This window comes from Ambystoma mexicanum, chromosome 2q (assembly GCF_040938575.1).
Source record: "Ambystoma mexicanum isolate Mex_15411 chromosome 2q, UKY_AmexF1_1, whole genome shotgun sequence".
In the NCBI taxonomy this organism is placed as follows: Eukaryota; Metazoa; Chordata; class Amphibia; order Caudata; family Ambystomatidae; genus Ambystoma; species Ambystoma mexicanum.
In genome coordinates this window covers 375,173,216-375,317,394 of record NC_090924.1, presented here as the reverse complement: position 1 = coordinate 375,317,394, position 144,179 = coordinate 375,173,216, and the positions used below count along the sequence as shown (strand labels likewise).

Below are 144,179 nucleotides of genomic sequence, written 5' to 3'. Positions count from 1 at the left end.
CTCTTTTTCTGATCGAACAGGCAAAAAGGGCTATGGGTCCCAAACAGAAATCACCGGAACCTCCAACCCCAGCATTAAAACCCAAATCACGACACCTTCTAGCAGCCATTGAGGCGGCAGAGCACTACGGATGGGCTTGGGTCAGGGAAAACATGTACGGCCTACCAAAGGAGGGAATTCCCATACTACCCAGCCAAGATGACGGCACAACATCAGCTAAAAGAAGGATGTTTCCTGAAGGTGCACGAAAAGGTAACAACAAACGGACTAAATTATGCGAAAACATGTCTGAATTACAAAAATTATTGCTCGAAATCAGGGGAAAACAACCGCCCCCCACAGGGGCCACAGGGGCCACAAATCCTACCATACCACTAGAACCTGCTATAACTGTGGTCACCCACCCAAGAGCAACAAACTCAACAACGCCAGTCCTCCCTGCAACCCTGCCATTCGTGCCAGCAACACCAGTAGCAGACACCACAATAGCGCCAATAGCTCCAACACCAGACCCAGCATGTGCTCTAAAAGCATGGGCAACCCCCATTGCAGACAACCTGGGACAGACAGGGGAAAGCAGCAGCAACCCGACAGACATAGTAATGATCTGCAATGCCCAATTAGATTTTAAAATGAAATTCTTCCAGACTGAAATATTAAATTGATACAAAAGATGCCTGGCATGGAACATTGACAACACAATCAAGGAAGCTATATGGGCAAAAAAGTTCATTGACATTTTTTCATTAATAGAAGCCCAACTCAATGGGAAAAATGCTTTCAGGGATCCGAAAGATATAGAGGAGAAAGCCATAGCCAGGAACGCACAGGTTGAACAGAACTTGGACAACTGGCTGCAGGCATTTGCCATCCTGGCAATATATGAAGAAAAATTCCCCAATGACGGCAGAAAACTTTGGGCATATATGGATAAAATAAGGGAATTTAAAATCACACAAAGAGGGAAGACCTGGCTAGTATATGATATTAGTTTTAGAAGAAGCATGTCAGAGAGGCCAGCCATAGAATGGGATGAGGTCCAGAATGACTTATATACACTGAACGCAGAACCTCCATCAGAGGAGGAGGCAACACAAACAACCTCCAAAAATAACAAGAATGCACAGGGCACCAGAGCTAATGACAATGAAAAACACAAAAAAGGGGAACAGCCCTTTTGGAAGAACCAGCCATGGGCGGCTAAGTCTAACACCCACAGGCAGAACAAAAACCACTCCCCCAAAGCCAGCATTCCATGCAGGAACTTTGGGAAAAACCAGTGCACATGGGGAAAAGAATGCTGGTGCAAACACACTTGCACAAACTGAAACGGTGACCAAGCAGCAAGCAACTGCACCAGACTTCCAGCCAAAAACTCAAAAGACTAACACTAACCCTCTCCCACCAAACCAATTTTTAGCACCGGGCAGAACTCCCATCAACCCAATCAAATTTAGAGAAGCACTCAGAAAGTACCAAGACAAAGAAACCAGATAGGCAATACGGCAAGGTTTCATCACAGGTTTCGTCATCCCTATCAAGGGTTCAGGGTCACAGAATGTCCCTTCAAACCTGAAATCAGCCAGGGAAAACCCCCTCATAGTAGAGAGCAAAATCAAGAAGGAACTACTATTTGGCAGGATTGCAGGACCCTGGGACCACATGCCCCTCAAAGAATACATAATATCCCCACTAGGGCTGGTCCCCAAAAAAGAACCTGGCAAAATGAGACTAATCCATCACCTATCTTACCCCAAAGGCCAATCCCTTAACGAGAGCATTGCACACGCGGAATCCGCCGTATCCTACACACACTTCCATGAGGCGGTAAGACTCATACAGGAATGTGGCAGACACGCTTTGATGGCCAAACTGGACATCAAATCTGCTTTCAGACTTCTACCAGTGCACCCAGATTCTCAGTGATGGCTAGGCTTTACTTTCAATAACAAATTTTATGTTGGCAGATGCCTCCCCATGGGGTGTGCTGTATCTTGTGCCCTATTCGAGCAATTCAGCTCTATCTTCCAATGGGCTTTCCAAAAACAGAGACCAGGGACCAGAATAGTGCATTACCTCGATGATTTCATGGTAATGGGACCTCCAAATTCTGAAGAATGCAGCAGGACCTTGGCAAGCCTAGAACAGATGGCCTCACAATGGGACATCCCCTTGGCAATTGAACAAACAACCAAACCAGACACCAACATCATTTTCCTGGGGATCGAAATAGACTCTGCAAGGGGCTTATGCAAAATCCCAAAAACAAAAATAACAGAACTCTTGGAGAAAATACAAATTCTGACAAATAAAGACAAAGGCACAGTAAAAGAAATTCAATCACTAGCAGGTAGCCTCAACTTCGCATCCAGAATAATCCCACAAGGGTGGGTATTTTCCAGAAGCCTGGAGCTAAAGTTCAAATCATTTACCAAACCTCACCTACACATCCGGTTAGGCACGGAGGTGAAACACGATCTGGAAACCTGGGGGAATTTCCTCAAAGACTTCAACGGGATCTCACTTTGGCGGACCACATTGAACACCTGGACAAGAAGGGTCCTGTTCACTGATGCAGCCGGGAGCAAAGGGATTGGAGCCATCCTAGAATCAGAATGGGGGGCAGGACACTGGCCCAACTCATGGCAACTGGCAGGGTGGACAATAAACATCACCCTCTTAGAAATATTTCCCATCTGGCTAACTTTACACATCTGGGGCAGGCAGCTAGCTAACACAGAACTCCTGGTCTTGTGTGACAACATGGCGGTAGTAGGCTCCATAAACAGAATGTCTACTAAATGCCCTTTGGTGCTGAAAGTCTTACGAGCCATCACAACGGTCTCACTACATGAAAACATTGTGGTTAAAGCTAAACATATTTCGGGGGCGGTTAATAACATTGCTGCCGCGTTATCTTGCTTTCAGTAGCCAAGATTCCGGGAGCTAGCGCCGCACGCCCAGGAACAGAGGACGCAAATACCGGCGGAATGCTGGACAATAATGCGAAATCAAGAATAACGGCATCAACGGCAGCGCCAAAGAGCCCAGGCCGGGATACCCAACAACAACCAGGCACCTAAAAAACGGGTGCCAATAACAAAACGGCATCAACGCCAGCACCAGAGAGCCCAGGCCAGGATGACCAACAAGAACCAGGCACTTCAAATACGGGTGCCAACAACCCTTCAGGTTTCCTAACAGAGATGGCAGAGAAAGCACTGGCAAGCACTACCACAGTACAGTAAGTGCCTACAAACTGTATTTAGAATCACAGGTTTCAACCATGTAGAGTTAATAACGATTAAAGACATAGAAATATTTTTTAAATGGGCACATGAGCAGGGCTTTAAGAGAGACTGGGCAAAAAAGACACCTAGTTGCAATCTCATATTTTTCAAAAATACGGGGTGATTCAGACCCCACCCAGAACGCCCTCATTTCCTATGCAATGAAAGGATGGGGCAGAATAGAGGGCCCTCAGGGGGACACCCGCCGACCTCTTGATTTTAACAAAAATAGCAAGCCAGCTGGAAGCCATGTGCTGGCATCCATATGAGATCATATTATTCAAAACAGCTTTCTTCCTGGCATACTTCGGGTTTTTCCGGGAAGGAAAACTCATTGCCTCCAGCACCAAGGCCACAAACAGTTTGCGTGTCTTGGAGGTCAGGGTTAGACAAGAGAGTGTCAGCATAGAAATCCAACAGTCAAAAACTGGAGCTAAAAGAACCATCAACATTTGTTGCATTGATGAGACATCAAACTGCCCAGTATGTATCACCAATCTTTATTACGGGCAAAGGCCCAAAGTGGGGGGGAGGTTTCTAATCCACAAGGACTCCTCGGCACTAAGGCGCTACCAATTTAAAGGGGTGCTGATGAAAGCAGTCAGCAAAGCAGGGTGGGACCCCAAGGGTTTTGGCACCCACACTTTCAGGATAGGTGCCTACAAAAGAAGGGAGAAGAACAAAGGAAAAGAGGTACAAGACACTGTATGGTGCCCACAACAAGTCGTTGGACATGAGAAGGCGGGCACGGGCCAGAGGGGGCCACCTCAGGACCCGGTGCCCAAAAGTATGATACTATTATGATATATGATTATTGTTATCTCCATAACCATATCTGTACAATAAAATCCTACGGCCTTTTATTGCCAACACTTGAAAATAGTTGGAGCCGATCATTATGGGTGGGGGTTAGGGGTCAGCCAATTCTAATGCATGCAAATGGGTTCAGCCGTTATGCTAAAAAATTGCAGTTACATAGTGAATTAAGTTATTACACCGGCCACATTGCCCTAAACGCTACAATAGCCTGTCCTGCGGGCCGTATGGCCTTGCCCTTGTGTCTCCTAGACCAGGCAGCACCAGGGTAGAAGTTACACTAATGGGTGAGGGGGCTGGGGGACGGAGTGACAGAGAAGCAGAGGAATAAATATTTAGCTTTAACATTAGGGTGGCCAGATGTCCAGGTTTTACCGGGACTGTCCCAGTTTTTGGTGCTTTGTCCCCCCTTTCTCAAGATTACGTTTCCATTGGAAACTTGCAGTGGTCCCGTTTTTTTGTAGTAGGCCTTCATAACTGGCAGGCAGGAATGCACACTCTCACACAGAAGATATGCTGCATTTTACAACTTACGATAGTGTTAGTTTGTGATACATTATAATGCGTGTTTATGTGAACAGTAACACTTAAACCCCCTTCTCCTCCAAACGCTACTGAAGTGTAGTGTCTTGACAGCCACTCAAGAGTTAGTCCTAGTTTTATGATAGCTGCCCTGTCCCTGTTTTTTTTTTTTTAACTTTTTAAATCTGGTCACCCTACTTAACATGGGTGTGCACTGATGCCTTAACTAATAGAGAGGGAACTTAATATCTGTCTGTGAGCACTGTGTGTGATGGTGAGCAAATCGGGTTTACTCCTTGTGCCACAAGCAGATCATTGTGAAAGCACAGCCAAGGGTTTGGGCAACGGATGGGCTACAAGGTTGAATCGGTGGATATTGTGCACTGTAAAAGTGCATCCTTTTGTTGCAGTTCCTCACATGGTGCTGCTTTTTTTTTTTTTTGCGCCGGTGCCAGCGCCTTGCCCCAGGCCATTGCAGCACTGTTTCAAAGCCGCCTGACTTATGTGTGCCAACGGGGAGCCTTTGCGCCCCAGTCACAGGCACACTTTCCCCTCACAGCTCCGCGGGGCCACGAGTTGCTGACTACACAAACTAAATTGGATCGGTACATCACGTTTTAGTGCCACACAGAGCTTTCCTGCCATTACTGAAGAATGGGGCCAGGCGCGGCAGCGCAGCAGCAAAACGCTCCCCGAGGATCAGCCGCCATATTACCCGTAGCCCTGGGATGGGCCTCGGAGGAAATGAAGGCAGCGCGAGCCCATCACGGCCGTCTCCACGCCAGCGGCTGGAAAACAAACGGAGGCATAAAGAGGAATTCATTATTCATAGATGGTGCTCTGCTCGCGCGCACGCGCTGCTGCGGCGGCTGAGGGCAGGCGTGTCCTGTTTCTACTCACTATACCTTTGCGCGCACGGGAGTACCTGCCAGGGCCGTTCATAACCTACGTCGATAGTTGATGCACTGTGGGCCAGTATCCATCTTTGCCATAAAACCACCGTCCGATGCCAGGTCATAGCTAAGCTGCCGCTATAGAGAAATACATTAGAACATCACGTTCTTCCCCGGTATAAATGTATACTAAATGTATACACCTCAGAAGGATGAATCGTGGTCACCCTACCATCCCGCGCCTGAGGTGATCCCTTAACTCGTGAGCTATCATCCCATTGTATCCCATCCCATTGTAATGTCATCAGGCAGGCCTCTGTTTACATAATTGTCACCTACACCCTGGCATTCAAGGAATACTTAGAAGGGCATCTAATTCTCGTGCACCAGGGCCTAACAACCTGAGCAATGCCATTTTCAGAAATGAATTGCTGTGGGCCAACATCCTTTTTTTCCTGTTCACTTCGGTTATTGAGTCATGGACCTTACCAGAATCTTGCAAGCAGTCAATTGTCATGCCGATTTTCAAGAAGGGGGATGGGACCAGTCCGTGAAATTCTCGCCCTACCTCCCTCTTGGATTGCAACGTCGTTGGTATTACAGGATCTGGAGCAGTGCGCCTCTACAGTGGGACACATACAGAAGTCCCAGATGGGATTCGGAGGGACACTCTCTACAGCATTGAAAGGTTTCGTTCTTAGTTGCTTGCAGGAAGGAGCACGGGGGTCAGTTACATACTTGGTGTATTTGCCTACAGTAGATTTTTCCCAAGCTTTTGACTGATCACTCACTACTGTGGTGAAAGCTCTAGGATTGGAAGATACCAAATTCTTTGTTACCAATTTCGATCGAACTGCATGAGGGCAGAATGTAACAGCTTAGACGGAACAGGTGTAGTGCGTTAACATTTAATTTTCACAAACTTAGAGGACTGAGGGAGAGCTGTGTCCTTGCACCATGCCTGTGCAATCTACATTTGTCTGATTTGAGGGACCATTTGCAGCAGGCTGTATTTGCACTGCTGCCACTTCGCACAATGCCCGTGACATGGATATCTTATGCGGACAGTGCAATACACTTAGACCAGACTCTTTTAGATGCTTTTCATCTGTTTGCAATAAAAAATGAATTGGTCATTAATGGGAAAAAGTCGAGTGTTATACATTTTTGCACAAATCCAAGGAAATTGATGTATTTTAAGTGGATAATGGCTGGTCAGGTAATTGATCCAATGCCTAGTATTATTTACTTGGGCTTCACAATGGGCACTTCCCCGAACAAAAGTCGAGTTCTCTCAAGAATTTTAGACAAGGCAGATCAGCTGTCGTAGCAGATGAAGAAAATATATGTTCCGTATTGTACATTTTCACTCAATCTAATAATTGCTTTTTATAAAATGAAGGTAAATCCAGCCTTTTTATATGTAATGGAGATTCATTCCATAACTAGAATAGTAGACTGGAAGATGGTTGAAGCACTAGGGTTTGAATTGTGGATTGATTCGTTGGATTGCGGCTCAAATGGAACATACTCATTCATTACAAATCTGTGTTATCTGTTTCAGATCCTTTGATATATCATTATTTATTGATCTTTTTAATGGTCAGATCTACATTTTATAGACCGCATGGTTAATTCCAGTGATTGTGCAAACGCTATTTTATCAGATAGAAGTCTTTTTACAGGGGATCCAACTGGGAATCCAGATCTAGTTAAAAATCTCTGTTTCAGTAAAACTGGTTTAAGACCATTAGTAAAGCTAGGTCCTATGTGCTATATAAGAGCTTATTATCTCTAGATAAACCATTGGGTACCATCCCACTATATATAAAGAAATTCCCGAATGACTATTGGCATGGTCGATTCTTATGCGATAGATTGAATCTTATGCCTGCAGGAGAGATATGTTAAATCAGGTCAGATTTGAAATGGGAACTGTAATATCTGTAACCAGTTCCCATGGGTCAACCAAGAGAGCACATATTAATGTATTGCCCCCCCATTACAGACCTTTAGGCTTATTTTATTCGGAAATGATGTTCACAATGGATTACTTTTACATACTCCTGATTTCTTTCAGAGACCATCGAATGGTGAAATTCTGTTAACTGTTGTGAAATGTTTAAGTCAAGTTGGGCTGGTTAAAAGTAAACAGTGAAACGCTTTGTACATGTACATTGTATGCATACGTTATGGACAAATCCTACTAGGGAGTGGCTAATTGCTTTTACAGGCCATGAATGAGCTTGTTGGTGTGTTTCGTTTTTACATTTTTTTTGTATTTTTACTGCACAATGGATTTTCAAATTGTTGGTGTTTTATGAGGTTTGTGTTGTCGTATGCATGGGTAAAATGGTATGTAATGTTTCTGTGTAAGGTTGCCTTTGTACAACCAACATAAAAATACAATTGTGTTGAAAAAAAGTTGTCACCTACTGTATGAACGACCTTAGGTCCTTCTGTGGGAAGGTTATTATTCTGGGGTCTTGTTAAGCGGGTACTTGCAAAAACAAACGAGTTGGTTTAGATGAGCGACAAGATAGACGTGTGTGTGTGTGTTTTATTTATATATTACTTTCTCCAAAGCACTTCATAGAGAGAGCATATTTACATACAATATCATCCAACCAAAGTTAATGGACAAGCTCTGGCAGAGGGACTTGAAAGGGAAGAGGAAGACGAGATGGGTGAAAGAAAAGAGAACAGACTTATTGTATATCACCTCCACTCCCCCATCCCGTGTCAGAGTATTCACTTTAGATGCACCTACAATCTCCACCAGGAACCCTCCACTGTTTTTTAAATAATTTTTGTCTTGCCTTGCACCTTTCTGAGAAAGATATAACACATCCCTTACCCACAATGCTGCAGATACAATATTCATACCGATTGTCCCTGAATGCTGGCTTATAAATTGAGAGGTGCAACAATTCTCTGCTACAACTTACCATTTTTATGTGTTCTGTATTCAAGAACCGAGATGACAATTTCAAACAGAAATGACTTATACTATCACAATTACAGATGGAGGAGGCATTCCCAAAAAGTGTGCCTGTACACTAGCACGAAGATGAGAACAAGTGGTGAGCTAGTTTATGAAAGTGTAAACAAGTGGGACATATACCAGGGATAAAACCAACAGAAATAAATATATATAAGAAAACAGGTGACTTACAAAAGTAACATTAACCTAATGGGGAAGTGTTTCTAACTAAAGATGAGTTATATTTAAATATAAAAAATTATATGAGTAAGGGTCACTGGAAGCGGTGGTGAGGTGAGGTAGGGAGGATGCAGAAGAGAGCAAGGGGAGCTCCTTCTTTGGCAAGTAAGTAAAGTTTAAGCCAAGGTTTGAATAGATCCATAATTGGGCTGACTTTGATTGTTATGGGCAGTCGGTTCCAGAGTTTTTGTGGAGTGGTTAGAAAGAATAGGATTAATTTTTGGAAAGTTGAGGAGGTTCTTACGATCAACAGAGGCAGTGAACATTACGAATTGTTGCATTGTAGGCCATGATGAAAGTGGACACCAAGATTGCAAGCCTTGGGTGAGGGAGCAAGAAGATCAGGGGTGTATGGATGGGATTGCAAACTGGTTGAAAGATGACTTTAGTTTTTCAAGAGTTTAGCATGAGTCAGCAGAGTGCCATTCAGTGACTTGTTGCAGTGAGACAGTTCGTAATTCATTCCGAGATGGCTGGGCAAAGGAGGTAAGTGAAGGAGAAAAATATTTGAGTCTCATCTACAAAAAGGTGATAGTGAAAGCCAAAGGACAACATATGTCTTTCAAGGACAGAGGTATAAAGTTTGAAGAGCAGAGATCTAAAGACTAACCCTTGGGGATAGCCGATGTTGAGAGGGGTGGGGTCATAGGTTTGCAAGATCCAAGATATATTAAAGGATCAACCTTTGAGGTAGGAGGTGATCCAGGCAAAAGCAGATTTGCAAAACCCAAGGTCCCGGAGAACGAGAGAGGAGTGGTTGACTCAAAAGCGTCCTAAAAGTTCAAAAGACTGAGTATAGAAGAGAGTTTGGAGTGGTGAGCAGTAGAGAAAAAAAAAACGAGACATGCATGAGTACAGTCTCGGTGGAGTGTTAACTACTGCAGCCAGATTATAGTAGATCACCAAGGCCATTATCATCAAGGTACTTAGTGATCCATTTGAAAAACCACACACTCAGAGACTTTTAAAACATGGGAAGGAGAGAAAGTTTGCTGGGAGGTTTGGTTCAGCAGAGGGTTTCTTCAATAGGGGTAAACAGTTGCATATTTTGTGCAGATGGGCCTTTAATTACCTTAACCCAAAGCAGACCCACGACTTAAGAAACAAGTATAAGTTTGTACATAAAGCAAGTTTATCGTACAATCGGGCAGGAGGTCTAGATGATTCAATAGAGTCAAACTAACATGAGTCTCCCGAACCACACAAGGTGACACATTATATACATTTTTGCAACAGTTTAAACACTCCCATATAGTTTATTACAATCCACAACCTACATGTGATTGGTCAAGAGCTATACAAAAGACATTCAACCTTTCTTCAATTTCACTGTTGTCATTGGTCATATTCATCTTAACTATCATCTTTGGCTCATCTGTAAAACACACCCTCTTTTAGGATTTGTCAGCGGTAGCTTGTGACATCACATATTTGCACATTCACATACAAATATAATTTATTACAAACCCCTGTTGGCCTGTGACCCCATAACCCAGATTTAATTGCACATGGTTTACAAGAGTACTTCAAACAATATGAAGAGTGTACGAATACTCAGGTTTCCTTTGAACTGGCAGTAACCATCTCACCCACCCTGACTTGCCAGCGTCTTCACAACACTCTAATCTAAACGACTCCCAATTTAACACGCAGGCCCTCTGAAACTCAAGAAATATCAGTCAACTTCGGCCTCGAGTATCACATCGTCCCAAGTGTATTTCTGATCAAAAAGCAAAAGGCCAAATCCCCCTGAACAATAAATAACAAGCTCTCATGCACTTAAAAGATTCCATCTGCCTTCCGTGATGCTGCCAAGCCATAAAAAGCCTGAGCTGCCTTGTTGGCTGACACTCTGCTTAATATCACGGCTAATCATTGCCTTTCCTTTGGCCTCCAACCCTTCTACACAAGTTTTTCCCAGTCACTCAGAACTCACCTTGCAAAACCCTGACTACAGAGTTTAACCAAGTTATAAAAAGAGTGCAGTTTGTATAGATGTGTAAATTCCCCATGTAACAGTGAGCATGCATATTTAAAAACAATTGTGTCCTCTTTACAGTGGCCTCTTCATTACAAATCCCCTTCCTCCCATGCACATTATGAAGCTCCTTATTACCCAGCTTCCAGGCGCTTTGTGACACATCAAACCTAGAATGTCAACATTAATCTTGCTGTGTGCATGCAAATCTTAAATGTATCAACTTAAACAAAAAGTAACACTTAAAGTAACACATATCCAATTCACTTTAACTACGCTGGATACGTATACAATTGCAACATCACCCCAATTTTACCGCTCCCCCAGTGACAAATTTGACGTGCACAATGTGAACCCCTCTTTCTCATTGGGACCTTCCTGTCCACCCCGACATTCCATCTTTAGTTAATACTTTAACCAATAGACCAAATTCTTGTTCTTTAAAACCATCTTCTCTCGGAAAGACCCTACAATCATCTTTCACATTGGTCCCAATATGGGCATACCCCTCCGCTGACCAAACCCAACTCATCCCCTCAGCATTTCCACAATCTACCCGCTGCTTGACACAATCATCCCAACTTGGTGGACAACACAAGACAGCTTCAGTCTAAGTACCTGTGTGATATGAAATGGTAGTGGTTCCAGCTTTGGATAGGGTCACAGTTATCAGGGCATCTGCTTTTGGTACCTGAGCAAACAACATCGTAAAAGCATTTGACAGGAACAAAAGATAATAAGGTAAAAGACAAACATTGGCATTAGGATTTTTACAGCTAGACTCATCCAAGATGGCACCCAAGAAAGAAGAGAGTCCAACCAAGGGTCATTTGCGATTCCTTCCTCGTTCTCCATGATCACCCTAAACCTGTGCAGAGCGACAATAGTCTGAGTCAGGGTCCAATTCTCTGAATCATTAGCAGGCCTAAACATGCAGCAAGTGCTCCCTATCTTCTTACAGACCCCCTCACTCCATAGCGCTAAGGAGGCCGAGGATATTCCTGTTCTGCAAGGCTTAGAGGTTCAGGGCCCACAGTTCTTCCTTTATGGCACTGAGAGCTGTTCCAGAGGAATTTGCAAAAAGCAGGAGTTAGTACCGGGTCACCTGGTGCCACCTTGCATTGGCTGTTTCTTGGATTCCAGGTGTCATGAGGGAAGAAAAGAATGTTTCTGTATGACTAAACAAAAAAATACTGTTCTGGGATGTCAACCAAATCTTTTGAATATACTGCAGAGAGTTCGTTTAACTGCTTGGTCCATTGCAACAGTCCATCATTTCCATGATCGGACAGACTCATTGAGGTGTCCATATTTGATGATACACGGAACGCAAGGGGTACAGTAGACAAAGGGGGCATTGATGTGGCTTTGAGCATCAGGCAGGTGAGGATTAAGTGTTTCTCAGGAATAACAAGGACAGTCACATGTAACGTGGTGAAACTGCACACACCTCAGCAGGATGGAAGTAACTACCTGTAGGCATACTATCCACAAGTGCAAAAAACATTGAGAAGAGCAGCTGTACCTCTAGCCAGGTAAGTGATGTGAAGCGTGCGGCTGTAATTACCATTTGTGCCAAAAGGCACCAGGCCATCGCCCTTAAAACACAAAGAAAAATGTGTACATGTCTATCTTAAAAGGTTTTTCTTGCTCCTTCACTCATGTCAGATATTTTAAACATTTCTGCCACAGATTTCCACATTCCTGTTTTGCATTTACCATCCCTTCTTTTGAGAGTCCCCTAATCCATCCAGCTCTGCAACTCTTCACCTACAAAACTACTTACCTGTTCCAGGCGGTTTGGTATAAACTATTCCTCCTGGAGTTCTGTTACAATTTGTCACTGAGAAGTGTGCGACAGGTAATGCAGTTCCTCTAGAGCCACAAGAAGCAGTACTACAGGCATTACTACCTTCCCCATCAGCTACTGTCTCCAAAGCAATTCAGTGGGCGAGATGGAACATCCTCTCTTTGCCCATAGCTCCTCTTCCTCTTAAGGTGCTTTTCCTTGCATTTCTATAATTTGAAGCAACGTGACTGCAGTGTATGGAGCAGGCAACTGTATCTGCTAGGACACGGTTTCCATTTACTGGGGATCTGGGCCAATATGCAGCTTCTTTCGCTGCCCTGTCTGCGGCATCATTTCCAAGTGCTGTTGAGTTAGTATGATTAGTATGCACAGCACACATTACGATCCCTACCTCTATGGACAATGTTAGTGCTTTTATTTGTCTGTATAGTAGTGAAGCATGCTGGACAGGGGTTCCATCAGATCTCCTGAACCCCATTTTGTGCGACCTCAACACCTGCATGCACAGTGGAGGCCACATCTGCAGAGTCAGAATAAACAGTGACCGTTTTCCCCTAACTCATTTCTATTACCTGTATAAGTGCCACTAGGTCCATCGCTTGCGGGGAGTAATGCAAAGGAAACAGTTTTTTCAGTCTGACCTGGTATTCCCCATCCACAAGGCCCAAATCGGTTGCACCCATATGCCTCTCACCAGTGTCCTGATTGATTGTCGAGGACCCATCAACAAAAAGTACCTCACCTCCTTCCAAAGCACTCATCCTAACTTCCTCTTCTCCCTCATATGTTTCACAATCATGGACAATATCATCAGGTTTCACTGGCAACACCTACCAATGTATCAGGATTGACTAGGTGACACCGTACGGGTTGTATAGAGACATTCAGAATAACCTTATAGCCCAACAGTCTTTGGGTCGTCAAAGTCAACTTGGATTTTTCCAAGATTGCAAAGACCGAATGTTCCACATACAATGTCACCGGACAACCCATAGTAATAGTTGAAGACTTGAATTGCAAAAGCCACTGTTGCTGAAGCTTGATCACAAGGGAACTGTCCCTGCATCACTGGGTTTAGGAGTCGGCTATATTATGCAAATGTTATATGGCCTAGCGATGTTTGCTTGGCCAGGATCACTTTCATCACCTGCCAATTTGAGTGAGAAAACAGATAATATGACTTCTTGTAGTTCAGGGTCATCAAGACTGGAGCTTTGCTGATTGCAGCCTCGAGTTCCTGAAAGCAAGTCACCATTTCTTCAGACCACTCTATCAGGCCCTTCACCTTCTGCACTTCCTTAAGTCCCTGCAGTAAGGGCCTCACGTAACTAGAGCAGGCAATAATTACAGTCCCAAAAACTGCTGCATTTGTCTCACTGTGAGCTTTGAGGCGTATTTTGAACGGTGGTGCCACTATCTGGCATTAATTTACTACCTGCGGCCGATATCACTTGGCCCAAATATACTACCTCTGCCTGGAAGGACTGCAATTTTTCTTTGTCCACTTTGTATCCCTTCTCCGCAAGCAGGGTGAGGGACGTCATTGAATCTCCTCGACACTGCTCTTCTGAAGTGCTACAGACTATCAAATTGTCCATTTACTGGACACATGTAAGTTCCCCAAAACCATTTGAACCACCCTCTTGAAAACACTCTGAAGTTCACAGTACCTCTGGGACAACCTTGTGCTCGAATCTCTGAGCATGATACGTAAACACTGTGAGGTACTGAGAATCAGAGTGTAATGGGGCAAGAAAAATGCATTCTTTATATCAATCACCGAAAAGTGGGTCGACCCAGTAGGGATAACAGAGTATGGTAGCAGGATTTGCTACCACCAGTATTACCGCCTCAACAATATTATTGAGGGAGCACTTATCCATGACCATCCTCCAACTGGACCCTTTTAACTTCTTCACAGGGTAGATGGCCTAGTTAAATGGCAACACAAAAGGTTGCTTTATGCCTTGCTTCAAAAAGAATATAAAGGTTTCATGATTCCCTTTGTCCGCCTCTCTAGAAATGGGGTACTACTTAACCTGTGGTAATATCGCACCAGGTTTCAATTGTATCCACACTCCTCCAACACTCATTAATGGCCCCACAACATAAGAACTGCTGGTCTATAAATGGTCCATCACCTTTCCCAAAAACACCTTTCAATGTGGTGATGTAATTCTAATGATGAGCATGGTCTGTGGTACTTACATTTGCTCCATCACTATCTGGCAAGGCACCCGAATATAAAAAAAACTCTCTCCTGTGTCTTCAGTGTCTTTGAACAATTGGTCATCAGACACGTCCCTTAGCGATAAGGTTGTATTAATATACAAAACTGTGCACCACTCTCCGTTTTCCTCATCAGTGCATTTAGAGAAACACCCTGTCTTTCTTGATGACTGCTGCTTGTAGGAAAAACCATGGTGCCTGGTGTTACCTCTTGTGGCACAGCAGGCCAAAACAAAAACTCATTTGGTACCCACCATGTATGATCTCTGGTTCCCAGGACCCAACTAAACAAAGCCATTAACCGATAAAGAAACAAAGTTGAAAGTACAGTACAGAAACCATCTTGATAATGCTGTCACTGCAATATGCATGCAAATACACTGCTTGTCTTACTGGAAACAAAACTGGGGTTAAACTTACTATGCCTTCCTCCATTAAAGCAATCAACCTGTGTAGTCAACTGAGAAGATCTCTACGTAAGAGATTCAATGGGGTATCTGTGTAATGGATCAATGGAGCAGATACATTTTGTGTACCTACCTTAATACGCAGATCTTCAGTGTAAGGGACCAACAGTATAACCCCATGGAATCGCTGTGTGTCCATTGTTTTGCCTGATAAAGGGAACTCACCTTCCTTGATTCAAGATTGTGTAGCCCCTGTGTTGACCATGAATAAAAAGATAAGATCTACTACCTGCACACCTATCCTGGGTTCCTCTTCCCGAGCATTGGTAATGGACAGAACTGGACACATTAGAGATCCCTGTGGACTGTCCTTATCTTGGAACATATTAGTACTGGGGAGCGAAAAAGAATTCCCTCCAAAAATACTTGCTCCAGTGTAATGACTGACCATTCCTTGGGGTAAAGGATTTGTCTCGCATGTCTGTACCGATGCCTGTGCTGGCATGGTCTGTGGAATCACATCGGTCTGTATAATTCCAGTCGCTGGGTTCTGTTCAACCCATGCCTGCTGTGATTACACAGAGCCTGGCACATATGGCATGGTCTTGGATTGCATCTGCTAAGCTCCAACTTTAAAATACTGTAGTATTCTCTGTCAATCTCGTGCCACATGTCCCATCCTTCCACATCACCATCACTGAACCCCATACAACTCTCCATAGTTATTTCCCATTGGCCTGTTAATTCAGGGCCCTTTTCCTCTGAAACCACCAAATGACCGGTTTTCTTGTGAAAAATCCTCCAAAACCCCCTCATTTGCCTTTGACTGGGAGCATAACCATCCATCCAACCTTGTGTCATACCAGATTCTCTATATCCCTATTGTTCTGATTGTCCCTGCTGTCCCTCCGTGGAGCTGGTAATCACGCTCCTTCCAAAAATATGTGTGCTAGCCTCTTCTGAACAAACTTGGCCTCTGCCTTTTGTGCCTGGTCTATGCTTTCCTCTTCCTTCTCTTGCCTCCTTCAACAAAAAAAGCAGTGTGTGCCTGCATTTCCAGCTTACCCTTTGCCTCATCCCTTCTACTTTATCTTGATCGTGCTGAACTTCTTTAGGAATTCCCTTCTTTAACATGTGGCAAAAAATCACCACATTTTGATCCCACACTTCCCTCATCTCTGCCATCCTCATCTCTTTAATTAACTCGATGTGTGTGGCACGGTCATCATCTAACTTCATTGATTTGGCTAAAAAAAGAATTTATATCAGGCGTATCGGGATATATAATCCGCAGGGCTCCCTGTACCAGCACTCTCTAATTATTAAATGCTGCTCCATCATGGGTATTTGTATCCAGCTGAACTCCTGCATACCCTGCTTACCTCTAAAGCTTGTCTGACTGTTGCCCCATTAGAGCCGTGAACAAGCTTTTCTTATCCCTTATGGCTAACATGACACTGGTAGTGTGTTTCTCTAATGCATAAATCCACTTCCCACGCCCCTACAGTGAGTGAAGGGAGTGTCTTCATCAAATTATTCCCATCCATGTGTGACCACATGGCATAATACACCTTCCCCTGACCCTTCTGGAGCAACGTAAATTGAATTACACGTGCTATTACTGGGGCTTCCCCAATTTCTCTCCTACTACATACTATGACAATGTGAGTACCAAATTGCGTCCTTAGACTCCATGGTGTACTCGCTGTCGCTGCTAGTGGAGTGGGAGGTGGGGCTGCTACACCCTGCTCAACATCCCACTCACATTTTCCTTTGTCTGCTACTCCTGTTATCACTTCCCCTGATACTTCTACAGGGACGGCAGCATACTCAGCACTATTGTAGGGTGCTTGCTCCCATTCTACCAGCTCGAATCTTGTACCCATAGCAATATTTCCATCCTCCAGGTCCACATTGACCCGTTTGATAACTGATTTATTCAACCTAACAAGAACTTGCCCATGCCTCCAACTTCCTTCCTCTACATCCTTTGCCTTTCTATTTACTTCTTCCCGTACGTTTCAGTTGTCATAACAGCAGTACCTCTTCTTCCACTAGCCTCAGAGCTTCTTCCAATTCTTTCCACTCCTGTGTCTCTAGTATCATTTGCAGCCTATTCTCTATTGAAACAGGAAAGGACATAATCTCCCCTTTCTCTCTCATTCTCAGCTCTTCTATTCTTCTGGCTGCCGGCCTCACTTTGTCTCTCATTCTTCCACCCTTAATCTCTTGGCTAACCCATCAGTCAGGGGAATTATTCCTTTTCCGCTCTCTGTTTTCAACCATTCTGTAGCCCTAACCATTGAAAGAGTTATCCTTCCACTTTCCTCAATATCCCATTTTCTAGAAATCGTAGCTAATCAAGGTGTAACCTGTATCCATTTGCAACCACTGGATTGACCACTGGAGAAAATGTAGGGTCAAACTCAGGTTATGTATACCCTTCTGTGGGCGATAAAGGATAACACCCATATGGGGGTAGTGCAGAAGGAATTCCTGCACCCTTGTTTTTCAGCCCTTCCTCTGAGACTTTAACATTATGAACCTCCACACCTTTCTCATACAAGCTCTATAGCTCTAAGATATTTAACTGCTTCTCTAAATTTGAAACTTTGTGCCTTGCAGTTAAAAACATATGCAAGTTTTCCAATATCCCCTTATCATAGGTCCACTCAGTAGGCCAAGAACTGAGCATTTACCCTTAGTTTCCAACAGCCATTACAGATGGTACTTTACAATCTTGACATTATAGCTAGGAAGTACCTGATACAGATGACTCTAATCTCCATACTCCACTCCAATTTAACTAAAAATTATTTCACAAAAAATAACACAAAAGCCGAACCTGCGGCACAAAATGTCCACCCAAAGAACCCATTTTTACCCCTTCCTGATTTCTTAGCCTTCCCACACAATCACCCATCTTGCTCGCTTTTACCACAATCACCTCACTTAGCTATTTACTTTAATTATACTTCTCTTACACAAAAAACAACATCTTCATCCAAAAAACACACACCGGCCAATATCTTTGAGATATCTCCTTCACTCGAGCATAGAAGGAGTGCAATGTTTTCCACTACAACACCACTGCACTCACTCTCTTCATTACTAGTATGGTTTCTTGACTACAATACTATTTTCTTGGAAGGAAATACCCTTCATTACTTCGACTAACCAAGAAAAGGGAGGTGATGGCTCTGTCCCCACAGTCAATACAAAATGAAAGGCACCAAGGGCATACTTCAGGAAGGTATCTACGAGCGGGCTTACCATAAGATGCCAACTCACCTCTAGGTGAGAGCTCCAGGCAACTGGACAAGATAACCGAAGGGTATCAGCACAAACCTCACAATGAATGTGCTGGTGAGGATACCACCTCACTCCTCTAAAATAACCAATTAGGCAAAAATACCTACAAAGGACTTACAACATAAAACAGCTCACTCACTCCTCCGAAGCATTCACCCTTTCAATCTCCATAACTATGTCTAAGTCATACACGCACTGCGATCCGATGCTTACCAAACCTCTTAAATCAAAGAAACAACCCTCTTTCCCCCCTATTTCCCCTCTTATTTTACACCCTAAAAGTGCACTTGTGTGAACCCGAAGCACTCCAAAGTGAGGCTCCTTCAATTCTCCCTGCACAGCCGGACCATGGTACCAGGCCTTCGGAGAACAGACAAGTCCTTAACAAATATGGCACCCATAAGCAACAAACATAATTTATCACAAGTCCAAGTTGGGCTGAGACCTAACTCTGGACGTAATTGCACATGGTTTATAAGAGTACTTCAAACAATATGAGGAGAAGAATAAACAGGTTCCTGTTGAACTGGCGATAACCACCATCTCACCAACCCCGACTTGCTGGTGTCTTAGGAACACCCTCATCTAAATGACTACCAATTCAACACGCATAGCCTCTGTTCACATCCTAAGAAAACAATCGAAATCCATGAAGTATCGGTCAACACTGGCCTCAAGCGTCACTTCACTCCAAGTTTATTGCTGATAGAAAAAGCAAATGGCCCGATTCCCCTGAACAATAAATAACAAGCTTCCATGAGCTTAAAATATTGCATCTTGCTTCAGCGATACTGCCAAGCCATAAAAACCCTGGCCCACCCTGTTGGCGGACCATCTACTTAATGTTGCGGCTAATCATTGCCTTTCCTTTGACCTCCAAAGCCGTCAAAACCATTTTTTTCCCAGTCACTCAGAATTCATCTTGCAAAACTCGGAATGCAGAGTTTAACAACATTATAAAAAGAGCACATTGCATATAGATTTTTAAATTCCCTATGTACGTATATATCAGTTAACATGTATGTTTAAAAACTCATGTGTCACCTTTACAATGGTTTCTTCATAACAAATCCCCTTCCTCGCTTGCGCATTAAGAAGCTCCTCATTTCCCAGCTTCCAGGCACTTCGTGACACATCATACACAGATTGCATTTATATTTTCATTGGCGATTTTGACATTTTTCTTGCTGCACATGTGCAAATCTTAGATGTATCAACTTAAAGACAAAGTAACACTTAAAGTAGCACATATCCCATTCACATTAACTACGCTGGATACATATAAAATTGCAACATCGCCCCAACTTCGTCGCTCCCCCAGTCACAAATATGGTGCGCGCAACCTGAACCCCTCTTTCTCATTGGGACTTTTTCTGGCCAGCTCAACATTTCTAAGCAGGCAGTGAAGAGTCCAGAGAACAGAGAGGGGTTAAAGTGCTCCCAGAGATAATGGTCTGTGAGTCATTCACCATTCGGGAAGCAAAAGAGTTGACAGGAGCACAAGATTGGTTGGCACTATGAAGGATAGGTACTAATACAATAAGAGACATAGCAGGAAGCAGTTGAGAGTAGAAACGGTAAGGACAAGTGGTGGTTGACAGAAGGCGTGTTGGGGGATATAGGTGGTCTGTGAAAGTGTCATGCATTTAAGAGATTTTAGAGAAAATGTAGCGATCAAAGTGATCAGCAGAAAGGGAGGAGGCATTGGATATTAGCTAAGAAGGTGTGAGAAAAGATTGGAGGCTAGATGAAAGTTTGCGGGGGTGATTGTCAAAGGAGGAGATTAGGTTTGTCAAGTAGGTAGATTTGGCAGATGCCAGTGCAGAGGATAGGAGTAGGGTAGGTGTCTGTAATGTTCACAAGCGTCATGCTGCATGTTTGTTTTGAGGCTCTGAATTTAAGAGGTTTTCCAAGGCTGAGGACAGGGGCGAGAAGGTAGAATATTGAAGCAGGAAAGCGTTGGCTAATAGGAGCCCTAAATGCATACTGAAAGTATGAGAAAGATCTTTCAATGGATGAGACATGAAAAGGGGCAAGGGGAAAGAGAGAGCAGAGAGGCCCTGACATCATCAAGGTAACGGGCAAGAAAGTCCTGCCTAAGTTTCATTTTAGACATTGAAGAGGAGTGATGAGGAGTAGAAGGGGAGGCACCACTATGCTAAAGTAAAAGTGATCAGAGGGAGAGGGTTCAATGGAAAGGTCAGAGGAGGAGAGTGAATTAGAGAGAAGCACAAACTCAAGTCAGTTCTCAGTAGAGTGGGCAGGAAGGTAGTGGTGAGATAAGAGGGAGTCAGGTTCAGGGCAAGTGACCGCCGAGAGCTTGGGGAGATTAAAGTGTCACAGCATGACAGTGGGGATATAGGTAGGAAACGAAGGGTCAGATCAGGGAAGGAGTTGGAAGGACTAGGTGGTTGATGGAGAGCTAGAAAAGTCAGAGGAGTAGGAGGTAGGTGTTGGATAGTGACATATTCAAAAGAAGGAAGAGTTGACATCAGATGGGGGTCACAGGGCAGTGTTGAGGACCTTATTCATGAGGAACCCCACACCACAGCCCTTCCCAACATGTTGGAGATAGTGTGAGAAGGTGGCAGAGTCAGTGAGGAGAGCTGCTAGTGTAGCAGAGACACGAGAGGAGATCCAGGTATGTATGATAGCAAGAAATGAAAGCTGAGGGTGATAAGAATCGAAGTGTTCAGTGATGTAAGGCGACTTGTTGCAGAGGGCTTGTGAATTGCAGGGGCCAAGTGAACAAGTGACATGAGGTGGGGGAGAGGAGCAGGTGTTGTGCAGTGTGAGAATGTCTGACCTTAAAATGATTAAAAGGATTAAGATTGACGAGTGGTGTTCCCAAAAAGTTAAAGGCTGTATATTGGTGGGAGGTTGGCAGAAGTAACTTGCTTTATCATCTGGACCTGTGTGTGGACCTTTACAAAGAATCATCAGACATGACATTGGTATTGAATGTGGTCCATTAGTAGGGCTGCTTTTTGAATTTCCAATTGAATAACTGGACTTGATCACTACTGCTTTGTCTCCACTGTCCTTCTATATGGACTAAATGGATGTATGTATTGCATGTTCTGTTGCACCGTATACTGGTATGTTTTCTATTTTGTCATGTCCTGATGCCTGTGGGCTCCGGCGCAACATACACACATAAATAAATACACAACTAAGAGGGATAGATGAGGTTGGAGATCCTGAGAGCATGACAGCATCTTATTTGAGGGGTGCAGGGAGAAGGAGGAAGATGGGGAGGCAGAAGAATAATGTAGAAGGTACACCAAGTTAAGGCTGAAAGCCATGAGCAAAGGGAAGGAGAAGCATAAGTAGAAGGAGAAATGGAGCAAAGTCAAGATGCATGATGGAGTGTATAATACATAGGAAACTGAGGATAATGAAGAAAGGGTGCATCCCAAGGGAGAGATGGTAGGTGGGTGAACAGAAAGACAAGAGGACGGTTGGCCGAGGTAAAGCAGATGTAAGTTCTGCGTTAATCTAGAATGGGGATACAGGTAAGCCAAAGACGGTTAACTGGCCCAAAACAACAATGTTCCATGATTCTATGAGCATGGAAGCAGAAGGCAGGTAAAGGGTGAGCTCATCAAAGTCTTCACTTGAACAGCAGTTCAAGCCTTATGCACTTTCTAGTCCTCACAGGCCCAAACAGGGAGCAGCCCTTTGCTGCTTTTGGACCTCAGCTGCAGATGCCCAGGCTGTATGCCCTGCGGAGACTGAAGGGAGGCAGTGTGCCACATGGAGCAAGTACTCCAGGTGGCTTCCACATTTGCAGGTGTATTTAGATTGCTGGGTGTTGTAGGCCCTTTCATTTTTCAGGAACGATCCTCCGATGGTGCTATGGTAAATCAGGAAGTGACCAATAGATCAAGGAAAAAAACGTATTGAAAAACCAACCTCCAGACAAGCACATGTCCCTCTGGGATACAATCACAGTGTTCCATATGAGCATCAGAGTTTGAGCATGCATAAGTCTCCTGGTATGAAAAAAGTGCCTGAAACACTGCCAGTTGTGCATTGACAGACGTCCCAGCAAGAGACTGATATCATGAGCGTATTCAACTATGCCTCCAAGCATAAAGACGTTATAGGAGATATTGTTTTCCCCAAAGAGATACTGATTTCCCCAGCTTTTCTTCCACCCATGAATCTGAGGGAAAGTGAGAGGAAAAGAGTGATGGAGAAAATGATCCCTTTGACAGCATCCGTGAAAAGGGGATCATATGGTTATTAAAGAAGGCTTAAGGTAAGTAAAAGCCATGAAAGTCAAGAAAAGAGACAAGAGAAGCTCTCCTCCTCTTTCTTCTTCTTCTTCTTCTTCTTCTTCTTCTTCTTCTTCTTCTTCTTCTTCTTCTTCTTCTTCTTCTTCTTCTTCTTCTTCTTCTTCTTCTTCTTCAGAGACTTCATCCCAGAGGGTCAAAAAGGGAAATATTTGGGTAAAAAAACCTTGACCATTGTTTTGAGTCAAGTTGTAGAATTTATGGGTTTCTTGCATTAGACAACTAAACAGGCTGCAGACTCCACTGCCACAGTTAAAACATATGATAAAGGTGGGTCTTGCTCTCTTGGAGGAGATTAAAGAGGAGGTTTAAAGGAAAGGGACAGATCCCTACAGAATCAACATCTTCACGCTCATGACACAAACATACACCTTAAAGAGAGAAACACATCCCTCCCCCAAACTATCCACATTGATTATATTCTTCCCCCAGGGTGGTAGGAAGATCCTCCATGACACCTAAGGAGGTGGTCGTGGATCAAATGGACAGGAAGGTAGATTCAGCCCCAAGAGGTCCGTAGAGAAGGAGCCAACTGCCTCTTCCAGAAATCCTGCCCCATTTTGCCTATATGTTGGAAGCCGGAAATTGCGACATGCACAACACTGATAATGATCCCGATACCACAAAGGTCTTCGAAACAAGGTATCCATTGAGAATGCCCTATAAGATGTACCCCCAGAGAGATGACAGCCTCTTAGGTGAGGTCCCTGAAGAAGTGTGAAGCAATGAACGCAAGAGGATGGTTACGTCACAACAAAGGAGAATGATGCACTGAGAAGAATGACCATAGAAGGGAATGCATAGACCTTATGAAAACTGATGATGAAATAAAGAATCGAGTAACCATTTCATGTGTGAAATGAAGATTGCACATGTGGAGAACACTGAGGAAAATATAAGTTGGTTCATAACTGTACAGATGCTGTAATGCAAGCAGACTAAGTAATCATGAAGGCTGGCTATACGTAGTGAATAAACTGCAGATGGTGCCGCCAATGTATATATGTATAGAGTCCGGGTGTTCAACATTGCAAATGGCTGAAAATGTGGCGCAGTAGAATAGCACCTGGAAATTAAGGAAGGATCAAGAAGGCTGTCTGGCCCAGTGTCAAGGGTTGGGACTGCCAAGAACTGGTTATCTGTTGAAGGGGATACAATGAACGGGAGAAGTAAAGTGAGCTCCAGTTAAGGTGCAATGGAAACATTGTGAATACCAAGTTTTATTCATTTAATATCATTAAATGGGAGAAAGGAGCTCAAATGCGGTCTTCTGTCACGTGGGATGGATGGAAATAGAAAATGTGCAAGCTGCATTGAGACGGAAGATAAGAATGTGCTCACACTCCCTTCTATTCTCAGGCACAGTGATACTCTGCAAGGCCAAATTCAAAGACAATTTGAATGGCAGACGGCATGAGTGATGTTGGACGGTGGGCTAATTGGGTGGGGAGGCATGGTCAAGTCCACCCACAGGCACCTGGGTTACCAGCTTGCATGCTGATAGCGAGTCAAATGTTGGAGAAGGGTACAAGAGTGCCAACGGATTATAGATGGCCATGTATTGAAGAGCTCTATAGTTTAAGAGCCAATGATGTGTTATGTATCTAACAAATATTGAGGACGACTTGCTCAAGTGGTGGGCATCAGTTGTCCTCCTGACATAGAGACCCAATCACAATCCTATTCCCTTATAGAAAGTATACTTAGATATTCCATGTTGACCTATCACACTCCCCAGTAAGTTCTCTTAGTTTGCCCCATAGTGTGATGTCATTCATGACAAGGTTTTGCTATAAAAAGATGATGCATCGAGATTATGCTGTGAGATGTCCGTTGATGTCTGTTGTACTCCCCGTTTTAGACAAATGAAAATAAAATAGTTATTGCTTGCCAACTTCCGGAGTTGGTTTTGTTATTGGTGTGAGAGCTATTCTGCACCCCCAGCCATGTAATGACAAGCTTCCTCCTTTAAAAAAGAACCTGATGGTTCAGGTCCTTCATTGGGTCCCATTTTAGCCTGCATTCTGGTGACTATAAATAGTAAATGGCAGAGACCACTGGGGCGGGGGGTCTGAGTCTTAGTAGGGATATTGTAGAAAGGGCTGATTGTGCCAGAATTCTAAGGGATATGAAGGCCCACGTGGAACGTTTCAATCATTTGGCCTATGATTGTCTGCATGCTGCCATAATGAAGAGATGAGTCATTTTGCGTTTGCGGAGTCATAATCTGCATTTGAGAGACTGGCATCCAGAAGGAAAACAATAGGCCACTGCAATGCAGATCGCTTTTGAGTGTATAAACTCAGGAAAAATACCAGTGCGAAATCCAAGCAAGGGCCTTATGGAACTAAAAGATTCTCGCTCCTTCATCCCTCCTACAAGACCAGGATGACACAAGTTTCCTCAGAAAACAGGGACGCCTTTCTCTCCCCAGAAGCAGCAGAATTACTGATGCTAACAGAGTAGGAACCAGGTTGCATTTGTTCAGAGACATATGGGAAAGGCTCTCAGAGTCAACAGGATTGTTCAATAGGTCTCAAGAATAGAGTTCATTGTTCCTACAGAGGACTCAGTACTGATCCAAATGCTGGTTCCCTGGCACAAGGCTTAAAAGGCAGTGATTATTGAGAGATTGGAGATCTAATCCAGAAAGGAGCAATCATTCCAGTTCCTCAGAATAGACAGCGTCAGGACTTCCATTCTATTGCCTTTCAGGTTCCCAAACAGTCACAGAAGTTCAGGTTGATTTTGGACGTTAAGAGACTCAATATCTCTTTTCTAGACCAGTCAATTAGGATGCAATGCCTCCAGCGGATTATCCCTTTTGCCAGGGAGGGGGATTTTCTCATGACCGTCAGCTTTAATGGCATAAATTTCCACATTCCTGTCCGTTGGAACTTTCAGAAGCATCTAAGTTTCTGGGTTTCATTTCCTGTTCAAGGCACTTCCAATATACCTCAAGACTGCTCCACGTCTTTTCACCAAAATTCTAGAGCCAGTGTTTGCGCTTCCATCTCTTCAGTGGTTCCATATGTTCTCATAGTTAAATCACTGGTTTACCAAGGCAGCTTCCCTAGGAAACTGGAGGAGCATGTGCAGATAACTTGTCAGACGTTGCAGGGGTGTGGGACTTCTCCTGGAAGACCAAGTGTAGTGGTGATGGTTGGCTACACACTTGGTCGCAGACAGCCATAGATCGGCACACGAAAACACTTTTTCAGACTTCAATCTTTGTCCTTAGCCCCATTCCTTACCTATCTACAGTGTCCCCACTCACCCTGGGTTCTGCGATCACCCTGGGTGTGACACACTCATGCCAAGGGTAGGCCAGTAAGGTGATAAGTACAGAAATATCCCAAACTCTATAAATGGAAACACTAGGTTTGAGTAACCACAACGGATCACAATGATGTGCGGACAATGGTGTGCTGATGTAGGTCTCTTTAGTGATCAGATGTTATCATAACAGCATGGGGGGCCCAAACAGACTACCTTGGTCGGGACACATATGCTAGGAGTGGCACGGCACACTGGAAAGAGCAAGGACCCCAGGCAATTTGTACCAGCTGGGCCACGTATGTCAGAAGCTGCCGGACGTTTGCATAAGCTGTAGGGGGGGGGGCAACAGTATTCTAGCCTGGGCGGTGTATTTGAAGCAGTCCAGGGTTTCAGCAGGGGTCCACCTAGGAAGGGAGCAGACCCAGCAGTAATCACACAGTGCTCTCCTTCATAACTGGGGAGTGGCATAGGGGGATAGATGTGGCTCAGGTGGTGGCTCCTGTGGGTGCAGTGCTACCCTTCCTTGTGGGAAGCACTGAAGAGGGAGCCGAGGTAGTAAAATGTGATGCGGTTCCCCTCTTCTTCATGGGGTGTTGCGTAGAGGAAAGCAGGGCTGACGCTGTGTCAATGTGTGCTGCGCTCTTCAAAGGCAATGGGTCACTAAATTGGCAAAATCCCAGGCTGCGATGGTGATCTTGGAGCATGGTTCCCTTCCTGGCCATGGTGCATGGCAAGCCAGAAAATGGCAAGATCAGCCAGGTACATTTTTAATGGGCACTGAGCGATGCACCAGTCTGGTCCTTGCAAGTAAGGGTTGGGTTGCTATAACTGAATTAATGGCACTCAGTCATGCCCTTTAACACCACACCTCATGAGTTTACTTTTGAAGGATCTCTCAGATGACACACATGCAGGTGGATCCTCAATTAAAGGTGCAGCACAGGTTTCCTATGGAAAACAGGACTGTACCAGTTCATTTTTTTAATATTCAATAACACTTGCCTCACAAGTTGTCCACCTGACATATGGACCCAATGGGGGGGCTACAGAAGGAATCAAGTTGCAGGTGTTTTTGAGGAAGCTTCTAGCAGTTCAGGAGCATTTGACCCAAGCGATTGTTCAGGACCTTGGCCATAAGGCAGCCTAATTATTACTGGTACCTTGGGCAATTTCCCATTTCCACAGTTACTGGGCTCCGGAATCACAGGAATACGAAGCCTGGGTTCCTGTGAGTTATGATGTATTGACTCAGTTACAATGGTAGCTGAACAGGACAATCCTGATAAGAGGTTTCCCCTTATGGGAGCCCCCCACTGATCACAATTAATACAGATGCCAGTGATGGTGGGTGGGGGTGAATTCAGGAACTTGGTGGCATCAGGAGAATTGGAGCCTGCTGGAAGTAGGCAGGTTCTCCAATTGGAGGGAGCTGGCATCCATTTTCAGGGCTCTCGAGGCATTCTTCTCCAACATTCAAAATAATGGGGCCATAGTCAGGACAGGCAATAATACAGAAATCAAATGAGTAAGCAAGAAGGCATATGCCTAGCTCCAGACTTGGGCCAGTTGTCCCTGAAAATGGGTCTCTGGGAAGAAAGAAATTTAGTATCCCTAAAATCTGTCCACATCAGTGGTGCCTACAATATGACAGTGAACAGCCTGAGCAGTATCATTCCATCTGCCTCGCGAGAATCGTGCCCAAAGACTTTCCATGTGATCTGCTCCCAGCTGGGTTTTCCATTCATCAATCTTTATCCCCCCTAGCACACCTAATCCAAGGTTCTGTTCCGGGTTTCCATTAGCAGGAACGTGTGGACTCGATGTCATGGCGATCAGGTGGCCTCCAGGTCTGCGCCTTGACTTCGGTTTCTTTATATTTGCTCCTCAAATTATTCATAAAGACAAAAGATTCCCAGTTAGCGTTCAATGGTATGCACATTTTTGGCCGAAGATGTCCTGGTTCTCCTGTTGTCGAAAGTGGCAGTTGCCCCTTTCATTGGCCATTCGGGAATGCTCAGATGCCACGTTCTTACATGGGATGGTGAGAGGGAAAGCTTACAGGGTAAAAATATGACTTCTCAACTGACTGGGAGTCCCGAACTCCAAGAGGCATGCCGCCCTAACGAGTTTTGCTCTGTGGTGTGGTAAGAACTTGGAACAAGCCAGCACTTTCCCAGCCAAGTCACGTTTATCATACAATTCCTCCAAGAGGGATTTAAGCTGGGGCAAGCAGTGCCCTAACTCAGAGCTCAATGCGCACAGATTCAGGCATTTAGAGATTTTCAAACCATTGGGGGAGGGGGGTCCCAAGGAGTTGTTTAACTTTTTAAACCAGTGATTCACTTGGGAATTCTGCCTTGGGACCTTCGTTAGTTCTTAAATCCTTACATTTTCCATATGTTGAACCCATTTCCTCTATTGACACCAAGATGCTTACAGTAATGGCAGTCCTTCTGGTGGCAATCACTTTGGCTCGTAGGTTAGGGGAGGCCTTCAGATCCAATCAGAAGCTAACTGCGGCATTGTGGGCAGAGGAATTTGTATACTCTACTCAGAAGGGATAGGGGCAAGGGGAACATATTTTTGAAGTGGAGAGTTCCTGGTATAGGAGGTAGGTACCTCCGATGTGAATACTGTTACAAGGATACTGTTAACTGCCATGTATGTAGCTGCACATCACAGAGGCCAGAAGTTGATGCATGCCTAAACAAGTATTGCAACAAGTGAGATTCACAAACTAACACCCCAGTGGTTGTCTAGGCCCTCCATCACGTGTTGATGTGGAAAAGTCTACATGGAAAAGATCATTAGAATAACGTGCATTTGAATTACCCAACACTGCAAATGCATACATAATGCAGTGCTTACAGCACCCCGATTCAGTCCAAGTTACCAAGAAAAGGACACAAAGAGCATTTTGCATAATTGGTTATAAACCACCAGGCAATTCGAACAGTGAAAATACATTTTGTCCAGTTGAAAAGGGTTGCTTTCTCTCAATGCATCCTATGATTCCTCTGCTCCCCAAGGCCGCCCTTTGGTCTCCACCCTGCACCCACTTCAACCACTGTTGCCTCTTCACTCACCCCTGTACAACCCTTTCTTGTTGACTGGCATCCTTTCAGTGAAATTTGACCTGGACATAGAAGACAGTCTCTACCTTCGACCAATTGCTGAACTCTGTTTGTCCGTGGTGGCCATCTGGTTCCATGTGTTAAAATCACAGCAAAAATGGCCGTGGACAAAAAATATTGCAGCAAAAAGGCTGTGATTTTGCCACTGCAATCCATGTAAAGGATACGGGGGACACACCCACAACCCCTGGACCCATTATACCAATTAAGCTGACCAGGGGGCACCACTACAACCCCCGCTCCCCTTAAATGGTGTAATGGAGTACACCTTTAACGGGTCAAACCACAGCATTTTTGCTGCAATTTTTTGTACAGGCGACTTTTTTGCCATGATTTTATCACTGCATAGCGTCCATCTTAGAGCAGGTATTTGGAATTAACACTCCTAATACACCTGTTTCTCACTTGTTGTGCAGGCATCCACTTTTGTGTGTCACAACACATACTCTCATGGAAGGGTCGAAGAGGAGAAGCTACAGTTAATCCTCCATGCACCCGATACGGAAGTCAGACAAATCCTTCCAACCGTGTCCAGTCCAAATTGTTTGTTCTGCTTTATATTTATGCAAAATGGCAGCACTCATGTACTGTTTTTGCCGTGCATTGGCTAGAAATCCAAACAGACTACATGCACTGCCACCAGCCTGTCAACGGCAAAGAACAAGAAAGATAAACCCTTTTAGGCCCCCAACATTACCCACAGTGGCGGCTGCGTTAGACTGGTATGGGGCTATCGTTTATTTGACCCAACAGAGTCAGAGGACATTCAGACACTGTACCTTGCCGTCTGAAAGTGAGTAAAGCTGCTTCCCCAGCCCTGGTGTGTTTGTGTCCCTCTCGCAGGTACTGTATTGACATTTGAATAGAATGCATCCGCATTGCACCATCCTAGTTCAATGTAAACAAGAACCAGTGGGCTGTACCAACCCCTATGGCTTCTTAGAAGCACCACCCTCCTCAGAACAACTCTCATTAAGCAATGAGAACAATATATAGCTAAGATCAAGCAAGACGTTGATCCTAACACGGGCAGTCTCTCTCCAACACCAGCTATCACAGACATCCAAACAAGAAACACAAGAACCATCAGATGAAACAGTGCCTTCATCAGAGCCAGCCTGCCATCCCATGCCTTTTTTAAATTTAGACGTAAGCCTCATTAAAATTGTCGAGCCTTTAATTATAACTCCAGCTGTTTCTGAAGTCAAGAACAGACTTTCACAAAAGGGGTATTGTTTAATTTTGGGATACGTGTGCCCAGTGGCAGCTGGTGAGTTTGAAAGCTGTTGGGGCGTAAATTTCCCAGGGCAAATTTAGTAGCGAGTGCACGCTGCGCGCGAGCCCACCCCCCCAAGGGGGGTGCGTGGGGGTTCTCCCCCCGCAAAATATTTGGAAAAATGGCCTACCAAATGTGCAATTTACTGTCCAAAAAAACCACCGAAATATGAAAAAAGCATTCAGAAACAGAGTTGGAGTGCCCTGAGCACCAAACCCTACAGACGACTCATGCTAGCTCACCTCGTTCTGGAGAATGGTCACTGCAATGAACTCCTTCGCAGGCTATGGGAAATCCAAATCCCGGAAGGTGCACTGTGGAGGTTGAAGTCTGATGTTTTTAGTTGCACGATTGCCCTGGACTGGTTGGATTTGTTCATGTAAAGTGTTGCTGATTGTCTGTAAAGAGAAAGTGAGAGACTGATCTGAGAAAGGGCAACATAGGCTCAGAGCAGTATTAAAATGGTTTTCACACATGAAGGAGGGAGAGTTAACTGCTTGTAACATTGAAGCTGCACCAGAATAATCATTAGTACAATGTGTAAAGAAAGTACCAGCAACTACCACCATGTGCCATTCATCAGTTGTATAACGCTGCAATATATACATTTTTGTAATGTTTTCGTTCTGGGGCTTTAAAAGTGCTCTTTGCGGAGCTCACATTACAAAATTCATTTGCTGCAGCTGTTCAGGCACCCGATTTATAAGCACTCTACGTATCCTTCGCTGAAGTCCTGTTAAAAACAGCATTGCCAGAGCGGGATTAACGCTACTGTCCCATTCAAGGGAAGACCGTGGAGACAAGCACCTCAGCAGGGTCACGTGCTGCTGGCCTACAATTACTTTGCATCCAGTCACTATTAGATTTGACTGCATTCCCATCACTGCATGTTGCAGTTGGTTGTTCAATGGTTACATGACTGCAATGAAACACACACACATGTGAAGTGTCCAGCGCTGTCTATGTCATTCCTGTGATGCCAGCTTATTTGTCATTGACTTGTTTGGGATTGCAGATGCTATCTCCTCATGCATAACGAGCTGCGTGCCTGCAGCAGCAGGGCACTCCCTTATAAAGCCCCCCTAATCTGGGCACAGAAGTCCTCTGCCATTTGCCACTTAAGTATCGTTTCAAATTGGGTATTATTTATTTCTGCTCACGTAGCTCATGTTTACTTTTCACATTGTGAAAAATTGTTTACATTTATGAAATGTAACTTTGAGATTAAGCCCAGTCTATTTTAAAAGCCTTTGGTGCATTCTGCCAGCATCGAACAATAGTAACAAGTGCGAACAAATAGCGCAGCCTTCATTATTTAAAGGTGCAATGCAAATTGGTGGGAGGTTCTGCGAGTTCATCTCGGTAACAGTGTTTGGCAAGCACACTTGGATGTATTGTGTCTATGATTCTAGTAGAACACAAAACCCCTTCAGCTACAACAGCACACTTTCTTCATTTTAATGAGTTATCATACACATAACCGGAGTAAACGGTTAAAAGACGCATTTTCTAAGCTAGTGGGCCTATTTGTAGAGAATGCAGTGCTCCAATAAATGTCATCTGTGCAGCTATAAGAGGAGAGTACTGCTGCGGGGTCCATAGTGGTCGGCTCCTGCACAATCATCAACGGAGGACCTGCCGGCATTGCATATTGCAGAGAAGCATGCTGCCCCAAAGGTGACTGAGCCCCGACATGATGCTGAGCAACGTAAGGGGCCAGCGGCAAGGAACGCATCAGGCCGAGACAGAGAACGGAGGACAACGTGAGCCGGACAGGCCACTAGATAAGGTGGCCTCGAGTGAGCATTAGGCTGGCATGGTCCTGGCTGCCTGCCCCCCCCCAGGGTGTGCCCGGGTTACTGTAATGGGGGATGCCCATAAGAACGAGACACTGCAGACTGTTGCCCAGGCCCCCCACCAGTCTGGGGTGAGAGCAGGCGGGACTGTGAGGCCATTGCAGACAGTGGGCGGAAGCGACCGGTCCAGAGGTGCTGCGTGCACATTGAAACTCACTGGCAAGGGACGGCTGAGTGAACCATTTGCGATGCCCCACATAGAGACAGCAGTCATGCCCTCTAACACAGAGGCGGCGGCACCTGCATCTCGTGAATAGCTAGGAGCGTGAGGGAAAATCTTGCCAGAGCCCCCCTGAAAAACAAACCATCAGAGGACTGGGCTCTCCGGGTGGCGTATGACTCAGCCAGGGAAAGAGGCAAAGAAGAACGCTGTGGCACAGTGCCCCACCCCGCATGCAAGTCAATAGCTGGGATACATATGTAATGAGAAAGAGCAATAAGCATCAGCAAAGGCTACCCAGCATGACGTCCAAGAAAACCAAAGCTCCGGTAGAAGCTGCCATGGGGCCTGAAAGAGATGGGGACTGCTACAGCCTGCAAAGGGGCGCATGCAGCTCGTGAAATGGAAATGTTAATGGAATTATTGCCGAGAGGAAAGAACGAAACGGGGCAGGGAGAGTAGGCATCAGGCGAGGCGGTAAGAAAACGAGGTAGTTAAACGGTCATTTCAAATATTCAAGCAGGGAAATCGAAAGAGACCAGAACGAAGGGCACAGGAGATAATTAGGAGGTCAAAAATGTAGGCAGTCAGAGGGAATGAGATGAGTGAAAGGTAGAGAGGTGCGCTGGAAGAAAAGGAGCACAGAATAAAAATAAGAAAGTGACCACCCCAGTCAAAAAGGAAGATCATCCTGGAATCATTCTGGAGTCATCCGATGACTCCATTCTAGAGTCATCCATGGATAGTTCAGGAAGATCATCCAAAGTATTCACACAGGCCAAAATATTTAATGAGATGATGACTCTAGAGTTATCACAGAAACTACTCCAGGATGAGTTTGGATTACTTCCAGTGATGATCTTGGATTACTCCAGGATGACTCCATGACAACTTCAGGATGAGTGGGGATTACTCTAGGATGACTCCATGACAACTTCAGGATGAGTTGGATTACTCCAGGATGGCTTCGGATTACTCTAGGATGACTCCATGACAACTTCAGGATGACTCCACGACAACTTCAGGATGAGTTTGGATTACTCTAGGATGACTCCACGACAACTCCAAGACAACTTCAGGATGAGTTTGGATTACTCTAGGATGACTCTACGACAACTCCAGGATGACTCTACGACAACTTCAGGATGAGTTTGGATTACTCTAGGATGACCCCATGAAAACTCCAGGATGACTTCATAACAACATTAGGATGGGTTTTAAATTGTAAATGATTATTGCAGACCACTCCAGGATGAGTTTAAATGATTTCAAGATGGTTCCAAAAGATTTAGGAAAAGGGGTTGGATTACCACAGGATGTATCCCTTTTGAGTAACATTGGTGGCATTACTTTACAATGACTCTAGTTAGACTTCTGGATAGTGTACTGGAAAAAGAAAATCTTGCAGCTGTCACTTTTCATCTTTGCTAGAGCACCCGTTAACCAAGTTCGCCGATTTAGTGCACACAACTACAACCCCCATATCACAAACCAACTCCCCCATTTCAATTCTCACCTCTAGACAACATGGCCTCACACCCCATAAAAGTCCCACAGTTCCAAAGCACTACACCAAAATACACACTTCCAGCTAAACAGCATCTGTTAAAGGTCTACCAGCATGACAGACTTCCGCCAGTCACTACACCCAATAACCCTAAGAGCAGCTAATTATTACCGAGTTCATATTGTGATAGTAAAATTCTGCAGCTATAAATTGTTGATATTTTAATGTTGTATTGCTCTGGCTATAAGATATCTTCAAGCAAACATAGTGACAACTTTTTTTATTCAACAAATTCAGTTTACCGGCATAGCTCCATAAGAATAAATAGGTTTACAAAAATACAAACAATCATTGATCCTGCATTTCAAAAGGTGGAGTCTTTTTTAGGCCTCTTCTGGCATTGCAAATTTTGGTAGCAAGCTTCCTCCTTATTACTCGGCAGTCCATAGTAGGCCAGCTGTTAGCCTTGCAGACAGATCTCAAAAATTCTACAAAAAATAAAAAAATAAAAAAGGATATATGAATAAAAATGGACACCCGAATAGGCACTGTTAAATTCCTTATTGCAGAATACATACCAGATTAACTAAATGTTAAAATGTCAACTTACAATTGCGTCACTACATTTAAATGCATTTGTACACAAAGGATGAAACAGGCTTAAAAGATAGATTTGAACTGAACATGAATAATGGTTTTCTGTGGCTGCAGAAGATTTATGGTCTTTAGTGGAGCAATATTGATTTATATCACACAGTTAGAAATAGAATGCATAAGTGGAAATGTACAGTTTTCAAAACCAATACAACTAATACGTCAAAGTGATGATTAAGCATTAGCTTCGGAAAAAGAATGAGACTTTTCAATGACCTACCGTGCAAAGCATCAACCTTTTCTACATCAAGGACATCACTCCCAGCTCTGGCTGTTGTTACTCCTTTAGCAGAAGCAAACTCATTCTGTGAAAAGAGAAGCTCGCTGACCCCATTCAAAAGGAAGCTTGCACCATCTCGAGCAGCTTTAGCCCCCTCCAAAAGTCTGTAGAGCTCTCGCTTTGGCACAATTATACCGCTAAATCTGGTGGGGTCTTTGGCATCCGTAACCAGCTGTTGCATATCAGCCTGGAAATATAGCACAATATATAATATTAACACAAATTATCATGACATGCAAGTACACATTGTATTATAAACATGGTGAGGTGAATTTCCTGCATAGGAAATGTGACCCCTAAACAGTTGGATTGATATCAATCCTAACATTTGTACTTAATCAAGGACACCTTCAGCTGCCTTCTAGGCTTGCACTTTGGCCGCCATGGCACAATATGAATTAATAACTGTAGGAGAACAAAGTTTCACTGCTAGGATACATTATATATTATATATGGCGTGGTTGCTGGTGAATAGCAGGAGAGCAGATGCACAAAATATAGTGTGTCTGCACACATTTCAAATACAGCCATGCCTACAACTATGGTGCAAATATCCATCATCTAGGTGATATTTTTTAAGCTATAAATGAAAAAATGGGCCTGGCCAGAATCTATGCAGAATATTGCTTCTTAATTTATATGCACACAAAGATTTGGTTATACACTAAGATTAAGGAATAGAAACAGGTTATAAAAGAGATGAAAAAGTGTCACCTTCTGTTGTGTGGATGATCTAGTGTCCATTTCAAACAACTTCTCTGCTGATTCTGGGAATGCTGCTGATTCCGGGAATGAATTGGTCCTGGTCTGAGCTGCCAGTGATGCCTGCAAATGATGCATTGCCAACTTACTGTGTCTTTGCGTGGCTTGTAACTGTTCTACAATAAAATAAAAAAAAACAGTTAAAAGGCATGTACTCTTTGTCATCACAAACTAAAACAGTGGATGAGGGGTGATTGGGCCAACATCAGCATTATTACTCAAAGTTACAAATATTGCGAACAGTGTTACGCAGATGAATGAAATCTCGGATGGAAAGTGGAAGGTAGAGCTGTACTTTAGCCCAGTCCACCTTCCCTCCAAGCTGTTTTCGCTGCTTCAACCTCTGATGTACTGTTAGGAGGCGCTAGCCTTATCGATTGGTTACTAGATATTGGGTTACTGGATATTGGTCAATGACTGGACTAGTTACCTTTTAAGCAATGGTTCTCTGCACGTAGAGATCTTATTTCTGCCAGTAATTGGGCTGGATCTTCAGTGTGAGCATTAGGACAATCCGATGAATAAGAATTATTTTCATTCACTAAAGACAACGAATTATACACCATTTCCTTGGGGATAAAAAAAAAACAAAATTAGGAATACAAAATTGTAGCATTGACAACTGGGCTATTAAAGAAAATATTGTAGGTGTATACCCTAGTGTCAAAAGGTTGCATTTCTCCATTTCCAAAGTCCATTGATTCATCAGGATGTTGCAGGTCAGACAAAAATGAAGCCTGAAAAGTAAAGCATTGCCAAATAAACAAGCTATGTATGATCTGCTTCGAACAAACATTGTCTTGACGTCATTTATTCATGCTACAAATCAATACCAGTAGTATTTTAAAGTGTTATTGTTTATCTTCAAAGTTGTTAGTCTATGTACTATATGGAGACAAAGAAACCAATAGCCTAAGATGTGGATCATTATTAGCACAGGAATGAGTTAAGCCCTATGTAAATTCAGTGGACTGACTAATAAGTCAAGGTCACGTTGCTAATGTGTGGGGAGTTTCATAGGAGTCAACTATTGCATGCATAATGTTTACTTACATGTGGGCTTTCATCCGCACAAAAAATAGGGCCTGCATCTTGGGGTGCATGCTGTACATCCACATCAATCCTGGATACATTGTAGTTCGGGTTTTTCAGAGGAGTTGAAACAGCTTGTTTCGGGCAGGTAAACAGTATTTTCTGCATTTTCCCTTCACATGGTGATACACTGCTTTTTCGGTCACTAGTGGGGACTGACACTGCAGCCAAACTCTGTTTTGAGGATGTTCCCAATTCCGCTGTTTTTAAAGACTGTAGTCTGAATGATTGAGCAGGTTTGTGTGCACGTGTGGGTGTCAACTCGCTGTCTAAACAGGCATGACTGTCATTCTGCAACAAGGACACACTATTTAGAAGACGTGGGGATAGAGTTAAGCATGTCAAACTAGATCTATCCGACAAAATATTTGCAGCCGACAATTCACTGTTATTTGATAGTCCATTTAGTGGTTGTTGCGCAGCGTCTTTATATTGTCCAGGTGAAGCAACAGAGGTGGGCTCTGAGGAAGGAATGAAAGAATGAAGAACACTAGCCATCCCTGCCAAAAGAGTTAGGTTCTCCAGTTTTTGTGACTGTAGTTGTGAACAGGCCTTACTAAGTTTGGGAGCAGTCACTTTCCTCCCATCAGCTTTTACTAAATAATTCTCTTTGTTTTCTTTTGTTTTTTTCACTGGATGTTCTTCTTGCAGTTCACGCAACACTCTTTTAAATTTTCCAGCACTTCCCCGATTGCCCGAATCCACCAGTAGCTCCTTTTCCTCTTCTGCCTTCCTTTTTAAGGCCTGAATCAGTCCCTCTGCATCACCGCAATAGTCTTTAATTATTTCTTCAAATGTTTTTTGTGTCTTGATACACTGTTTCTTGACTGCAGGTATGAAAAAGGCAAGTTAAAACCTCAAGCGAAAATTTCAAAATGTGACTATCTACACAACCAAAGTGTCAGAACCATGTTGTGCATCTATACTTTATACATTAGACTTACTCTAGAGGAAGTAGAGATGCTGTGAAAGAGTGGTGGGCATTGTGCAGCACTCATCTGTATGTTAGAAAAAAAGGGGATGCCTCACTGTAGGGACGTTAGATGTACCCTCCTCCCGAAACATCAAATGGAGGGAAACAGAGGGAAAAACATATATACTTTGCTTACCTGCCGATTGGAAAAGCACTACCGCTTTGAAATCCCTTTCTTCACATATTTCTTTTCCACTTTCATCAAGACCCTCTACCAGCCATTTACAAATCACTTCACCAGGAATTGCCAATGGCTCAAATTCCCCATCCTTTCGAATACAGAGAGAGTTGTCGCAATCAAAGAAAAGCACATTAAAGAGGGCCATGGTTTGAATTATTACCTAAAAGACGAAAAATAAATACATTTAGTGTGCTCAAAGTATTTTTGTGAAACTATTCTGTACAGGATCATTAATTTATGGTCCCCTTACTATGGACATGTTCCTGCCTGAAGTGTCCCCATTTGTGATTGAAGCTAGTATCCTAATATGCAGAACCTGAATGACCCGCTGTGTCCTCATTGCAACATGACTTGCATTGGAACCAACATCATTAACTTTACAAATACGTTCTTGCCATTTTTACACTATCCTGCATTTAGCCCATCTCTGTTAGTGAGCCAGATCCTGCATTTAGCCCATCTCTGTTAGTGAGCCAGATCCTGCATTTAGCCCATCTCTGTTAGTGCGCCAGATCCTGCATTTAGCCCATCTGTGCTAGTGAGCTATTTCTCACTAGAGGGAACACATCACCCCTGGAGGCACCATATGGGACTCATTTAGTCAGGACAGCGCAGGTATCAAAGGTGCTGCCGCTAAATAACCATGCTAAAAACTCACCCTTCTGCATACACCTTCTCAAACACTGAATATTCAGATTCAACTGTAAGAATTACTGGTGTCCACTTAATAAGATTCTGCACTTTACTTTGTCTACTGTAGCTGAAAATGGCCTATGAATGGTATATGAAGTAACACCTGCAATCTAAAGACCACATATCCCCACATAATTCCATGACCTCACAACCTACATGCCGATGTTTGGTTTGTGTAAGAGAACAGAACACACATTCAAGCGGTAGTCTTGACAAATCACATACAATGAGACAAAATCCTCATAGTCTTGCCCAACACCACATGGCAGCTACCAACCGAAAAACACCTACGCTCGGCGAACAGTGTTCCTGAGTTTAACCACAGCAAGTAAGGCCAGCACACAGGTGTGAGAACAGAGAGTAAGCTCACCTCTAAAATAGATTTGGAGTACTTTCAAGAAGGGAGACCTTCGACCAGAAGAGCAGCACATAATGGAAGGAGAAACTATGGACGCAAAGTGGCATGTGGAAAGAAAGCATCAAGAAGTATTAGGCCACACGGTGGGGTGGAGAGAAAGTGTAACAGTGATGTGTGTGTGAAAGGTTAAGAATGAGAGGCATGGCCAGATGGGGTTCTAGGAAGGAGTGTGACATCTTGTAGGGTTGAGCGAGAGACCTGTGCATACTAGGAGCGGCAATTAAAACTCTGCTCTATTCCAGCAACATAATTGCATGAACATGAACAGGTAGCCAATCCCAGTGTTTGGTTTCCGCATTGTAAACACATTCCTGGATCGCTCTCCCAGGCCTGCCTTTAATCTGTCCCCGCCCCGGAAAGCTCTGAGGGGGGTGGGGGGGCAGGGGCCCCAGCCCCCGGGATGATTTGAGATTATCGCCAGCAGCAACGTGAGAGAAATCATGGCTTATTACCACCCTCCTGTCACGCCATGGCATATGAGCAGGCCCTGGGCTGGGAAGCAGGGTCCAAGCAGCACAGGAGAGTCCATGCAGGTCAGAGACAAGAGAGGAGGAGTGTCAGAGTAGGGCTAGGAAAGCAGAGTCCAAAAAAAGTAGGGTCCTGAGGATTCGAGCAGGACACAGACAAGAGGATCTGTGCATGTATGGAGCAGGAGCGTGAGAGCAGGGTTGACAAAGGGGGTGTAGCACGAGTTGTAAAACATGCATTGGCAATGCCAACAGTTTTGCCTTTTGTGTAGTAAGGCACTTGCAGTCTCTTCCGTAGTGGTATTAACTGACCATTGATAGTAACATGTGCAAAATGGTGTGAGTGGCTGGGCATCTAATAGCAATACCTGGCAGAGGCCTAATCCTTACACAAAAGCCCAAAGTGTTGGCTTTGCCAATGTTTGTTTATAAAAGGAGTTCAGTGAAGGACACGCACAGTGCTAATAAATCAGGTGGCTGAAGGCACACGCCCCTACACAACATGCGCCCACCATCCACATGCATACAGTCACCATCCACACACATTAAAAGCAAAGGCCCCTGCACAACATGCGCACACCATCCACATGCATGCAGTCACCATCCACACACATTAAAAGCAAAGGCCCCTACACAACATGCGCACACCATCCACATACATAAAAAGAAAAGCCCCCTAACAACACACGCACATCATCCCCACACATACATTAAAAGAAAAGCCCCCTACACAACGCACGCACATCATCCACACACATACATTAAAAGAAAATCCCCCTACACAACACACGCACATCATCCACACACATACATTAAAAGAAAATCCCCCTACACAACACACGCACATCATCCACACAAATACATTAAAAGAAAAGCCCCCTACACAACGCACGCATATCATCCACACACATACATTAAAAGAAAATCCCCCTACACAACGCACGCATATCATCCACACACATACATTAAAAGAAAATCCCCCTACACAACACACGCACATCATCCACACACATACGTTAAAAGCAGCACGTGCTCGCACAGGGCATTGCCTTTACTGCAAAATGCAGGGTTCCTATGTCTTTATTTTAAAATGAAACCGCTCCAGAACGGTCTCCCCCATGCTCCTACCACACATTTCCTCCATGCCTCATACTACCTATGTCTATGCCCCATGACCCACGACCCACTACCCTCTTTTAAAATGCAGTGAAATGTTCTGCAGGCAAATGGTTGCAGTGGTGTGGTAATTAAGGCAGCGAACACGCGTCCAAACCAGAGCTGGGAAGCGAGCACTTGCAACGCGAAACTGCAGGGAAGAGTAAAAGAAAAGAAGAACGCCTCTGAGGAGGAGCAACTGGATTAGCCTACTTTGGAGAGAACGGGATCATCAGGGGAGTGAAGCCTGTAAACTAGAAGGGACACATGGTGACTGGATTAACAGATGGCAAATACACATTCCAGAACAGTCAGGAAAGCAGATAATGCATTGAAGATTTCAGCAGTATACCTTCAGCCTGTAAACAAAGTACATTTTGATCCCCCTTGTATAGGAGACGATAAAAACATCAGGTTCGACTGAACAAACGCACGGACACTGTACAAACAGGAAACGCAACAGAATTAGCATTTACCAAAACGCGAGGAAAGTACATTTTCTAGCTGGTTTTGCTAGTTTTTACCACGTTTCAATACGTCTAGCGGGTTACGGCTATAAGTTGAATAATAGGTGTTATAAAGCATTCTGAGCACTGTGTATCTTATTGAGCTCATTTGTTGTTTTGAAGGCCTCGGGAAGTGGAGAGAAGGCAGCGAACACGCGTCTAAACCAGAGCTGGGAAGCGAGTACTTGCAACGCGAAACTGCAGGAAACAGGAAAAGAAAGAAGAATGCCTCTGAGGAGGAGCAACTGGATTAGCCTACTTTGGAGAGAACGGGATCATCAGGGGAGTGAAGCTTGTAAACTAGAAGGCACACATGGTGACTGGATTAACAAATGGCAAATACACGTTCCAGAACAGTAAGGAAAGCTGATAATGCATTGAAGATTTCAGCAGTATACCTTCAGCCTGTAAACAAAGTACATTTTGATCCCCCTTGTATGGGAGACGAGTGTAATCTTTCATTTGACTGGATGTAAGCATTCAAAGTACACTTTTGAAAACAAGGAATCTAAGCTGCCCCAGAGGATGCTGGGAACCTCGTCCCGCCATTTGCATTCGCCGCAAAGGAAATGGAAAAGATAAGCAAAATGATTAGGAATCCGAGCGGCGTATTCGTTTCTACTCCAAATGCCAGGAGATTTGCTACGCCGGAGACGCCACACACTGCAGAACTAATGCAAGCCGTTCTTTTCTCCTCCACATCTGTTTTACCCTGAAATCTGGAGGTAATTGCGCCATTGGACTATATGTTGCCAATAGCTCGATCCTCGAGGACCCGCATGCATGGCGGCCATATGCCATGCATTGTGGCTTCTGTTTGGGAGCTTGTATACTTACCAGGACAAAGAGGAAACAGCCACGAGGACGACGACGAAGATCCAGATGCTGCAGAATTCCAAAACCGAAAGAACAAACAAAGCCACCAGCAGCTAAATATACCTGCCGGTGCACGGCATGGAGTCCTCCTTCCTCCATGATTGTCTTCATCAGCTACATCATCACAGTGCGTCATACGTAAAAAAAAACGTCCCCACGTCATGACGCCTTAAGGCATTTCAAAAAAGTGTCGGCAAACTTTTAAACAAACACACAATACTCTCGGGTATCATATGGACTTTATCTATGTGCTAAGGAAAGCAACATAAGGCCTTCCTTCACCAGATGCTCCTTTTCAGTTTCCAGCCAGCTTATCAGGTGAGTGCATCCTGCAGCTCTGTTTCTATGCATTTTGCACGCGATTGAAAAATTCTGTTATTTGCTGCAGCAACTTGATCAGGCAGCTGCGTTTGGCTTTTTTGGGGGGGTTTCATGTTTTTTTTAATGCGGGATATATTTAAATCAAATGTGGCTTAATTGGCAATATCGGATCCCTGCTGGAACTTTCCCAGGGTGCATGATCTTTATCATTCATGCCACCTGCCCATTAAATGCTGTCACCAATCAACCTCACACAAACGTTATCTCTATGGTACATGCTGGGAATGTTACATGCCTTGTAGAATGGTATGTAAATGTGTTTTTACACTGTACCATCACTGTAGTAGTGTATTTATTTATTTAGTTTATATGTAATGCGCTGGGACAGCGCACAAGGGCATGGAAGGGTGCTGGGTGCCGGCAAAGGATTCTCACCCAGGGGGTGCATGCTATGTTTAGGCCTCATGGCTTCCATTTTAGCCCAACATAGTCTCAAGCTTTACCCTTGCCACGATGGGGATTTTGAGGGTGCTGGGTGCCTGCTTCTGACTGGGATGGCAAAGGATTCTCACCCAGGGGGTGCATGCTATGTTTAGGCCTCATGGCTTCCATTTTAGCCCAACATAGTCTCAAAACATGCCCCCCACTGGTTTGAATGAAATTACCGCTATCTGCAATTCTTCTACCACTGCCTTGCTACCTAATGATGCAAATGCCACTTTATGTGTCTATGACCCCAGGAAACATGCCCCCCACTGGTTTGAATGAAATTACCGCTATTTGCAATTCTTCTACCACTGCCTTGCTACCTAATGATGCAAATGCCACTTTATCTGTGTCTATGACCCCAGAAAACATGCCCCCCCACTGGTTTGAATGAAATTACCGCTATTTGCAATTCTTCTACCACTGCCTTGCTACCTAATGATGCAAATGCCACTTTATCTGTGTCTATGACCCCAGAAAACATGCCCCCCACTGGTTTGAATGAAATTACCGCTATTTGCAATTCTTCTACCACTGCCTTGCTACCTAATGATGCAAATGCCACTTTATCTGTGTCTATGACCCCAGAAAACATGCCCCCCACTGGTTTGAATGAAATTACCGCTATCTGCAATTCTTCTACCACTGCCTTGCTACCTAATGATGCAAATGCCACTTTATCTGTGTCTATGACCCCAGAAAACATGCCCCCCACTGGTTTGAATGAAATTACCGCTATCTGCAATTCTTCTACCACTGCCTTGCTACCTAATGATGCAAATGCCACTTTATCTGTGTCTATGACCCCAGGAAACATGCCCCCCACTGGTTTGAATGAAATTACCGCTATCTGCAATTCTTCTACCACTGCCTTGCTACCTAATGATGCAAATGCCACTTTATCTGTGTCTATGACCCCAGAAAACATGCCCCCCCACTGGTTTGAATGAAATTACCGCTATTTGCAATTCTTCTACCACTGCCTTGCTACCTAATGATGCAAATGCCACTTTATCTGTGTCTATGACCCCAGAAAACATGCCCCCCACTGGTTTGAATGAAATTACCGCTATTTGCAATTCTTCTACCACTGCCTTGCTACCTAATGATGCAAATGCCACTTTATCTGTGTCTATGACCCCAGAAAACATGCCCCCCACTGGTTTGAATGAAATTACCGCTATCTGCAATTCTTCTACCACTGCCTTGCTACCTAATGATGCAAATGCCACTTTATCTGTGTCTATGACCCCAGAAAACATGCCCCCCACTGGTTTGAATGAAATTACCGCTATCTGCAATTCTTCTACCACTGCCTTGCTACCTAATGATGCAAATGCCACTTTATCTGTGTCTATGACCCCAGAAAACATGCCCCCCACTGGTTTTAATGAAATTACCGCTATTTGCAATTCTTCTACCACTGCCTTGCTACCTAATGATGCAAATGCCACTTTATCTGTGTCTATGACCCCAGAAAACATGCCCCCCACTGGTTTGAATGAAATTACCGCTATCTGCAATTCTTCTACCACTGCCTTGCTACCTAATGATGCAAATGCCACTTTATCTGTGTCTATGACCCCAGAAAACATGCCCCCCACTGGTTTGAATGAAATTACCGCTATTTTCAATTCTTCTACCACTGCCTTGCTACCTAATGATGCAAATGCCACTTTATCAGTTTCTATGACCCCAGAAAACATGCCTCCCACTGGTTTGAATGAAATTACCGCTATCTGCAATTCTTCTACCACTGCCTTGCTACCTAATGATGCAAATGCCACTTTATCTGTGTCTATGACCCCAGAAAACATGCCCCCCACTGGTTTGAATGAAATTACCGCTATCTGCAATTCTTCTACCACTGCCTTGCTACCTAATGATGCAAATGCCACTTTATCTGTGTCTATGACCCCAGAAAACATGCCCCCCACTGGTTTGAATGAAATTACCGCTATCTGCAATTCTTCTACCACTGCCTTGCTACCTAATGATGCAAATGCCACTTTATCTGTGTCTATGACCCCAGAAAACATGCCCCCACTGGTTTGAATGAAATTACCGCTATTTGCAATTCTTCTACCACTGCCTTGCTACCTAATGATGCAAATGCCACTTTATCAGTGTCTATGACCCCAGAAAACATGCCTCCCACTGGTTTGAATGAAATTACCGCTATCTGCAATTCTTCTACCACTGCCTTGCTACCTAATGATGCAAATGCCACTTTATCTGTGTCTATGACCCCAGAAAACATGCCCCCCACTGGTTTGAATGAAATTACCGCTATCTGCAATTCTTCTACCACTGCCTTGCTACCTAATGATGTAAATGCCACTTTATCTGTGTCTATGACCCCAGAAAACATGCCCCCCACTGGTTTGAATGAAATTACCGCTATTTGCAATTCTTCTACCACTGCCTTGCTACCTAATGATGCAAATGCCACTTTATCAGTGTCTATGACCCCAGAAAACATGCCTCCCACTGGTTTGAATGAAATTACCGCTATCTGCAATTCTTCTACCACTGCCTTGCTACCTAATGATGCAAATGCCACTTTATCTGTGTCTATGACCCCAGAAAACATGCCCCCCACTGGTTTGAATGAAATTACCGCTATTTGCAATTCTTCTACCACTGCCTTGCTACCTAATGATGCAAATGCCACTTTATCAGTGTCTATGACCCCAGAAAACATGCCTCCCACTGGTTTGAATGAAATTACCGCTATCTGCAATTCTTCTACCACTGCCTTGCTACCTAATGATGCAAATGCCACTTTATCTGTGTCTATGACCCCAGAAAACATGCCCCCCACTGGTTTGAATGAAATTACCGCTATCTGCAATTCTTCTACCACTGCCTTGCTACCTAATGATGCAAATGCCACTTTATCTGTGTCTATGACCCCAGAAAACATGCCCCCCACTGGTTTGAATGAAATTACCGCTATCTGCAATTCTTCTACCACTGCCTTGCTACCTAATGATGCAAATGCCACTTTATCTGTGTCTATGACCCCAGAAAACATGCCCCCCACTGGTTTGAATGAAATTACCGCTATTTGCAATTCTTCTACCACTGCCTTGCTACCTAATGATGCAAATGCCACTTTATCAGTGTCTATGACCCCAGAAAACATGCCTCCCACTGGTTTGAATGAAATTACCGCTATCTGCAATTCTTCTACCACTGCCTTGCTACCTAAGGATGCAAATGCCACTTTATCTGTGTCTATGACCCCAGAAAACATGCCCCCCACTGGTTTGAATGAAATTACCGCTATTTGCAATTCTTCTACCACTGCCTTGCTACCCTATCCCTCGCTCTCCCACCTGGCTATGCCATCACGAGACAAGATCGCATGACCACTGGAGGCGGTGTCGCACTCATAGCCAAAGACTCAATCACCATCAGAAAGGCTGACAAAACTATCAACAATAACAGCGACTACCTTCAATTAAAACTCACCATCTCGCACCAATGCACCATCACCCTACACCTCATCTATCGACCACCAGGCCCCCTAGGAGACTTCCAGGCCTCCATCACCCACCTCTTGGCGGACAACCTCAAAAAGTCATCCAAAGCCATTCTCCTTGGAGACATCAACCTTGGCCTGAATGACGCCAAAGACCCTACAGCCAAAGCACTTGACACAGCTCTAGCCACCCTAGGATTCGTCAACACCATCAATAACCCTACACACGCCCTAGGCAGATCACTAGACTGGATCGCCCACCACAATTGCCCCATCACAGACACAGGCAACACCCCCACCCCATGGTCCGACCACCACACCATCACCTTTAACATCCCCACCACTACAACCACATCCCACCCCCCTCCTCCCTTGCCTCCTGCCCTTACAAGGAGTGCCCGTCAACTGACCAAAGAAAGACTCCTACCCTTCTTACAGGGACCTGCCTTCACAGCCCCATTCTCCAACGACCCAGAAACTCTGGCAAAAAATTATGATACGGCCATCACAGCAGCAATCAATACCATCGCCCCACTTAAACCTCGGAAAACCAAACCCACTAGACACGCTAATGCGTGGTTCACCCAAGACCTTCTAAAACTACGCTCCGACAAACGGGCAGCATTAGCTCTTTGGCAAACATCACGGGATGAGAAAGACAAACTCAACTTCAAATCCCTTGCAATTAATTACAAGAAAGCCATCATTAAAGCCAAAGCTAAATCCTTCGAAGAGAGAATTACTGAGGCCAAGTCGAACACCAAGGAAATGTTCGCCATTTTCAGGGAACTTGAGAACCCCACACCCACCCCCCAAAACTTCACTAAGGACAAAGAATGGTGTGACAACATCCAAACAGCCATGCGCAATAAGATCAGCTCTCTCCAAGCCAAAATCTCGAACACCAAATTAACACTCTCCACCCACACTACACCCTCCCCACCACCACTGCCCCCATCACCCACTGAGGCCCCACCCACCTTCTCGTTTAAAACCATCCAAGAAAACGACATGATCAACATTATGAAAAACATAAAACCCTCCAATTGCAAAGGCGACCCCTGTCCTGCCTCCATCATCAAAGACTGCGCAGACACCTTGGCCCCTTTTCTAACAGCCTTCGTCAACGCCTCTTTCACCACAGGGAGAGTCCCCGCCTGCCTAAAGGAAGCATGGGTCCGACCCCTCATAAAGAAACCCACACTTGACCCCACCTCCCCTAATAACTACCGCCCCATCACCACTGTCCCTTTCCTCCTCAAGATTCTAGACAAAGCAGCCTACCTGCAGGTCCAGCACTTCCTCGAAGAACAGAACCTCCTTAGACTGAGACAATCCGGCTTTCGCCCTAGGCATGGGACAGAGACCGCCCTACTCGACCTAAAAAACCAAATGGACGACGCAAGAGACCAAGGCAAACCTGTCTTGCTCCTTCTCCTGGATCTGTCGGCAGCTTTTGATCTTGTAGACCACGACATCCTCTGCCACCACCTCTCCTCCACAGCCAACTTCTCTCAAGAAGCCATTACATGGATCACCTCCTTCCTCCAAGGCAGGACATGCAGGTCTTCTCTGACCTAGCCACTGCATCACCCTCTATCATGCTATGTGGGGTGCCCCAAGGCTCCTGCCTCTCCCCCACCCTCTACAACATCTTCACCCGCCCCCTCTTCCTCATCCTTGACGCCATGGGCATCTCTTACACCAACTACGCCGACGACACACAGATCCTTCTCACTCTGACAGGCGACTATGACACGGACTCTGCTACCCTCAACAACATCTACAACACAATTCAAATGTGGATGGCTATCAACGGCCTCTGCCTTAACTCCGACAAAACTGAGCTCCTACTCGTAGGCTCCCCTGACACCATCAAGAAACTTGACGCTCAGTTCAGCCATTTCACCATTGACTCAATCACGATCCCAGTACTTGACACGGTAAAAACACTAGGCGTCTACTTAGACTCCAATCTATCCATGACCAGACAAGTAAACGCCATTGCCTCCTCGGCCGCTTACCATGCAAAACTCCTTAACGCAATCAGACCTTATCTGTCAAAAGACACTTGCACTAACATAGCCAGGGCCATAACCGGCTCACGACTTGATTACTGCAATATTCTTTTCCTTGGGACCTCCAACAAAAATCTTGAGAAGCTCCAAGTAATACAGAACAGTGCCCTACGCGCTGCACAAGGCATTGCCAAGAGAGAGCACATCACCGCTGCCAGAAAAGCTTCCCATTGGCTCCCCATAAAGGAGAGGATCTTATTCAAGGCTCTAAGCATCACCCACAAATGTGTCCATCTTGCCGCCCCAATGTACCTTTCCCAGAGGATCCACCTGGTCTCCTCCACAAGACCCACTAGATCACCCTATGCCAGCATGCTCTCAGTACCCAGGGTAAAAAGGACCAGAGCAGGGGGCTCCAGTTTCCCGTACCTCGCTGCCGTACACTGGAACACCCTCCCTAGCTCCCTGCGCTCTGAACCCTCACTGACCGCCTTTCGGAAAACCCTGAAAACGACCCTGTTCATCTAACAATTACATGGCCTAGCCCTCATAATTGTATTGTATGATGTATTATGTGGTATATCTGATCACAGGTCACTGCCTCACTGTAACCCAAGGCACAACCTGCACACATTGTAACTAAGTCTTCCTTGCAAGTAACAGTGCCACAATGCCCATGGGCTGCCTGCGCGCTATATAAATTTAATAAATAAATAAATAAATGCTATGTTTAGGCCTCATGGCTTCCATTTTAGCCCAACATAGTCTCAAGCGTTCCCCTTGCCACAATGGGGATTTTGAGGGTGCTGGGTGCCTGTTTTTGACTGGGATGGCAAAGGATTCTCACCCAGGGGGTGCATGCTATGTTTAGGCCTCATGGCTTCCATTTTGGCCCAACATAGTCTCAAGCTTTACCCTTGCCACAATGGGGATTTTGAGGGTGCTGGGTGCTTGTTTTTGACTGGGATGCCAAAGGATTCTCACCCAGGGGGTGCATGCTATGTTTGGGCCTCATGGCTTCCATTTTAGCCCAACATTTTAGACGGCTAAAAATGCACCTTGGTATCCATGAATACGCAGGGCACCCCTTTTGCCACCTGTATTCTGTTCTGTTATCTTAATTATTTGACTAACTTTTAATTGCTTGTATAATCTGGTTAGGGTATTTCTGTCAACCAACACAGCCATACAAATGGAAATGGATGAAAGGCCCCCTCGAGGAAAAGGAAAGAAACGAGGACCTTACAAAAAATGGATTGCACTGGTAAAATATATTAACGTTCAATGCAACTCTACCGATAAGAGGTCTCCTACATGCTTTTACTCCCCAAAAATACATTCTTCCTAAAAACAAGCAAATATTTCTAAAACAAAAAGGGGTGAAAGTGCACCAAAAATAAACTCCTGTATTCGGCTTGGTCACTAACAACCAGACTACATCTAACCGCCTGACTACCTCTAAAGTTGGTAAATTAAGTCTGCTTTCATTACATGTCATTTGTTTTCTCTATTCTGTGCATTCATACTTTACACTCTCTGGCTCTTAAAGCAAGACCTGTATGACAATTATGCAATTCTAATACTGGTTTTATGTGTGGCTGCAGAAGGAACATTTCATCGTAGAAACTGATTCTTCAAACACTCTATGTGGAACATCCAAGAAGGCGATAGAAGACCATGCCAAGACTTTTAATAGAGCAGATGACCTTTTCTTCCTAGGTACATTATAACCATTCCAAATGTATGTTATAGTATTTTATTGCACATAACCACAAAACACTGTTATTGATACATTCAGTTAAAAAACTCACTGCACACAAACAGCTATTGGTAGTCTGTAACGCTTACTCCTTGGTCCACTTATAATAAATGATCTGAATTGATAAACTAATTTAAACTGATGCTAGCTGATTCTCATACAAATAACACAAGTTTACTATTTCTATTTATACCTATGCACAACCCAATTTTTACTAGTTGAATTAATCAATTTGTCCTGTGAGTGACCCGCTATTGCATTGCATTGCATTGCAGATCCTTCTACCGCATACTGTGAAGAGCAGCACACCCAAATTGAAGAGAACATCATTGGTAGAAGCACACACACAGCTCCCATTAGTGTCTCTGAGGAAATGGACGAGAGTGACTGTACAACCTTACCAGATTCTACACCACAAGCAGATGAAGACATGACTGACACTATGTGGAATGAGTTATGTGGCACCCTGATGGGTGAAATGAATGGGCATGTTCATGATTCTGGTCATGATTCTGAGCATAGTTCTGGTTTGCAGGTACTTGCCGATCAAATTGGATACACCATTCAAAATGATTATGAAGAAGTTCAAGTACAAGCTGATGAAACGCTACCCTCAGATGAAAAACAACCAATGTTTGAAGGGTAAACCAGGTGTTTGGGAGTGGTTGTTCTATTAGTTTGTTGCTTTATGATTCGTTTTCGTTTGAGTGATGAAGTTGCTAACTACATGCTTAATCTTATTTACCTACTTCTTCCACCCAGTAACAGAATGATACGAACAATGTATCATCTTCAAAAATACATAAAGGGTTTTGTTAAAGCCCCCATTATTAATTACTACTGTGCAACTTGCTATACACATGTTGACAAGAATACGCAGACTTGCCCTAATACTCATTGTTTAAAAGATTTGACACCAAATGATTCAATCTCCTATTTTATCCAACATAGTCTGATTGCCCAGTTACAAATCATGTTTAGTCGAAAAGGCTTTACAGAAAATGTGCGAAACTATCGATTTCATCACTATATGCAGAAAGAAAAACATGAAATGAAAGATGTTTATGATGGGGAACTTTATTTGGATTTGTTTGAGAGGGGCTTTCTAAACGACCCAAATAGTCTATCATTTGCTATGAACACAGATGGCGTTCCTGTATTTAAAAGTTCCAAAGTATCAATGTGGCCAGTGTACTTGATTGTTAATGAGCTGCCCATTTCCCAAAAGAAACTTCGAGAAAATGTGTTATTGTATGGCATATGGGTGTCCTCAAAAAAGCCAATAATGTGGTCTTTCTTAAAGCCATTGTATGCTGACCTTGCACAACTTGAAGATGGTGTTGTATTTAATGACCACAACAATTCCAGCTTCACGTGTCATGCTACACTTCTCACAGTTACCTGTGATTTACCTGCACGCTGTCTAGTGTCAAATAGCACGCAGTTCAATGGAAAGTTTGGCTGCTGGCATTGCCTTCAAGAGGGTGAAAGCACAGTTTCGGGCAAAGGGCACTGTTGGGTATTTCCTTATAATGATGAAGGCCCTAAAGGACCACCAAGGACACTTGATACAATTACAGAGGATGTAAAGCATGTTATAGACAACATTAAGACTGGGCAGTCTAGTTACACTGTGAGAGGAATTAAAGGACCAACGTGGTTTATGTTCCTGAAGTACTTTTGTATAACCAAAGGATTTGTGATTGATTACATGCATGGCGTATGTGGAGGCATTATGAAATTATTGCTGACAGTCTGGTTTACAAAAGATTACAAGCATTGTTCATACTCCTATTATGAAAAAGTAACAATAGTAAATGGTTATTTGCGAAGGATAAAACCGACTTTAGATGTAAGTAGAGTACCAAGGTCTATTGATGAACTATTGTACTGGAAGTCTTCAGAATTTAGGAACTTTCTACTTTTTTGGGGAATACCAGTCCTTAAAAATGTTCTACATAAGGAACACTACTTGCACTTTTGTATTCTTTCGAAAGCAATCCACAAACTTTTAAGTGAAAACATTAACCAGGAAGATTTACATATAGCTGAACAAAGTTTATTTCTATTTGTGCAACTCTTCACAGAGTTATATGAAAAACGATTTATGACCATGAATGTTCATCAGTTAGTACATTTAGTAGACAGCGTTCGAGCAACAGGACCTCTATTTACAGCTAACTGTTTTGTTTTTGAAGATCTCAATGGTTTCATTTTGCAGCATTTTCATGGTACTACAGGTGTAGAAACACAGATTCTCGATGCCATAAGTATGATACAGGTGATCCCAGTTCTGAAAGAAAAGTATTTGTTAAGTGGTAGTGATGAGGCAGAGTTCTACCAAAGTATGATGAGCTTACATAATAGAAAAAAGTATGTGAACATTGAAAATGGTGTTTACAGTGTTGGGTCGACAAACCCTTACACTTTATCTGAAGATGAATATGTAGCAGTGACTCGGATTGCCCAAATCACTGACTCTGGCGTTGTATCATGTAACAAGATATTTATGGAGAAAAATAATCTTCTTGTTTACAGTTCAAATTACACTCGTATTCAGAGGAGAGATCAAAGTGTGATCAAATATGTGAACGAGGGTGGATTGCATGCCTATGGTAGGGTCAGTAGATTCATACAGTGTAGAGAAGCAAATGCGTTCACCAATTTGGCACTCGTTATTCCACTTGTGTGTCAGTCTTATGATATGAAAGACCCAGTTCATTTGGTAGTCGAAGAGAAAAGCACATTAGCCATCCACATACCAGTAATACAAAAGGTATGTTTTTTCATCAAAGTTGAAAATGAAACTTTTATATCTGAAATGCCAAATTGTTTTGAATTGGATTGAACATAACTGGTTTCCTACATTCAAACACATGCTGGAAGTGCATCTTTTAGGCTTCAAGGAAGCCCCGAGAAACACTTTGCTTACTTTTGTAGCTAGAGGGGGCTACTTTTAGAAATGTTTATACAACCCCAATGGGCCCATTGCTAGCAACTTGAATCCATAACCCTAAACTGGGAATTCCTAAACAGCTGTCTAAACTCACCTGTGGGATGGGTTCTCTAGTTTAGCTGGCCATTCACCACTCAACCCCTTCTTCCATTAAGTGCTGCTAGTATTTTTACTGTGTGTTTCCCTTACTTGTTCCCTAGGGCCAAATATGTGTTGGGGACATGTGTGACCAGCTTTTGGGGGCCGGTGAATCCATCTTAAATTTCCTTTGTCACCTTTTGAGTGTGGTCTGCATACCTGTCTTTTCCTTCTATGTGTAAGGGAAGGGCCTGGTAGACTAATTGCACCTTTCTGTTGAGATGTTATGGTTAGTGGTCTATATCATTAAGTGGCAGACCTGGTGAACCAGGTCTGGTAAGTGCATATTTTCTGGAGACCCTGTGTTAGCTCCTATACATAATGGGGTGTTCATATGAAATAATGTACTCACCTGTAATGTTGAGATTAATTTATATCTAAACGTTTATATAAAGACTATATTTTTAACCAAACTATATTGTGTGGGCAATCTTTTCTTTTGTACTTGTGGTGGTTGACATTTGGTGAGTCAGTTTAACTTGAGAGACTTTGCTTGTGGTTACCAGCAGAATGGAGGACACACTTTATCTACATACCAGGAGCTTTGATGTACTTTCTGTATGTACATAGACAGGGCAGTATGAATGTGGATTGGGCAATATGACAAAGTGAGTCTATTATCATTCATATATGATAAGCTTGACTTTTTATGTCCAGTGAAAACATTTCACATAACTTGTACTGAAGTAATTGAATTTTTGGCAGAAGTGAAAGAATAGCGCTATATATGCAATTTTTCTTTTTTGGAAAACTTTGGTTGGACATGATTTCATTTTGGAATCATTGAAGTAATCCTGTTTCAGTCGCTTATCTTGCCAGCTCACATTGTCTTCGGGAAGTGTATAGACTGCCAGTCGAAGCCTTATTCAAACATATGATTGGGATCACTCCAAGTTTGTAGTAGTGTGGGGCCTGAGTAATCATTTTAGACCGTACTCCTCGCTGTACTCATGCAGAACAGTAGTCATTGCGTGATAGGCACCAATGTAAAATGAGTGCACTGATTACTGTCTAACAAATGTTAAGGTTGGATAATTGTGGCTTAATTTGGGCTCCATGGCAAGTTCTACCAATATGTGTCTTGAATCACATGGATTTGGTTTGGAAGGGTGCATGATGACTAATTAAAATGACTATTTTTGACTATAGAATGTACTTAGCGGTGAATTCCCATACTTATGCGTTAGTCACTTATTACTGCAAGAAAACTATTTCTGTGGCATGTATGCTTTTTAAGTGTGATTCCTGGTCAATGGTTCAGCACTTTTACATTGGGTGTTGCAATTTAAATGATCATATCCATATTATGCTTTTTACATGCAATTAAAACTAATGCCAAACAGATGTGCTTAGCAAAGCATTAAAAAATCATTCAGCACAAGTGCAATTAAGCAAAAGCTGAAAGACTATCCGTATTAGACCGCAAATCATCCTACAAACTCTGTGATTAATCAGTAAGCCATCCCCAAATCATCAAGAACAAACATGTTTCATGACGATGCTCTTGACAGTAGGTCATCCAAGAATCATCCCCAAACCATCAGGGACAAACATGCTTGTCAAGTAATCAGCAGGTCATCCCAGAATCACCGGGGCAAACCTGTCGATGCTCTTGAAGTAATCGGCAGGTCATCCCAGAATCATCCCCAAATCATCATGGTGATGCTCTTGAAGTAATCGGCAAGTCATCCTAAAATCATCAGGAACAAAGAGTTTTCTAAAATAGGGATGATGTTAGCATCATCAGCAAGTCATCCTAAGCTCATCCCCAAATCATCATGGTGATGCTCTTGAAGTAATCGGCAAGTCATCCTAAAATCATCAGGAACAAAGAGTTTGCTAAAATAGGGATGATGTTAGCATCATCAGCAAGTCATCCTAAGCTCATCCCCAAATCATCACCCACCATTCTGAGACATTTGCTGATGACTTTAACAGCATGATGACTTCTGATGATGTGGGAATGACTTCTAATGTAGTTTGATGATCATCGGATGACTCCAGGATGGTCTCTAAAGTCATCCTTTTTGACCTGGGCAATGGAAAGGGTGATAGGACAGGGGGGGGAGGCACAGAAAGTGCAGGAAGGGGCGGAGTGGGACTTGAGCGGTGTAGGCTAAGAACTCTGCCAAATAGGGTGTGAAATAAACAGAGTGCGGAAGATTTGTTGGGCAGACTTGGCTACGCGGAAGATAACGAGGTGAAAGAGAGTCGTAGAAGGGAAAAAGGATAGGCTACCACGGGTCAGAAAACGGATGGACAATTGAATTGGTCACGCAATTTATTCTATCTTACCCCACAGAGGCTACAACAGATGCAGAACACGCCTTTGTTTAGTGTAATTAACGTGCCCCTGACAATGGAGCGCAGTCACAAGCAGCTGCTGAGAGAGGTGTTGGAACACGCAGCCGCGACACCCTTTCTCTGCTGGAGGCCCGGAAAACAATGTCCAGCCGTGGCCCACAACCACTCCCGGCGCATCTGCTAATTGTGCCGTTTTATATTTTCGGCATTTTTTGTAGAAAAATGCCGAAAATATAAAACGGCACAATTACCAGATGCGGAATGGTCGCGGGCCGCTGTATGGGCAGACGCAGCAGCAGCGCACGCCTGCCTGCCCTGGGCCTTGCGTACCGGTCCTGCGTGGCCCAAGGCAAGGCCCTTGGGCCACGCACGGACCGGGGTTAAACAAAAGTAGGCTAGGCCCAGGCCGCAGGCGGCCCCCGCCGAGCTGACTGCCGTCAACGCCAACTGACAGCCCGATACTACCAAGGCTCGCCCCAAGCTGACGGCAGTCAGCTCGGCAGCAACATCTGAACGACATGTAGGCCGTGGCCTATACGTCGTTCAGTGTTGACTGGGCCCTGGGTCGTGTGGTGGACCACATAGTTTGGGCTCGGGGAGTGTAAGTAACACTCCCAGTCCCCGGGCCCAGAGAAGAAAGGGGGTACACTTACCGCGGCGTCTGGTCACTGGGTAGCAGCACGTTAATCGTGTTGTTGATGTCTCGTCCGGCTGGAAAGAAAGAGAAACAGTCAGTGTGTGAAGGCGCGCAGGTGCACGCACACACCCTGCGCCTCAGTAGTGATAGATACAGTAATGTCATTGGCTGTTTGCCAGCCAATGACATTACTGTATCTATGGCAGGGGATGGAACTGCGCTGTTTGCGCACATTTCATACTGGCGGGGCCACCCCTGAAGCACCCCGCCAGGCTTCTAATTAAAGGGGCTACATAGAGTGCGTGGAGCTATGAGCTCCACGCACTCTACTATAGTAAAAAAATATACTAAATTGGGACGCGCCCCGCGGCCCCACTGTGAAAGCTGGGCTGGCCTATTTTCTTGCCACAGCGCCCCCGCGCTGTTGTCAAAGGAAATACAGCAGCACTAAAGCTAAAAGAGATTCAATCAGAGAAGTTCTCTGACTGAATCTCTTTTAGCTTCTCTCTTTTTTTGGGGGTGCGGCGCCCGGCCGCTCTATCATAGCAGCCACCACTGCGTTTGCCCTTGTTATCACTTTGAAAGGACAGGGGTTCTGCGTGAGCTATGTATGCTGTACTGCTTCAAAGGTTAGGACAAGAGAAGCTGGGACTGAGATATTTTACCTTGCTGAAGACTCTAAAGAAATTATAGACTAGGCTGTGTCTATGTTATTCTCCTGTTATGCAGAAAGTGCTACTCACCGGAAGTATTTATCTTTTTATTCACTAGATAACTACATACATTCCCAGCGAATGGACCATTTTATAGATAGCGATTTTCATTGTTTAAGCCAGCAAGAGCAAGTTATTCATGAGTTATTGTACGAACGATTCTCCATTTTGAAAAGAGTTTTGGGCTTTGGCTTTAGATTATGAAAGTTCAGCAGACACTAAATGGTAGGAGGTGGTCTTATGCTCTACCCAGTTTGAGAAGAAATTACAAATTTACTCTCTAAAGGTTTTTTTCTCACTAAACTGAGTTTAATGATAATAATAATAATTTAGCATTTATATAGAGCTACGAACCCTCGGGGATCTGAGCGCTGCTTATTATTACCCACGGTGTGTGGTGCTCGATATGCAGGCTCTGCATGGATGTCAAAGCGAGCACTCCCACTCGCTGTGCTATCGGACCGGCATTCTTCCTTTGTGGGGCAACTTTCTATTTATTCATTAATGTATTGCATTGCAGTTACTATTAAAAGAATGCATACATCTATCAGAACAAACATATATTAAAGAGGGAGGCAAGTGGAGTTTCCAGGAGCCCACTCTGCTTGCTTTTGGACTTAGTGCTGCTGCTTTGGTGCCGCAGGACGCTGCAGGACACTGTGGACGTTCATTAAGGAAAAATAGCGGATTGTCCCTTTAAAACATTTGGAAACGAGTGAGCCCTGGTCAGTCCCTCCCCTCCCCTGCTAGAACTTCCTGCCTCCTACTTATATATTAAGGACCAGTTATGCATCGAGAGGGAGCACCCAGTATCCCCATATACTGCATTATTATTATTATTATTATTATAATTATAATTATAATTATTATTATTATTGTTATAATTATTATTATTATTATTGTTATTGTTATTATTATTATTATTATTATTATTATTATTATTATTATTAATATTAATATTATTATTATTGAATTTTTAATATGTGCCACATGCCCATGGGCCTCAGGGCGCACTGAAAAACAAGAAACGAAGACAAGCCAGGACAGTTTTCAGAGCCAGGGAGGGAGGCGGATGGTGAGGCATATCTCTTTAGCCTGGGATAAGATCAAAGAGGTGGTGCGTCACTAGCTTTTTGAAGAGATCGATCGAGCCTGCAGCTCTGATGGTGGCTGATAGCGCATTCCAGGTGAGAGGAGACTGGACCTCGAAGATTGTGCTGCCAAACCTGACGAGCTTATACCTAGGTTGCACCATTTTGAGGTTATCCTGGGAGTGCAGGAGGCAGCATAGTTTGTTTCCTTTTGTTCAGTCCTTCAGGTAATGTGGGTCCATATCTGTCCAGCACTTATAGAAACGTGTCAAGCTCTTGTGGTTGATCCTATGTCTTATGGGAAGCCAGTGTAGTTCCCTTCTGGCTTTGGATACATGTTTTTGTCTTGAGAGGCCACAAATGGCACGAACTTCGCCATTCTGAGGTACCTGGAGGGAGTGCAAATTGGTTTGCAGGGTGCCAGCCAGCAGACTGTTACAGTAGTCTAGTTTTGAATTCACTAGAGCAGTGGCTAAAACAGAATAGTTACTGGCTGAAACTAATGGACGGATACGATGTAAGTGCTTTGTTGTATATGCGCATGAGGACCAGGTGTCCAAAATGTGTGATTTCATAGTGAGTTCTGCGTCAAGGAACACACTGAGTGTCTTTACCCTTTTAGCTACACTGATGGAGTTGCTGCAATACTGAAACGTCTATATGTCTGTATGCCGGACTGAATTTCTTCAATCCTGCTGCAGACGCCGTGATCAGGAGCTTTCTGAGACACAGACCACTCTTCCCCACATAAAGAGCATTTGTTGGAAGAACTTTAGAACCTGTCTGCCCTAAAGATGAACGGGCAAGGGCACTGAGGTACCTGCAGGGGGCAGTGAGTCTGGATGTGTCTAAGCGTAGATCACCTGTTGGAGAAGTGCCAACGATAGCTCTAGCTTTGTGTGTTTTCTCAAGGACACCCCAGGCCCCCCATAACCCCAAAGACAATACATGTGGAATTTGCTGTTCCTTGCCAATCCAAAAACAGATTTCAAGCTATCATGTCATGTCAATGTAATATTAAGTTGTAAGACCATTTAATGCTCCTGACCAACATCTGAGCCTCGATCTACGGTCATTGTTGTTAAACCAGCAGATAAAACAAGTCAAGTCATACTGGATCAAAGCCATTCATGCTGAGATCAAGCACCTTCAAGTCACTCACAACATCGAGACATCTGAACTGAGACTTTTGCTTCCCTTTTAAATAATATATTGAGCACCTACTGTTATTGGCTAACTAGAAAACCTTGGCCCAGTGCCTGTATGCCACTGAGCCATTGAGAGGCCTGTTTCAAGATACACACTACAGTGCTCAAATGCCATAGAGACAACTCAACAACATTCACCAAGAAGCACAGAGAATACTCTCTGGAAACGGTTGAGTCAACTAAAAAAGGCCATGGTAGAAACGTGTGGGCTAGGTGTCCGTTCTGAGTCATTCTAGGTAACCTAACCCTCTAGACTTACCTTTGGTCCTAAGAACTGTTAGGTGCACGGTCTCTGCCTTACCCAACAGTAAAGCAGCAGTTTTTGAGGTCTTCTGTTTTAAATCATTCTGCTCCATTTTTCTATCCTACAGTACCAATTCTCAGAACATTCAGCCCAGTAAAGGTGAGTCAGAGACATATAAGAACTCCTCAAAATTAGACTGTTAATAACCTTGGCTTCGAGTAACGGATTTGGCTGAAATTTCAAAAGTGATGAAAAGTCTGCAGGCCCCCCCACACCTCCTCACACTGCAAAGTTTCATAAAGATTCATTAAACACCAAAAAAAGTTTTTTTTCAAAAAGTGTGGGCTACTTCCCATTCATTTTCGAATAGACAAATAAGGTACATTTTTGCCAAAGCGCACAGCCTAAACCACTGGACTGATTTGGACCAGCTCTGAAACAAATTGAGCACGAAGTGTTGACTCGCGATACATGCATGGTTTGGGGATATTCCGTGCCTTAGTTATTTTAAGATTTGATGGGGAAGGGGGTGCCCCGTTCCCCAATAATTATAGTTATATCTCCCCATATGCATTGCAGGACAATGGTTTTCTGAAATGAAACAACCGCCATCTTGTTTGTCTCTCGATGCGAGAGATATTTGCGGCTATAGAAGATGAAACACAGTAATAATCTATTTGCAGGTCAAAAAACAAACAAATGCCATCAGGATAGAGGTGTGGGGACGGCTAGAAAACTGTCATGCCGCCGAGTTCCTGGCGTCTGTGGCGCCGCTGGCGACAAGGATCTTAGTCCCGTTCGCCCAGCCGCGAACAGCCACGCCCCCTTTCCCTGGTTTCACTTTCTGGTTTCCCTTTCTTTCTGTTTTCGTTGGCTGGAGCGTTCCGCGACGCAGAGTTTTAACCAGCTCCTTCCGGGTTGCGGACGCATCGCAACGCTTCAGGTTTTCGTCCCGTTAGCACTGCTTGCTGGCTGTCACTACACTCCGTAGTTCTTCGCCTTTTTCCCCGGTTGGGTCCTTGCGCCCAGTCCGGCTCCCTTTCCTTGTTTCCCCGCTCTTCCGCTGCTTGCTACGCTTTTCTCGCTTCCTTGCTAACTCTGTTCCCCGCCTTCTTTGCCCTCCTTCCAACTTGTGCTTACCCTCCCCCCTTCCCATCTTCGCTCTTACCGCTTTCCTTCCTCTCGGCTGTGTTTCTGCTTGTTCGTTAAACAGCCTTTCTGCTTCCTTCTTTCTTCTTGCTCTGCGCTACTTCTCCTGTGTACCTGGCCCCTGTTTGTCCATTGGATTGCTCTCGCCAACCGTTTTGGACACTGTGCTGTAGTCTTCCCGTGTACCAGTCCTCAGCCTGTATTCCGGATTGCTTCTCGTCTACTGTTTGGATACCTCTGCCTTATTGATCCTCCGTGTACCATTTCCCCGGACCGCTTACTGGACTGCCTGTTTTCTGCGGGGTACAATTCCACGTGATACCTCCAGACCCTATCGACCACCCAACACCCTGCAAGGATTCCTGGTTCCACTCCTCTGAAGATCACTGTGATAGCACAGGGGTTTTTTGTGCCTACGGGCTTTTCCCCCTCCTGGTCGTTCCCGGGGGAGGGGCCCCTTGGTCTCACTTTCGGGGGGCACGGTGGCTTCCTCCCGGGGTGGTCCCTATCTACATAAAAAAAAGGTGCGATCACGAAGAAAGGAAAAGAAGGGCTCTTGGAAGGAAGAAGAAGGTGAGGAGTCGGGGGAGGGGGAGATCTTGGAATCTACATTGTCGGACGAAGATATCACTGAACCTGGTGACAAAAACACTGAGTGAAATTTGGGAGTCAAAGAGAGTCCAGGGAGCAAGTTTGCAACACAGAGTTTTCTGTAGCCTTCACGATAGCTGAAAGTAAACTGCGTCACAGAACCAGCATGTGCTCTGGGGTGAAAGGAAGAGGGCAGGGGAGGTGGGCAGGCCATGTGGGGAGTTGGGGAAGGCACTTGGGGATGGGCTGGGAAAAAAAATGTCCAGCTGTTTTGTACTTCAATTGCCGTCCACGTCTCCCATTTATGCAGTAACTAGGACAGACTCTGCTTAGCTTCAAAGCGAGGAAGTGGCCAGCCTCCTCAGGTCATGATGCCTGATAAATGAACCATACCTACCAGACCACTTAGAAAAATGGGCTGGCCCTTTTCTTGCTTTGAAGCTAAGCAGGGTCAGCCCCGGTTACTGAATGGATTGTTGCCGAATGGGCATATTGATTATTACCTTTTTTTAAACTGTGCTACTATCAGTCCTTAAAGCTTTAGTACTCAGAGACAATTGTTTGCCTTCTGTTGAATTGCATTCTGGTATTTGTAGTCTCCCAGTCAATAATAAAAAATAGGTATTTTTACAGCAATAGTGGGATTGCCATCCCTGCAGTACTGGGACGAACCCTGATTAGCTTAATAAGTGAGAAAGGGGTCAGTCCACTAAGGCCATGTTGCCTAATATATGGCCACCCCCCTTAGAAGAACACTTAGGGAAACATTGCCTAAGGGGGCTGGATCCTTCCTCGCTTTGAAACTAAGCAGGATCGGTCCCGGTTCCTGCATGGATGGCAGACAGTCCACGGCCCTGAATGCTGAGTATTTTCTTAGTTTTAAATATCTCATAACACATCCACATTTTTACAAAACAGAACAAATGAAATAAAAAAAAAATCACATTTATGCTAAACACTGCTATTAGAGAAATGTGGCCTTAAGGTCACAGGGTGTACAGGTTGGAGAACGCTGCTTAACCAAAGTGTGTGCTCCATGACAAATCATTTAATCTCACTACGCATTGCCTCAAAACATTCAGAGTTCTTAAAGCTTGTAATCCGTAGCGTTCTAAAAATCTATGGAGTAAAAAAACCCTTGAACTTCAAGGAAACAACTGTAGTTGCTGGAACGTTCAAGATGAAGCACTTAGCCATTATGCTACAATGACGTTATTGTTTGGATTTTCACAAGTTTCATACCTAGCATTTTATCATTGAACATATTAAATGATAGGCTAAGTATGAAATGTATGCCACATGAAACACAAAGCCATTGTGGCCTAGTGGTTACATGCTGGGCCTTGAACTCTGGAAGACCAGTATTCAAGGCTGCATGTCTTTTTAAATGCAAATAATTTAATGTAATTAAAAGAAAAGCAATGAAAGTGGGAGGTGGCGGGGTTTGTTGCACTGCAATCCTGTGATCTTATTTAGCATGAGGACATTTAGGCGTGGCTGCAATGTCAGTCACGTCCAAACATCCCTCGCGCTGGAATGGCTTTTGCATTGAAAAGGGTGTACTGAAATGGCCGCTACAGCGGAATGCCTGTGCCATATTGGCCTGCACCGAAAAGGGGTATACCGCTTGGAGAACGCTGCTTATCCAAAGTGTGTGCTCCATGATAAATAATTTAATCTCACTACGCATTGCCTCAAAACATTCAGAGTTCTTAAAGCCTGCAATCCGTAGGCCATGGCTAGTGCTCTGGAAGCGTTCTAAAAATCTATGGAGTAAAAAAAACCTTGAACTTCAAGGAAACAACTGTAGTTGCAGGAACGTTAAGGTGAGCAATACTTTGTAAAAAAAACCTTTGAAACTCAAGGAAAAAACTTTAGTTGCAAGGATGTGAAGGTGATCAATACATTGTAACAAAACCCTTGCAATTCAAGGAAAAAACTTGAGTTGCAGGGGCGTTAAGGTGGGGAATACATTGTAACAAAACCCTTGAAATTCAAGGAAAAAACTTTAGTTGCAAGGACGTTAAGATGAGTAATACATTGTAACAAAACCTTTTAAATTCAAGGAAAAAACATTAGTTGCAGCAACTTTAAGGTGAGAACTTAATGCAACAAACCCCTGGAAATTCAGCTAAAGCCACCTTAACTTTGTGCCCCCTGTTGCGCAGACTATGACCATAATGATGACATCACAGATCATATCACTGATGACATCACTACTAGGCACTGGACTGGCTCATCTGTTTTCCTCACTAACTGCCCATCCCAGCTGCAACTGGGCTGTTTGTACTACACCACCTCACTGTGTACCTGCAGAGAACCCCAGGGTTTTATCCTATCAGTGTGGCAATGATATATCTATTGCCTCCCTCTTACTCACCAGATGTCTTTCTTCTTTTCTCATTTGCCCCTGATTATGTCAGATATTGGTCCATTTCTCCCCCATCTCATTTAATTGTGTTACGTCTCGCTTGTTTTCTTTGTGCGCTTTGAGGCCTTTGAGCGATTTAGCGTGTTACAAAATTTATAAATAAATACAAATAAATAAATACATTTCCAGTGTTATGTTAATGACACACAGCTTTCCTTCCCCCAGAAGCGCAACATCTGTAGAGCCCGGGTACTGTGTAGGCTGGACTACTGCAACAGCCTCTTCCTTAACCTCACCATTTGTTGTCTATAACCCCTTCAGCTAATCTAGAATAAGGCTGCATGACTTATCCTTGGCCTCAACCCCAGGGATGGCATTGCTGCAGCCCAAAAATGTGTACATTGGGTCTTGCTAATTGCAAGGACTATTATATGACCATCTTTGTTTCCCTAAATACTGCACTGCTACAGTGCTCAGCTGCTGTAACTCTAATACTCTGCTTGAGGAATACTTTCCGAAACAGTAGCGGAGGGCATATCTCTGTCTTTGGCCATGACTTTCTTTAGAACAGCCTTCCTGCTTTTTATACATGAGCTGGACTTCCTTAGTTTTGAAAACCTCTCAAAACTGTGCTTTTGTGTTCTTGTTTTACTTAGTCCCTTCCATACTAACTCATGCCACTGACACGGGTGAGTTACTCGCTCATAATCCTCAAAGATTCCAAGCCCTATATCTAGTCAATTCCAGTACACCCCTCCACCCTTCAGCACTGTCCTTGCGGATGTGCCGCCTGACGGCTGTGTACCACAGCCTTGGGACTCATTTGCCCCAGCAGATAGTTACTAGCATCCCACTTTGGCATGTCTTGACACTTTTGTTTTGGGCTTCTATGAGCACTTGGTAATCACTACTCCTGTTCAATTCGTGTGCTTCTTTTTCTGCACAATGCATCTGTGCATTTATAGCAGCAGTGTGTACAATGTTCTTGTATAAGCCAGGGAAATGTATTTGGTAAAGATTTGTACAGCATTTTTAAGTGGCAGTTGGTGTATGGAAGTTTAATATGCTGATAGGGTTATCTGTAGAGTTTGTTTAACTCATTGGTGGAGATATGTGTGACTGTTTCAAAGCAGGCAAGGAGAGAGTGGTACAAACATAACAGTAAAAAGGGTAGAAGGGCTGTCTTGTGCAATGGTGTGAACATGTAATCCATTTTTAATGAAGCATGGCCTAGAAAGGGGACTGCAGAAACCATGGATTTACATAAAGGGCCATGTATGATGGTCCTTATTGTATGATAGAGAAAGTATTTGGGACATCAAATTGTTTTTGGGTTTTGTTCTTCTTCTCTAGTATACTATTGTCCATTATTTTCATTAGCATAGTCGACCATGCTAATGGGAATGTTGGAGAATCATACTGAGTCTAACTACTTTACTGAAAAATGTAAAGTAGATGAAGTCCATAAAAGCATATATTTTTTCACTTCTATTATTTAACTGTAAAAGGTGACTCCGAAAGGAACCTTTATTTTGGTGTTTTATGATTTAAAGATTTTATTTGTAGGAGAGGCCAGGAAATAAGATGGGGTGGGAAGTAAGGGAAGGGCCAGCAAGCACAGCTATGGAGGGGCATGTGACCAGGGGAAGATGTTGGGTAGGTATTGAGTCTAAGGTAGGGGGCAGTGTTCATCATGCTCCTTGATTGCAGCCTCAAAAGCACTTTGAAACTGCTCCACCTGCAGATTGGTGTGTTGCAGTAAATGTAGAGTTCAGTTGTCTTCAAAAGATATGGATCAACAGACTCTTTTGTAGCTTGCAAGGTAGCTAACAGGATCATGTGCCCCACAGGAGTAGCCAGTGTGGTGACAGTATTGGTTGGCGAAGGTTAGGTACAGGAAGACAGCCGACTACTTCCTGAGAAAGGCACAGCGTGTGCTTACTGTATGAGCTTCGGCTCAGATCCTCAAAGGTTAATATCTTATGACAGTGCCGGCGTGCGTGAGGCAAGCTGCCGAGGTCAGAGTAAAATGTCATGAGCTATTAACCTTTGAGGATAAGAGCCGAAGCTTATACACTAAGCTTTATTTTACGAGTCGATCGCCATAGGAAACAAAGTTAAATTGCAGATAGTTTAACTGCAGATAGAAGAATTAACTCTTGTTCAATTATCTTTCCAATCACAGAAATCTTCACTTTGAAAGCAACGCCAGGCCAACACAAGTTATCATTTCTTCCACATACATTTTTATTGCGATCCAAATACAAAACATTCAGTTAATACTGTTTTCTCATTTTTCTTTTTCTACTCTCCCCTTTACGTTTTGTGAACTCATTCTATGCCTTTTTCAATGTTTGTGGCCTGTAAAACATGGTACCAACATGCACATTCATAACGATGTAAATGCTTTACTGTTGTGACAAATTGTATTGGGTGTACTGATGTGATAATTTGTAACTTACTAAGATGATAATACAGGCCCTGATGAAGGACCATATCAGTCCGAAAGGCATAGGCCAAATGTACATCTGCTTTGAAAGAATCAACAATTTATTAACTAAGATTACCTTTATTAGTGAATAAATTAACGCTGGTGCTCCTCACCTTAAGTTGTACTACTATTCTTTGCAATTACGAACATCGGAAACCCCAAAGTGGACCTTAGGGTGTGCAGCCCACACCGCTGGCTGATAAGACAAGGTTCTCTTGTTGTTCCATTTGCTAGTGCCCTTCATGGAGGCACCTTGTAATGGGTTTACACCCCACGCAGAGATAGAATTCTCTTCCAAATCGGAAATATAAGAATAAGAATATAACAACTGTGAATGCTCACTGCTTTCAATCCTGTTCATGGACGCGTCTGCACCTCGCAATTGAGTCTGTGCTTTGCGGACAGTTTGGAACTGCACTTTCTCCTGATCCAGCAACTTCCAAGCTCAAAATGCACATTGCACGGCTCCTACACCTATTCTTACTCATTATCCATGAACAATCTAGCACACAGCACATACTTGGAACAATATTAGCAAACCTGCTATTTATCATGGCATCATCTACTGACATCCCTCCTCACCAACAGCTACGATCAGCACTATCAGCTGCAGGACAATAACAAAAAAAAAGCGCAGTACTTCAAAAGACAATGAAGAGGACCAAGAAAAGGAGGTAGAGGAAGTGCCTGCCTCTAGCACCAAGAGATAATCATGGGTGTGACAGTTCTTTACCACTGTTGGGAATGTACCAAAGACTAAAGCTACGAATGTGAATGCACTGAGTGCAACGATATCCTCAGTTGTGGACTACCCGGACAGTACTCCTATGGGACCACATCCATGCGCCGCCACACCCAATTCAACTACCAAAGTGCTCTCAGAAAGGCTGTTTCTTTCTTACGAAATACTAGACTATCTTCCTCCGACTCATATTGCACAACCAGTACTGTAACCACACACCCTACTTTTTTGGGACACAAAATCACACCACCTACCTTAAAAGTAATAAAATAGGTTGTTGATCTATATCTTTTGAAGACAACAGTCCTCTGTATATACTGAATTTTGAAGTGCTTTTGAAGCTGTTATCAAAGAGCATGAAAAGCACTGCCCATACCGGATATGTAACACCGTGCAACAGCTTCCCGTGTCCACCTGACCCTTCATATTACTGCTTGGTGCCTATTCCCTCATTTCCCACCCCACCTTAGATTGTGATCTTTCCTGCACATAAAAAAAGAAAGTTCCTTTAGGAACCATCTCTCACAGTTAAAAAATAGAGCTAAAAATGCAATCTTATAGAATACATCCACTTTACATTTTCAATAATGGAGATAAGCTCAATAAGATTCTATCAGCCCAACTTCAAAGGACCGCGCAGCACTGATTACATTCCCCCGTCCCTAACGCTAACATCACTATACACTCAGAATGAGCTCCATCTATTTCAATGACGTTAGTGGGCAGTATAGCCAAACGTACACCAACATCATAAAGTTATGTTACACAGAACAAGGTACTTAAACACAAACATCAACAACTAATGCAAAACCTTGCTCCTTTTTTTACAGAAATGATAGACACATTTTATTTTGAACAAAACAGCAATAGTGTGGACCATAACAAATACTTTTCATTTTGACACAACGATGAAAACATTCACTTAAGTCCACGAAAACCTTGTAAATTTTTTCAAACACAGTTCATAGCTACCGAACTGCGAAGCATTAACATTGTTACTCAAACTGTCAACTGTAATCTTCTACTGCCAAATCCAATCATCGATCCAGCAATGCAAGTCTTTGCGTTCTGTAGCAAAAAATATATTCCATAACCGATGAATAATCTGTGCACATAGCGCTCCATTAAGAAGGAGAAATTACTGCTTTAAAATTTTAAATGCAACACTTTCACATCTGCACTTTTCTAGTACCTATATGTAACCATGTTGCTCCTTGTTACTGCAACTGCAAAAGGACAAATTGTTGTCTGTCGACCGCCCCAAACATTTGTTATGACATATCCGTTGTTGATAATTATTTCCAAATACTGCTGAAGAAGCCGTCGGCTTGTAGACTGAACCAATGACACACACAGAGCGGGAGTATATAACCATGTAAAATAGATAACAGAAAGACCTTTCAGTAAGAACTTTACAAATAAATATACAAATACATTCTTATTTTGGCCATGATTTAAAGTTGCAAGTAAAATGTAAGACGTTTACACTTTGCGGCAAATTGAACATTCATCCGTCACAGCGTCCATCATGTGGCAGACAATACACTTTCCACACTTCAATGGCTTTTACTCAAATGTTGCTTACATTGCGTTTTGTAAATCAATTTTGCCGATGTTGCAGAGGACCAACCGCTTCACAACACAGTATTCTGAAATAGAAACTTTACTTTCCGATGTCTGCTTTTAATACAGTGAATCTTATAATTTCTTTGTGGATTGTCGACACATTTACTCCCACAAATTCTTAGTCAGGTATTTTGAAGGACACATAACACTGCCACCTTTCATGTAGCAAACACAGCATGCCCGAGTCAGTTTTGTTTCTGGAAATACATACCACAGCAATCAACACTATTACTGGCAAACAGCGTAGTAAAAAAACAACCAAATATTTCAAGTAAAGCACATATCACAATATTTACTACCATTTTACAGGTATCAATGCACCTGTTTACAATACATTTACATTTTCTTTCAAAGATAACCTTATGTGCGGTGCACACAGGCACGTATTTCCCTATACGTCAATACTAATGTGCCCCCTGCTCGGAGCTATGAAAAGCATTTTCCTAGAACAGAATTGGAGCAGCAAGATCGAATGTATCATGAAGAAAAGTGTTTTGTCAGAAAGAGCTGCAGATAGTGTGTTCGCACAGTCAGGACAGCCTTGTCGATAATATAATACAAGGATATTTAATTTCATCCTTAAAGCAACCATGAAGGCCGCACACGTTGTCTGACATAATTGCAGGAACTTCAAGGGATAACAGTGACAAAAATACAAATACACTCATCACATAACAGTGTAAAAACACGAACAGTGCAGTAAAAGCTTACAAGCTTCTGTGTACATCTATTCCCACAATCATACCCATTTCTGCATTCATGCACGCGCCTCTTATTGCCCTGTGCAGTAAGATGTAAATGTGCAAAGACCACAGTCACATGTTCAGAATGCACATTGACAATACAAATTCCTTTGCCCGTTACTTCAATGTTGGCTAACACTTTGGCACATAAACTCTTCATCTATTGCAATCTGCAGCCACTTAGCATAGTATCGACTTTCCAGCGTGTCCAAACTTCATTTTCTTTATTCATTTATTTCTTGGTTATTTATGAAGCCACTAAAACCAACAAAATAAAATGTACACATTGGCATTAGACCAAAAAACAGTTGAGGGGCCAGGGAACAAAACAACAATGAATTGATATAATAGGTAATTTGTAACACACCTGTACACAGGTGTTTCGAGGCGCAACTTGACAAGCAAGGGAACAACAAAAGGAAACAGAATAAGTGATCTTGCTAGGCCCTGTGTCATTCATATCACACAAGTGCAACAGAAAACGAGAGCAGAAATGTCAGGGGATAGAAGGGTAGCGTGCAATAACAAACCTCCAGTAAGTGACAATGAGGTGCCCAGTTATGAGTAAGTGCAAATGGGCATGGCAGCATTTGATTGCAGATACACTGCATAGTGCGTGGTGGGCCCAGACACACTGCATGGAGCTACTGGTGTTAAGGCAACTTAGTCTCCATAAGGTTTACTGGGTGGCCAGTTAACCAGTTAGTGCAGCAGAATGAGAACTTCAGCAGGGCACAGACACACAGAAAGCAGAAGCATAAAGGAAAGTCTTCAATTACTTGCAGACCCTGAGGTGGTCCTGATCAAGTTTCAGAGAGGCAGGAAATCTGTTCCAGAGGTATTCACCACCCAAGTAGAGGAATCTACCCCCCCAAATCCCTACTTAGAGAAGCACCTAATCCTCAAACATTTGTAGATGCAGAAGTAAAGAGCTGAATAACAAAAATGTGTAAGAAGATAAACTTGCAAGTAGTGTGGTCGCTAGCCACCGAAAGCCTTTTATACAATATAGACATATATCATACGGTCCCTGGTTTTTAGGCCAATGATAATTCTTGCAGCCTTAATTTGAATAACATGGTGTGGGCCAAGAAAGAATGTGGGACAATTAAAGAACAGGCTGGTGCAATAGTACAGCCTACAAAGTACCATTGCTCTACACATGTTCAGCTTCTACTTAAAAGTAACAGGAGGATGATGAAAATGGGGTAAGCGCAATAGGCTTGCAACAACATTCAATGTACACAAACATATGTTCATTGCAAGAACAGGGTCTTCAAAGAGGAGTCTGCAAACACCGGCACTGCGTGACAATTTGAATAATAGTCACAGTGCATAAGATGCCTTTCTGGTGCACATGCTGTACTACACCTTCTGTGTCTCCATCCACCCTGCCCCCTTGCGAGCACACCATCACAGGTGCCAACTGCTATTGATACTAGAAGGGGGTATGTAAGGGTAAGGCGAGTGTCATCGGCCAATGCATGTGTTATTGCACACCAATATGTGACAATACGCTTATGTTTGAACATGTAGTGCACTTACAGAAGTGCCTCACAACTGTTTACCTGCAATTATTTGTAATATTTGTATTTATTATATTTTTTTATTATCCATTATGCTTTTTTTTCTTCCAATGACTCAATTTCATAATACCTCCGTATCACAAACACTTTATACTCCCACTACATTTCGGACAATTACTTCACACATATTGCTACTATGGTAATTCTGGCCATACTCCTACTACATTACCTATAATTACAATGCACATATTACTACTGTGGTGATTGTGCCCAGTGCACATATTCTTGGGGAATTGCCTGCGGCCATGCCCTCCAGAATCTAGCCACTGACCACAACACAATTAACTGTATAACAAGTGCGTATCATACACGGGCAACTAATAAAACTCACCTGATTGGCTGATCGGCTCAGCAACACCGCTTGTGCAAAGCACTCCTGCCCTGTGCCGGAGATGAAGGTAAGACACTGGTTAAGGGCAGAAGATTGCAGCCCTGTTCCTCACTAGATTTTGTGGGCCTTTTTGAAAGCAAATCAGCATGCTCCCTTGAAATTCTGCGGCACTTTGCTGCTTAACACTGATGAGCGCATTATTCTATTGTTGCGCCGACCATCTCCCATATCATTGCAGCATCATTGCACAATCTCAGAATTTCTGAAAAAGACTTACTTCGCTGCAACTTCGCATTACTTTCAGTGTGGCCTGTCCTTCCAAGATGGCCACCCGCATGATGGTCTGACTCTCCTCTAGGCCTGAGTCACTGTGATACTCCGATTGGCTGCCTGGCTTAATATCAGCCAGTAGTGTTGACCAGGAAGCGGGAGCCGAGCAAGCTTATCAAAGGCCCATATCTAAGGCCCTGTCTGCTCCCTGTCTGCTGCCTGGTCGAGTCGGGGGGGGCGCCCTTAACTCCCACATGAACACATGGTGACCAATGTGTTCCTGCATTCTTTCAGAGGCCACTGCAAACATAGTGAAACTTTCACTTCCCTGTGGGTTAGGTGCCCCTAGTAAAAAAGTCTTTCTACACCTCTAACTGTCCCTCTCCCACTCCGTCTCACCTGGACTCCCACTCTCATTACCTCTAGCTGTGCCCAGTGGCTGTAGTGTGTTTCTTTTTCAGGCTGTTCCTGTCTTGTCCCACCTCTTCTTCTTGCACCCCCCTCCCACTCCTCTCTCTCTCACTCCCTACCAACCCCCCTCTCTCTCCTCTTCCCCCTCCTCCACATCACCTATGGTGCTCTCTGTTTCTCCTATCTTCTCCAACTGTTTCTCCATTGACTATCCTACCCTCCTCACTAAGGGCCTCATCACGAGTTGGGCTTTAACACTGGCGGTATTACCGCCGGTGCTATTAGCCCTACCACCAAACCCCCCAGCGCTATTAGCGCCGGATCACGGGTTTGGCGGAACGGTTAGTGCCCATTCCCAATTGGGCCCATTCGGGAATTCCTCATTCCCCATTGGGCCCAATGGGGAAAATTTGCGCTATTACCGCAGGCGGATTTCCACACACCACATTGCTGCTCTCTGCTCCAACTTTCAGTGCTATGCAGATGACACTCAGCTCGTTTTCAGGCTCCTCTCTGCCACCTCTTCTCCCTCTCTCATCTCTGACTGTCTGTTTGCAATCCAGGAGTGCGGTGCCGCCAATGACCTCTGCCTTAATGCCAGTAAGACTGAGATTCTCCTCATCGGCACACCTGCACCTTCCTTTTCTATAACTCTCTGGACGGCCTCCCTTGGACCCCTTCCTACTCCCACTTGTGTAGCTAAGAACCTCGGGGTCATCTTCAACTCCACACTTTCCTTTTCTCCTCACATCTCTGATGTCTCTAAGCGGTCAAACTACCAACTGCACCTCCTCAGAGGTATTTTTCCTTTCCTCACCTTCCCCCAGAAGCACACTGTCTCCAGAGCTGTGGTTCTCTCTAGGCTGGATTACTGCAACAGCATCCTTCTTAATCTGCATGCGTCTAGTCTCTGCCCTTTGCAACTCATCCAGCACAGGACTGCAAGACTTGTCCTTGACCTCAAGCCCAGGGATTGTATCTCTCCAGTGCTGAAATATCTTCATTGGCTCCCAGTGGCTGCAAGGATTAAGTTTAAGACCCTCTGCATTGTCCACAAGGCCTTCTGGGGCCTTGTGCCACAATAACCTCAACTCTCCATTCGGAAATACCTTCCTACTCAAGCCCTATGTGCCTCCACCTCCAACTCCCTCAGGGTCAGTCTCTTCTGAAAGCAAAGAGTTGTTGGCCGATATTTTTCTTTGGCTGGGACCTCCCTGTGTAACAGCCTCCCTGCCTCTCTGAAACTTTGAGAACCATCTTCGGTTTTGGAAGCACCTCAAGATGTTCCGCTTTGCTTCTGCCTTCTCTCTATCTCTCACCTGCTGATCTTGTCTGTTACTGCACTGGGCAATAGGCTACCCTCTGAATTCGGGCCCAGGTCCCTGCTCACCCAGCTCCATACCCACACTGCCACCTGGTAACCCTTACAATTGGGTCTGTACCCTTGTGTCTTTTCACCTGCACTTATTAGACACCCGTTGTCTGCGCTTATCTCTTGCACATGCCACCTGCTGGCAGCACTACTTTGTTGTATGATCCCATGTTCAGCACTTTCCACTCCTCCCCTGTCCCTTGCACTTTCCCCCCTCCCTCTCCCCTGCACTTGCACGATCTCAATGTCACTGGGCCTAGTAAGATGGTTGTCTTGTCCTCCCTTGTTCCCCTCTCTTGCCTCGTCACGCCCTGAAACACTTGTGTATGGGTGCACTATAAATAAAATATCATATCATATCATAGCACCCCCCATGCAATCGAAATGATGCCTGCAGAAACCGAAATTGACCACGAACCCGGCAGCATTCCCAAACCCTTTTTTCACCTATAAAAACAGCTCTACATTACCTTCATTCCAGTTCCCTACCATTTCTATGCCCTCTTTCAGCCATCAATTAACCCCAGATGTCTTTCCCAAGCTGTCCGTTCTGAACACTGCCCTTGAACTACCCCGCGGCCAGCTACGGCAAATGCCCCACCTTTTTCAACCTGCAAAAATAGCCCCATATCATCTTTTTTCCACTCCCTCACCTTTCCCAGCCCTTCTTTCCACCAACAAATGACCAAAAATGGGGTTTCCAGACGTTTTCTCCACCAAGCTGTCCGGGGTCTGCTTCGACTGCCTGCGGATCCAACATGGTGGTTGTTTCCCAAAAATCTGATGCACATCATGCTTTTCACCATGCAGTCAGCGGATGCATCTGATGTCTGCAAACATCACACCTGCCCCTGGGCCAATTGGACATTCATCCGCGGGCCTCAGAGGGAAGTCAGTTCGCAGACCGAACCCAGATATCACAAATTTTTGTTGGCCTACTTTTTGGTTGTTTTCTAAAAAACAACTGGACGGATTTACACAAAATGAACACCAAATCTACAAAAGCACACTTTCGGGACCAAGCCACCTCTCCAGCATCAAATTTGGTGAAAATTCCTCCAGCGGTTTGGGCTGTAGACGTGAGCAACATTTATTTTCCATTGTGTCTATGGGAAAAACCACACCTTTTGGTACCCCCCTATAACTGTAACCCCTCCTTCACAAAACATCACCAATCTTCACAACATCCATCCGACGGAGCCATATACTTTCCCCGTGGACGAATTTAGATAAAACTTTGCAAAAGAATGTGAAAGGGGGCACGCTGAATTCTTTTGTAAAGTTGAGAGAGGCTTCGTGGAGGGGGGCAAAGTTATAGGGGGGGTTCCCCAATTTTTTTCCATAGACTGAATGGGCAAAAACTTTGCCCACGCCTAGAGCCTAAATGGCTGGACGGATTTGAACCACATTTGCAGCAGGAGAGGGGGCTTGGTTCCAAAGGCGTTCTTCTGTATGTTTGGTGGAAATTCAACCAGTACATTTATTGCAAAGAACTGAAATGTACATCTCAAAAAATGTGTGGTATCTGGCTCTGCTGTGCGGACCCATTTCCTTGTTCGCTCCGCGGTCAAAAGTCTCATTGTCTTGGAGTATGCCGTCATGTCGGAGAACATTGGATGTGGCCGGTGGTTGGCTGGAGGGAAGCATGCTGTGCGTCACAATTTTGGGTTACTCCGCCATGTTCTATCCGAGGACAGTGCGGCACCCAAAGGGCCTGGAAAACATACTTTACAGCATGTGGTGGTGGGAAGAAGGGATGGAAAGGGTGGGGGACTGAGAAGTGGTTCATCTGATATATCTCATTCGGTGGTAGAAGACGGTGCTGTGCCTGCAGTATCCGTGCGTACTTCGCCAATTCGCGGGTACATCCAGAGGCGACTTCCTTGTGTGGTGAATGCAGGCAGCCTTCATTACGGCACGATAGCTCATGCAGCGACCTCTTTCCGTGATGACTGGTGGCAGATCTATTGCAGAAGGCGAGTGCATTGCACATGACATGAACATTTTAACATAGCGTGTACTATGGTGTGTTGCGTGTGGTAAGCCCGTAGCGCCTTCGATGCATGGCTGGAAGCCTTGCACAGACAACTATGTGCCCTGGTTGCAAGTAGGTTTGACATTGTTGCCTTGCGTGTGTGGTTTGTCAGCATTGCATACATTGTTGGTTCCCTGGGTGTGGTGATTGTTAGCACATCTTACAGAGTTTAGTCCATGGCTGGAGCTGATGGAGTGAACAGTCCTGCAGAGTGTCCACTGGGTGCATTGTTGAAATACTGTGTGGATAGAAGTGCATAGGGTTGAACTGCATATTTTATCGGCTTGGGTAGTGTCCATTGCACTGAGTGCTCCCTACTGTACTACACTATGAAGTATTGGTTTTGTGCACTTAATAGAGTGCTGGCAGCAGGGCCACTGTTGTGAAGACTGTGTGGTTCGGTTGGCAGGAACAAGGAAAAGGAAGGAGCTTTTCGCTTTTCCTAGAACCACCCCTAATTGCCTATAAAAGAGGGAAGAACTTTAGAGACTGATTAGTGAGGGCAGAACGTATTCAAGATCAACGACAAAGGGTATTACATACTAAAAACATGCAAAAAAATTAGGCACCTTTGCATGCCTACACTGCAATAACTGCAACAATATCACAAAAGGAGACTGAGGCATCCTCGAACAGGTGCCATAATTAAACTTCAACACTTTGCAACCTGTGATACCAAATCTATAATCTATGCCTTGAGTTGCCCATGCGGCATTTATTACGTCGGTCAGACCAAACGTAAGATGAAGGAGAGATGCAACGAACACAAAAGCAAAATTCGTACCAAGAATGAACGATCGCCAGTTGCAAGACACTTCAGTGAGAAAAAACACACAGTAGCCCAACTGGGATATCAAATCTTGGAGGTGGTACATAGAGCACCAAGAGGAGGCAACCACGCAAAAAAGATGGACCAACGTGAGCTGTACTGGATAGATAAATTGGACAGCATGTGCCCATATGGAATGAACGAAGATTTCCACCTAGGAGCATTCCTATGAGCAGAAACACTAACGGTGGAGGCATAAACGTATCCACCATTTCGACGAAAATTTCTTAACATTTTTACCAGACAGCATATGATCAGACCTTAATACCATGGGGTATAGACCGACATTGAATGATCATACTGTTTAAACATCCCTACTACATCACACCATTAATGACTCAGAAACATTACACTATCAGGCTGTAGACTCATCAGGTTTTTTAATTCTTAGTGTTTATTCACAAAGGTGATTACAATGACTAGCAAAACTCTAAGGAAACCCTGTATGTAATATTTAATTTATCTGCCATGCAAATTTCGGATAAATATAGTCTAAGGACAGCGTTATGTAATGCACTTCAGTATCTCGTAGCCTTTTTGCCTGTACTTGAAAGAAACTGAGACTGAATCATATGATTATAATACAACCATGTTGTCCTCAAATAAATGTACTGTCACGACAATGGATGAACTTAGTGAGACTGTGAGCAGAGGTGCCCCGTTCGATATACTCCTCAATATCCTAAATACACTATTACTGCACTCAAAAGTCTGTAGCATCTTTCAATGTACGATATTCCATACCTGACTGATTCATACCATCATCCAAGATGGTCCTGACATTGATTGTATGAAATTGTACACTCAGTTTCCAGCCCTATCCCCCTAGCAGAGATTTGGAGTGATGACACGCACGCGGCGTGATGACATCGGATGTTTACATCTGACGTCATTGCGCTGACGTGCACCGATGCCGTGTCTAAGTAATAACAACGGGATGTCCGCGCTCCTTTGCATTCGCGGACTCCTTCCTGGAACACTTACCTGCAACTGAGAGGTAAGAAGCCTAACAAAATATATAAGGTTAGAGGATTTCCTTTGATTTAACTTCCACATTGTGTGGACAGGGTAAGAGTTGACCCAACTTTGCTTTTTACCTACAGGTAACGCCTGCTCTGACAAGCTCACCTTCCCCCACCATAAGCAGAATTATGGACCCATATCCTTTCCTATAGAACTCTTCAGCGCCAGCCTCTACCCGGGACCAAATCACTATACTAGAGGGGCCACCCACCCTGATTACTGACTACTCCAGCCGGAGATACACTGAAGGGGCACCAATGAGAGGTAGAGACACATTTGATTTGTAAAAAATGTAAAAATGACAAAGTATACTTGCACATTGCAATTGGAGAACAATAGACTAAATGTATTCTCTGTGATTTTCTCTCTAGAGGGAAACAGATTGTCCGGAAGAACCCAGATTATGAAAACATGAAGTTTGAAAGTTATTAACATAGAATAATTTGCTCCTGAAGAAGGGAAAATTACTTCCCGAAACGCGTTGAACTATTTGGAACAGTAGTTAGGCCTCTACTGTATCTAAAATGCATATATTTTGTGATTGAAGACATGACAATATATGATGATCAACAATTGGTAATATTGCTGAATATAGACTGGCATGTATTAATAAATTGTATTTTTCTACTGAAATCAATAACCAAGTGAGTGCATAATTATTACCTCTACAGATTAAGAAAGTGTGTAAATGACTATTACCAAAGTGCAGATTGAGATAACCCCAGTTGATGGCTAATTAGCCAGTTACTCTAAGTCAACTCTAAGTTATTCCTCTTTGCTGTGTAAGCAGTTCAGACCAGAAATGGAGTACTGAAACAGATCCTCAAGAGTATTAGAGAAATATTTTGAACAATTGATTGCCACTGGCAATAACCTGAGTGTGCAGGGAACGCGAGTGATCCACAGCCCGTGGACACTTCCTTTTCCTTGTTTTGTACCATTGCCTAGTGTCAAGGCAGTGTTTCTCTCCTCTGCACCTCACTAAATATCTACTAACCCTGTAGAAACGTTTGTTAAAACTTGGTGTGCATACTGTGTTCCCATTCTTTCGGTTGGCAGTAAAACCATAGTACGTGAATGAAAGTGGGTAGGGGTGCCAGACGCTGTGTTATGGTTGTAGATTCTGGAAGTTGTTGCATGCTTCCATGCATAGCTGTATTACGGTGTGGAGGTTGGGTAGGAGTGCCGTGGCTGTGGTACTTTTGTGGATTGTGGTACTTGGTCACATGTTGGCATGCATGGCTGCACTATGTTGCGGTGGGTGTGGCCAAGGCCTAGACTCTAGGGTTCATGGCCAAAGGCCGTAGGCTGTAGGCCATGCACCCAAGAGCCTAGGCCTTGAGCACACCCACCGCAGTCATGCAGTTTTCACTCTGCATCTCACAGAGGGTGGGGACCTTTAAAGAATGGTTGTGGAGCACATTTTAGACTTGGTAGAGCACCAGAAGTGAGATGACATGCGTATATTGTTGGTTCCATGGGTGTAGTGATTGTTAGAACATCCTACAGTTTACAGTGTATGGCTGGAGATGCTGCAGTGAGAAATCCTGCAGTGTGCCAGGTGGGACTACTGTCAGTATAGAAGAGGGTAGGGTTGAACTCGATATTTTATGTGCTTGGGTACTCTCCTTTGTGCAGATTGCTGGGAGTAGGCCCGATGTTGTGAAGATTTTGTGGTGTGGTTGGCAGCGATACACATTGTGAATGGAAGTGGTTAAGGGTGCCGGAGGCTGTGGCATGGTTGTGGATTCTGCTAACTGTTACATGTTTCCATGCATCGCTGTGTTATGCTGCAGGGGTTGGGTAGAAGTGCTGCTGGCTATGTTACGTTTGTGGATTGTGGTACCTGGACACATGTTCGGCTAAATTATGTTGTGCTGGGTGTGGACAGGGGCTAGACTCTTGGGTGAATGGCCAAAGTGGTGATGGATGCCGCTCTGGATAAATGTGGATGCTGAAATCGTGGATTCTTTCACAGAACTTTCTACTGGAGGTGCTTTGGAATCACACGCAACATGTATTCAGAGTTTTTAACGGTACATATGGAGTGCTGTACAGAAATTATACTGTTGGATGCAGAGGTCTTGGATGTGATTGGTGCATGCGTGTGTGAATATTTCACAGTACCCAATGAGGGAGTGCTGCAAAAATAGCAGTGGAAAGGGAAGAAGGACTGTCCCTGCTTCACCGGGGTGCGGCCCTCGCTGTAGCTGGGAAAGCACACGTGCCACATCCTGCCCTTCTGAGCATGGTGGGCATGGAAATGGAACTGTGGGGATTATCCAATCAGGTGTTCAGGGTGTGGTTCACAGGAAGGGGCGATACTATTTTTTCCCAATACTCTGTATAGTGAGGTTGGCAGAGATGGAGAGACGCACAATGCTGATTGTGGGTGATGCCTTTGTGCAAGATCTGCACAGGTATGCTGTGCAAAGAGGCAGTGCTGCTAATTTCAGGTTGGAAGGAGTGGAGGATTTGTGGGGCAGTCTGTAGGAGTGCAGTTTCGGCGGTATGTTTCACCATTGGAGATATATGGCCTATGTCCTGATTGTTCATGTTGTCGTGGTGCATTATGGAGCTCTACATTTGGGTTACATATAATGTGGACATTTGCTCCGTCACCTGAAGAGGTTGATGAATGCAGAGAGGCAGATTTTTCCCAATGCCAAGGTGGTTGTCTCATGCATACCACAAAGAGGAGTGTGGGACCATGCTGGTGTAATTTGTCCGCAGCCAGAGCTCGGAAGGTGTCTGATAAACAGAATCATGAGTGAATTTGTGTGCACTGATGGGATGTTCTCCACCGACTAGGAGATCATGAATTTGCAAAATATGTTTCCATGCAAATGGCATTTCTTTGACCACCATTGGCAATGCTATTTTCTTTTACTCTGTGCAAGAAGCATTGACCAGAATTCAGTAAAAATGGGAAGAAAACAGGAAGTCATATAAAAAGAAAAAACAAAAAAGATTCTTTGCAAGCACGTAAAAAAATAAAAACTCTTTTCAGAGCCACCACTAAAAACGAAATCTCCTACCCTGTTTCCAATTTCTTCCCCCTCCCGTTCCTAGCACGATAACTCTGTGGACTCCACAGTAGTTTCAGGATTACACATGTCACATCCGGGCCTTTTCAGGATGGCAGGCATGGAAATGGGACTGTGGAGGTGAAGCCATTGCTCAATAAGTTTTCTGGTTGTGGTGTGTACGCAAACACTGTGGCAGAAGGTCTATTTGTACAGAGAAATGCAGAAGCCTATGGTTGAAGTGTGTAAGTAGCAGGCATCCTGTTTGCATGCATGCACTGTATTTACTTGTTTTAGGTTGCTAAGATACATTCAGTGCCGCTTTTGTGCAATATTTTAATGAATTTTGTAGGAAATGGGATAGTGCGGAAAAAAAATCTGTGAAGTGTGCAAGGTAAGTGGCAGGCATCCTGTTTTCATGCATGGAATGCGTGTACTTGGTTTAGGTTGCTGAGATACATTCAGTACTGCTTTTGTGCAAAATGTTTACGAATTTTGTTGGCGATGCGTTAGTGCGGGGAAACATGTGAAGCATTTTCATAAGGAAAGAAGGGAGTTCCTGTTTGGATATTACAATGGCTGATATGGGTAAATGAAAACGTTGAAAGCATATACCATTGAAGTGGCACTTGATGGTAGGTGATGGGAGAAAAAACAGTATGTTTTTTGAGTATGTTATGGACGTTCAGAAACCCTGCTCAGAGGCACTTATAACAGAGTTGTAAAAATAGTGTAGAGAAAATATTTCTACCTGTACTTTGTGGTGATGGGTGCCGATGTGGATGAATGTGGATGCAGAAATCTTGGATAGTTTCACCAAACTTTCTACTGGTGGGGCTTGCAAATGACCCGAGACTTCACTCTGAATTTTTAACAGTACATATGGAGTGTTGTACAGAAATTATAGTGTTAGATGTAGGGGTCTTGAATGTGATTGGTGGAAGCGTGTGTAACTATTTAACAGTATCCAATGCGGGAGTGCTAGAAAAAACAAGTGGAAAGGGAAGAAGGAGTGCTCCTGCTTTACTGGGGTGCGGCCCTTGTGGTAGTTGGGGAAGCGCACGTATCACATCCTGCCCTTCTCAGCATGCTGGGCATGGGAATGGGACTGTGGGGATTGTCCAATCAGGTGCAGAGGGTGCACGTCACAGGAAAGAGCAGCAATATTCTTTTCATTGCTCTGTGTAGTGAGGCTGACAGAGATGGAGATATGCACAGTGCTGATCGCCTTTGTGCTAAATCTGCACAGCTATTCCGTGGACTATGATGGCAATTTTGATTTGGAAGGAGTGGAAGCTTTGTGGTGCAGTGTCGATGTTTGCAGTTTCGGTATTTTGCTTGCACTTTGTAGAGAAGTGGCCACTTTCGCCACTGTTTATGTTGTTGTGGTGCATTATGGAGCTCTGCATTTGGGTTACATGGCTTGTTCACATGTGTTACGTCAGCTAAAGAAGGTGATGAAAGCAGGGAAGCATATTTTTCCCACTGCCAAGGTGCATTTCTCATCGATACCACACAGAACAGTATGGGCCTATCCCAATGTAAGGGGTTTCCATGCCACAGATAGGAAGGTGTCTTATAAACAGAAGCATGTGTGATTTTTTTGCCTGCTGCTGGGATGTTCTTCTGTGACAATGACATCATTGCTTCTGAAAATGTGTACCTTTGCAATGCAAATGGCATTTCTTTGTCCCCCATTGAAAATAATATTTTTTTTTCAGAATCTGCAGGATGCGGTGAAAAAGTTATTGCAAGAATGTGAGGAGAAGAAAACAAAATCCCTATAAAATTCGTAAAAAAAGTTGTTTATTTTCAAGTACCTGCAAAAAAATGCTCTTTTCAGAGCCACCACTAAAGACAGAATCCCCTTCCCTGGTTGAGATTTCTCCCCCACTCCCACCCCACAGCACGATAACTCAGCGGGCATCGCGATAATTCTAGGATTACACGTGTCACATCCAGGGGTTTTGCGGATGGCAGGCATGGAAATGGGACAGTGGAGGCTAAGGGATTGCTCAATAAGGTTTCTGGGTGTGGTGTGTATGCACAGACTGTGGTAGAAGGTGTATTTGTAGGCAGAAATGCAGAAGCCTATGGTTATGGCTGTGTGTTTCACGAGCCATAGTGTATGGTTTTTGCAGGGAGTCCTGAATAGATTGATTGAAAGTGAATGGAAAACACTGTGCAGTGGCTGCTCATTGTGGATTCTATCATGTGGATGTGTACTGGTATGGAGTACCTGCAATGAAGTGTCTGCTTTTGGTTCATCTTTGTGCAACTTTGGTGATGCGCGATCATGCAGACATTATTATTCTTCATTGTGGAGGGAAAAGTTTGCAACATGTTACCGTAATTTCTGTGCCGTTTGCCATGACTGAGGCACTTGGCCAGGTCATGCGTATATTTCAGAACTGCTGCATAATTTTTTGTCGCATTATGCACACACAGATATGGCTATGTTATTTTTCATTTGGTCCGCAAATGGAAAAAGCAAGGCACATTGTGAAGAAGGCTATTTGTGCCTTTCTACGACTTGTGGCCATGTTGTACTTCCAAAATGGAAATATTAAGTTTCACAGCATGCAGATTTTTCCCACCAATGGTGTTCATCTTACTGATCCTGCAATCCAATTTTTGTACGGCCTATCCAGAATGTCTTGCTGCGCTTCTTGGAAGTACAGCAAGCATTTTTCTAGTAGGTGTTGCGCACTTCCACTCTTCGAAATGCAAACAAACACGAAAAAAAGCCTGTTTTTACAGCCAGCCCTTTGTACCCGATTTGACTGCAATGTTTTTCACAGAGCCATGCCTCCCTTTATTTACTGCACAATCTGTGCAGCGTATATGCTGCACAACGGCCTGCATCCGTTCATTGGCAATTCCATTATTCAACTCTGAAAGGAGCTTTTTTTTGTTGATTTTTTCATTTTTCCGTTGGTTTGTTTGTATCTTGGTCTTGTAACACATGACACAGAAGGAAAGGAAGGGAAGGGACGGTTTGGAAGCGGCACCACCTACAGGGATAAAATAGGGCAAGTGCAGACAGAAGAAGATGATGGGTGGCCCTCACTGAAGAAGCGGGCCATCATTGTCATGCTGCCAGACCAACTCTTCCCTAGGACTTCGAAATGGGTCCCCCCTGCAGAGTTTTGCCTTGCAGTACATACACAACACCTTGCCCTTTCACAGGTTAGGATCTGCTGCACAACATACGGTCTGCACGGATGCTTTAGGAATCCGCTGCCCTACAGGAGTGTCCCTGTTGTTTGCAGGAGCATATGTGGAGAATGCTGTAGAGGAAAGTAACCTACTGCATTGTTGGAAGGGCAGTACCCTGCGCACGGCTGCCTTGTGTTTCCATTTGAGGTGTTGTTACATGGAGTACGGTCACTTGATGGTACGTCATTAGCCATAGCACCAGTATTTACGGATAATTATTCAGGCAGCCCCATGCGGCCAGAGCACTTTTGAAACCACCACTTACATTCTTTCAGATCCGAAGATTCTGCTGTTTACTGAGTTGTCTTTAGATTTAGTTGTATGGGAGTAACCAATCAGCATCAGCATTGCCATTTTCTAGACTGACTACAGACTGTCATACTTGCAGTGACATACTTTCTCCAACTCTACCAACCTCCGGTGAGACCATGTCACTTTCACTCACGGTGCTCAGTGTAGAGACGGTGTGTCTGTTTCACGGGTCATGCAATGCCAAGCAGCACATCAATTAAATTAATGTGACATTTAACACGCCCACCGTACACTGGAGGATGCTGTTCCTTGCTTGCACTGGGCCTCAGGCAGCCCGGCCTACTGCAGCCCTAAATCGGTAGATTTGCACAGCAAAATACGTAGGCAGTAGGACTGCTTGAAATGTGGTAGCCTACAGCATGAATCGGTAGGGTTGGCGACAGGGGCGTTATTAGCAGGACACAGAGGATGACATACGCATGCGCATAGTTGTGGAATACGGAGACGTGCACTCCCATAACTAATTAAAAGTACATCAGAAGATGCGGCCATGCGCCCACAACTGCAGTCCGATGCATACCTGCATTGTGCTTGCACATATGCAGGCTAGGTGCAGTCTCCCTAGGAAACGTCCATTTTGCTTAAAAGCAGCCATCTCAGACAGTACTGTTCACCACAGACTCCCCATGCAATTGTAACAGAAAAGGAAAAGCCACTCACACACTCAACATGTACACCTTTAATTTCTAAGATACATATAGACTCTATTACGAAAGGGACGGGGTACCACAAATGCATACATACACAGGAGAATTTTGGAATTCCGCAAGTTCGTCATGAGCGCAGCCAAGGATTGAGGTCTAATTGTAATGTCTCTGCTCACAGGGATTGTTGTTGGGGATGGTGGGCTGGGAAATGGACAAGGGGTACATGTGCAGGTGCGGCAGTGGTATATCTTGTTTTCAATAATATGTCCTTGTAGACCATCTTTTAAGGCGGCTGCATTGTGTAGGAATTGTCCCATTTTGACGTCCAAGCTGTCTAGGTTGCTATTTACAGCGTTTCCTTCATTTCCGGTGGCTATATGCTGCTGATATGCTACTGTGGAAGAGGTGCCACTTGTGATGCATTCATTTCATTTCCAGTATGTCCTGGTAAAGATAAAAATATCTTTTCGGTGTACATGATGCAATACATATTAATTGTCTTACTTTTTACAGTGTGCTGCGTAGAAATGCCGTTACTATCGTTACTCATTTTATCAAGACGGAAATTGTCTTCCAGCCTTTCTAGGGTGCTTGGCATAGCTGGTTACCAAAAACACTATCATGGTTTTGCAGTTTTGTGCCCTACACAAGCTGTGCAATTATAGAACAAACTCCAGTGTACTTATCGCATTGTAGTGACGTTCTGCTCTCAATACTTTGAAGTCCTTACTCTGCCATTTCCTTCTTCGTTTCTATGTAAAGCAGCAGTGCAGTAATATTGTTGGATGCTGACGTTAATTTGCCTATTGTTGCATTCTATTATGGTAGATACTCTATGCCTTTGCTCTGTTTGTTTCACACGTACAGAGTTTGCAGAGCTACTCCATTTTTCCTTGCAATGCACATACATGGTGCTCTTTGTACATGTGCCTTGTCTTTGCTGGATGGTACCGCTATGTACAAGCACCTCTGCCTTTCTCAGCAGGTTAGATGCCACCCGATGTCTGCGAACAGACACACAGTTTGCAACCACTGTGGCCATTAGCATGGAGTCACCGGTTTAAGTATTCTGTACAGTACATCTATACAAACTAAGAGGATCCTGGTAAAAACCTGTGAAATTCACTGACAAAAATCATTGTTAAAGGGACGTTATGGTTAAGTTGCGCTACTAAAAACCTATCACCTTTACCAAAAAAACTATGCTAAACAAATGTTACGGTTCATGTGCCCTACTAAAAACCTACAAAATTCAGTGAAAAAACATTGTTAAAGCGACGTTAGGGTTCAGTTGCCCTAAAAAAAAACTATCAAATTCAGTGCAACATTTTTTTGGAAGGGACATTATAGTTACTTTGCACTAACAACAACCTATTCAGACATGTCATGTCATCAGTGATGTCATCAATGACATTTGTGATGTCATCTTCAATGTCATGGATGTTAGTGCTTGGACTGCATAGTGGTCGCACAAGTTATGGTTGCTTAGCTCAAAATAACTGGCACATTTTTGGGGTTTTCCGGGTTTACTTTTAACCGCAATATGAGTTGGTTGTTATTAGTGCAAAGTAACTATAATGTCCCTTTCAAAAAGTTGTTGCACTGAATAAGATCGTTTTTTTTTTAGGGCAACTGAACCATAATGTCCCTTTAACAACGTTTTTTCACTGAATATACATATATATATATATATATATATATATATATATATATATATATATATATATATATATATATATATATTACATGGCCACGGTATTGGCCATGTAGTTATGGTTAAGTTGCTGTTTCCATAGGAAGAGCACTTTTTGGGTGGCTTATAAGCTCGCTCTCCCTGGACGGATCTTCACCAAACTTTGCAGAAAAAGTATTTGGGTCACTCTGAATTGTTTTGCAAAGTTTGGTGAGGATTCGTCCAGGGGGGGCAAAGTTATAGGGGGGGTCCCAAAACTTTTTTTTTCCCATAGACATAATGGGAAAAAACTTTGCTCACGCCTACAGCCCAAACCGCTGGACGGATTTACACCAAATTAGCGGCAGGAGCGGCGGCTTGGTCCCGAAAGCGTGCTTTGCTTTATTTGGTGTAAATCCGTCCAGTAGTTTTTAAAAAAAATGACAAAAATGTAAGTGAAAAAAATTAGTGATATCTGTGTTCGCTTCGCGGACACACTTCCCTGTTCGCTCCGCGGACAGGACGGTGATTGGGCAAGCAGCTTGCATGATGTCCGCGGACATCTGACGTGCTCTCTCATTGGATGCGTGAAAGCGTGCAGTGCTTCTGGCTTCAGAGACGCCCGCCATCTTTGTTCCTCGCATGAGAGGCTTTGTAGCCCACCTGCACAGTAAGTCCCCCACCCCCGCTCATGCCCGTGTCTGTCTCCTGTTCCTCCCAACCCCCGCTCATGTCCGTGTGTCTCTCCCCCTCTCGCCCACCGCCGGCTCATGTCCGTGTGTCTTTCTCCCTCCCGCCCACCCCCCGCTCATGTCCGTGTGTCTTTCTAACTCCCGCCCACCCCCCGCCCATGTACGTGTGTCTTTCTACCTCCCGCCCACCCCCCACCCACCCCCTGCTCATTCCCCGCTCGTCTCTCCCAAACACTCACCCCCCACTCTTGCCCCGTGTGTCTCTCCCACCCCTGTGTGTCTCTACCACCCGCTGCTCATGTCTGTGTGTTTCTCCCCACCCGCCGCCCGCTCATGTCCGTGTGTCTCTCCCCACCCGCCGCCCACCCCCCCAGCTCATGTCCATATGTCTCTCACCACCTGCCGCCCACCCCCCGCTCATGTCCGTGTGACTCTCCCCACCTGCCGCCCACCCCCCGCTCATGCCCCGTGTGTCTCTCCCCCTCCCGCCCACGCCCGCTCATGTCCGTATGTCTCTCACCACCTGCCGCCCACCCCCCGCTCATGTCCGTGTGTCTCTCCCCACCCCGCTCATGTCCGTGTGTCTCTCCCCACCCGCCGCCCACCCCCCGCTCATGCCCCGTGTGTCTCTCCCCCGCCCGCCCACCCCCGCTCATGTCCGTGTGTCTCTCCCCACCCGCCGCCCACCCCCACTCATGTCCTGTGTGTCTCTCTCCCTCCCTCCCACCCCCGCTCATGCCCCGTGTGTCTCTCCCCCTCCCCCCACCCCCTGCTCATGCCCCATGTGTGTCTCTCTCCTTCCCCCCACATCCCACTCATGCCCTGTGTGTCTTTCTCCCTCCCCCCACCCATGCCCCGTGTGTCTCTCCCCCTCCCGCCCACCCCCCGCTCTTGCCCTGTGTGTCTCTCCCACCCCCGTGTGTCTCTCCCACCCCCGTGTGTCTCTACCACCCGCTGGTCATGTCCGTGTGTCTCTCACCACCTGCCGCCCACCCCCCGCTCATGTCCGTGTGTCTCTCCCCACCCCCGCTCATGTCCGTGTGTCTCTCCCCTCCCGCCGCCCACCCCCCGCTCATGCCCCGTCTGTCTCTCCCAATCCCGCCCACCCCTGCTCATGTCCGTGTGTCTCTCCCCTTCACCCCACCCCCCGCTCATGCCCCGTGTGTCTCTCCCCCTCCCCCTCACCCATGCCCCGTGTGTCTCTCTCTCCTTCCCCCATCCCCCACTCATGTCCCGTGTGTCTCTCTCCCTCCCCCCTACCCCCGCTCATGCCCCGTGTGTCTCTCCCCCTCCCGCCCACCCCCCGCTCATGCCCCATGTGTCTCTCTCTCCTTCCCCCATCCCCCACTCATGTCCTGTGTGTCTCTCTCCTTCCCCCCAGCCCCCACCCATGCCCCGCGTGTCTCTCCCCCTCCCGCCCACCCATGCCCCGCGTGTCTCTCCCTTCCCCCACACCCCGCTCATGCCCCGCGTGTCTCTCCCCTTCCCCCACCCCCCGCTCTTGCCTCGTGTGTCTGTATCCCTACCCCCCACCCCCGCTCTTGCCTCGTGTGTCTGTCTCCCTACACCCCACCCCCGCTCTTGCCCCGTGTGTCTGTCTCCCTCCCCCCCATCCCCGCTCTTGCCCCGTGTGTCTTTCCCCCTCCCGCCCACCCCTGCTCTTGCCCCGTGTGTCTTTCCCCCTCCTCTGGCCCACCCCCGCTTTTGCCCTGTGTGTCTTTGCCCCTCCCGCCCACCCCCGCTCTTGCCCCGTGTGTCTTTCCCACTTCCGCCCACCCCCGATCTTGGCCCGTGTCTCTTTCCCCCTCCCGCCCTCTCCCGCTCTTGCCCTGTGTCTCTTTCCCCCTCCCGCCCACCCCCGCTCTTGCCCGTGTCTCTTTCCCCCTCCCGCCCACCCCCGCTCTTGCCCCGTGTCTCTTTCCCCCTCCTGCCCACCCCTGCTCTTTCCCCCTCCCGCCCACCCCCGCTCTTGCCCCGTGTCTCTTTCCCCCTCCCACCCACCCCCGCTCTTGCCCCGTGTCTCTTTCCCCCTCCCGCCCACCCCCGCTCTTGCCCCGTGTCTCTTTCCCCCTCCCACCCACCCCCGCTCTTGCCCCGTGTCTCTTTCCCCCTCCTGCCCACCCCCGCTCACCCGTGTCTCTTTCCCCCTCCCACCCACCCCCGCTCACCTGTGTCTCTTTCCCCCTCCCGCCCACCCCCTCTCTTGCCCTGTTTCTCTTTCCCCCTCCCGCCCACCCCCGATCTTGCCCCGTGTCTCTTTCCCCCTCCCGCCCATCCCCGCTCTTGCCCCGTGTCTCTTTCCCCCTCCCGCCCACCCCCGCTCTTGCCCCGTGTTTCTTTCCCCCTCCGGCCCACCCCTGCTCTTGCCCCGTGTCTTTCCCCCTCCCGCCCACCCCCGCTCTTGCCCCGTGTGTTTCACCCTCCCGCCCCCGCTCTTGCCCCGTGTCTTTCACCCTCCCGCCCACCCCTGCTCTTGCCCCGTGTCTATGACCCTCCTGCCCATCCCCGCTCATGCCCCTTGTGTCTCTCCCCCTCCCGCCCACCCCCGATCATGCCCCGTGTGTCTCTCTCCCTGCCCCCCACCCCCCGCTCATGCCGCGTGCGTCTCTCTCCCCCCACCCCCCGCTCATGCCCTGTGCGTCTCTCTCCCCTTACCCCCACCCCCCGCTCAAGCCGCATGTGTCTCTCTCCCTCCCACCCACCCCCCGCTCATGCCCCGTGTGTCTCTCTCCCTCCCGCCCACCCCCCACTCATGCCCCATGTGTCTCTCTCTCTTCCTCCCACCAACCCCCCGCTCATGCCCCGTGTGTCTTTCTCCCTCCCCCCACCTCCCGCTCATGCCCCGTGTGTCTCTCTCCCTCCCCCCACCCCCCGCTCATGCCCCGTGTATCTCTCTCCCTCCCCCCACCCCCGCTCATGCCCCGTGTGTCTCTCTCCCCTTCCCCCACCCCCGCTCATGCGCCATGTCTGTCTTCTGTTCCCCCCGCTCATGCCCTGTGTCTGTCTCCTGTTCTCTCCACACCCCGCTCATGCCCCATGTCTGTGTCCTGTTCCCCCCACCCCCCGCTCATGCCCCGTGTCTATCTCCTGTTGCCCCCCACCCCTCCCGCTCATGCCCCGTGTCTGTCTCCTGTTCCCCCCACATGCTCATGCCCCGTGTCTGTCTCCTGTTCCCCCCACATGCTCATGCCCCATGTCTCTCTCTTGTTGCCCCCCACCCCCCCGCTCATGCCCCGTGTTTGTCTCCTGTTCTCCCCACCCCCTGCTCATGCCCCGTGTCTTTTTCCTGTTCCTCCCACCCCCCGCTCATGCACCGTGTCTGTCTCCTGTTGCCCCCCTGCCCCCCACCGCCCTGCTCATGCCCCGTGTCTGTTCTCCCCACCCCCGCTCATGCCTGTGTCTGTTGTTCCCCCCACCCCCGCTCATGCCCCGTGTCTGTCTCCTGTTCCCCCCACCCCTCGCTCCGCTCATGCCCCATGTCTGTCTCCTGTTCCCCCCACCCCCGCTCATGTCCCGTGTCTCTCCTGTTGCCCCCCACCCCCCGCTCATGCCCCGTGTCTGTCTCCTGTTGCCCCCACCCCAGGCTCATGCCCCGTGTCTGTCTCCTGTTGCCCCTCACCCCCCGCTCATGCCCCGTGTCTGTCTCCTGTTGCCCCCCGCTCATGCCCCGTGTCTGTCTCCTGTTGCCCTCCACCCCCCGCTCATGCCCCGTGTCTGTCTCTGTTGTTCCCCCCACCCCCCGCTCATGCCCCGTGTCTCTCTCCTGTGCCCCCCACCCCCCGCTCATGCCCCATGTCTGTCTCCTGTACCCCCCACTGCCCGCTCATGCCCCATGTCTGTCTCCTGTTGCCCCCCCCGCTCATGCCCCGTGTCTGTCTCCGGTTCCCCCACCCGCTCATGCCCCGTGTCTGTCTCCTGTTGCCCCCCACACCCCTCTCATGCCCCGTGTCTGTCTCCTGTTCTCCCCACCCCCCGCTCATGCTCCGTGTCTGTCTCCTGTTCCCCCCCACCCCCTGCTCATGCCCCGTGTCTGTCTCCTGTTGCCCTCCACCCCCGCTCAGGCCCCGTGTCTGTCTCTGTTGTTCCCCCCACCCCCCGCTCATGCCCCGTGTCTGTCTCCTGTTCCCCCCACCCCCCGCTCATGCCCCGTGTCTCTCTCCTGTTGCCCCCACCCCCCGCTCATGCCCCATGTCTGTCTCCTGTACCCCCCACCGCCCGCTCATGCCCCGTGTCTGTCTCCTGTTGCCCCCCCACTCATGCCCCATGTCTGTCTCCAGTTCCCCCCACCCGCTCATGTCCCGTGTCTCTCTCCTGTTGCCCCCCACCCCCCGCTCATGCCCCGTGTCTGTCTCCTGTTGCCCCCCACCCCCTCTCATGCCCCGTGTCTGTCTCCTGTTCTCCCAACCCCCCGCTCATGCTCCGTGTCTGTCTCCTGTTCCCCCCACCCCCTGCTCATGCCCCGTGTCTGTCTTCTGTTGCCCTCACCCCCCGCTCATGCCCTGTGTCTGTCTCCTGTTGCCCCCCACCCCCCGCTCCAGGAGAGAGACACAGGCATGAGCGCGGAGTGGGGGGTACAGGAGACAGACACGGGGCATGGGTGGGAGCAAGAGGAGACAGACATGGGGCATGAGCGGGGGTTGGGGGCAACAGGAGAGAGACACAGGACATAAGCGGGTGGGGGGAACAGGAGACAGACACAGGGCATGAGCAGGGGGGCAAAAGGAGACAGACACGGGGCATGAGCGGGCGGTGGGGGGGCAACAGGAGAGAGACACGGGCATGAGCGCAGAGTGGGGGGGTACAGGAGACAGACACGGGGCATGGGTGGGAGCAAGAGGAGACAGACATGGGGCATGAGCGGGGGGTGGGGGTAACAGGAGACAGACACGGGGCATGAGCGCGGGGTGGGGGGTACAGAAGACAGACACGGGGCATGAGCGGGGTAGTGGGGGGCAACAGGAGAGAGACATGGGGCATGAGCGGGGGGTCGGGGGGTGCAGGAGACAGACACGGGGCATGAGCAGGGGGTGGGGGGCAACAGGAGAGAGACACAGGGCATGAGCGGGGGGGTGGGGGAGTACAGGAGACAGACACGGGGCATGAGCGGGGGGTGGGGGGCAACAGGAGAGAGACACAGGACACGAGCGGGTGGGGTGAACAGGAGACAGACATGGGGCATGAGCAGGGGGCGTGGGGGGCAACAGGAGAGAGACACGGGACATGAGCGTGGAGTGGGGGAATGCAGGAGACAGACACGGGGCATGGGTGGGGGCAACAGGTGACAGACACAGGGCATGAGCGGGGGGTGGGGGGAACAGGAGACAGACACGGGGCATGATCGGGGGTGGGGGAACAGAAGACAGACACGGGGCATGAGCGGGGGAGTCGGGGCAACAGGAAAGAGACACAGGGCATGAGCGTGGGGTGAGGGGGTACAGGAGACAGACACGGGGCATGAGCAGGGGGGTGGGGGGCAACAGGAGAGAGACACGGGACATGAGTGGGTGGGGGGAACAGGAGACAGACACGGGGCATGAGTGGGGGGCAACAGGGGACAGACACGGGGCATGAGCGGGGGGTGGGGGGGTACAGGAGACAGACACGGAGCATGAGCGGGGGTGGGGGGGTACAGGAGACAGACACGGGGCATGAGCGGGGGTGGGGGGCAACAGGAGAGAGACACGGGGCATGAGCGGGGGGTGGGGGGAACAGGAGACAGACACGGGGCATGAGCGGGGGTGGGGGAACAACAGAGACAGACACGGGGCATGAGCAGGGGGAGGGGAGCAACAGGAGACAGACACAGGGAATGAGCGGCGGGTGGGGGCAACAGGAGACAGACATGGGGCATGAACGGGGGGTGGGGGGCAACTGGAGACAGACACGGGGCATGAGCGGGGGGTGGGGGGCAACAGAAGACAGGCACGGGGCATGAGCGGGGGGTGGGGGGAACAGGAGATAGACACAGGGCATGAGTGAGGGGGTGGGGGGCAACAGGAGACAGACACAGGGCATGAGCGGGGGTGTGGGGGGCAACAGGAGAGAGACACGGGCATGAGCGCGGAGTGGGGGGGTACAGGAGACAGACACGGGGCATGCGTGGGAGCAAGAGGAGACAGACATGGGGCATGAGCGGTGGGTGGGGGGAACAGGAGACAGACACGGGGCATGAGCGGGGGGTGGGGGGTACAGAAGACAGACACGGGGCATGAGCGGGGTAGTGGGGGGCAACAGGAGAGAGACATGGGGCATGAGCGGGGGGTGGGGGGGTACAGGAGACAGACACAGGGCATGAGCAGGGGGTGGGGGGCAACAGGAGAGAGAAACAGGGCATGAGCAGGGGGGTGGGGGGGTACAGGAGACAGACACGGGCATGAGCGGGGGGTGGGGGGCAACAGGAGAGAGACACGGGACATGAGCGGGTGGGGCAACAGGAGACAGACACGGGGCATGAGCAGGGGGGCAACAGGAGACAGACATGGGGCATGAGCGGGGGGTGGGGGGTACAGGAGACAGACACGAGCATGAGCGGGGGGTGGGGGGGTACAGGAGACAGACACGGGGCATGAGCAGCGGGTGGGGGCAACAGGAGAGAGACACGGGGCATGCGCGGGGGTGGGGGGAACAGGAGACAGACACAGGGCATGAGCGGGGGGTGGGGGGAACAAAAGAGACAGACACAGGGCATGAGCGGGGGGTGGGGGGCAACAGGAGAGAGACACAGGGCAGGAGCGGGGGGTGGGGGGCAACAGGAGACAGACACGGGGCATGAGCGGGGGGTGAGGGCAACAGGAGACAGACACGGGGCATGAGCAGGGGGTGGGGGGGAACAGGAGACAGACACGGAGCATGAGTGGGGGGTGCGGAGAACAGGAGACAGACACGGGGCATGAGAGGGGGGTGGGGGGCAACAGGAGACAGACACGGGGCATGAGCAGGGGGTGGGGGCAACAGGAGAGAGACACGGGACATGAGCAGGTGGGGGGAACCGGAGACAGACACGGGGCATGAGCGGGGGGGCAACAGGAGACAGACACGGGGCATGAGCGGGCGGTGGCGGGTACAGGAGACAGACATGGGGCATGAGCGGGGGGTGGGGGGCAACAGGAGAGACACGGGACATGAGCGGGGGTGGGGGGAACAGGAGACTGACACGGGGCATGAGCGAGGGGTGGGGGAACAGGAGACAGACACGGGGCATGAGCGGGGGTGGGCGGGAGGGGGAAAGAGCGGGGGTGGGTGGGAGGGGGCAAGAGCGGGGGTGGGCGGGAGGGGGAAAGACACACAGGGCAAGAGCAGGGGTGGGCGGGAGGGGGAAAGACACACGGGGCAAGAGTGGGGGTGGGCGGGAGGGGGAAAGACACACGGGGCAAGAGCGGGGGTGGGCGGGAGGAGGAAAGACACACGGGGCAAGAGCGGGGGTGGGCGGGAGGGGGAAAGACACACGGGGCAAGAGCGGGGGTGGGCGGGAGGGGGAAAGACACACGGGGTAAGAGCGAGGGTGGGGGGGAGGGGGAAAGACACACTGGGCAAGAGCGGGGGTGGGAGGGAGGGAGACAGACACACGGGGCAAGAGCGGGGGTGGGGGGTAGGGAGACACACACGAGGCAAGAGCGGGGGTAGGGAGATAGACACATGAGGCATGAGCGGGGGGTGGGTGGGAGGGGAGAGACACATGAGGCATGAGCGGGGGGTGGGCGGGAGGGGGAGAGACACACGGGGCATGAGCGGGGGGTGGGCGGTAGGGGGAGAGACACACGGGGCATGAGTGGGGGGTGGGGGGAAAGAGAGAGAGACACATGGGGCATGAGCGGGGGGTGGGCGGGAGGGGGAGAGACACACGGGGCATGAGCGGGGGTGGGGGGGAGGGAGAGAGACACACGGGACATGAGTGGGGGGTGGGGGGAAGGAGAGAGAGACACATCGGGCATGAGCGTGGGGTGGGCGGGGGGGAGAGACACACGGGGCATGAGCGGGGGTGGGGGGAGAGAGAGAGACACACGGGACATGAGTGGGGGGTGGGTGGCGGGTGGGGAGAGAAACACGGACATGAGTGGTGGTGGGCGGGAGGGGGAGAGTCACACGGGGCATGAGCGGGGGTGGGCGGCGGGTGGGGAGAGACACACGGACATGAGCGGCGGTGGGGAGAGACACACGGACATGAGCGGGGGGTGGGCGGCAGGTGGTGAGAGACATACGGACATGAGCGGGGGGTGGGCGGCGGGTGGGGAGAGACACATGGACATGAGCGGGCGGCGGGTGGGGAGAAACACACAGATATGAGCAGCAGGTGGTAGAGACACACGGGGGTGGGAGAGACACACGGGGCAAGAGCGGGGGGTGGGCAGTTGGGAGAGATGAGCGGGGCACGAGCGGGGCATGAGCGGGGGGTGGGCGGGAGGGAGAAAGACACACGGACATGAGCGGGGGGTGGGCGGGAGGGAGAAAGACACACGGACATGAGCCGGCGGTGGGCGGGAGGGAGAAAGACACACGGACATGAGCGGGGGATGGGAGGAACAGGAGACAGACACGGGCATGAGCGGGGGTGGGGGACTTACTGTGCAGTCGGGATACAAAGCCTCTCATGTGAGGAACAAAGATGGCGGGCGTCTCTGAAGCCAGACGCACTGCACGCTTTCACGCATCCAATGAGAGAGCACGTCAGATGTTCGCGGACATCACGCAAGCTGCTTGCCCAATCACCGTCCTGTCCGCGGAGCGAACAGGGAAGTGTGTCCGCGAAGCGAACACAGATATCACTAATTTTTTTCACTTACATTTTTGTCATTTTTTAAAAAACTACTGGACGGATTTACACCAAATAAAGCAAAGCACGCTTTTGGGACCAAGCCGCCACTCCTGCCGCTAATTTGGTGTAAATCCGTCCAGCGGTTTGGGCTCTAGGCGTGAGCAAAGTTTTTTCCCATTATGTCTATGGGAAAAAAAAGTTTTGGGACCCCCCCTATAACTTTGCCCCCCCTGGACGAATCCTCACCAACCTTTGCAAAACAATTCAGAGTGACCCACATACTTTTTTTGCAAAGTTTGGTGAGGATCCGTCAAGGGAGAGCGAAGTTATAAGCCACCCAAAAAGTGCTCTTCCTATGGAAACAGCAACTTAACCATAACTACATGGCCACTACCGTGGCCATGTAATATTCAATGAAAAAACTTTGTTGAAGGGACGTTATGGTTAAGTTGCCTTTACAAAACCACATGAAATTCACTGAAAACATTAATTTCATATGTGATGTCATCAACCACGGTGGTGGCGTGAATTATGGTTGCTTAGTTTACCATAACTGGGGAATTTCTGAGGTTTTTCGTTTTAACCATAATGTACCTTTAACAAAGTTTTTTCATTGCATTTCATTTGTTTTTGTTAGTGCAACTTAACCATAACGCCCCTTTTACAACATTTTTTCAGTGAATTTCATAGGTTTTTGCTAGTGCGCCTTTACTCTGCTACATATTCTACCCCCCCCCCCAATTTGGAAGCTATCGAGGCTGCGGACAGGGTGGTATTTCGCGGATGTCGGGCGGCATTTGCAAGACTCAAAATGATAGGGAAGACCCAAAAAAGATATACCCATCTACCAACACACAGATGTACCTAAAATACCTTTTTGTACAAATACTCACGTTTAAGAATACTTTTTTTATGTAAGCCCTTTTTTCTTACTGAAATGGCAAGCACACTAGAATGGCTGGAAAAGAACTTCTCAAGAGATGAAATGAGTGACGATAATATCTCCAATGGTATGCAATACATATTTTACTGTAAAAATAATAATGTGCTTTGTACACACTGTAATAAAATCATAATTTCTATTTCTCTTACAGTACATAGTGTTCATGGCAAAAGCACACCCCAGTTTCATCATTTGCAGTCCCTAGAATCAGAAAGAGAAGTTGTATCCCCGAATGTAAATACTCAAATAAAGAACTTGCTAAAAAATTTGAAAAACTAGGTAATGATGTCAATGGACTTGTACAATATGTCAAAAACCACCTGATTAAACATTTTCCTTATCACTGTCCTACTTTCACCTGTATCCCTTGTCCCCAGCAATCATCCCCATTCAATTCTGAACATTTGAATCAAAGGCAATTTGATGGAACCTCAGTCCTTTTCTCCGCTCATGATGATTCTACACAGATACCTAATTCTTCCATTTGTATTTCCCATTCCGATACCACATCCCTTTCTTAAATAAATATCTTTCTTGTAATAAATCTTTTGTTTATTGTTGTGTATTATTATGTGATGCACTTTTAATTAGTCCACTGACACCGCGCATGTCCTATTGACACCCGGGGCATGCACCTTGCGATTCCCGCCTGGAGGATGTCCGAGGGCAGCCATCAAGGCTGCGGACGTCAGGGGACATCATCATGTGACCGCACCAATGTGGCATGACGGCGGTGTCTCGAATGGTGTCCGTGACCGCAGACAGTTTAAAAGTCCATTTCCTGCCAATCTAGGGTGTTTCAAGAAGAAACTTTACCCTTGCCCAGCTCCCAGACCCATTCTATGTTTATCTGGCAACTTTATACAACGTTTCAAGGCCTGTTTGTGATTTGGAAGTCCACAGATAGTACGACTGTCCGCAGACGGTTCCTCTAAAGGGACCCACCCATTACTTTTCCTCATTCTCAATCTGACTATCCAGGCGAGTGCATCTTGCAGGACCTGCTTTGCAGAACATTCTTTGTGTACAGTGGACAGCATCATGGCACCTGCTATGGCCACTTCTGCACTCCAACCACCCACATCAAAACCATTACCATCTGGAGGGCCTAGACAGGGGAACGGGTGCAATGATGTAAAGGAGGAACAAGAGGAAGATGAAGATGAGGTAGTGGAAGTGCCTACCTCCAGCACCCAGAGTGAGTCCTGGGTGTGGCAGTTCTTTAAAACCGTGGGTGAAGTCCCGAAGGCAAAGGCTGCTCATGTTGAATGCATTGAGTGTGGGGTAAAACTAATTCGTGGACAACAGGGGCACTACTCCTTCTGAACCACATCAATGCACTGCCACCTCTGTTCCAACCACGTGGTTGCACTGAGAAAGGCTATCTTCCTCTGCACCATCTTCTTATGTTATGGAGTTGCACACACACTAAAAACAGGCTCTAACTTTCTTTTAATAAATCCACTACCCAACTGCTTCAAAAAATACAAGACAAAGAAGAGGTTTTGCATCAAGTATCACAAATCTCTTGGCAAACATGAGTGGAACAAAAGAATGTTCCATTGTCACACTGATGTACGTTGTATGCTAAGGAACCAAGGCCCACCCACAATGGTTGTTACTTTAAGTTGCGCACACATGGGATGACTTGCACAACTTCTTACGCACTTCTTATGTACTGCAAACCAAAATAAAGACTGAATACACATAAAATAAACAGGAGAACTCTGTTGTCTAGACCCTATAAATGTATCAAGGTACTTTCACCAATGCTTCATAGCTATGCTGCATTTTATCTGCAATAAAATGACCGCTCTTCTCGGAGAAGTCCAACACTTCTTTTGGAGAAAAGAATATCAATCCAGAGGAGCACCACACATCCCCCTGCTTTTGTGGATAAAAGATGCTCCAGAATGTGGTCATGATTCTGACGCCACTGTTTTACAGTTTATTGAAAAATGCATTACCTGCGACATCCCTTCAGAAGCCAAAGATAGTGACCTACATACGCAAGTGTTACACTTCCAAAAACATAAATGTGGCAAATACTGCCGACAGATATAAAAACAAAGTGAAATACTATACCAAATGTTGCTTTGGTTCCCCTAGACCAGTGTGCAAAAAAGGACAAGTAAATAGTTTGATGTCTTCTGTTAGACACAGCGTAAAAGGCAAATCCCCTAAAAATAAATACAACATTAAAAGGGACGAAGCATCCAAGTACATCAATGATTACAATGCAATCATTGCCCTCTTGTGGAATGCAAACATAGATATACAATACATTGCAGACAATTCCACTGCTGTTGCAAGATATGTCACAGCCTATCTCAGCAAAGCTGAGAAAACAGAGCTAAAGGACCTCTGGGATAACATAGCATGTGACAAAACACTATTGCAGACATTGTACAGCTTTGGTATGAAAATGCTCTCCCATAGTAAATGCGGGTCCTGTGACACTGCAGACCATTTATCAGGTACAGCCTTATATGGCAAACCTGAGCACATTGTCTGGCTGAACCTTGGAGCAGCCTCATCTCGAAAAAGAATACTAAAATCCTACCAAGAGATAGAATACATTGCCACAAATGATCCCAACAGCTAGGACATTTTAAAAAAAAACTCTTTACTTGACACATACTACCCACACAGAAGTACTGCTTTGGAAAGTGTGTCTGTATGACATTGCTCAAAACTACACCTACAAAAACAATGTCACACCAAATGGGAACAAAGGCAAATATTCAGTTTCAAATTGTGAAGGAAGCCTAGTGAAACTAACCAAACCCAGTCTAATTAATCATGTAAAGTTATCCTTTAAAACTCCACAACATAGAGAACTGTACTACATTGCCCTACTCCAACTTTTTAAACCTTGGAGAAAGGAAAAAGAATCATTAGATGACTGTGATTAATTTGAAGCTGCATTTAAAGCAAATGAAAGCAGTATAACAAATGACCATTTCAAACAATACAAACAAATGTTGGACAATTAATGCCACCAAGAGAAGGAAATTGATGCTCATCTAGACAAAGACACCCCTGAGGGCGGTCAACCCTCCCTTACAGGAAGCCAAGACCCACTTGGATAACCACTCATTCTAAATGAAGCAGAAATAGCCATGACTGAGGTAGAAAATACCATGTATCAATCAAAAGAATCTGAGGAAGACTTGTCAGTTCTGGAATCTCAGCTAAATGATGAACAACTAACCATTTATCTAGAGGTCACTCTGGAAATTGAGCATGGTATTAAACATGAAACTAAAACCTGTACCTGTAAAAATTATAAACCTCTGCTCATGTATGTAAGTGTTGAAGATGGTTCAGGCAAAACATTCTTAATTAAAATAATTAGCACATTTCTATAAAACTTAACAAACAGCAACCTTTTGGCTGTAGTATAGCTCACAGGTTCAGCTGCTTACAACATAGGTGGTGTCACTTTACACTGATTACTACTCATCACCGTAGAACACCAAAGCAAATTAGAATACAACAAATTGTCAGCAGAAGCTGTACTGAGGTATGCAGAATCCAATCTAAATGAAAGTGCCCCTGATAGATGAAGTAATCATGGTGTCCAACCTCATTTTGGCTTTTATTCATCTCAGAATGTAAGAAGTCCTAAAAACCAACTATAATAATAATAAATCATATAGCGCTACAGACCCTCAGGTGTCTGTGCGCTGCTTATTATTACCCACGGTGTGTGGGGCTCATTTATCGATCTCAGAAGGATGAAATGCTGCATTTGGGCCTGCTGGGATTCAAACCTGTGTCAGCAGGTTCTGCACAGATGTCAAAGCGAGTGCTCTACTCGCTGTGCTATCTGTTCTGTCTATTTACTCTGAGGAACTGTTTGGAGGAAAACATTTATTTGTTTTGAGAGATCTCCTACAGTTAACACCAGTAAAAAGTCAACCAGGCCATCTCACTGTTACCTTTCTTTTGAGTACTTTTTGAGATGGGCAACGAATGCGGTTGGCGTTCCTATTGTGTGCAATTGTTAAGTGCCCATCGCTTGCATTACCTTTATGTGTGGGCTGTTCACACCATTGCAACACTCACTTGCATAGCTGACTATATTTGTGGAGAGTTGTAGCTCACAGTGTGCACTTCAGGTACTTTCCTAACGTGTGTGCCCAGTTTAGCCCACTCTGTCTTTTGAGCACCTAGGTCCGGAAACCAACAACATAAACAAAAGCAAAAGCAGACATGTACACACAGAGCGTACGGTTCTAGAACTTTTCCATAATTTACAAACAACACTGTGAATTGTTGCAAGTGCTTTATTTTGCTACAGAATGTTCACAAGAACGTGTAAGGTGGCTGCAATCACCACTCTTTTATTTTGCGAACAAATTCCACTGTGCAATGCTGTCTGTGCACTTCTGTAATTCTTTTGTCGTCTGGCAAAGTGGGAAAAGGATTACTTTATGGTCTTTGGTGGGCCGTGTGAAAGAATCCATTTTCTTTGCAAGGTAGACAAGGTAGCAGCTGTTGCCTCTGTGATGCCTTACATCATAAAGGTTTGCAGGTTGGATCATATTGCTGGAACCGCAAAAGGACATACAGGCCCATACCGTTCGGCCCAGATAACAACGATGGAAAACACATTGCTTATGGTAATCTTGCAATGATAGGACCACCACCTGTCTTTTGGAATGTCAAAGGTGTGACATGCGCAGTAAGATGCAAGGTATCTGAGAATAAACAGGAATAAGAATACATGTAAGTAGCCATTATTAGTGGCAGCGTACAGGACAAGAGTTCGCCGGAAGGATGTCGTAAATTGGCAGTAGGTGGCTGCCTCATGGACCTTTGGGTTATGTACTGTGTGTTATTGAGTAATGTCATATGTTCACACACTGTCTTGCTATCTGCTATGTAGGTGATACTGTCCTTCTACGGTTCCACACAGGCAAAATGTCTTTCAAACGTTGCCAACAGAACCTCCTTTTGTGTGTTTCCTTTTTACAAAAAATGACAGTGGTAGCAAGTTTTGTTACATCCATGGCACAATCTCTCTGTGTGTGTCCAAGGATTTTTTCTTTTTTAAAAACTCATGGGGGTCCCCTCCGATTGCAGGAGAATGCAGGACCTGTTTCGCTAAAAAATGCAACACTGAAATATCACCTCTCGATGCTTGTGTGCCGGTCGAGTGCTACATGCACCTCTGCCCATTATTACTTTCAATAAAATGAGGATGCGTAGAACTGGTAACTGTTTGCAAGGGCATAGTAAGGACAAAACAGGTAATATAGCACTACACAATTGAGCATAAGGTGTGCTGTTTCACTGCACAAATTGCATTCCCTTTCCCTCTTCTCCTTTATTTCTGGATTGGCAGGGGCTGGGGAAGAATGGCAACAAAATGAACTACAATCACGGCTGCAATGTATGGTGTATGGCGGAGACATGGCACTGTAACGGCGCGTGACTACTGCCATTGCAAACCTCCCTACAATGCACAAAGAGAAAGTGTGCGGTAAAGTAACTTCATAAGTATGCATACAGAACTGCTGCCTAATACATTTTAATCTTAATACACATGTGATGTAAAGTTGCACTTACATAACTTCGGCAAATTCCATGCTTGTATTGGATGGAGAGAAATTGCTGTGTATGTCGCATTGAATTCTTGCAGACTACCTTTGGGGCACATGGGCAGAGCAACTGAACTGTAAATTATATTTCCTTTTTTTCTACAATTCCATACAATGTCTTCCCTTGGAGCTAATCATGCTTCCTATACAAGGCTGTTTTACGAAGAGAATTTGTCCTGTTGAAGAAGAGGTATGTTAGGTTTTGCTTTCTGAAGACCATGCCGGAAAAAAATTAAGGATCCAGGCAGCAACGTGTTTCGATTTTACCATGCATTTCCGAATGTTGGTACTGTTCTTACGGTGAAGTTAGTATGACGTACAAGGAGAGATGATGGTGCTGCACACATGCTGCACTGAATGCACAGATGTCAACATACATAAAATGTACATTTACAGCCCCTATGGAACATTCGTATGTGCACTGTGTTATGAGGCAACGGTGTACGATGGCAGGCTGTGTGTGCGATGGCTCAGCATACGTGGGTGGCTGGGCCATCGTACACAGTTTGGTGTCTTGCATCATGAACATGTTTGGGGCTGTCATTGATCAAAGAAAAGGAATTACTTCATACCGTCTTCAAACATTGTAAGGGGGGTATGGTGTTCAAATGGTGTTTCCATTACACGTTAAGAAAGGGAATCAGAAGTTTGAAAGTTTAAGGAACAACACAGTGTTTTAAATATGGCTGCCGAGCTATGTACCATATGCTCCAGTGAAATATGTGTTGTATACCTTCTTTTGAAATGGTGTCCATAACAATAAAGATTACCTAATGCCCTAAACGGTGCCAGTGGCATGCGAGGCGGCAAATGTTGCAGCACTTAGGACAGTTACATAAGACATGTGGATGCATTGTTCAGTTTGCATTGGTGTGATTGTGCAGATTATCATGTAGGTTACTGTAGTATAGTGCATTCAATGTGTCCACTTATTGTAGCCTTAGGTGAACAGTGTATGTAGGAAAGAGGTTATCAATCGTTTGGAGGGAAAGCCAGGCAATGTGAACTGCACTGGCTAAGGGGTAGGTGGCTGTGTTATGTGTGGGGTTAGTGGTACGTGGATAGATGTTTCTATTCATAGTTGTACTGTGCTGCGGTAGTTGTGGTCAGAATGTACAATATTGAGTGCATGGCCGGAGCCCCTACACTGTACCGAGTCTAGTAAAGCATGTAGGGTGTAGGCTGAAGCTCCGTAGTGTAATATAGGTGGACATTGTATATTGTGGCATTGCTATGTGGATTGCAGAAAGATCTGCACACATTTCACTGTGAACATTGCAGAGAAGTATACCAATAATGTCATACTTACTCTTTGGATTGGGGAGGGCCTGTGCTGTTTTTTGTGATGGAATGTGAAATGGTGTAGTAATTGCTGCATTATCTGTGGGAAAAGAGAACATAACATGGTAGAGCAGGTATGTCGTTGCTTTGTAGTCCACTACATTGCATATATTTATTTACTTTATGGACCATCATAACTAGTGCTTCATAAGTACTATGCTTTGAACAAGTGTACTGAGCAATGTGCACAGTACCTGTGTTTCTTTGCATACTCATTGGGACTGTGGGAAAAAATAATTCATGCTGGATGAAAAAAAAAACGTCCAAATGTCTTTGCTGCTATGGTGCACACTGAATTACAATAACGTTTGCAGAGTTTATAGCAATTTTTACGGTGTGCTCTAGAATGCAATGGTTGACGATTTCCGGGCTATACATGTTGGTAGAATGGGTGGCGTTGTGTAGCAGTTGGTGTTTTGTAAATGTTTACTTGCTTAATTTTTGTAGCACTGTTTCTTTATGCGTTTGGTTCCTACTGGTGTTTTGCAAGTATTGTGCCATTGTACTGTGCAACTGCAGGATTGTGATGGTAGTTACGTACGTGTTGGCGTACTGTAACTGGTCATACTTTGGAAGTGTTTGAGGATTTGTTTGTAGCACAGTGGTTGTTGAAGGGTGAGTTGGGTTGTTAAATGCTGCTAATAACATTGCAGTATTCTGGTGGCAGTTAGATACCAGGTGGCATATTCTAACTGTTTACAGTGTCCCATTCATATAGGGTACGTTTACAAGCTCGTGCATTCCTGTTGCTACTTTCACATCTCTATACATTCTGAAGTGGCAGTGTACCATTATGGGTTTAGGTATTCATAGTTGCATATGTATTGCATTTGTATGAGTATTCTCAGAGAGGTGGTGACTCATTTGCATACTTGGTGGTTTCAGAGGTTACTGCGGATAGTTTTGAACCCTCAAACCATCATACATAGTACTTTCCCTTGTATGTATCATGTGGAAAAAACTGCTACTGTCATTTGTGTACGTGCATTGTTTGTCTGAGTGTACACATTGGGTTCATTGGGGATTCAATTGTCCAACATACACTTTAATGCATTTCTTGAATGCTTGCTGTATGCTAAGTTGCTTTAGGTGACAGTGTGGAAGGTAATTCTTTTTTTGTGCAATTACAAAGGTACTGGTTGGTGCTGGGGAGTAAGGTATAGTAGGTTTGCACATCAATGACAACATTTGGCATTTGCAAGATTTGCAGGTGATCTCTGCTTTGGAATGATAGAAGTATCATTGCATTCCCACCATGACCATTGCTTTCTAATGTATGCGGTATAGTGGCCTCCACTGGTAGTGTCGCCTGTATGGTAGATTATGGCTACTGTTGTGAAGCTTTTCTTGCCAAGTGATTTCTGTCCATGTGTGAAGGCAGTACATTTGCAGTTGTTTTTGGTTCCATTGGCATTGTATCATAAGAGCATTACAATTACATTGTGACTATGTGAGTGTATATGTAGCGTCAAACGATTATCAGAATTGCACAATGTACACAATATGCTATGGTTTGCATTTTGCACCAGTTACTGAAATGGAATTTAGTCACAGTTAGGTATTGATACATACACAAAGCATTTGTTAGGGACTTGTTCCTGAATGACATGGTTGCAGAGACTGCATGTATGTTTCCATATGTAGGAAATCTGAAAGATTTCATTGATGAATATGTTTTTTCCTTTCCAGTATTTGTAGTAAGTACATTAGAAATTCCTGTGGCTCTTCTTGTCGGTTTAATGTGAATTTCACCATTCCAGCACAGTAGTCCAATTCTTGCCTTACTCCTGAGACACTGTAAATGTTGTCAGGATTACTTACTGCATTTCTGTGAAGGACAAGCACTTGTAAACACAACTGGTCTGCGCCATTTAAATACATGTTTTCAACAATTGCTGGCATTTGCAATAGAACATCCATTGTTACATTTGCAGTGCAATTTACATCTGTTGATTTTTATAACAGTTGAATGGACCAGGTACTTCTGTGTCTGAGTACTTTGATGGAAGGGTATGTGGTTTGTTTGAAGAGGCACTTCTTGTTGTCTGTGGAGTTGGGTATGTCTTGTCTTTTGTACTCCTTTTGTCTGTACTTTTGGTAGTTCATGAAGTATCAGCTGATTTTAATTTCTTCGGTGGTGCTGTTGCCAAATCACTGAGAACTTCTGATTGAATGAGCTTTCTTTTCAAACCTTTAGGTTTATGAGCAACAGGGTACATTTTCAGATGGGGTGTGTAGAGTGCACGTTGTCTATTATATTCTATGATGCAAGGAATGGCTGCGCTGACTGCAGTTGCATCAAAATTCACTAGATGTAGTCCTTGCAGTGTACGTAGCCGTGAGAGCGCTATGTAAATCATGCCTTCTTGAAAAACTGTGCTGCCAATATCAATCAATGCTTGATCTAAGGTTAGACCTTGTGATTTATTAATCGTTACTGCTTAAGCTAGCGATAGAGAAAAAACGTTCTCTGTGTACATACATGTCTTTGAAAAGAAGGAATAGAGCCATTGTGCATCCTATCATTTTAACTTCTGAAAGTTTGTCAAACTGGATGTTGACAAACTGAATTCTGTTGTCTCATGAGTATGTCTGGAAGCTAACAACTGTACCAAGTGCTCCATTTACTAAACCTTGCTTTACGTCAAGGTAATGCTTTAGCATCACTTTACAGTTCACACATAATGTTAACATTTTCTCCAAACCAGCTGTGTTGGAGATAGAGTTTTCTAAGGTATTTATTCGTGCTATGGCTTGTTGACACATAGGTATTGTCATACCATGTATGCCCAGTTTGTCTTTGGCGTGAATCTCCACTAGTGATTGTTTTTCTTTTTTTTCAGCATTGTTGCATTGAATTGTGCACAGCTTGCTAGAGTTGGCATTAAGGACATACAGGTGACATATTTGTGAGCTAATTGTTCCATGACATCAGTAGCACAGCTCATGGATGCATCTAGTATTGAGGGTAGACTGCGCCTCCTTTGCTAGTACACCAATCCATATGTTTTTTAAAATGTTGGCCTAGGTGAGGTCTGCAGACTGAAGCATGTTTTGAGTTAGTTCTCTGTATTGGAAATGTTGCCAGAGATTTACATTCCCAATGCTTCCAAGACTTTTACGGCACACTTTGTGTCCTAAGGTTCTGAAGGTAGGTTCACCTTTCACTGGTGTTAAATGAAGAAGATCTCCGAAAACAATCACATGTTTTCCTCCAAATAGTTCTTCGTAGTCTGCTTTGAGGACCTCTTGCAATCTGAGGTGAATCAAAGCTAATATTAGGTTAGAAAACATGCACACCTCATCTATTAGGAGCATGTTAATTTGTTGCCCCAAAGCAGATTCTGCTTAAAGTTTATAGTACTCTAATTTGTTTTGGTGTTCTACTGGAAGGAGTAGCAAGCAGTGTAGAGTGATTCCACCTATGTTCTAGGCAGCTAAACCTTTGGGGGGCGGTTACAACAGCTGAAAGTTGTTGTTTGTGAATTGTTGGAGGTATTTACTGATAATTGTTATTAATAATGTTATCCCTGACCCAGCTTCTCCACTTATATAAAGCAGTGTAGGTTTGTAGTTGTCACAGGTACAAGTTTTACTTTTGTGCTGTATACCATATTCCATTTTTTCACTTACTTCTAGAAAAATGGTATGCTGCTCATTGTTTAGTTAGGATTTCAGTACAGCCAACTCTTCTGCAGATTGCTCATAATGAAACATGTTGGTGGTTACTTCAGTCATGCTAATTCTGCCTCATTTGCTATGAGTGGCTGTCCAAGTGGTTCTTGGCTGCCTGTCACAGAAGGTTCACTGCTCTCATAAGTGTCTACATTTAATTGTGCTTGAAGTTCTTCTTCCTGTTGGCGTTCATCATCCAATATGGTTTTGTACCATGTAAAGTTTCCATTTGTAATTGTATTTTCACTTGCATTGAAAGCATCTTCATAGGAGGCGTGGGTGGCTAATAAATCTTCTTTTCTCCATGGTTTGAAAAGTTGAAGTAAAGATATGTAGTACAGTTCTTTGAGTTGAGGAGTTTTTAATGACAATTAAATATGATTAATGAGGCTGCGTTTTGTAAGTTTCACAAGGCTGCCTTCACAACTTTCCACTCTGTATCTACCTTTTTTTCTCATCGGGTTTAATGTTATTTTTGTATGAGAAGTTTTGGGCTCTCTGGTACAGGCACATGGCTTCTAAAGTAATACTCCTGTTTGGGTAGTATGTGTCCAATAAGTTGTTCCTCAAAATGTCCAAGCTATTGGGCTCATTTTTGGCTATTGCTTTTGTATGTCTTCGTACGATTTCAGTACTCTTTTTCTGGATGCAGCAGGACCAAGGCTTAGCCACACTATGTTTTCAGATTTCCCATATAAGGCGGTGCCAGTTAAACGGTCTGCAGCTTCGTAGCAGCCACATTCTCTATGGGACAGCATTTTTATCCCAAAGCTGTACAATTTTTGTGCCAGTGTTCTGTCAAATGATATGTCATCTCAGAGATGTTTGACCTCTGTTTTCTCTGCTTTGATTAAGTAGGCTGTGAAATATTGTGCATCTGCAGTGAAATTGTCTGCAATGAACTGTACATCAACATTAGCATTCCACAGGAGGGCAATTATTGCATTGTAATCATTGATGTACTTTGATACTTCGCTCCTTTTTATGCAGTATGTGTTCTTAGGAGATTTCCCTTTTACACTGTCGAACCGAAGACATGAAGTTGTTTACTTGCCCTGCTGCTGAAACTGGACTAGGGAAACCAAAGCATTTTGTGTAGTATTTGCCTCTTATATTTGTGCCGACAATACTTGCCACACTTGTGTCTTTGGAACTGCAGAATTTGTGCTTGTAGGTCACTATGTGTACTTTCTGAAGGGATTTCACAAGTGACATATTTGCGAATGAACTGCAAACAGTTTTATCACTCTCATCTCCAAATTTAGAAACATTTTTAATCCACTAAAGCATGTGGATGTGTGGTGCTCCTCTGGCTTGATATTCTTTTCTCCAAAAGAAGTGTTCCACTTCTCCGAGGGGAGGAAGTGCTTTATTGCAAATGAAGTGCAGCATGGCAAGGAAGTGTTGATGGAAGTACCGTGAAACATTGACAGGGTCAAGAGAGCAAAGCTCTCCTGTTGTTTTCATGTCTACACCTGTTTTGTTTTTGCTTGCTATGCATAGGAAAGTGTGCAAGTCTTCCCATGCATACTCTGCACAACTTAAAGTGACAAACCATGTGGGTGGGCCATGGTTGCATAGCATACACCATACATCTGCGTGCCATCGGAACCAGTACTCTCTCGTACCACGCATTTTTGCCAGGAGATTTGTAATACTTGACTATAAAACGTTGTCCTTGTCTTGCACCTTTTGAAGTAGCTGAGTAGCAGACATGTTTTGAAAATGGGAGCCTGTTTTCAATGTGTGTGCAACTCCATAACATAACGTTGCCAGTTAGCTAGAATATGTACTCCACGTTGTGTCTAAATATAGGGTCTTCAGAATACATTTGTAAACAGTGGAATTCTGATGTTGTTATTTGTGTGCATCTTTCATCATATCTTTCACCTTCTCCAGTCGGAAGAGTAGAGGAAAGGCTTTTGCTTATACACTTTGTTCCCATATACTGATTGGTGCTCCTTTGGCTTGCCGCATTTGATATGTTTCTAGTGCATCCTCTATGTTTTTTTTTGAGTGCAGTGGGTGAATTGTATAGTGGTCTAAAATATTGGAGGCTGCAGTAGGATCCAGATGTTGAAATTGGCAACTTATTAAGGAGTCCTGAATTATTTCAGGCGTTTCTCTCAGGTTTTCTTCAACGTTTATTTCCTTGTAGTATTCATTTTTTTTAAAGGTATTGCAAGGCATCCCTAACTTTGTTTAAGTCCACTAGTTGCTCCCAAATGTTTTTGTAATGGTAGGTACACCATTTACCATCATAATCAAAGATTCTTCTATTGGCCTTTGCACTCGTAGTCGCTTCCTTTTTATTTTTAGATCTAATGGTAAATAAACTACTTTCCCACAATTCTGTGGGAGGCAATTTTGCCATTTTTGGTTGAATTCGTATTATTGCTTGAAATGGGTGCACTGTTTGGATTATAATGCTCTCATACAAATTAAGCTGCTGCAGTGCGTTTGGCAGTGGAAATACTTCCAAATTATTACTGATCTGAAGGCATTTGGTTATTGTCAAGTTTTGCAGTGCAGTATGTGCACAGTATGGAGTTGATAGTAATTTTGTATTTGTTTTCAGCTATAAGGTACAGAACTAATTGAAACCATTGGGATTCCTGATCATCTTCTATTTTCTGCATTATATCTATATTTTTGGTGCTCTTTCTATAGAAAGTTCAACGACAACAGACACATACTTGGTTTGGCATTTCAGCAGATGTGTTTTTGAACATTTGTATTTCTTTTTGTCATGATTCCTGCCCCTCATGTCCCCAGCCCTCCAAGATGTCAGGCTGGAGCCAGGCCACAATCACCTACATGGCCCTCAAGGGCCTCTCCATCCCTCTAAAGACCCACTTGGAGTCAGACTTGGCACTTGTGGCACCAGACTCACTCACTCCCACAGGATAACATTGGGGATTGGACTTGTAGTGTATTGATGGGGACAAGATGAATGCCCCCACATATTTCAGTTCCCAGAACTGCATGTGCAGTCTAGACTTTTGGGTGTGGTTCAGCCCAGAGACACCTTGGATACCCAGAGACTATTTAAGCCACGCCCAGGCTGAGATACATGCTTTGTGTTTTCTGCACCTGCAGCGTGACACTCACCATGTTCGGATCGGTCTCCAGTAGGCCTGCATCTTTCTTCTGCGCTCAGCTCCTGCAAGAACAAGAACACCGTTAGGAACAGCCTTACCTTGCGGCGCTTCTGCCCATCATTCATCGCTTCTTCTGTTCTTCTGTTCTTTGACGGTGTCATTCCCATCCTGCCACACCGCTTCCTAAGGAAAAGGGAAAAGAACAGAAAAAAGGCATTAGTAAGCATTCAGCAAATCTTTGCTTAAAGACTGTACAATCTTTAAACACTTCCCTGAATCCCAGCCGCTCTGTGGAAACTCTGTCTCCGGAACTTCTCATCCATCTGCAAGAGGGAAAAGACACTCCAGGTTAGCATGGAAACATCTAGAGGCGCTGCATACCGCGCTTATTCACCGCATTTCTTCTTCATAACCGGCATCCACACAGAAAACGTTGCGGCACCTAAAAGACACAGAAAAAGAACTCAGTTCAATACAAATACGAAAGGGTCGCATCGCGCATCGCGCTCTCACTCACTTTCAGCGCTACTCATCTCAGCAGCACGTCGCCATCCCCGGACGCTGGCCATCCTATAAGGATTACCTGTCGGATTCTTGCCAGTGAAGTAACTAGGCAGCAACGAGCCTGCATCAATCAACGCGCCCCTGCGCTGAAAGCAGGATGGAGAGCACACTTTCCAAGAAAACAAGGCCCAGTCTCCAGTCGAGTAGACTCCAGGGAAGGGTTCGAGGTTGTAAGAGGTCAGAACAGGCTGAGTGACGTCCCCGTGGATACCAGGTGAGCGTTACACTTTTTCGTATGTGTGACATAAAAAGTTGACATCTGCTATGTTGTCACTGCTGTTGTCTGAAAATGCTGGAGTTTGTAAATGCTCTTCAGTTCAACAATATTTCCTTTGGATGTGCTCTATTTCTTCGAGCACTTGTTTGGCTGTACTGTGTAGGAGAATATCATTTAAATGTTGCAGTGCTAAAGCCAGACTTTTTGCATAGTACAGTTTGTATATGAGATTTCTGACAGTTGAATGGTGGGTTGCTAACATTTTGATATGGTGGAAGGTGCTTTTGCAAGTAGGTCCAGAAATACAGGCTAAGGAATGTCCTCGTATTCCTGTGTAGTTGCGCACTGTACAGGAGTCCATACTTTGTAATATTTTAATTTTTCTTTTTTCGTTGCCTTTTACATATTGATTGAGGTACTGCTGCAAAGATTTGATTGAGCATTGGCGAACGTTACACATTTATGTGCAAGGCCATTTGTAGTTGAGGCGTGTTGCTTTGGTGGAATGAAGAGTGACATCTAAGTTTGATGGGGATATTTCTGAAAGCAGTGTTTCTTCTTCCATTATGGTATTGTGTATCTTTTCATACCCTCGTCCACTCTGATGTAAGGCAATTTGGTTTGTTTGCTCTTGTTTGTATGATTCCTCATTGAAGTATGGCTCTGTGTTAGTGGTGTGACTCCACTCACCTGTACAGATGTGGCCAAAGGTATCTATGCTGATATTGCATTTGTTTCTAAGTATTGCTTGCTGTTTACCGATTAATGTTTTTAGTGGTTTCATTCGGTTTAAAATTACTATAAACAATTTCCGTTTCACAATCATTGCACTGTCTACAAGAGCTTCCAGGATTACCTTTCTGCATTAAGTTTTGAGGGTTGAGCGTGATTTTTCCCCTCTATTTATCAGGTTTTGCAGGACTCTGTGATGGAATATTTATTTTAACAGTAATTTTTTAGAATGCTTGCTTGTGGTTACATTACCATTTGTACGTGCTCTGTTAGCAGCACTGCGATTTGCACTATTTTTAATGCTTTTCTTTTCATTGTCACATTTTGACAGATGAATTGCACTTTCTGTACTGGTAGGTGCATCCGTTTTGCTTAATGACTGTATTAGCTCTTCTCTTTCAACTTTCTGTAGAAGTTCTGCCTGCACTGAATGGCTACTTTCTATGCTTTTAGGTTGCGTGCCTCTATTTCTGTGTTGAATTCGACGGAGTTGCAGTTTGGTAGGCATTGTATAGTAGCTGTTGGAGAAGAAAGGGAAGTGTTGGTTTGCAGATTTTCAAATGTATTTGTGTGCAATATGCATGAGTAGTTGGTTATGAGGGTAAGCATATAAATGGAAGTGTGTCACTGTGTAATGGCCTCTAACTTTCGGTTGGGGACAGTATCTTACTATCTGGGGATTACTGTATTGGTGGCGACATAATAAAAACTGATCACCTGCAGAGGTGTCATGAGTAACAATGAAATACATACTGGTGGGTTGACGCAAATCTATATTCTGCAATGCAAGAATAGTGCACTCTCCCACTAAGATGTAAAATACAATGATGGTATTGTACTTACTTTGTTGCTTGGTGAGAGTAGGTTTATTGCAGGTTGTATTTTGAAGTGCACACACCAGTGCCTTTCATGAGAGAGGTGGGTACTGCAATCATATTAGAAGATGGTAAGAAAATATGTTGGGTAATGGCATAGTGATCACATTTGTACAATACACTATTTAAAAGTGTAGGGGGATGTCTTGGCAGGAAGAGAAAGTGTGTGTGTATAAATGGATGGCTTACTATATGAATGGGGACTTGGGAGCACAATCATGTTTGGTAAGGAGGTAGGTGGGTTATTTGCAAGTGTATTGTGTGAAGCCCTATTTAGCAAGTGTGTGCATTGGTGTAGGACTATTCACTTTGAAAATGGAGTACTTCTCATTGTGGAAGGATGAAAAAAAAGATTGTCAAAGATGTACAGATTGCCAAGGAGAATTTTTTTTGTGTGTGCATTCGCATGAATCTACATATATATCCTTGCTACATGAGTGGAACAATTGTTTCTGTTCTTTCATTTCCTTATGCACATTTATGAATGTACTTTTCTAAGTAAAGTTGCAATCTTTAAAGTGTGAAAGGTAAGTGGCAGGAAATGGTTGGTATGCATGCAATGTATGCACTTGGCTTAGTTTGGTGGGATACGTTGACTGATCCTTTTCTATGCACTTTTTACGAATTTCACAGGAGGCACGTTAATGGGGGAAAGCATAATAAAATTGACTCAAAGAAAGAACAGAGTAACCGTTTGCATATAACAATGGCTACTATGGGCAAATGCCAACTTTGCCAGCACTTACCACTGTTGGAGCCATTTAATGGTAGGTGATGGGCAAAACAGCAGTATGCATTTTCAGTACCTTATGGAGATTCCGTTGTGATGGACTTATAAGACAGTTGCAAATGTACTGTACACAAATTAGTAATACCTGCAGGGTGTGGTGATGGTGGCGATGCCGATGAATGTGGATGCAGAAGTCCAAGGTTGTTTTACAGTACATTGCAGGGCAGGTGTTTTTAATTCACAGGACAACAGTACAATAAAGGGGTAACCCCTACGTCGCTGGCAAAAGGGGAAGCAACTAGCAATAAAGCACAAAAGTCAAGCCAGCGGATGTGCAAACAAGTCCACTCAAAAGGGCACAATCCCACCAGCAATGTCGGGAACGGTCCCTCAATCAAACCCTCAGATCACTGCACATGAATCACAAAGGTTATTTTTTATATACATTTATTTATTAGATTAGGAACATTAAAATAATTATTAAATAATTTAGAGCTCATACATGAATAAGAGTAAATATATGACATACAACTATATAACACAAATAAAGTGCATGGTGTGAAAAAAGTGCTAATTTCAAAAAGAGACTGCTGGGAACTCACTGCCAAATCACAAGCTAGTGGGAAATCAGAATCATCCCCAAATATGCCTGTGTCAGTGCCAGGTAATTTAGCTCACTTGGGAGAAGGGAATCTCAGGGATTCACAGGACACCTGACCTCTGTGTGTTTAACGGTTAGCATGGACTGTTCAACAGAGATGATAGCGTTAGATGCACAATTCTTGCATGTAATTGCTGGATGTGTCTGCAACAGTTTAACAGTAGCCAAAGAGGGAGTGCTGGAAAAAGACTACTGGAAAGGGAAGAAGGACTGCCCCTGCTTTACTGGATTGTGGCCCTCGCAGTAGTTGGGAAAGTGCACATGCTACATGCTGTCCTTCTTAATATGCTTGCAATAGAAATGGGACTACGGATTATCGCATCAAGTGTATGTTTGCTTTTCTGTTCCATGCTGGGATGTTCTTCTGTACCCATGAGAACCTTGGTTCTTCTAATGTGACGTTTGTCAGTGGAGCTGATATTTCTTTTATTTCCCCCTATTGAAAATAGTCTTCTGTTCCACAATGTAGAATGTAGTTTGTAGAAGCGCGTGTAATAATGTAAGGAGGAAAAGCACGGACAAATCCCAAACAAATACCAAACACAAAGGTGTTTCTTTAAAAGTCGCTTTAAAAAAAACACTTTTCACAACTACCAACAAAGAGGGTATTCTGTATCCTGCTTCAAATGTGTTTGCGCTCCCCCCACACAGGATAATATGTTTGCAAAAGCTGCGGCATTTGGAGGGGCGCACGTGCTACATACAGGTTTTTTCAGGGTGGCTGGCATGGAAATTGGACTGTGCAGGAGTTGGGATTAGTCAATCACATTTCCTGGGTGTGGTGTGTAACAAAAGATTGTGCCAGAAGGTGTGTTTGCAAATAGGAATGCATATGGCTATGGTTGTGCCGTTTAGTAGGCAGACTATATGACTTTTGGGTGACTCCTGGATCCCTTGGTTAGAGGTTTACACCGAACGCTGTGCACTGGCTGCACACCTTGGGTTCCATAATGTAGATGTCCAATGGTATGGAATACGTGAGTTGAAGTGGCTGCATGTGGGTGTTCTTTGTGAAGGAGACATTTCGGCAACTGATGGCAATGTTTCCAAGGTTGCACATCATTTTTTCTCTCATTGCCCAGAGACAGATGTTGCTGGGTTCTTCCTCGTGTGGGCCACAAATGGAGAAAGCGCGGCGCAATGTGACAAGGCTATTTGTGCCTTTTTGCAAAATGTTGGCATGTTGTCCTTCTACAATGAAAACATTATGTTTCGTAGTAGCACCATTTTTCGTTCAGATGGAGTTCATCTGACTGATGCTGGCAATGAGCTGTTTCTGCGTAATATTCAAAATGCAGTGCAGCGCTTCTTGCAAGTTTAGCAAGCATTTCCCCAGCGGGTGTTCACCACTTCCAACCTTAAAAACACAAACAGCACAAAAAGGCTCTTTTCCACCACTTTGTTTTGGGAATGCGTACAATGTTTTTGTATTGTATTGTATTGTATTTATTTGTAATGCGCACCTAACCCGAAGGTAGCCAGGCGCAAAGGCAGCAAGAGGGTTGCAAAGCTTCGTTACATACGTGTGGCGAGGTCCAGCTAGGGTTACATTGCCGGAAATATCACGCCAGGTAGGAGGGTAGAGTATGTACATTAAAGGCAGTACTATAAACATATTTACAATTAATGCGTAGGGGACGACCATAACATGTGCATTAGGGCAATATTATAAACAAATTTACATTCAGTGAGGCGCCACAAGGTGGTGGCACATCTGGGTCTTTAAGAGTCATTGTGAGTCGAGAGATTTGAGCCAGTGGATGGTCCTAGCTCTGAACTGGTGGTAGGGTAGGTCCTCCCTGCACGACGGAGGGAGGGAGTTCCAGTATTGTGCTGCTTTTACTGGAAAGCTGTTTCCTCCAGATGTAGTACGTTTAAACCTGGGCACCAGAAGAAGGTTGGAATTGGCCGTTCTCGCGGGGCGGGAGAGGGTGGGTCTGGTGAATCTGGCGATGAGGTATTGGGGGGCTGCTTGGTGGAGGCATTTATGAATCAAAGACACTGATTTAAGAAATATCTTGTCCTTGGTGGATAGCCAATTAGCAGTTCTTCTGGAATCTGAGATATGGGCTTTCTTCGGGATGCTAAGGGCCGCTCTGAGGGCATTGTTCTGGAGTATTTGGATTTTGTTAGAGATATATTTGTTGCAGCCTACATATAAGGCATTGCAATAGTCCAGCTTGGACAGGATCAGCGCCCTGGCCAGGGTGGTGCAGTTGGTGGGGGAGAGAAAAGGTTTGGCTGCCCTGATAAGTTTACAAGTGTAAGTGGTGGCGGAGGCCATTGCGTTCACTTGTTTGTTGAAGGTAAGGGTGGAATCTAGGTAGAATCCGAGGGTTTTAACCTCCTTAGCTACCATTATTTTGTTGTTGTCAATTATGAATGAGGAGTATTTGTGGCCCAGTTTGTTGAGGTGGTATGTGGAGCCTAGAATGAGGAGTTTCGTCTTGTCATCATTCAGGCATAGTCCGTGTGAGGCCATCCATGCCTGGGTGATGAGGTACACTTTATTAACGAAGGCCAAATCCTTGTCATAATCCCCCGACAACGGGATGAGGATCTGGGTATCATCGGCATAGTTAGTGTAGGTGATACCCAGATCGTCTAGATCATCAAAAAGGGGCTTCGTAAAAATGTTATAAAGTGTGGGGGAGACGCACGATCCTTGCGGTACACCGCACGTGATCGAGATAGGGTCGGCTGCTGCTGTTAATGAGAAGACTCTCATTGTACGGTTATTAAGAAAGGATTGGATCCAGTTAGTTGCATCTTGAGAGAAGTGGGCAGCTATTTGTAGGTGGTTGCACAAGATCTCATGGTCGACCAGATCGAAGGCCGCAGAGAGATCAAGGAGAAGCAATAGTGCTGTCTTCCCCTGGTCTCTCAACTCATCTATCTGTGCCTTGAGGTCTATGAGTGCGGTTTCAGTTCCGTGTTGTGGCCTGAAACCTGATTGGCGGACGCCTAGGAGTTGGAAGTGCTCAAAGTAGTGTTGGATCTGTTGGTATGCTATTTTATCTATGATTTTAAGGAGGAAAGCTACTGTGGTAGTAGGGCGGTAGTTGGTGGGGGTGGAAGGGTCCAGATTCGGTTTTTTAAGCAGAGGGAGGACCCAGGACTGTTTTAAAGTATTAGGTACGGTGCCTGAAGTGAAGGACGCATTTATTAGTTTAGTAATAAATGGTGCGAGATCGCGGGCAGCATCCTTAATCAGTTGAGCGGGGCATAAGTCTCCCTGGCAGTTTGAGGGTTTGAGGGTGAGAATAGTATTCTCTACCTCTTTGGTGGATACTTTGTGGAAGTTGAAGGATGGGTTAGGCGCTGGGGGGGGGATTGAGTCGGGTGAGCCTTTTTGTGGGAGGCGGTACTCTGTTTGGTGGAGGAGAGAAAAGATTCTTTTTTATTGCTTATTTTAGTCTTGAGGGATGAGATTTTGTTCGCTAAGGCATTTTGAATGCCTGTGCACCAGTTTTTATCTTTGATACACAAGTCAGGTACTTGAATCGGGGATTCGATCTCTTTAAGTATTGTGAAAAGCTCTCTAGTGTTAGATTTGGCTTGTGAGATCCTCATGCTGAAAGACGATTGTTTAGCCAGTATAATTTCTTTTTTATATTGGGAGGATAGGCTACTCAGGTTTTTTTTATTTCTTTCTGAGGGGGAAGCTCGCCAGATTTTCTCACAGCGTCGCTTTTCTTGTCTGAGGGCTTTGAGATGAGGCGAGAACCAGGAGTTAATGTGTTTCCGGGGCTTGCTCTTTTTTAGCTTCAAAGGGGCGATAGCGTCGAGGGATGAGAGCATGATTTTATTATAGATATCCACCATAGTGAGTGGATCAGTGTGGTCCGGGATGGCATTCAAGGTTGGTGTGATAAGCGGGATCAGGTTTTCCAGGGTGATGTTTTTTTTGTTGCGGGATTGGACGGCTGGAGCTATAGTACTGGCTTGTGCTGGGGTTGTCTTTAGGGTAAACAAGATCAAATAGTGGTCTGTCCAGGGCTGTGGGAGTATGGCAGAGACCAGGACTGGGCAGTTGTGCACAGCTAGCCAGTCCAGAGTTCTCCCTTTGATATAGGTAGGTTCGGTAATCTTCTGGGTGAAACCCAGTTCCTCTAAGGTATTGTTGATTGTACTAGCATTGGCGTCTGCAGGGTCGCTAAAGCCAAGGTTAAAGTCTCCTAGTAGGATGCGTTGTGAGGAGTTTTTGAGATTGTCTGATAAGATGTCTGTGAGGTCTTCTTCGAATGATCCTAAAGGGCCCGGTGGTCGGTAGATAAGGTGAATGGAGATGGATTGAGTGCTAGAGAGGGTTAACTTAGCTGTAAGAGATTCACAGGATAGGAGATTCAATTGTGATAGTAAATTTAGTTTTGGCTATAATGGCAAGACCTCCACCTCTAGAAGTGGTGCGATCAAGTCTTAATAGCGTGTAATCGTCTGGGACTGCTAGCATAATTGCAGGGCCTGCCGTGGGGTGAAGCCAGGATTCGGTAACTGCTAAGAAGTCCAGGTCTTCATTATGTAGCAGGTCAGCAATGTCTGATGCGTGGGCTACCATGGAACGTTCATTTATTAATGCGCCTTTTGACTGAGTCGCACTGCCCATTGTTCACCACCCTGTATGCAGCACTTATAGGCTGTGCGACCGCCTGCATGCTTTCATTGAAATTCTATTTTTGAACAGTGCAAGGTGGCTCTGAAAAGAGCCTTTTTAGCTCCCCACAGCCCACTTCTGGTTGTGTTGCATTTTTCCTGTTCTTCTAACACACGCCACAGAAAGAAAAGGAATGGAAGGGAGGTTTGGCAAAGGGTACCAACCACATGGATAAGAAACTGCAAGTGGAGAGCAGAAGATGTTGGGTGCATCTTACTTGGGTAGGGGGCACTCTTTGCCATGCTCCCGGACCAAAGCCTCAAAAGCACTTCGAAGTTGTTCCCCCTGCACAGTACCGCGTTGCAGTATATGCACAATACAGTGACCTTTGAAAGGTACAGGTCTACTGCGGTATGTATGGCCTGCAAGGCTGATTGCGGGATGCACTGGCTCATTGGAGTGTCCCTAGTGGTGGAAGTAGCAGATGCGGAGAATGCTGCAGAGGAAATTAACCTACTGCCTTGTTCGAAGGGGACAACCCTCTGAACTGCTGCCTTGTGGTTTAATTTCAGGTGCCGCCGGATGGAGGTGTGCCGTAGATATACAAGCCAGGTTTTCTGCGACTGAGTACTATGTTGCATTCAGTGCATTTCACCTGGTTAGCACAAGATTAGTGCACATCTCCAACAGTCACACCCATGACTCACGCTGGCTGCAGGCAATGGGGAATCGCTGTACTTTATCCTTGTTTCCTTCTTGCTCTCCATCTACATTGCACAAAATTGGTCATGAAGCAATGTGCACCGCTTCTCGGTTCTGTAAAGCCAAACACGAATTGCTGCGCAGCTTTGCGGTGTGGCCTTTCATTAGACAGTTCTGGAGCACAAGAAACCAGAAAGTGGCCCTAAATCTTTCCCAAAAATAAGTAGATGCAAATTGCGTGCCCGTTATTAACCCCATGGTCCCTTAACGGGACCCGCTAAGGGCGGCTGGTAAAACCAGCCGGCCCTAGTGGGACCTGCTTGTGGACCTCGGAATGCGGGGGTAGGGGGTTAACGGCACCGGCATCCTTACCAGTGCCGTTAACCCCCTACCGCCATACTCTGAATGACCCCCAGTGGCATTTAAATATGGGTTGCCATATTCCCTCTACACAAACATCTATCATTTCTGCAATTATGTACCATAGTGATATTCTGATATACCACTGGAATGCTGCATGTAATGTCAGCCCACAGTCTTACTTTTCCTGAAGCAGGACCTAGATACTCTCTTTTCCTTAGTATATTCCTACTTCTCTATACCTTCATCACATGGTAATATCAACAGTGCCAAATTCGGCTTCTTTGTTACTGCTGGCATTCGCAAAGTGCTGGGGGCACTTGACTGTTCACATAATCCATTGTGTCTAGATCCCATGGAGGGAGAAGGTTTTGATGGAGTGGAAACAATAGCACACCCTCACTGTCAAGAGGATATGTGATGCAACAATGTGAATCACACATTCCATGTCTGCTCAAGGGGCATGACTGTATCTGCTTAATTTTATCCCCACTCCCTTCCTGTAAAATCTTTTCACATCCCCACACACTTATTCTTCCCCATACTTCCCCCCCAAGGTATGAAATGATGTCAGAAAATGTCATACCATGCACAGGGATGGGTGGTTTGCAAACATATTCAGTTTAACCCTGCAGGAGATGCTGAATCCCTCTACTACAATGGCTCTGTGTCCCATCAGTGACCCTGAAGCCCAACAAGAGGAGAACTATATCTGGGCACATAGTCAGACTTTTGGTCCTAATAGAGAGATAATTTGGGCAAAGGTTGTTTTTGCCATTCTCCGGTGCCGGGATGAGTTTGTGCCTTGTCTGAGGTATTTTTCAACTGTAAATGCATTTCTCGTTGGTGTCACAGCGCGTGTCTCACCCACTCCCCCTTTCCTTGTCCCTGATTCCTCATTGCTCTCCTCCCCTGCTCCCTGCCACCCACTGTGCTCCAATTTGCTAGCAGGCCTGCGTTGTATTGAGGGGTCTTCACCCTTGCAACACCAAGCAGCATTTGCCATCCTCCGGTGCTGGGTTGTGTTTTTGCCTTGCCTGGGGCATTTTTCAACTGTAATTCTATTTCTCGTTGGCAGCACAATGTGTGTCTTACCCTCAACCCCCCTATTCCCTGCTTCCTAGCTGCTCTTCTCCCCTCCTCCCTCTCACCCACTGTGCTCCCACTGGCCAGCAGGCCTGCATTGTACTGAGGGTCTTCACCCTCGCAGCCCCGAGCACCATTTGCCGTCCTCTGGTGCCAGGGTGAGTTTGTGCCTTGCCCAAGGCATTTTTCAACTTTAATTGTATTTCTCGTTGGCACTGCAGTGTTTGTCTCACCTACTCCCCTCTCCTTGTCCCTGCTTTTTGGTTGCTCTCCTCCCCTCCTTCCTCCTACCCACTGTGCTCCCATTGGACAGCAGGCCCTTATAGACACCCACGCGAGGCAGACCCTGCCGTGGCAGCCCCTTTGTTTGAAGGTCCCTCAGGCAAAGGACAGCTCCAGATGGTGTCTGCCAGTGTCAGCAGGGGAAGCATGAAGCCTGCAGGCATCATTCTGCTGCGACCAACCAGGTTGGTGCAGTCAGGAGTGGGGCAGCAATCACTGCTCCCCACTAAACTGACCCCTCCAGAAATGACTCCTATTTCTGTTTAACACACCACCCTTAAGCATCTCATTCAGTTGTATTGTTTAGACATCTCTCACTTCTCCCTTGGAAAGTCACATTGTTTGCATTGCTGCTGTGTTTAAAACCAGGCCTCTTCTTCTTCTGGGAGGGTTGAATCTGGTTTCTCACAAATCATTGCCCTCCATTCCTCAGTCCTCTCTGGTCCCCTGTGGTGTGCTACCTGCTTGTGCCTCCTGTGCACCCCCTTCTGTGTGCAACCTCCCCCGTCTTGTGCTTCCTGTGGTGTGGCTCTGGGCTGTGCTACTTCTCCTCCCTCACTCTGCCCTCTTGCCTCCTCATGCCCTCTTTGGTGCTCCCAAACTCTCCCATCTTTTCAAATTGCTACTCTATCGCCTATCCTATCTAACTCACTACGACTGGAAGAAACACATTCAAGAGGGATATCCTGGTCTCAAACCCAGACCTTCCTATTGCTGATAACTACACCAGCGCTTCTTCCAGACAGACTCTCACCAACTTCGTCTTTTTCGTTCCTGCTCCAGACTCATAGACCCCTCATATGGTCTCTGTTCTCTCTCCTTTCTCCTCCTCTCCCATTAATGATGGATCACAGTGGGAGATCCTCTTGGCCTCCATCCATTCCTCCAAGAGCATTATCAATGTCCATCTGATTGTTACCATGATGGTCCAGGGCTCTGAGCCCAATCTCCTCCTTCTTGATAGGCGTCTCCTGTGTCTTATCAACTTCCTCCATTCTCCTGATACTCCTTCTCACACCTCTATGGCTCCTCCACCACCTCCTTCCTCCTCTGCCACCTCCCTGGCACCAACCTCCTTTTCTCTGGTGCTTATGCCACCTCCTGCTTCTGCTTCTGCCCTCTCTCAGGCCCCTCTACTGCTTCTACTGGATGTACCTCACTCCTGTACCCCACCTCAGAAGTCTTTCAAATGTGTCAACCTGCTCAACGTTGCTACTCTCAACTCTCACTCTGCTGTCAAACACTCCTCTGACATCTGCCACCTCCTAGAAGACCTTGACCTGGATGTCCTCACCCTCACCGAGACATGGTTCACAGCCAGCTCTGTCACGTGTTTTGACACTCTCCTGACTGAGAACTACAAGAGCCTCTCCGAGCCCAGAACCAACAGATCTGAAGGTGGAGTGGCCCTGATCTTTCCAGAGTGGGACCCTCCTTCTGTCATTCCTACGCAGGCCTACTCCCCCTTTGAATGACTTGTCTGCAGGCTCTCTGTCTCTCATGCCTCTCACTGACTCTGGTCACCATATACAGGCCACCTGGCCAGGTCTCCCTCTTCCTCTCTTTTTGGGCTGACCTCTCCTCTTCTCTCCTTGCCTCTATCTCCTAACGTCTCCTCCTCAGAGATCTCAGCACCTACCTGGATGCTTCTAATCCCTCCTCTGGGCTGTTACACAACGTTTGCGACTCTCTCACCCTTTCTATTCTTTCCTCTGGTGTGACACACTCTGCCGGACACACCCTGCATTTTCTCATCTCCAAAGACATCCCCCTCTCTGACCCTCCCACCTCTCCTCTCTCTTGGACTGGCCACTTTCTGCTCTCCTCTCACCCGAAACCTCTTGTCCCTCAGGCAAAGCCTACCTCAGCACTGCCACCTTCCTTCTCAGTTATTCGGCCCATGAAGCGAGTGTCAGTGGACGTCTTTGCCTCTACCTTCTCTGCTCTACCCTTGAGTCTCCTTCATATACACAACTTGGTCACTATCTATGTCATATTTCACTTTGCATATTCATCAAAGTTAAAAGAGGTATGACTCTTCCTCTCTCTTTTACCGGCTCCTTCCTTTTGCCCTGGCACTCTCTTATTCCAAACAGAGTATGTTTTTTTTTCCATTTCCAATTAGCTACAACAATTTCACAATATTGGTGTTCTTCCTCTAGGTTTGCCCTTCTACCATGATGTCACCACCTTGTTTCCCAAATATAGTTTCACTTTTTCTCTTTGCTTATGATTTACTCTCCTGCCAGGATGTTTCACTCTTTGTTTACACATACAATTTCACTTTCTTTCTTTACGCTTAGTTTACTCTCTTGCTATGATGCTTCACTATTGGTTTACACATACAATTTCACTTTTTTTTCTTTACTCCTGATTTACTCTACTGACAGGATATTTCACTCTTGGTTTGCACATACATTTTCAACAGTTTCACTTTCCTTCTTTACTCCTGTTTTACTATTGTGCCAAGATGTTTCACTCTTGTCCTTTATGTGAGCCCCACACTCACCATTGCCTGGTTCACTAGCCCAAGAGGACTTTTCCAATCTTCATTCTCTTTCCTTCTCCCCCACAAAATAACATTCTTCCAAAATTGGGTCACCAAACCTTTCTTAGCAAAGATCGCAATTACATCAATCACCTTTTCAAGTATTGGGTTCCTGACCCATGTCCCACACTGTTCGGGTGAGTAGCAGTCTCTCTTTCCCAGTAATGGATTGTTGATCCTTTTGTAACATTGTCCCTAAATGTTTTAGGCTTCTTACGCAGAGAGCAGATTACTGCCCCTTTCTGATTTTCATTTGTATCTGTCTCTCTGCTGGTTTCAGTCTCTCAGTCACATGCTTTTTTTCTTTTTGAAAAACACTTTTGTGGGTTGCACTTCTGGTATAAATTACACCAATGACATTATTCCTTATGTGGTATTTATTCTTTGCATTCATTTAATGCTTTCATTAATTCACATATTCATATTTCTTTATTTCCTCTCTGTACACTTTTATTTCTCTCTCTGTCACATGCTGTCAAGGACAGGTGAGCTTCGCTGCTGAGAACTTCGGTAACCCACTCTCTCTCTTTGGGCTTACAGGCAACCTTCAGCGTCCCTAACGCTCTTCCGTCCTTCTTGGCTTCCCCGCACTGACCTGGGGTGCGACCTGTTAGTTGCTTGGCTCCCGTTTTCTTCTCTGCCGCTTCAGACAATTCCGGATACCTCTCGCACCAATGCGGTAAACTTCTTCTCATCTTGTGTAAAGGTGCATTATAAATTACTTATCATATCATATCTGCTCTTCTATTTCGCCACTCTTGTCGGCCTCTCTGATACTTTGCACAAAATACTAATGCGCCGCGTTGCAGCAAGCGCTAGCACTAGTTGCATTCTCGTGCAGCCTCTGTCTCTCCTTGTGTCTGTGTTTTAAACTTTCTGATCTTCATGAATACTTTTCAAATACTAGAGTGCAGTGTTTGCTTCCCGCTTCTAGTCATCATCATTGCTACATCCCTCTTCCTCGTCTCAGTACTAAAAAGAGGAGGGGGCGCAAAATAGGGAAGTTAATTGCGCAGACTTGGGAATTCTTCATCTACGTTACAGTAAGCCATTCAGGCATGTTGCAAAGGTACATAAGGATTATTCAAAAGTACACTTGTAGGGTCATTCTGTTTTAAAAATCCTTTGCCTCTCTGAAGTTGGTCTTCCCCTTGTGGTCCCCCTGAAGATAGCCATGCCCAGGGTCAGAGTCAAGTAGCGTCTGCCTTTCTCTGGCCATGTACGTAGGTGAAGCTTCCTTCCAGAGAGTCAATGGCGTTATGGCTAGATTTACCACCGCAAAGCCAAAGCAGAGTCGAGTTGGAAGTCAGGCTTGGCACTCAAGAGTCAAAACATTCGCCAAATATATTGGAGAAAAACAATTCTGTAATATAGGCAGCCAAATATTTTGTAAATTACAGATGTGACAGGGGCAGATGCAATTTTCTCAGGGTTACCTACACTTCAGAAAAATGCCCCCAAAAATGACCTGCCGTTGATGCGTCTTTGCAGCTTTTCCTGCCTGTTAAGACTGTGAAAACTAAGAGGTGACCAACGCCTCTTCTCAGTGATGCCAGATTACACCCACTCATGTCTATGGCATCGGTCACAAATCTCACAGCGATGCAAACCCAAACATTCCAAGGCCTGGGCACTAGCCTGAAGTGGTATTCTGGAGGTCACAGCAATAAACGTGTGATGAAAGGGTAACTTACATAAAAAATGTACCAAGAATTCTCATTGGACCCTACAAAATGGGGTCGTTTTAGTGCTATAGTCAGAGTATCCTTCTTTCAACTTCGGCCGGTAGAGATATATGTAGTAACGTGAAGCAGCCAATAAATTGGAAAAAAGGGGTGCAAATTAGAAAACGTCAGATTTAGTAAATAACAGAGGTGGCACAGCAAGCAATGTGGTAGTTACCATCACCATGTTACTGTAAGTTAAAAAAGACTACGTTCTAGTAATCCAAAGAGTACAATTAAAGGGTATTGTTCATTTACTCAACTCTGCCTTGGTTAGAGAACATCATCACATTTTTATATATAGAGCTTCATGATGGATTCACCCAACTTCTAAGCACTACACAAAATATCATTTCTACTCACCAAATTAAGGGAACTCATTTCATGAACCTCAAAAAGATAAAGGATGGGTTGAGTAGCCCTGCCAGAATTTGAACCTTGGACTATGGCCGGCAGATATTTGGGACACATGCTTAACCCATTAAGCTATCTTACCCTACACAACATTCACTGTGGAAAGTGTGACTCTTCTAGACTGGTACTGTAGATTATGTTTAAAGTGTTTTTTGTTGATGGTTGGTAGATGATAGTTTGCACCTTTTTAATATCCACAGCCGTGCACATGGCTGCTTGTGATGTTCTTTCCTGCTTTCCCTATGCTCGGGTAACTCTACCTATTTCATGGTAAAAACGGATTTTGGGGTGCATGGACTGCAAATAAGGAAGTTGGTGTTGGACAGAAGGGTGCGTGTACAAAGCACAGAGCACACTTCAGGGGCCTGTTCCCACTAGGCTTTGCTCATCCCAATTATGTGTATTCAATGCGTTCCGCTAGAATCATTCACAGACAAAGATTTTTTTTAATGATTTTTTCACAGTGAGCTTAGATTGTATTTTGTGATGACAGTGTCTGCTGAACTCTGGTCCACTTAATATTGTGTTTCTCTCCCCATAATTGAGGCTTCTAAAGGGGGGTGACCCCCACATGTTTCTTTCCCATGGATTCCAGAAATATTGACTTTAATGGGCTCCATAAACAATGCCTGTGTTGCAGTGCTCCTCTGTGTGTTTACCTAATGTGTGATGGCTGCTATGAGCACCAGCGAATCCCAGTGTCATTTTAAAAAAAGTGGACCCACATTGTACTGGCTGCACAATAGTCTCCTGCTCGTCTTTTCTTTAACACACGTATGGGTCTCCCTCAATGATCTCAGCTTCTGCACGGAGTCTGCTCTCTTGCCTTCTTTATCTCCCCCTTATCTGCTTTCACTCGAACTCTTCCTCTCATCTTGCTCTGCCTGCCCGCCACCAAGCCGCCCCGCCTTTCTTACTCAGTCATAACCCCACGTGACTCTTTCCTGTCTGCTCCCAGCTCCTACCTTCAGCAGACACAGTGCCCTTAATCGCTGGCTTGTCTCTTGCTTGCCACTTGCCACTCTGTGAGTTCCTAGTGCCTGTGTGCCTGTGTGCCCCCCTGACCCTTTGTGAGTGCCTGTGTGCCCCCCTACCCCTCCGTGAGTGCCTGTGTGCCCCCCTCCCCTCCGTGAGTGCCTGTGTGCCCCCCGCCCCTCCGTGAGTGCCTGTGTGACCCCCTGCCCCTCCGTGAGTGCCTGTGTGCCCCCTGCCCCTCCGTGAGTGCCCATGTGCCCTCCCTTCCCCCCGTGAGTGCCCGTGTGCCCCCCTGCCCCACCGTGAGTGCCTGTGTGCCCCCCTGCCCCTCCGTGATTGCCCGTGTGCCCCCCTGCCCCTCTGTGATTGCCCGTGTGCCCCCCCTGCCCCTCCGTGAGTGCCCGTGTGCCCCCCTTCTGTGAGTGCCTGTGTGCCCCCTGCCCCTTCGTGAGTGCCTGTGTGCCCCCCTGCCCCTCCGTGATTGCCCGCGTGCCCCCCTTGCCCCTCCGTGAGTGCCCGTGTGCCCCCCTGCCCCTCCGTGAGTGCCCGTGTGCCCCCCTCCCCCTCCGCGAGTGCCTGTGTGCCCCCCTGCCCCTCTGTAAGTGCCCATGTGCCCCCCTCCCCCTCCGTGAGTGCCCGTGTGCCCCCCTACCCCTCGTGAGTGCCTGTGTGCCCCTGCTCCTCCGTGAGTGCCCGTGTGCCCCCCCTCCCCCTCCGTGAGTGCCTGTTTGCCCCCCTGCCCCTCTGTGAGTGCCTGTGTGCCCCATTGCCCCTCTGTAAGTGCCCGTGTGCCCCCCTCCCCCTCTGTGAGTGCCCGTGGGCCCCCCTGCCCCTCTGTGAGTGCCCGTGTGAACCCCCTACTCCCCCCTGTAAGTGCCCGTGTGCCCCCCTGCCCCTCCTTGAGTGCCCGTGTTCCCCCCTGCCCCTCCGTAAGTGCCCGTGTTCCCCCCTGGCCCTCCGTGAGTGCCTGTGTGCCCCCCTTCCCCCCTGAGTGCCTGCTCCACCCTCTTTGCTCTGCGTTCCACCCCCCTTCCTGCCTCCTTCCCTTCCCACCTCCTCACATCCATCCTCTTCTACTACCTTTCCTACTCCCCACACCTTCGCCCTCTCAGACTTCCCCCTCCTAGCACTTACTCCTATCTTTTGTTCCGTGACGCTCGATAGCAGCTTGTCTGTCCCCCCTCCTCCCCCCTTGTTCTCTTCCTCCCCCCCTCCCCTACTTTCAAATTTGTCACCGACATTTTTGTTCAGTTCGTGCCTTGTTCTCCTTTCCCCTCCGTACCCTTGCCACCCCTCCCACCCCTCCTCTTGTTACCACCTGCAGTGCGTAAATTGTCGTCAGACATAGTAATGTTACTGCTTGCTTTGTTCTCCTCCTATCCATTACCTCTTGCCTTACTTGTTCTATGCACTTCGACTATCAGAAATGTCGACAGGCCTATTATGATAGTTATTTTTACTTTCTGTACTGTTTCAAGGACTTTTGCTGAATGTAACTGTATTTTCCTTTGTTCCCCTCCCTCCTTGAAGCGCTTTGAAACACATTGTGTATAGGCGCTATATAAATAAACTATCATATCATATCATATCATATCACTTTTTTTGCAGAGTGCAAGGAGCCGAGGCAAAGCCAGACAGCTGACTTAACCAGGCTTGAGCTCTCCCTGGCTTTCCTACCTTTGCACATCACGGCCATCGCCCCGTCTCATCATTGAGGCCTGGGATTTCCCCAAGGTGTCACCGGAAATGAATGATTTCCAATTGCAAAAATATGCATTGTGAAGTTTAATGTTTTCCGTATATTCAATAATGGTATAGCAGAAAGTTGGATGCTGTAACCACCCAAAGGCGTTAAGACCCCTGTTTTCCCATTAGATCTCATAAAGATATCTGATCTCGGCCTCGGGCACAAATTACCATTCCAACACATTCTACTGTACAGGCATAATGCTGGGGAGACCATGAGGATCTGTGTATGCGTTATTTACTACATGCATAGCATTGTTTTTCACAGCAAATCTACCAAACTCATATAGAGGGACAAAATACTATGCCAAGGTTTCATGGGAGTACTGTCTTTTTAGTTTGGACTATTAGGCGGCAGAATCACCTATACGCCAAACCGATTGCATTAGAGTACAGATAGGGAGACATGGCATATGAGGAAGGACACAGAGCTTGAAAGTGTTGTTTGGTTGTTTGCCCACCCATTGGCCATGCTAATCCCTATACATATTTCCACCAAGCTTCTGCCCCTCCCTGACCGGAGCACTTCCTCATGGGAATTCTTTCATTTCGGTTTAACCAAGTCTTGCCAACACACTTTTCACTCGACATGCCTGCCAGTGTTTTCCCAAAGCAGTCGCCTGAGAGTTAATGAATAAATTGGAGGTACAATTAAACTACTTTTGCAATAAAGATGTCTAAACCATGGCTGCCTTCAGACACTCGATTTATAAGCATTGTGTGTGTTCTTCACTGAAATCCTGTTAAAAATAAACATTGGGGGATTCCAAGATGACGGCCGACCAGAGTGGACGTGCGTGAGTGGAGTTCCGTCCCTCAGCTCAGGCCGCAACAATAAAGCACCACACATAAGCGCTCACCATGCCCAGCGGAGTGCAGCCTCCCTCCAAATTCAGGTGAGAAGAGAAGTCCCGAGTAGCGAGGACCTCGCTCGAATCGCGAGCCTTTCAGAGACGCCAGCGCGGAGGACGGGCGAGATCCGGAAGCCCGGCCCCGGAGCAGCCCAGAGACGCGCTACAGATGGGTGAGCCAACCCCCTGCCTGCAGCAAGGAGAGAAGGGCCGATCAACGAAAGGAAGGAGTGGAGACTAGACGAAGAGGTCCGTCTCAGAGGACCCAGGAGCGTCTCCGGAGAACTCCCAGCCACAAACGGGGAGGGCGTCAGCCCGACACAGAGAGCCCAGCTGCGGACGACACAGCAATCCAGGCAAAGCCGGGACCCGAAAAGAAGAGGCCGCCGCAGTCGAAGCGGGAGACGACCTGCTCTCAGACGATGCCGATCGAAGGAGCGAGGGAGACCCAGCTGCGGCAACAATCCACCGGAGAACGACGGAGCTCCGCAGAAGCACCAGACCCACGGACACTCAGGTACGAGGTGGGGGGGAGAGAGCCTAACATCGGCTGACCACCACCCCCCCAGAAAATTCCAAGGCGCCCCAGGGCACCACAGGGGGAAGGGAGACCCAAGTAGCAAACGACCCCAGCGCCACGAAGAGGGGAGAGCAAGGCCCTAAATATAATCGATCAAACTACGTGCCTACCCCCACACCGGTAACGTAACACTGCTAGGCCGCAGAGCGCCAACCCATCCCCCCTCGAGACTCAAACCCCCCTAAAAGCATCGGGGGGTGCTGGCCCTCCACTTCGCCAAACGAGGGAGAAAAACTGTTGAATAAATTAAGGGAAAATGAGAAGGACAGAACATATGCGCAAAATCTCCAAATAGAAGGGGCAGCCCCGAGAAGCAGATTGGTGAGGGCCCACACCGACGCCCCGAGAGCTCGACAAAGGAGCTCTCGGAAAACAATAAAGAACCCCCCCACACAAATAACAAACCTGCACCAAGACCACCGAAAACCCCACACAGATCGTGCGTAATACAGGATAAAGGGTCACAGAAGCGGACACCCCCACAACCGCAAAGGAAATACACGCGGACCGGCGCGGCCTAGCTACAATTCAAATCAACACGAAACATTCACGAAACAAGCAGCTAAGGTCCCCTAAAACACATACATGTCAAAAGTCAGGACCAGACACTAAGCTCAGGCAGCATTAACGAGCAATAACAGAACCAATCAGGCTCAGGACCTGATCCAAATCAGGGGTGCAGGAAAAATAGCGCCAACACAAACCGACAAACTAAGAAACAAGGGGGAAAGCACGCCAGACCAAGAAGGGAAAGCAGGCATGGCCTCGAAGGACGATATGAAAACCTGGTTCAAGGAATTTCAGGACCAATTCATATCCACAACCCAGGCACAATTCGAGAACATGAAGGGGGAAATGAAGCAAGTGGTCCAAGAAATAAAGAGGGGCATAGAAAACCTGGAGGAGAGAACAGACACTTTGGAAAGGGCAGTACAAAACATAGATGAGGAAATTCTCCAACACGCAGAAGCGCAAGACAGACTAGCGCGACTGGCGCAGGAACTAGAAGCACAATGTGAAGACCTGGAAAATAGATCCCGGAGGTCGAATATAAGGATTAAGAATATGCCGGAAACGGTGGAGGACAAGGACCTTCGCACTGCAACACAACAGGATTTCAAAGATATACTCGCAGATGACACCGGGGAAGAAATCCAGATAGACAGGATACACAGAGTGGGCCAAAAAAGAACGGGCGAACCCGGAACCCGCCCGAGAGACGTTCTAGTGGCAATGACACAATATATGCAAAAGGAACAAATCCTCAAGAAGGCTAGGTCAATAGAACACATAAGAATGAACGGCAAAGAAGTCCAGCTATATCAAGACCTGGCACAGTCCACACTCAGAAAAAGAAGAGAAATGCTCCCAATAACAAAACTCCTAACCGAAAAACAGATACGATACAAGTGGACCTTCCCGTTCGGCCTACTATTTACATGGGAGGAGCGTCAACACCGCATCATAACTTGCGAGGAAGGCCTCAAGATCATAGGATGTCAAGAACATGAGCCAGAACCTCCAAACGATGGAGAAACAAATAGAAGAAGGAGAGAACCGAAGGGATGGCAGACGGAGAAAAGAAAGACAAGACTCCAATCCCGCAGATAAGAGGGAAATGGACATAGGCTCGGACATGGATAACAGACTTAAGTAAAAACGGAGGGGGCCTCAAGGAAAAGAGCGATGAAAAGGAAATAATCCTCCGTTTGGGCAGGTGCCCACTTAAGGATGCGGCAGAGCAGGGGGACACCCTTGGAATCCACAACTCAAGCAGGGTTTAGGACCCCATGCAGAACTGTACATGTGAGATGTTAGAGGGCATGGGGCAAAGGCGGAATGCCCGAGCAACCATAGGGCCCAGAGCCCTCCTCAGGGAAATAGTTGGGGAGGGGGGGAAGTGAGGGAGAGAGGGGGGATTTGTTGGGGAAGTTCAGAGTGAGATAGACACAATCACCGGACCTAAAGCGCAACACCGCAACCAGCGAGAAGAGCCCCACCTGCAGAACCGACCCCAAAAGAAAAGATGGGGCTAAAAATCCTGACGTATAACATCAGAGGCTGGAACACGCCAGTAAAAAGGAAATAAATCAAAAAATTTCCTGCACAGAGAAAAGTTTGATATAATAACGTTCCAAGAAACACACATACCAAAAAACAGGAAGACCCTAACCCGCATAAGAGGCTTCTATCAAATACTCCAATCCAACGACACAGAGAAAAAAAAAGGAGTCTTGGTAGCATTTGCCAACCACCTCAACGAACAAATCAAAGAGACAATGGCGGACAAAAATGGTAGATACCTGTTCACAGTGGCCGAGTTGGAAAATAGACTACTAACCATAGCAACCATATACGCCCCAAACACGGGCCAGGATGGATTCATCAAAGAAACGATTAACAAATTAGAAAATTTCGCAAAAGGTGAAGTGATACTAACAGGGGACTTTAACATTGCATGGAATCACCTGGTAGACCGATCAGACCCCAACCACACCCATCAAGGGACCCCTTCATCAGCACTAAAATAGATCATGAACAGGATGGCACTAGAAGACGTTTGGTGGAGACTCAGAGGAACGACCTGTGGATACACGTATCACTCGCATGTACACAACACAAGCTCCAGAATAGACTACATATGGGCCTCGGGAAGCTTAATGGGCGAGATCCAAGATATAGAGAAAGGACATATATCTCTGTCAGACCACGCCCCATTATGGATCATACTCCCCAAAATACGTAAACGGTCAGGTCTCTGGCGCTGGACACTCCCCAGAGATACTCTACAAGACCCGGCCTTGAAGGAAACAATAAGGGAAAAGATAGTGGACTACTTCGAACACAACGACACTCCAGATCTATCACCAAGTACAATTTGGGAAGCTTTTAAAGCGGTGATAAGAGGTCAAATCATAGCACTAAAAGCACAAAAAGACAAACAACTCTACAAATGGGAAAGCGAATTAGAAAAAAAACTGGAAGCGATAAGAGAAGAGATGACCAAGAACACATCCCTGAAAATAAAGAGAGCATACCGACACATCCAGAGCCAGATTGACATGCTCAGAACTAAAAGAGCGGAAGCACAACTTCTCAACACAAAGCACTGGTATGCGATGAAATCAAATAAAGCAGACAAACTACTGGAGAGAAAACTAAAAGGCAAACAGCAAAACCAAACGGTGCAAACACTAAAAGACCGGCAAGGGTCAATAAGAACACAATCAAAAGATATCAAAGAAATATTTAGAGACTATTATCAGGAACTCTACACATCACAGAACCCGAACGAACAGGAACAGGCAGCTTTTCTAAAGGAAGTTACGCTCCCAACCATAACAGCAGATGAAAAAACAGCACTGGACGAACCAATAACACCAGAAGAGGTAGCAAAGGCAATCAGAGACCTTCCCAGGAATAAATCTCCAGGACCGGATGGTTTTACAGCAGCCTTTTACAAAACATATGTGGGAACACTGACACCTATCTTGACGGCTCTATTCAACACCTTCAAAGACACGGCCAACATCGCTCCCTCCATGAACGAAGCAAAGATCCTAGTCTTCCACAAGAAAGGGAAAGACCCAGAAACCCAAGCTCCTATTGCCCAATAGCCTTGATCAATATCGATGTGAAACTCTATACTAAAGTGCTCGCCAATAGACTTTCACCACTACTCCCGAAGCTAATTCATCAAGAACAAGCAGGATTCATCCCGAATAGGAAAACCCATGATAACATTGGACGAATAATTCCTCTTATAGAGAAAGCCGGAATCACAAATATCCCCTCAGCAATACTATCAGTTTATGCGGAAAAGGCCTTTGACCGGGTAGAATGGACAATGCTCTTCGCGACACTGAAGAAAATGGGCATGGGTAACTCATACATAAATATGGTTCGGGCCAATAACAATTCACCAATGGCCAGGATAGCAGTGAATGGAGAACTTTCAGATCCGATCCGAATTGGAAGAGGTACCAAACAGGGTTGCCCTCTATCACCCCTGGTCTACGCAGTCTTCCTCGAACCACTACTGGCAAAGATCAGAGAGACACCCACGATAAAGTGCATGGAAATGGGCGGACAGAACCACAAGACAGCGGCATATGCGGATGATATGATGATGACCCTAACAGACCCAATCAAGACACTCCCTCTCCTCATCCAACAAATCGAGGAATACGGCGCAATCTCAGGCATAAAAATAAACAGGCAGAAATCATCAGTGATGCTCTGGCAGGAGACAAACGAGCAATCTACAAAAAGATGAAGGATCTCCACTTGCAGACAGCGGAAGACGGGGTGAAATACTTGGGAATCATCCTAACGGACACAGTAAAGAACCTCTACGCAGGAAATTACACGGAGCTCATAGAAAAAGTGAAAAGAGACCTAAACAGATGGAACCCCATAGCAGTCTCTTGGTGGGGCAGAATAACAGTCATCAAAGTGACAATACTCCCCAGACTTCTCTACTACTTTCAAGCTCTCCCTATTCGGATACCGCCGACATTCTTCAAGATCCTAGCCAAAATAGTCACGAAATATATCTGGCAAAACAAAACACGTAGACTGTCACAACAGGCGCTCACAGCACAGAAACTAGATGGGGGCATGGCACTCCCTCATTTCAAGAAATATTACGAGGCTGCCCAACTATGGGTGCTGAACGAATGGATCACCAACACGTCGGACAAGTGTTGGGAAGCGCAGTATAGAGCTGTAGCGAGATCTAATCTACGTCACCTACTATGGAGCAAACCCGAGCACAGACACCAGAACATCAAGATAAGTGAGATCATGAGCTCCGTAATGAATGTCTGGGACAGATCTACCAAGAAAGGAATACTCACAATAGATCCAGCCCCTTTCATTCCAATCCTAGACAATCCAGACTTCCCCCCAGGGATGGGAAAGGGAGCATTCCCGAAATGGCGAGACCTCGACTGCACAAAAGTAGGAGATATGCTGAACGGACAATGAATCAGAACATTCAAAGAATGTCAAGACTTACTGGGCCTCACGGAGAAGGACAGATATCAGTACGAACAACTGAACCACTGGCTCACAACTCCAAGAATAACACAGGCATTGACAAGAACACTGACACTGTTCGAAAAGTATATAATGTCCCAAACCGGCGAAAGGAAATTTGTCTCCACCCTATATAAGTTCCTGAACGCCCAGACGGAAGCCACGACATGGCAATACATGAAGAAATGGGAAAAGACCCTAGGGAAACAACTAACGAGGGAACAATGGATTTACATTTGGCAAATAATCCCCAAATGGACTAGGTCGATCCAGACGAGAGAAGCCTGGACAAAAATAATAATACAATGGCACCATACCCCGGAAAAACTCCACAGAATGTATCCCACCACACAACCAAAATGCTGGAGGGGATGCGACACAGTAGTTTCATGGAGACATGTATGGTGGGACTGCACTGAACTGCAACCATTCTGGTCAGAGGTGAAATCACAAATGCAGATTCTCTTCAAAGAGACGGCAAACCTAGGAGAGGAAGTCTGGATGTGCGGCATGTGGGACCCTCGAGACAGGTCTCTCACAAAGACACAAAAAAGGAACTTTATGGGATTCCTCATAGCAGCATGGCTAGCAATAGCTCAAAACTGGAAACGAAAATCACCTCCAACCAGTCAAGAATGGCTACACAGGATATGGTCATATGTGGCAATGGAAAGAATCACATACAATATACAAGGAGACAGACAGAGATTTGCAACAGACTGGGGGGATGCGATAGAGTATTTACAAAGCGACTACATGTTCCAATGGTGTCCACATAAACTCTGAATACTGGACTTGTTCACAGGATAATTCTGAAGCGGAAAAAGAGACTCAGTGGGGCACCCAAGAACGATGCGGCCAGTGCGGGGTGAAGGGGGAGGGATGGGGGTTGATACGGGACACTGTTGAGTCCCCATGTTTATGTTTAAAGAAATGCCAATAAAAAATACTTAAAAAAAAAAAACATTGGCAAAGCCAACAGTTTGGGCTTGTGTAAAAGTATTAGGCATTTGCCAGGAGCTGCTCTTAGATGTCCAGGTCCTCACACCATTTTGCACTAGCTATCACAAATGGCCAGTTAATATCACTACAGCAGTGACTGGCAAGTGCCTTTCCCATGCCTACACAAAAGCCCCAACAGTTAGCATTGCCACTGGGTGTTTCTTGTGAGGTGGATCCCCCAGACTTTGCCTAGTTCATGAGGAAAAAATAAATACGTAATGTGCATTAAGCAAAATGGGCCAGGACAAATATAGTTGGCGTTATGATGCCCATTTTGATAGCAGAGAAAGGCAACGCTTTGCTGTGGCCTACACTACGGCCACATGCGACGTGTATTAAAAAGATAGGACGTCTCCTCGAGTCTTTCAGAGACTAACAAATCGCCCTAGAGACTCTGATTTCCAGAATTAAAATGAATGGATAGTTATTTTAAGAGGCACTGTGCAGCTTTGCCACATGGTCAATAGCATGTGTTTTCAGAAAAGTCCTGCAGCAGGAATGTCAGGACACCCACCTGTTACTCCAAACAGAGAAACTGTCACAAGTTTCCCCCCTTCTCACCTGTCTATGTTGTTTGTTGGAGTTCTTCGATGGAGTCTTCTTTCGCTCAGTTCTTGTATAACCCTGTGTGTGGGACCTCGGGTTCCAGCGTGCGTTCAGCGTCCCGTCTCCTGGGAACGTTCAGATGTCCAGGAAAAATCCAAGAAACGGTGAAGAGTGCACTCGGGGAACGGGTGCACGGGGATCCGGGATGCAATAGAGGTCAAAAAAGAGGAGGAATGAAGGAGAAGGAATTAAGGGGGACCGGGAACCAGGAATCAAAGGATATAGCAAAAGAAAACTACGGCAGCACATGTCTAGCCACGGCAAGCGGTAGCATTGAGACGCGCAGGGCCGCGTGGGCGTGTCCGCTTTATAGAACGTAGTGCGTACGGCGCAGAAACTGGTAAACAGCGTTCCGCATTCGGCGGCCATGTTGGGAGTACTGCTGAGTGCAAGCCCCTATGGGTCAGGGACCAGGAAGTCCAGAAAGGATGCGTCCGATGGTTCATGACAGCATGCCTCCTCCGAAGGCCTGTTCCTTCTGGTTTGCCCGGGTGTTTAAGGTGGTACCTTTGAAGTAGTCTGGGGGCATTTAGGTTTGAGACTGGTTCCTAGGTGCGTTCACTGGGTGGGTAACCTTTCCACTCAAACAGATACTGTAGCTGACCACGTCAGTACCTGGAGTCACATATTCTGGACACTTCATATTCTAGCTGGTCATCAACAACCACAGGGGTAAATCTTGGTGCAGTCCGGGAGGTCTGGATGTATGGTTTCATTAGAGACGTGTGAAACACTGGGTGGATACTCTTCCAGGAGTCTGGTAGTTTGAGTCGGAAGGCCACTGGTTTAATGATTTTCTTTATGGAAAAGGGGCCATAGTATCGAGGAGCCAACTTATTAGGTCGTAAGTGTCGAGGCAGTAGTTTCGAGATTAGCCAGACCTTATCACCCACTGCATAGGAAGGTCTTGGTCTTCTTTTTGAGTCCGCATAGTGCTTGATGTTAATTTGGGCCCATTCGAGGTGTTCCTTGGCTTCCTTGTGTACGTTGATGAAGGTTTGAATCCAGGAGTCGACTGTAGGAACTGGTGTAGGATGTGGGAGAATGTATAGTAGAACTGAAGGGTGGAATCCTTGGCTGCAGAAGAAAGGGCTGGTCTTGACAGCCGGGTGACCTGAATTGTTGTAGGTGAATTCAGCCACAGGTATTAAGAGTGACCAATCGTCCTGGACCTTGGTGGTGAAACAATAGAGATACTGCTCCAGGGTTTGGTTGACACGTTCAGTAGCTCCGTTGGCCTGTGTATGATAACCTGAGGAGAGGGCACATTGGATTCCTAGTATACGGCATAAGTGTTTCCAGAATTGAGAGATGTATTGAGGTCCTCAGTCTGATATGATCTTGGAAGGGAGTCCATGAGGTCGGAATATGTGTTCCAGGAAGATTCCAGCGAGTTCTGAGGAAGATGATAGTTTATACAAGGGTGTAAAATGAGCCATGTGAGTGAATAAATCAATGGTAACCATGATAGTTGTGTATCCCCTGGAAGGTGGTAGTTCCACAATAAAGTCCATAGCGATGAATTCCCAGGGCCTTGTTGGTAGCGTTGGTTGGAGTAGGAGACCCGCCGGCCTCTTGTTATCATGCTTGTTTTAATTGCAAACTGCACAGGCTTGGATGTACTGCTGGACAATAAGCGGAGAGTGTTGGTAATGCCACAATGTCCTGAATAAAGGATATCATGACAGAGGTTTGTAATCCTTTGTCACAGTCTCTGTGTGGGAATGACCTGGGCCATTATCCTTGAACAAATACCCATCCTTTGTTTTAAGATTCCATCGATTCTTCCCAGTAAATTCCTTCCAGATCTCAACGGACTGGGTTTCAATCTGAATGTCTTCCAGGAGAGTGATTGCTTGGGCTACAAAAATTGTATGGGGAAACATCTTTGGAAAGGATCGATCTTCAAGAGTTTCATAGTCAGGACGTCAGGATAAGGCGTCAGCAATTATGTTGTGTGTTCCAGGAACATGATGGATTTGGAACTGGTACTGGGCACAGAAGAAGGCCCATGGGCTTGAAGGCTATTCCTACATTTCAGGGATTGTAGAACTTGAAGATTCCGATGATCCGTACGGACCTGAACAGGATGTTTTGCTCCCAGGAGTAGATGACGCCACTCTGTGAAGGCTTGACGGATGGCTAACAGTTCCTTTTCCAGAACAGAATAGAGGGTTTCGCTAGGAGTTAGGGTTCACGAAAGATAAGCGATGGGGTGTTCTAACTTGTCCTCAAATTCCTGCTTTAGGACTGCTCCGATGGCATAGTTGGAGGCATCCGTCTCCACTAGGAAAGGTCGATCTATGTCAGGTTGAGCCAGGATGGGGGCTTGTGTAAACTCTGACTTCAATCATTGGAACGCCTCATCTTGGGCTGCTGTCCAAAGGAAGGGAGTATCCTTCTTCAACAATGTAATGATGGGTTGAACTATCTCCGAAAAGGAAGGTATACATTTCCGGTAGAAGTTGGCAAGCCCCAGAAAGGATTGAATCTGTTTCACAGTAGTTGGAACAGACCAGGATAGTATGGAATTTACTTTTGAATGGTCCATTCCAATTCCTTCTGGACTAAGGACAAATCCGAGATAGTGAACAGTAGAGACATGAAAAAGGCATTTCTCGGGTTTAGCCAGGATCTTATGATCACGTAGCCGCTGTAAGACTGCCTTAACATGCTCTTCATGCTTAAGATGGTCCTTGGAGTATATCAGTATATCGTTCAGGTAAACTATGACGAAGAGGAACTGCATATCAGTGAACTCCCGGTCCATAAAATGTTGGAAGACCGCTGGGGCATTAGCGAGTCCGAAGGGCATAACCAGGTATTCAAAGTCACCTTCCTTTATACGGATCAGATGGTAGGGACCTCTGACATCCAATTTCGTGAAGACTACAGCTCCTCTCACCGCTTCCCGGATATCCGAGATTAAGGGCAATGGGTAGCGGTCTTTGAGGGTGCATTGATTTGACCATGATAATCAAGACAAGGCCTAAGCTCCTTAGTATCTTTCTTGGGAACGAAAAACAACAAAGCTCCCGTCGGGGATTCGGGTGGTCGTATGGGCCCATTTTCTAGTTTGGTATCCAAGTATTCTCGGAGGGCCCTTTTCTCTGGTTCTGATAGGATGAACATCCTTCCAAAGGGAATCACTGCTGAGGATTCAGTATCAATAGCGCAGTCTTCAGGTCTGTGAGGGGGTAGGGCTTGAACTATGGCAGTTGAAAACACATCAGTGTAATCCTGATAGGCCCAGGGGACCTGGATAATATTTGAGACCGTGAATGGGTCTTGCTGGTCTGTCAGCGTACCTTCAGAGGATCTTGACGAGGAATCCAGGGATAGACAGTGAGGCATACAATGTTTGGAGCCAAGAAACAAGGATCCTGCTGCCGAGTTGATGTATGGGTTGTGTTTCTGTAAACAGGGCATACCCAGTACCATTGGATAATGGGCAGATTTTATGATGTCAAATTTGATCATTTCTTGATGATGGTTTATCGAGAGCTGGATCTTTTTGGTTTGCAGGGTTATTGGTCCTGAAGAGAGTGGTCTTCCATCGATGGCCTCTACAGGTTACATGATGTCTCGAGTTTCATATGGAATGTGGTGGGTAGTGACCCAATCCTGATCTATAAAAATCCCCATAGCCCCACAATCCACAAATGCCAGAATGGGGTAAGTTTCTTTCTTGGACAGCGATAAAAAGGCCTGCAAGATGACAAGGTTGTGTTGTCCAGGAGAGTTCAAGGATGGAATAGATGTGGAGCAAACATCTCTCTCCCGAAGCTGTGCTCCATCTAGGATCAGGAGCTGGCGTTTCCCGAACGGCGTGGAGGGGCCAAAGGACATTCTCTCACAAGATGTTTTTCTGAGGCACAGTACATACACAGCCTGGTGGGAATCCATCGCAATCTTTCTTGCAGGGATATGGGTCCATGGAAGGCCCCCAGTTGCATGGGTTCTGGGTCTGTGGTCGGGGCAGGAGTGGGTTCGGGTTTAGAGGACGATTCTATAGAGGTCTTATGGTAAGGCATTTTTGTTTTCTTCTTTTCCGCCTTCCTTTCCTGGATACGAAAGTCTATTTGTAAAGAAAGGTACATAAGAGCCTGGAAGGAATCTGGGCGAGCTACCCTGACTAGCTCGTCTTTTATCTCTTCATTTAACCTCTCTGAAATAGGGTAAAGCAGGCCTCCGAGGACCAATCTGCTTCCTTGGCCAGTTGCTTAAAGCATGTTACATAGGTAAGCATATCCTGGGACCCTTGTTGGAAATCCAATAGACGTTCTTGGGCACTGTAAACCTGTTCTGGGTGGTCAAACATGGTCTTTAGAGCCCGTACAAACCCATCATAATCATCCAGGAGGGTATCTATAGAATTAACTAAGGGCGTAGTCCAGGTTAATGCATTCCCGGAGAGATGCGAAATCATAAAGCCCACCTTTGCCCTGGGGGTGGAAAAGTAGTAGAGCTTAAAGGTAAAGTGCACTAAACACGAATCACGGAAGCCACAAAGGTTCTTTGATGAGCCATCATATTTATCCACTACTCTGCCAGCAATACACTTTCCTTGGTCGCGGAATCACGTGACAGGACTAGTTGTTTTAATGCGGCATTCTCGGCTTTGAGATTCTGAACTTCTGTGGTTAACTCTTGCATGCCGCGCATGAGGTCTTGAACTGCAGCCTCCATGTCCGCATCTGTGTCAGTTTGTTGGCATCTCAATCTGTCACAGGTTTCCCCCCTTCTCACCTGACTATGTTGTTTGTTGGAGTTCTTCGATGGAGTCTTCGTTCGCACAGTTTGGGTCTTGTATGACCCTGTGCGTGAGTCCTCGGGTTCCAGCGTGCGTTCAGCATCCCGTCTCCAGGGAAGGTTCAGATGTCCGGGAAAAATCCAGGAAACGGCGAAGAGTGCACTCGGGGAACGGGTGCACGGGGATCCGGTATGCAATAGAGGACAAAAAAGAGGAGACATGAAGGAGAAGGAATTTAGGGGGTCCGGGAACCAGGAATCAAAGGATATAGCAAAAGCGAACTACGGCAGCACATGTCTAGCCACGGCAAGCGGTAGTGTTGAGACACGCAGGGCCGCGGGGCGTGTCCGCTTTATAGAACGTCGTCCGTACGGCACAGAAACTAGTAAACAGCATTCTGCGTTCAGCGGCCATGTTGAGAGTACTGCTGAGTGCAAGCCCCTATGGGTCAGGGACCAGGAAGTCCAGAAAGGACGTGTCCAATGGTTCATGACAGAAACAGAGATTTAGAGATTTACAGAAATCTACGACCTCCGAGCCAAGGACATTCTTAATCACTTTGGGGCCCCAGGGCAGAGACAACTTTGGGACTACCTCCATCAAACAAAGAAATAAAGGGATCCAGAATATCTGGTCATGCACCCCTCGCCAGGATCACAAAACATAGCTTGATGTGTTGCCTTGCAGGAATCAAAATAGATAGGGGTACTTCCTGCCAGTCCCCTTACCCTCCTGCTTTAATCAAAATGATAAACCAGAAGCATTTCCAGGCCAACATTAGCAGTATATGATGAGGATACTGTGTTCTAGCCTAGGCAAAGGGCACTTTTTATCAATAATAGCAACGAGAAAGGTATTCCCACCATAGTATACATGCAGGCTACAGATCGTATGAAAAAGGTGCATGTAATCCAGAATAGACAGATGACTCAGATTAGCTGCCTCCCAGAATGAAATAGTGCTCTAGCATGGATACAGGAGACCAATGGGAAGCAAGGAGAAAGCTACACATACCATAGCATAGATAGTGGATGAGGATTAAGCTTCCAGGAAAGTGCCCGTACCCAGACAGATTGAGATTTGAAGAGGCACATGGTCTTTAAGTAATGTTGCCATTAGAGATGAAAGAAACAAGTGACTGTGGTGTGAATTATATTAATTCCCACCATTATTATAGAAGAAGCAACATTATAGCCAGTGAAACGATGAGTGGGGCTTTTTTGAAGATCCTACCCTGAAAAAGAAATCATTTTGAAGGGTGACAATTTTGAAAGGTTTAAGGACTGCCAATTTTGACAGTGAGGTAATACAATATTATATGAGATGGCCAGGATCACTCATTGGTTAAGAGGTGAAGCTGAGATTTGTGACCACTTTGCATTTCTCTACCACTTTCTTTTCTAGCACTCACCATGAACTAAAATAATTCCATGTTATAGAACTGACTTGGAACGTAGAAAAATCACATAACCTACCATGACCATTTTTAAAAACAAAATTGTATAGAAGCATATTATGCTAAATGGAAATGATTCTACATTCATTGCCTCCACCATTAAGAGAAGCATATATATCAGCATACTAACTGATGTTATCTTAAAAGCTTTCACATGGCTTTCTCTTTTGTATATAAAATGTTCAAATACGCCCACAACACAGGCATGTGAAATCATTTTTATAAACGTGCCGAAAAAACCTGTGAGTCAAACGAGCAGACTTAAAAGTATGTTTTCCAGAGGACTGTGATATCTGATCTGCTCTCTTCTGTGTCGAACCCCCTCTACTCAATCCAGCAATAGGCTAAATAATGCCACCAACATGTGAGAAGTCAAACATTTTCACAGTAGAACATAGTAATGTCACTGATATTAGATGATGTGTCAAGGATAACTGTATTGTCTCTTGTCAAAGCCAGAATACATGACTTCACTCTTTGGTTCCACGTCTTGAATTTGGATACCTAATCACCTCTCAGACTATCACTTTATGCTCATCATTGGAGGTCACTGCCTTATGTTTTGCAAGTCCCCATCTTAACAAACTAAATGTCTAGACCATCACCATACAGAAGCTATGTTAGTTTTTATAGCAAGCACTGTCTGGTGCAGGTGCATTGCTAATAATAGTACATGCTGTGCTATAAAACCAAGTACATATACATGCAGGTGAGTCCACCATGCATACATTTCGTATTGCCATCTTGCATATGAACACAGATCTCTGCAATGAGTGGTTAACACATGAGCTAGCCTCTTAACCATAAAAGCACTCACATGCATCAATATGCATTTCAACTTTGGCTATTGTAAATGATCAATATAATCCCACAGAAAGCTGAGAATGCTACTGGAGTTCTGTCGTAGTGGACACACAAACAAGGAATACCGCAGTGAACACAGAATTATTAAAGATGTATTGATCAAAGCAGAATGTACTTGTCAACAACAGACAGTCAAACGATTTAGAGCCTCAGCAGTGCATCATGAAATATCCTCACATGTGCTTTTTAAGTTTGGTAAACAATGGGAACTGGCTTCTTTAAGTCAGGCAACCGTGTGGGGCCCCCCTCCAAGGTGGGGGCCCAGGGGAAGTGCCCCTTCTACCTTCCCATAAAGAAGTCACTGCTCCGAACACAGCCGTGTTACTCTGTAAGGTTTACAGCTTCCACCCTTAATGGCATTGTGCCTCTGTGTTTCTTCCAGTCCCTTTCAATTAATCTACAATTTAAAATGGCTTTCACCTACAAACACCCCTGCCCGACCCACCCCACCCACATTCTACTGAGAAATGTTTGTAACTTCTTGGCCTTGGTATGGAAACATATTTGTTAACGTTACTCCTTATTTCAGAGACTTCCCTTCAGGCATCACTATATGGCCCTGGATTCCGTAAACCCTGGTCTGCTGATTGGTCTTAGGATTGGTCTTAGTGTTTCTCAATATCTCCATGAGCTCTCTCAATTGCTCCTTGCATCTATTGCAGGGGTCTTCAAGATATTTTGGAGAACTGCTCCCTGTTTTCCATGTTGGCATGGGTTGATGAGACCTTGAGAGACCAAGTTTGCAGAGCACTGATCTAATGCATGCATGTTTAGAGCCTTAGCCATATCCTCTTAGGACTTGGCATTTGAACCCTGCACCATTGTGGTAGCCTATCTCTGGATGATCTC

At 45.7% G+C, this 144,179-nt stretch overlaps 2 protein-coding genes across 2 annotated transcripts; one reads left to right on the top strand and one right to left on the bottom strand.

Moving 5' to 3' along the window:
* Positions 1 to 34,298: 34,298 nt before the first annotated feature.
* On the bottom strand, positions 34,299 to 42,417 carry LOC138569437 (uncharacterized). Its single transcript, XM_069647407.1, has 8 exons — positions 42,009 to 42,417; positions 37,888 to 38,092; positions 36,740 to 37,605; positions 36,343 to 36,423; positions 36,117 to 36,255; positions 35,639 to 35,802; positions 34,865 to 35,111; positions 34,299 to 34,478 (listed from the first exon to the last, which is right to left on the bottom strand). Exons 1-8 carry the CDS (start codon positions 42,156 to 42,158, stop codon positions 34,339 to 34,341), a joined length of 1,992 nt encoding a protein of 663 aa, XP_069503508.1. The 5' UTR covers positions 42,159 to 42,417; the 3' UTR covers positions 34,299 to 34,338.
* A 6,963-nt stretch (positions 42,418 to 49,380) lies between these two features.
* Positions 49,381 to 129,583, top strand: LOC138568708 (nipped-B-like protein). The gene is made up of 4 exons (XM_069646489.1): positions 49,381 to 49,623; positions 49,964 to 50,078; positions 50,394 to 50,760; positions 129,130 to 129,583. The coding sequence occupies exons 1-4, from the start codon at positions 49,552 to 49,554 to the stop codon at positions 129,581 to 129,583; spliced, it is 1,008 nt and encodes a 335-aa protein (XP_069502590.1). The 5' UTR covers positions 49,381 to 49,551.
* The last annotated feature ends 14,596 nt before the right edge of the window (positions 129,584 to 144,179 follow it).

Bases quoted from the DNA above. Each gene is read 5' to 3' on its own strand.
- LOC138569437 (XM_069647407.1), bottom strand. From the start codon at position 42,158: ATGAAGACAATCATGGAGGAAGGAGGACTCCATGCCGTGCACCGGCAG. The intron at 35,803-36,116 runs GTAACTAGTCCA...ATTTTATTGTAG, and splicing joins AGAGAACCATTGCTTAAAAG to AACAGTTACAAGCCACGCAA. The intron at 34,479-34,864 runs GTAGGTCATTGA...TATTTTTTGTAG, and splicing joins AAAGGTTGATGCTTTGCACG to AATTTTTGAGATCTGTCTGC.
- LOC138568708 (XM_069646489.1), top strand. From the start codon at position 49,552: ATGGAAATGGATGAAAGGCCCCCTCGAGGAAAAGGAAAGAAACGAGGA. The intron at 49,624-49,963 runs GTAAAATATATT...GTGTGGCTGCAG, and splicing joins ACAAAAAATGGATTGCACTG to AAGGAACATTTCATCGTAGA. The intron at 50,079-50,393 runs GTACATTATAAC...ATTGCATTGCAG, and splicing joins AGATGACCTTTTCTTCCTAG to ATCCTTCTACCGCATACTGT.